A 124,817-nucleotide genomic window follows, 5' to 3' on the forward strand; every position below is an offset into this window, starting at 1 on the left:
CATAGAGAGTACTGCTGACACCTCTATACATAGAGAGTACTGCTGACACCTGTATACATAGAGAGTACTGCTGACACCTGTATACATAGAGAGTACTGTTGACACCTGTATACATAGAGAGTAATGCTGACACCTCTATACATAGAGAGTACTGCTGACACCTCTATACATAGAGAGTACTGCTGACACCTGTATACATAGAGAGTACTGCTGACACCTGTATACATAGAGAGTAATGCTGACACCTCTATACATAGAGAGTACTGCTGACACCTCTATACATAGAGAGTACTGCTGACACCTCTATACATAGAGAGTACTGCTGACACCTGTATACATAGAGAGTAATGCTGACACCTCTATACATAGAGAGTACTGCTGACACCTGTATACATAGAGAGTACTGCTGACACCTGTATACATAGAGAGTACTGCTGACACCTGTATACATAGAGAGTAATGCTGACACCTCTATACATAGAGAGTACTGCTGACACCTGTATACATAGAGAGTACTGCTGACACCTCTATACATAGAGAGTACTGCTGACACCTGTATACATAGAGAGTACTGCTGACACCTGTATACATAGAGAGTACTGCTGACACCTGTATACATAGAGAGTAATGCTGACACCTCTATACATAGAGAGTACTGCTGACACCTCTATACATAGAGAGTACTGCTGACACCTGTATACATAGAGAGTAATGCTGACACCTCTATACATAGAGAGTACTGCTGACACCTGTATACATAGAGAGTACTGCTGACACCTGTATACATAGAGAGTAATGCTGACACCTCTATACATAGAGAGTACTGCTGACACCTGTATACATAGAGAGTACTGCTGACACCTGTATACATAGAGAGTACTGCTGACACCTGTATACATAGAGAGTACTGCTGACACCTGTATACATAGAGAGTACTGCTGACACCTCTATACATAGAGAGTACTGCTGACACCTGTATACATAGAGAGTACTGCTGACACCTCTATACATAGAGAGTACTGCTGACACCTCTATACATAGAGAGTACTGCTGACACCTGTATACATAGAGAGTACTGCTGACACCTGTATACATAGAGAGTACTGCTGACACCTGTATACATAGAGAGTAATGCTGACACCTCTATACATAGAGAGTACTGCTGACACCTGTATACATAGAGAGTACTGCTGACACCTGTATACATAGAGAGTACTGTTGACACCTGTATACATAGAGAGTAATGCTGACACCTCTATACATAGAGAGTACTGCTGACACCTCTATACATAGAGAGTACTGCTGACACCTGTATACATAGAGAGTACTGCTGACACCTGTATACATAGAGAGTAATGCTGACACCTCTATACATAGAGAGTACTGCTGACACCTGTATACATAGAGAGTACTGCTGACACCTCTATACATAGAGAGTACTGCTGACACCTGTATACATAGAGAGTAATGCTGACACCTCTATACATAGAGAGTACTGCTGACACCTGTATACATAGAGAGTACTGCTGACACCTGTATACATAGAGAGTACTGCTGACACCTGTATACATAGAGAGTAATGCTGACACCTCTATACATAGAGAGTACTGCTGACACCTGTATACATAGAGAGTACTGCTGACACCTCTATACATAGAGAGTACTGCTGACACCTGTATACATAGAGAGTACTGCTGACACCTGTATACATAGAGAGTAATGCTGACACCTCTATACATAGAGAGTACTGCTGACACCTCTATACATAGAGAGTACTGCTGACACCTGTATACATAGAGAGTAATGCTGACACCTCTATACATAGAGAGTACTGCTGACACCTGTATACATAGAGAGTACTGCTGACACCTGTATACATAGAGAGTAATGCTGACACCTGTATACATAGAGAGTACTGCTGACACCTCTATACATAGAGAGTACTGCTGACACCTGTATACATAGAGAGTACTGCTGACACCTGTATACATAGAGAGTACTGCTGACACCTGTATACATAGAGAGTACTGCTGACACCTCTATACATAGAGAGTACTGCTGACACCTCTATACATAGAGAGTACTGCTGACACCTCTATACATAGAGAGTACTGCTGACACCTCTATACATAGAGAGTACTGCTGACACCTCTATACATAGAGAGTACTGCTGACACCTGTATACATAGAGAGTACTGCTGACACCTGTATACATAGAGAGTACTGCTGACACCTGTATACATAGAGAGTACTGCTGACACCTCTATACATAGAGAGTACTGCTGACACCTGTATACATAGAGAGTACTGCTGACACCTCTATACATAGAGAGTACTGCTGACACCTGTATACATAGAGAGTACTGCTGACACCTGTATACATAGAGAGTACTGCTGACACCTGTATACATAGAGAGTAATGCTGACACCTCTATACATAGAGAGTACTGCTGACACCTCTATACATAGAGAGTACTGCTGACACCTCTATACATAGAGAGTACTGCTGACACCTGTATACATAGAGAGTACTGCTGACACCTGTATACATAGAGAGTACTGCTGACACCTGAGTACATAGAGGTTATTGCTGGCACCTGTATACATAGAGAGTACTGCTGACACCTGTATACATAGAGAGTACTGCAGACACCTGTATACATAGAGAGTACCGCTGACACCTGTATACATAGAGAGTAATGCTGACACCTCTATACATAGAGAGTACTGCTGACACCTGTATACATAGAGAGTACTGCTGACACCTGTATACATAGAGAGTAATGCTGACACCTGTATACATAGAGAGTAATGCTGACACCTCTATACATAGAGAGTACTGCTGACACCTGTATACATAGAGAGTACTGCTGACACCTGTATACATAGAGAGTACTGCTGACACCTGTATACATAGAGAGTACTGCTGACACCTCTATACATAGAGAGTACTGCTGACACCTGTATACATAGAGAGTACTGCTGACACCTCTATACATAGAGAGTACTGCTGACACCTGTATACATAGAGAGTACTGCTGACACCTGTATACATAGAGAGTACTGCTGACACCTGTATACATAGAGAGTACTGCTGACACCTGTATACATAGAGAGTACTGCTGACACCTCTATACATAGAGAGTACTGCTGACACCTGTATACATAGAGAGTACTGCTGACACCTCTATACATAGAGAGTACTGCTGACACCTGTATACATAGAGAGTACTGCTGACACCTCTATACATAGAGAGTACTGCTGACACCTGTATACATAGAGAGTACTGCTGACACCTGTATACATAGAGAGTACTGCTGACACCTGTATACATAGAGAGTACTGCTGACACCTCTATACATAGAGAGTACTGCTGACACCTCTATACATAGAGAGTACTGCTGACACCTCTATACATAGAGAGTACTGCTGACACCTGTATACATAGAGAGTACTGCTGACACCTGTATACATAGAGAGTACTGCTGACACCTGTATACATAGAGAGTAATGCTGACACCTCTATACATAGAGAGTACTGCTGACACCTGTATACATAGAGAGTACTGCTGACACCTGTATACATAGAGAGTACTGCTGACACCTCTATACATAGAGAGTACTGCTGACACCTCTATACATAGAGAGTACTGCTGACACCTGTATACATAGAGAGTACTGCTGACACCTCTATACATAGAGAGTACTGCTGACACCTGTATACATAGAGAGTACTGCTGACACCTGTATACATAGAGAGTACTGCAGACACCTGTATACATAGAGAGTACTGCTGACACCTCTATACATAGAGAGTACTGCAGACACCTGTATACATAGAGAGTACTGCTGACACCTGTATACATAGAGAGTACTGCTGACACCTGTATACATAGAGAGTACTGCTGACACCTCTATACATAGAGAGTACTGCTGACACCTCTATACATAGAGAGTACTGCTGACACCTGTATACATAGAGAGTACTGCTGACACCTCTATACATAGAGAGTACTGCTGACACCTGTATACATAGAGAGTACTGCTGACACCTGTATACATAGAGAGTACTGCAGACACCTGTATACATAGAGAGTACTGCTGACACCTCTATACATAGAGAGTACTGCAGACACCTGTATACATAGAGAGTACTGCAGACACCTGTATACATAGAGAGTACTGCTGACACCTGTATACATAGAGAGTACTGCTGACACCTGTATACATAGAGAGTACTGCTGACACCTGTATACATAGAGAGTACTGCAGACACCTGTATACATAGAGAGTACTGCTGACACCTCTATACATAGAGAGTACTGCTGACACCTGTATACATAGAGAGTACTGCTGACACCTGTATACATAGAGAGTACTGCTGACACCTCTATACATAGAGAGTACTGCTGACACCTGAGTACATAGAGAGTACTGCTGACACCTGAGTACATAGAGAGTACTGCTGACACCTGAGTACATAGAGAGTACTGCTGACACCTGAGTACATAGAGGTTATTGCTGGCACCTGTATACATAGAGAGTACTGCAGACACCTGTATACATAGAGAGTACTGCAGACACCTGTATACATAGAGGGCAGTGCTGACACCTCTATACATAGAGGGTATTTCTGGCACTTGTATACATAATGTATATAAGTGCCAGCAGTACCCTGTATGTATACAGGCGTCAGCAATACCCTCTCTCTAGAGCACCCCTCTATATCCCACCAGACAGCGGATCCCTCGGCTCGCACAGCCCTGCTATCGCGACAGTTGCTCGGGCAGTGATGTCAGCGGTCACGTGAGTGCAGGGGGCTGGCAGGAAGAAGGAGGGCGGGGTGGGGACAGGAGATGGTGAGCAGATCAGGTTAGACAACCATGGAGCACATCTCTACCCCAAAGGTGAGCTGTAGACATCTGTATGACTGTACTTCTCCTAGTGATCAATAAAGTTCTCTCCACTCCTCAGTGTGCATTGTGATTGCTGCGAGCCGTGCCTGCCCCGGGATGGATGGATGGATGGATGGTGCTTGTGTCCTGGGGAATGGAGTGATGGGACGCATTGAGAGAAGTGGACTGGGAGTTAGAGGTGACGGAGGAGGGGGGGGGGTCATAGGACAAACTAGGTTAAGAATGATGGGGTTCATTCGGTGGGGAGCAGTAGTGGGGTGCATAGGAGTGGGGGAACCTGGCACACATTGAGTCAGGAGCAACGGGGTGCATTGGGAAAAGAGCAAAGGGGCTTGTAGGTGATGGGGGGTTGGGGTGATAGGTCACATTGGATAAGGTGTGATGAGGGTTGGGGTCATTGGGTAACGTGATGGGGTGATAGGTCACATTGGATAAGGTGTGATGAGGGTTGGAGTCATTGGGTAATGTGATGGGGTGATAGGTCACATTGGATAAGGTGTGATGAGGGTTGGGGTCATTGGGTAACGTGATGGGGTGATAGGTCACATTGGATAAGGTGTGATGAGGGTTGGGGTCATTGGGTAACGTGATGGGGTGATAGGTCACATTGGATAAGGTGTGATGAGGGTTGGGGTCATTGGGTAACGTGATGGGGTGATAGGTCACATTGGATAAGGTGTGATGAGGGTTGGGGTCATTGGGTAACGTGATGGGGTGATGGGTCACATTGGATAAGGTGTGATGAGGGTTGGGGGTCATTGGGTAACGTGATGGGGTGATAGGTCACATTGGATAAGGTGTGATGAGGGTTGGAGTCATTGGGTAACGTGATGCGATAATAGGTCCCATTTGATAAGGTGTGATGAGGGTTGGGGTCATTGGGTAATGTGATGGGGTGATAGGTCACATTGGATAAGGTGTGATGAGATTTGGGGTCATTGGGTAACGTGATGGGGTGATGGGTCACATTGGATAAGGTGTGATGAGGGTTGGGGTCATTGGGTCACATTTGATGGGGTGATAGGTCACATTGGATAAGGTGTGATGAGGGTTGGGGTCATTGGGTAACGTGATGGGGTGATGGGTCACATTGGATAAGGTGTGATGAGGGTTGGGGTTATTGGGTAACGTGATGGGGTGATAGGTCACATTGGATAAGGTGTGATGAGGGTTGGGGTCATTGGGTAACGTGATGGGGTGATGGGTCACATTGGATAAGGTGTGATGAGGGTTGGGGTTATTGGGTAATGTGATGGGGTGATAGGTCACATTGGATAAGGTGTGATGAGGGTTGGGGTCATTGGGTAACGTGATGAGGTGATAGGTCACATTGGATAAGGTGTGATGAGGGTTGGGGTCATTGGGTAATGTGATGGGGTGATAGGTCACATTGGATAAGGTGTGATGAGAGTTGGGGTTATTGGGTAATGTGATGAGGTGATGGGTCACATTGGATAAGGTGTAATGAGATTTGGGGTCATTGGGTAACGTGATGGGGTGATAGGTCACATTGGATAAGGTGTGATGAGGGTTGGGGTTATTGGGTAATGTGATGAGGTGATGGGTCACATTGGATAAGGTGTAATGAGATTTGGGGTCATTGGGTAACGTGATGGGGTGATAGGTCACATTGGATAAGGTGTGATGAGGGTTGGGGTCATTGGGTAACGTGATGAGGTGATAGGTCACATTGGATAAGGTGTGATGAGATTTGGGGTCATTAGGTAACGTGATGGGATGATAGGTCATATTGGATAAGGTGTGATGAGGGCAGGGGTAATCGTGTAATGTGATGGGGTGATAGGTCACATTGGATGAGGTGTGATGAACACAGGGGTAATTGGGTCACATTTGATGGGGTGATAGGTCATATTGGATAAGGTGTGATGAGGGCAGGGGTAATTGTGTAACAGGTCTCATTGGGTAAGAGTTGGGACCATGACATGTCACCAGTCTTTTTTTTTTTTTTCCTATGGTGTTACAACCTACCACACTGCCAGGGTGCTTACCACTGCCGCTTCTAATTCTGCTGTGACTGCTCAAGCTCCCCATCTACACTGGTGATCCTGCAACCAGGATGTGCGCTCCCCTTCCCCATCACACAGCTGTTGGAACAGATCACTGGTCTCTAAGGCTACATTCACACCTGAGCGTAGCGTTTTTCGCGCGTTTTTTACCGCGATTTTACCGCGATTTTTGCGGCGTTTTTTAACCGCGATTTTACCGCGATTTTTACCGCGATTTTTGTGCAGGCGTTTTTAGATTGAATAGAGATCAATGGAAAACGCCTGTAATCTGCCCAAAAAGAAGCTCATGTACTTTTTTGAGCGTTGGGCGTTTTGTAAACAGCGTCAAAACGCTCAGATGTGAACAGGGGCCATTGAAATGAATAGGATTTGTCTTGTTGGGCGTTTTGAGAGCTGATCCTAGAGCAGAAAAACGCCCCAAAAACGCCCCAAAACGCCTAGATGTGAACGGAGCCTTAAAGTGCTCCTGTTTTCCATAATGAAAATCGTATATAAAATACTATCATTATTTGTAAACATTGAATTCAGTACTTGTGATCCTTTAGGTGACAATTGGCCTTATTTGACGCTGTGCCTTGGTGAGGGTCTGTCATTCCTAGTAACTTTCTTAGTAACAGCCATTTCATCCCACCCTTCAGAGTCCCACTGTCATCTTCCAGTGCAGTTTCAGAATCTGATCACTTTGAGATGATCCATCAGCTCCTGTTTGAGAAAAGTTGGTAACTAAAGCCTTGTACACACGTGCAGATCGTCGGCCGAACGATCGGCCGTCTTTTGTCCAGGGCTGTCGTGTCTGTTGAAAAGTGCAAAAGACTGCACACAAATTTTGTCAGCCAACAACAGCCGACTGCAGAAGTGATGTCATGTGATGGTTAACTTTCCCTGTGTTTTTTCTTTTCTGAGCATGCCCAGTCTTGCAAATCTGCTGTCTGTCAGCCGAATTCTGTACTGACTGGCGAACAATCGGCCGATCTGGTGTCGGCATACAAAAATTTTAATGCTTGCACGACAGATTCTTTTCGGCCGAAAGTGCGCTGTCGGCTGTCGGAAGCATCATACTAACAAGCCGAAAATCGGCCGACCGGTCGTCGGCCGAATATTTACAGCCGACAATCGGTACGTGTGTACAGGGCTTTAGTCCCGGTATTGTGTAGAATTTCTTCATATGTCAGGGCTGTATTTTTGCAAGAACTGTTCACGTGTCTTATTTTGTCTTGGCGCATCCCACAATTTTTTGCGAGATCGTTGTTTTGGAACACATTGGGGTGTTTTACAAAAACTGGAGAGTGCAAAATCTGGTGCAGCTCTGCATAGTAACCAATCAGCTTCTAACTTCAGCTTGTTCAGTTTAAGCTTTGAAAAAATAAATAAATAAAAATGGGAAGCCGATTGGTTTCTGTGCAGAACTGAACCAGATTTTGCACTCTCCAGTTCCTTGATACAATCATTGAATGAGAGATCGCTGTCATGTTTACACTTTAGTGTTATACTCAAAACTCGAATAAAAAGTTTGAGATTTTATTTAAAAAAAGCCATGCTCTACCTATAAAGTTATATGCTGGGGTCCAGATAGAAGAAATGTAAAAAGCACACTACAGGATATCACAGACTGCACTCTACTCTCTGCTTTCATAAATCAGACTCAAGCCAGATGTCAGCTGTATCCAGCAATCTTCTGAGGCCGTACTCAGTTATATAAAATGCGCCGGGCTCCCCCCAAAATAATAATAAAAAAAAAAAAAAAGTAAAAATCAAAAGACAAATGGAGCATTCTCAACTTAATAACTTCATGGGAATGCACTGTAACACCCTATTGGATCAGCATGATAGCAGCAGTGGCATGCTCCATATTTTCCTAAGTACAGGTTTTCCACTCATTTATAAAGGTGAAGTTCTTTATTTGCCCCCTTCCTACTACTGATTGGCAGAGGTTTACCCATTAAGAAGCAGTGTGCTTGGCGTCAAATGATGCCATCTTTAGAGGTCCATTATTGACTGACCAGTGGGAACTGCAAGCTAGACATCTGTATTTGCTAGACAGGGGTATTTTTGGAATACAAATAGTAAAGATGTTAATTTATGAGCCTGGAAGCCTAGAACATTTTTTTGTATGTTTTATAAAGCATATTTTCATGTTGTAGTGCAGCAAAACATGTTTGTACTTGATATGTTTTTTGTTCCCTTGTCCTAGGTAGAGAATGTGAAACTGTTAGACAGATACACCAACAAGAGGCCTGCCAATGGCACCTTATACCTTACTGCCACTCACCTTATTTATGTGGATGCTGCTGCTGGAGTCCGTAAGGAAACTTGGGTATGTATGGATACTTTCTTCTAAAAAAATCCTGTCACTTCAGCTTTGTTTTTATATCAGGTGTTCTTTCTAAGAAAAATGCTCTTTTTTAAAAAATAAATAAAAAAACTCTGGTAAAAATGGCTACGCAGAGAGAGAGGTAGAAGGCAAAGAATACAAATACAGTCACAATCAAGGAGCGATCATATCCAATAAAGTGTACACAGGCTATTCATTACACTTTGATCGAAACCAGCGCCACCACGTAAACAAATTGGGAGAACAAGTTTATAGAGCTTTGGTTTTTAGAGGAGTTTCCAGGCTCCCGGAATAGCAGGATTGTGTTTTGCATTGCTTAAAACGCATCTCTGGGATAAAGTTCACCCCCTCTCCCTTTGTGTTTTTCTTTGTCTCCTTAAAGTGGTTATAAAGCCTTAAAGCGGTTGTAAACCCAAAGAACAACAAAAAAAAAAACCTGCAAGACAAAGGCATAATGAGTTAGTATGCATCGCATACTAGCTCATTATGTGTAACTTACCTTAGAACGAAGCCCCGACACGGACCCCCGGACATCGCTGCGGGCGCTGCCATGATCCCTCGCCGTCTCTTCCGGGTTCGGCGGCTCCGGCGCGGTGATTGGCTGGAAGAGACGGCTCCGGCGCGATGATTGGCCGGAGCTGCGATGACGTCACTCCCGCGCATGCGCGCGGGAGTGATTTTCCGGCAAGCTCCCGGCAAATAGATTGAAGGTCCCCCCGGACCTTCAGAGCGCATGTGCCGCTCGCGCGAGCATGCACTGTAAATATCTCCTAAACCATGCCGGTTTAGGAGATATTATGTGTACCTACAGGTAAGCCTTATTATAGGCTTACCTGTAGGTAAAAGTGTCAAAAAGCGGGATACTACCGCTTTAAGGTTTTTCACCTTACTGCATTCTATTCATTAAGGTGAAAAATCTTATGTGCTCCAGTGCCCCTACAGCCCCCCCTTTTTTCCTACCTGAGCCTAATCTGATTCAGAGATGTGCACAAGCGCAGTGGATTCAGCCGCTGTCTCTCTCCTCATTGGAACAAATGATAACAGCAGGAGCCATTGGCTCCCACTGCTATCAATCAAATCCTGTGACACTGTGGGCGGGGCCAAGTTCTGCTGTCTGTGCCAATAGACACAGCAGCGGGACTTGGGAGCGAGCCCGCACGGGTGTCCCCATTGCAAGCTGCTTTCTGTGGGGACCCTTGATGATGAGGAGGAGCCTGGAGCACCAGCGGGGGGACCCCAGAAGAAGAGGAGCGAGGCTATGTAAGTATTGACATGTTATTTTATTAGGGGAAAAAAAGAGCTTTACAACCACTTTAATGAGCATTTAATCCTTGCAGTGCAGGGGAAGGCCCCACTGCAAAGGTGGTATTTTTTTTTTTTTAATTTCCAAAGTTGGGCTTTAGGGCCCTTTTTACATCGGGCCAGGACCTGCTGATTAGCTGTGTGCAATCACAGCCGAGAGCTTTTGTGTTGGTAAACAATAGGGATATTCTGATCGGATATCGGCGCCGATATGGCCATTTTAGATGGATCGGGGGATCGGTAACATTGACCGATCCACTGGCCGATCCGGTTTTTGCTTGGTAACGGCTCAGCCATCCCTTACTAGGTGCAGTAGTAGTATGGGATGGGAGCCGCTACTTCCTGTATAGGTCCGGCTCACAGGCGGAGTGATATCAGATGCACTCCGCCTGTGAATGGAGGAGCCAAACACATGAAGCAGCGGCTCTGCTCTGTACTGCAGCCGCTTACTTTGTGTGTAGATCCGGATCGGTTCCGGTATCGGCGATTTCACAACGCCTAATATCGGTATCGGGTCCAAAAAAGTCGGATCGGTGCATCCCTAGTAAACAACACAGAGCTCTATAGGAAGGGAACAATCTGTCAGTTTCCCATCCCTGCAAAGCAGGGTTGGGAAACTGAGAGATCAGTTCGTAAAAGCAGCACACTGTACACACATTACACGTTGTTAGGTATACATTTAACCCCTTCCCAGCCACTATTATTAGTACAGTGACAGTATATAGTATTATCACTGATCACTGTCTTAATGTTACTGGTGATGTCAGTTGCAGTTAGTTCCCCCCCAGCATCAGTTAGTGTCAGATTGACCGCCACAGTATCGTAGTCCCGTTATAAGTTGCTGATTGCCATCATTAATAGTATTAAAAAAGTATATATACCATAGTTTGTACGCACTATAACTTTCACGCAAACCAATCAATAAACACTTATTGGGATTTTTTGTATTAAAAAGTAGCAGAATACATTTTGTACATCATTTATTAAGAAATTACATTTTTTTTTTTTTAACATTTTCAAAAACTCAGTGGTGGTCAAATACCACTAAAAAAAAAATCTCTATTTGTGTAAAAAATAATTATATAAATTTTATTTGAGGACAGTGTTGCATGACTGCGCAATCACCAGTTAAAGTTGCGCAGTGCTGAATAGCAGAAAATAGCCTGGTCATGAAGGGAGTAAAATCTTCCGGAGCTGAAGTGGTTATAAAAAAAAAAAAAAGTTTTGCCTTTTGGTTCTACTTTGATCCCATCTTTTCTGGCAGTGATTATGCTGTGTTACAGATTTAGTTAAAAAGTTTCTTCCTGGAATTAATGATTTGCTTTGCACCTTCTTCCAAACTTTCTTTCTCAGATTGCTCACCACCACATTTCTTCTGTGGAGAAACAAGCACTCAGCACAACTGGTTGTCCACTTATAATCCATTGCAAGAATTTCCGAGTGGTCCATTTTGTCATTTTGCGGGAACGGGACTGTCATGAAGTTTACACGTCATTACTCAAACTATCGCAGCCAGGTACATTGAAAACTCAGAAAATCCTTAGAAACCACTGAATAGTCTCATTATACCTTTTTGTGCCTACACCTGCTATAATTATGAAGTTAGAATATGGATAGGGATATTGCTAAAATTCTCTATTAAGGTAAACAGCCATTTATGATAAATTACTATTACACTCAGTATGTCCCCTCAACAGCCAATCAAGTTCAAAGTTGCCCTTGAAAATAAAAAAAGAAAATACAGACTACCCAGAAACTTTGATAAATTAGGTATTTTTGTTAACTCTCAGTCACCATCTGTTAAAGTCCCATTATTATGCTCTTATAAATATTATTGGGTCCCTAGTCCTAGCAAACTCAAGATACAATTCCCAAATGATAGTGCTGTGACATCTGGGACACAGCAATAAAAAAAGAAAAAAAAAAAAGTGGAGCTGCCTGTTTCTAAATGGTCATGGCAGAACTGAAAATGTTTTTTCCCACCATAAGCGTTTCTTCTTTTTGACATAGTGAGAGTGAAAAAGGGATTGGGCTTGTTTTTCTACTATATTTATATACATATAGTATCTCACAAAAGTGAGTACACCCTTCACATTTTTGTAAATATTTTATTATATCTTTTCATGTGACAACACTGAAGAAATGACACTTTGCTACAATGTAAAGCAGTGAGTGTACAACTTGTATAAGGGCTCTTTCACACGGCCGCTCCATGTGTCCGCAAATCATCCTATTTTTTTGCGGATGATTTGCGGACATAATGTAAGTCTATGGCATTGCGGATGTCAGCGGAATACCATCCGCTGACATCCGATTTTCTTCCTTTCAGGTCTGTTCCGTTTTTTGGAACGGAACAGAACCCTATTTTTTCATCCGTTCAAAAAAACGGAAAGGAAGGAAAATCGGATGTCAGCGGTGTCACCCGCTGACATCCGCAATGCCCCTAGACTTACATTATGTCCGCATATCATCCGCAAACGGATGGGGTGATATGCGGACATACGGAGCTGATGACACAAATGTCATCCGCTCCGTGAAAAAAAAAAAAAAAAAAGTCCCACAGCGGAGCTTTCACACGGAGCGGCCGTGTGAAAGAGCCCTAACAGTGTAAATTTGCTGTCCCCTCAAAATAAATCAACACACAGCCATTAATATCTAAACCGCTGGCAAAAAAGTGAGTACACCCCTTAGTGAAAATGTTTAAATTGGGCCAAATTAGCCACTTTCCCTCCCCGGTGTCATGTGACTTGTTAATGTTACAAGATCTCAGGTGTGAATGGGGAGCAGGTGTGTTAAATTTGGTGTTATCGCTCTCACTCTCTTATACTAGTCACTGGAAGTTCAACATGGTACCTCATGGCAAAAAACTCTGAGGATCTGAAAAAAAAAAAATGTTGCTCTACATAAAGGTGGCCTAGGGTATAAGAAGATTGCCATTACCCTGAAACTGTGCTGCCACACGGTGGCCACGACCATACAGCGGTTTAACAGGACCGGTTCCACTCAGAACAGCCTTCGTTTTGGTCTATTAAAGAAGTTGAGTGCACATTCTCGGCGTCGTATCCAGAGGTTGTCTTTGGGAAATAGACGTATGAGTGCTGCCAGCATTGCTGCAGAGGTTGAAGGGGGGGGGGTCAGCCTGTCAGTGCTCAGACCATACGCCGCACATTGCATCAAATTGGTCTGCATGGCTGTCATCCCAGAAGGAAGCCTCTTCTAAAGATGATGCACAAGAAAGCCTGCAAACAGTTTGCTGAAGACAAGCAGACTAAGGACATGGATTACTGGAACCATGTCCTGTGGCTACAATAAACTTATTTGGTTCAGATGGTGTCAAGCGTGTGTGGCGGCAACCAGGTGAGAAGTACAAAGACATTGTGTCTTCACTACAGTCAAGCATTATGGAGGGAGTGTCATGGTCTGGGACTGCATGAGTGCTGCCGGCACTGAGGAGCTACAGGTCATTGAGGGAACCATGAATGCCACCATGTACTGTGACATACTGAAGCAGAGCATGATCCCCCTTCCTTCGGAGACTGGGCTGCAGGGCAATATTCCAACATAACGACCCCAAACACATCTCCAAGAGATGAGGGTAAAGGTGATGGACTTGCCAAGCATGTCTCCATACCTAAACCCTATTGAGCATCTGTGGGGCATCCTCAAACGGAAGGTGTGGGAGCGCAAGGTCTCTAACATCCACCAGTTCCGTAATGTCATCATGGAGGAGTGGAAGAGGACTCCAGTGGCAACCTGTGAAGCTCTGGCAAACTCCATGCCAGGGTTAAGGCAGTGCAGGAAAATAATGGTGGCCACACAAAATATTGACACTTTGGGCCCAATTTGGACATTTTCACTTAGGGGTGTACTCACTTTTGTTGCCAGCAGTTTAGACATTAATAGCTGTGTTGAGTTATTTTGAGGGGACAGCAAATTTTCACTGTTATACAAGCTGTACACTCACTACTTTACATTGTAGCAAAATGTCATTTCTTCAGTGTTGTCACATGAAAAGTTAGAATCAAATATTTACAAAAAATGGGGGGTGTACTCACTTTTGTGAGATACTGTGTGTGTGTGTGTGTGTGTATATATATATATTAGGGCTGAACGATAGTCGCTATGATATCGACTATCGTTCTGTGGCCGTAGGCGATATTCATATCGCCGAGGTCACGATATTTGCATAGGCAGGGGGAAGGGACTCGGAGGAGGACAGGAGGACTCGCAGACTTCCGTGTTAGGCGTGTTAGGTCGGAGGAGAACTCACACATCCAATCCACTGCAGGCTGCAGCCCGCCCCACTCGTTCAGTGAGTCTCACTCTCCGCCCTAGTTTTTTCAATGGCACATTCAGGCAACCAATCACGCCGTGAGCAGCTGCACAGCTAACCAATCACGCGTGCCTGCACACCTGATTGGTTCGCTGTGCCGCTACTCACGGCGTGATTGACTCCCTGAATGTGCCATTGAGAAAACTAGGGCGGAGAGTGAGACTCACTGAACGAGTGGGGCGGGCTGCAGCCTGCACGAGACGAGTGAGTAATGTAATGTATGGCATGCGGCTGTGCTCCTTTCTAATCCACCGCTCCAGCCTCCTACCACCACTGCCAGTAGCAGTATATATGTGAAATACAATAAATAATCTATATTGACATGGTGTGTATACAAAAAGGGAAAAGTAGATGTAGGTATGTATATGTAGAGGGAAATGATTAATAATTCAGAGGTGATTTATATATTTATATATTAATAATTTATTTTCCTCTACATATACATACATACATCTACTTTTCCCTTTTTGTATACACACCATGTCAATATAGATTATTTATTGTATTTCACATATATACTGGCAGCACCAATCACTTCCTCTTCCTTTTTATAATCTATTATATAACCCCTTCCAGGGTTATATTCTGAAGTGGGCTGCAGCCAACCTCCTTTATATTTCTCCATATAAAGGACGGGTCCCACAATATCGCAATATATATTGTTGGAAAAAAAATATCGCAATATATTTTTTTTCCAATATCGTGCAGGCCTAATATATATATATATATATATATATATATATATATATATATATATATATATATATATATATATATATATATATATAAAAATGAGTACTTTAAATGAGTACATTAAAGCGTAACTACTTTTGTTGGGAAAAAAACATTCCCCTCTGGGTGATCTATGTACATTGCAAAAGAGGCTATTTGTTGACAAAAGGTGGTGGAGGGATACTAATTATAAAAAGATATTTTTAATATTAGTTTTGTTTGCCATGGAAACATTTCTCAATTGAATTCACAAACATCAAAAATTTCACAAACATCAAAAATATCCCGGACATAAAAATAGCCAGACCCACATAAATACGAGTGACCAAACTAACATAAAACAAAATAACACGAAACAAGAACATAAATGAGGTAGTCTGTTATTCTGAGGACATCCTTTGTGTTTCTCTGTGTCCATATGGGAAAGTGAGTCTATTGGGAGTGGTTTCGTAATTATCAGTCAGCTGCAGCACCTGCAGAGCACTAGTGAGACAATCTGCTGGGTCTGCATCCCTTTAGACGTGTTCCTATTGGGAGTATCTCACCAAAATTTAAATTTTTGTTGCTGGGGATGCCTGAAATCTGACTTGTATCTTAGTGTAGACTTCTGGGAAAGTCGGTGAGTCAATCACACAAGCAGGGAAATATGTTTCTGGGGTGTGGTCAGTATACATTCTGTGTACAGAACACCTCCAGGTAGCCATATTGCATTTCATTTTCAGAAAATAATAGTGCCTGCAGATTAAAAAGGAAAGGTCGTTTTTAATAACATTCAATTACAGTATGTCTTGTGTCGCGATTGTATAGGCTATATTATTTTTTTCTTTTATTTGTGTTTTTTTTTATCCACATGAAAGTGGAGTTAACCTTTAAATTGGTAGGATAGGATGTTTATTTTAATATATTCAAATGGTTGTAAATCTTCGGACATTGTTAAAAAAAAAAAAAAAACATGTTATACTTATCTGCTCTGTGCAATGTTTTGCACAGTGCAGCCCTGATTCCCCTCTTCTGGGGCCCCCTGCCGGTGCTCCTTGCTCCTCCCCCCTGCTCAGTGCACCCATAGAATGCTGCTTCCTGTGTGGGCACTTTTGTGGGCTGCGCCCATAGACACAGACAGCGGGGCTCAGCCCTGCCTCCCAGCCCCTCATCATAGTATTTGATTGACAGCAGCAGGAACCAATGGCTCACACTGCTATCAATCTACTCAGTGAGGGGGGAGAGAGATCAGCTACTCTTGTGCACAATGCTTGCTCGGGCTTGGGTAAGTATGCTGGGGGGATCATTGACACAGAAGATTTTTTAACCTTAATGCAGAAAATGCATTTAGGTAAAAAACCGAAAGCCTTTAGAACCACTTTCATCTGCTTGAATGATGACATACCTGACATGCTGCTGCTTGTTGTTGTTGAGAATTTCTTCTTCCTTGCGGCTGGCAACTTCTCCCCCCCAGCACTGGCCGACAAAATCAGGATTTAGGGTGTCTCCTTTCCCTTGAAGGGCTTTTTGGAGACATTGTTGCTCCCAGGAAGAGAAATACTGGGTTACATAAATATGCTGCCTGCTCCAAGAGGCACCGGCAGACAAGAGCATTGGAGGCACTAAGACACACCTCTGCTCTTCTGATTGCAAGGGATTCCCTCCAGCCTCCCATTATACTTACCCGAGCCCCATCCTTTGCACTATGAGACCCATAGCCCTAAGGAAAAGGTTTGATGTGTATGAGACTATGAAATGGGATGTTTAAGGAAGCAGCATGAGAACCCAGAGGCTGCAGATGTTCAAATTTTAAAAGTAAGTGTTTCTGGACATTGTTTTAACTACACCGCTCGAAAAAATTAAAGGAACACTTTTTAATCAGAGTAAAGCATCAAGTCAATTAAACTCCTGGGATATTGATCTGATCAGTTAAGTAGCAGAGGGGGTTGTTAGTTTCAGCTACTTTAGTGTTAATGAAGTTAACAGGTGCACTAGATGGGCAACAATGAGACAACCTCCAAAACAGGAATGGTTTTTCAGGTGGAGGCCACTGACATTTTTTTTCCATACTCATATTTTCTGACTGTTTTTCACTAGTTTTGCATTTGGCTAGGGTCAGTGTCACTACTGGTAGCATAAAGCCATACCTGGACCCTATAGAGGTTGCACAGGCAGTCCAACTGCTCCAGGATGGAACATCAGTATGTGCAATTGCCAGAAGGTTTGCTATGTCTCCCGGTACAAGAGCATAGAGGAGATTCCAGGAGACAGGCAGTTACTTTAGGAGAGCTGAACAGAGCCGTAGAAGGTCCTAACCCATCAGCAGGGTCGGTATCTGCTCCTTTGTGCAAGGAGGAACAGGATGAGCACCGCCAGAGCCCTACAAAATTATCTCCAGCAGGCCACTGGTGTGAATGTCTCTGACCAAACAATCAGAAACCAACTTTGAGAGTGGCCTTAGGGCCCGACGTCCTCTAGTGGCCCCTGTGCTTACTTCCTGACACCATGGAGCTCGAATGGCATTTGCCATTGAACACCAGAATTTGCAGGTCTGCCACTGATGCCCTGTGCTTTTCACATATGAATGCAGGTTCACCGTTAGCACATGTGAAAGAGTCTGGAGAAGCCATGGAGAACGTTATGCTGCCTGTAATAGCGTTCAGCATGACCGGTTTGATGGTGGGCCAGTGTTGGTCTGGGGAGGCATATCCATGGAGGGATCCACAGACCTCTGCAGGCTAGACAATGGCACCCTAACTGCCATTAGGTATCTGGATGAAATCCTTGGACCCATTGTTGGACCCTATGCTGGTTCAGTGGGTCCTGGGTTCCTCCTGGTGCACAACAATGCACAGCCTCATGTATTGAGAGTATGCAGCCAGTTCCTTGATGGAGGAATTGATACCATTGCATGGCCCCCATGCTGATACCATTGAATGGCCCCCATGCTCACCTGACCTAAATCCAATAGAACACCTCTGGGAAATTATGTTTTGGTCCATCCGACACTGCCAGGTTGCACCTCAGTCTCTCTAGGAGCTCAGTGATGCCCTTGTCCAGATCTGGGAGGAAATACCTCAGTACACCATCCGTCGTCTTATTAGGAGCATGCCCTGATGTTGTCAGGCATGCATACAAGCATGTGGGGGCAATATACAAACTACTAAGTACCATTTTGAGTTGCTGCAATAAAATTTCAGCAAAATGGACAAGCCTGCTGCATCATTTTTTCACTTTAATTTTCGGGGCATCTTTGAATTCAGCCCTCTCTGTAGGTTGATCATTTTCATTTCCATCAAACGATCCTTTCGATCTTTTAATCCTAACAAATTACCCAGCCCATATCAGTATACAGTGCACCCAGAAAGTATTTACAACGCTTCCCTTTTTCCACATTTTGTTATATTACAGCCTTATTCCAAAATTGGTTATATTAAAAATATTTTCCTCCAAAATTCTGCAAACAATACCCCATAATGATAACGTGAAAGAAGTTTGTTTGAAATATTTGCAAATTTATAAAAAAAAAAATCCCATGTACATAGGTATTTACAACCTTTGCTCAATACTTTGTTGAAGCAACTTTGGCACTCAAGTCTTTTTGAGTATGATGCTACAAGCTTGGCACATCTATTTTTGGGCAGTTTCTCCCATTCTTCTTTGCAGGACCTCTAAAGCTCTATCGGGTTGGATGGGGAGCATCAGTGCACAGCCATTTTCAGATCTCTCCAGAGATGTTCAATCGGGTTCAAGTCTGGACTCTGGCTGGACCACTCAAGGACATTCACAAAGTTGACCTGTAGCCACTCCTTTGTAATCTTGGCTGTGTGCTTAGGGTTGTTGTCCTGTTGGAAGATGAGCCTTCACCAGTCTGAGATCCAGAGCACTCTGGAGGAGGTTTTAATCAAGGATGTCTCTGTACATTGCTACATTCATCTTTCCCTCAATCCTGACTAGTCTCCCAGTTTCTGCCGCTAAAAAACATCTCCACGGCATGATGCTGCCGCTACAATGCTTCACTGTAGGCATGGTATTGGCCAGGTGATGAGCAGTGCCTGGTTTCCTCCAGACATGATGCTTGCTATTCAGGTCAAAGAGTTCAGTCTTTGTTTCATCAGTCTGAGTCCTTCCGGTGCCTTTTGGCAAACTCCAGGCAGGCTGTCATGTGCCTTTTACTGAAGAGTGGCCTCCGTTTGGCAAAGGGCAAAGGCTGTGAGTACATGTGATTTTTATTTTTTATTTCTTTTTTATTTATTTATTTTTAATACATTTGCAAAGATTTCAAGCAATCTTCTTTCTTTCATGTTGTCATTATGGGGCATTGTTTGTAGAATTTTGAGGAAAATAATGAGTTTAACCAATTTTGGAATAAGACTGTAAGGGCTCTTTCACACGGGCGTTCAGTTTTTTATGCCCGATCAGTTCCTTTTTTTTTTTTTTTAAACGGACACGGATGACACTTGTGTCATCCGGTCCGTATGTCCGTTTTTCATCCCATCCGTTTGCGGATGAAAAACGGACATAATGTATCTCTATGTAAATACGGATGTCAGCGGATGACACCACTGACATCCGTTTTTGCGTCTGTTCCGTTTTTTGAACGGAAGAAAAAATAGGGTTCTCTTCCGTTCAAAAAAACTGAACTGAACGGACGAAAAACGGATGTCAGCGGATGGTCATCCACTGACATACGTATTTACATAGAGATACATTATGTCCGTTTTTCATCCGCAAACGGATTGGATGAAAAACGGACATACGGAACGCCCGTGTGAAAGAGGCCTAACATAACAAAATGTGGAAAAAGTGAAGCGCTGTGAATATTTTCTGAATGCACTGTAGCTATCCAGCATGACATTATTCCCCATTGAGTGCCGGTTCACACTTCCGCGTGTGCGGCGATCGCATGTATTATCGGAGCGCACTGCTCCTTCATTACATGCGATCGTATGTGCAGTGCGAATTCAGCCATACACTTTGTATGGCTAAATTCGCACTGCACCCGCACAAAAGTCGCACATGAGGCATTTTTTCAGCCGCATCAGGATCGGATCGCACAGTGGTTCACACTTGTGCGATCCGATCCTGTGCGAACTGTCAGATCGAAACTGGGGATGTCATTAACATTTCATTGACACCCCCAGCGTATGTGAACTGCCAGATGTGTGTTTGCGATGCGGGAACACGCTGTCTCACACACAGCCTCTGGTGGCGTGGCAGCGGTGGCGTGCGTTCCAGACAAAGCGGAAGTGACGTCGCTGGCTCTCTCGATTTCCGGTTTACAGAAGACCACAATGCATTTCATGTTTATCGCATCCTCAGGAAGTCTGGAACACACGCCACCGCTGCCACGCCACCAGAGGCTGTGTGTAAGACTGTCTAGGACAGAACACCTAGAGTGTCATCTCCACAGACCCCAATTTGCAAACAGCGCTTCCACCCAGTGCCAGGCTAGGCACTTCACATTGTAAGCAGCCAATTCTTACTTTTATTTTATTTCTCTAATAAAAAACGGAATTACACTATTTTTTTTGGCTTCTCCACCATTTCTTTTTACATACATCTGCCTGAGACCACTATCCTGATCCTGATCCACCCTAGAACATCAACTACTTACTGTATTTTCTGGCGTATAAGACTACTTTTGAACATCAAAAAAATCCCCCAAAAATGGGGGGTCGTCTTATACGCCGAGTATAATATCTCCAAGGTAACCTAAGTATAAGTATTACCGGTAGATGAAAATTAGGGGGGTCGTCTTATACGCCCAGTCGTCTTATACGCCGGAAAATACGGTACCTGGAGTGGACAAGTTCGGTGGAGGATTGATCCATCCTTTAAAGGGATCAAAGGCAATTTAGGTCCTTGCGACTTAAAGCGATCTGGTAAGAAGCAAAAATTGCCTACTTTTACCAAGAGCACAAAATTGGAGCACAAAAACACTTTGAAGATTCTATTTATTAATTTATTTATTTACTATCACAGACTATTTCACCAGGTTGCACTAATAATTTTATGTATTAAGGATTTTACTGTCAGTCATATGCGATTTTATGCAAATCCAGTAATTTAATTATTTATATTGTATCACCATTGTCACATTTATGATTTAAATCATCACCTAAGTCACAATATATATTACTACAGTGCGTATATTATTTGGTATATTTTATCATATTATTAGGTATCATAAACTATTTATACATTGGTTATACATTTTTGATACAGATGCTATTTATATCACTTATCTTGAATATATATTTATTTATAATCACAAGATATACGACGCACAAGCCCACTATATTACCAGCGCTCATTTTTTCCATTAGTTATAATATTTGAAGTCCTACTTAAGGGATAGCAGGTATTTTTATTATCAGGTTTTAAACTTGTGGAAATTTGGTTCTAAAAATTGATTGCAAACATCAAACGAAATGTGGAGTTATATGTTAATGTATAATGCTTGCAATATAAAAGGAATATATAGAATCCTGGTAATCTACATTGTTTCATCAGTTAGGAGTCACAATTCTAAACTGGTTGTAGAGATTCCCCCCCCCCCCCCCTTCGCTTTGTAAGTGATGTTTGAAGTTAAAGTGATACTAAAGAGAAAATGTAGAAAGAAAAAAACATTTTATACTTGCCTGCTCTGGGCAGTGGTTTTGCACAGAGAGGCCCTAATTCTCCTCTTCTGGGGACCCCCCGCCAGCACTCTGGGCTCCTCCTCTCTGCTGAGTGGCCAAAAGCAAGTTGCTTGCTAATGGGGCACTCGTGCATGCTCACTCCCAAGCCCCGCTCTGTGTCCATTGACACAGAACGGTACCCAGTCCTGTCCCCCGCTCCCTCTTCCTGCTGTGATTGACAGCAGCAGGAGTCAATGAGGAGGCAGAGAGCAGCTTCTGTCGTGCACATCGCTAGATCAGGATCGGCCTCAGGTAAGTAAAAGGGGGGGGGGGGCTGCACAATTTATTTTACCATTATGCATAGAATGCATTAGGATAAAAAAAAAAAAACTTCAGCCTTTGTGTGATTGTAGCAAAATGATCCTTGTGCAAAAGCCCAGTGTTGACAGATGGTAGCTTTGGAGTAGAGAAACATTCCCTATACCTCTATCAGTATTTGGGATATGTAAGATTGCGTACCTGTCCATTTCTGATCCACTGTGACAACCAGGCAATTAATGATATTCGGAGTGCCAATCCAAAGCAAACAGACTGCAGCTTAATGTCAGATCGGTGAATGCTGATTTGCTAATCGTTATGTGAGCAAAGCTGTTTATGCTTTGTTTTTGGAATGGGGTTATCACCGTTTTAGGGTGCAAAACCTTGATTTTTAAGAGGGGTAGATGAAATGATGGATATCTGATATTTTACATGATGGTTTAAAAAGCAATTCTGGGCGACAAGTGAAACTGACCAGTGTGGTTCCAGTGTTATCCAGCAAGCAACGCCCTGGTGCTAAGATTAGAGAAGTTATTTGGTTTACCTTAACATTAGTTCTTTGTAATCGCCTTTAAGTCTAGTATACAAGTGCTGAATGTCGGGCCAGCATTGGCTGGCTCAATAGAAACCGGACAACATTCTGCCACTGTGTGTACTGCAGCCGGTCTCACAAAAGCCATCCGTTCAGCTGAACAATGAAGAGAGATAACACCGCTCTGGCTAGTCAAAGTCCACGATTCAAGGTGGGGTACTGAACCTCGGCTCGCCACCAGGAGATGAATAAAACAAGAAAATGATCGCACACCACATGAAATCCAATGAAGAAAAGTTCCTTTATTCACATAAGTGGTACAAGGTACAGCAGGGTAGGACAGTAGACATGTAGAACTTTTCTTTATTGAATTCCGTGGTGGTGTGCGACCATTTCCTTCTTTTATACAGCCGTTCAGCTGGCTTCTGCAGAAGGGGCATGACGGAAAAAGGTCTACTAATCAGCTCCCGATTGGCGCTTTTAACCAATGGTGGGGAGCGCTGACCAGAGTATTCTGGCGGTGGGGCAGTCCTCCTGTCAGAACACAATAGCACAGCAGGGGAGATCACTGTACTAATATTGCATAGTTAGTTCAGCGGTTCCATCTGAGCTGTCAGGTTTTTTTTTTTTTTTTTTTTTTTTCCGTTCAGCCCTGCTGGGTTGAAGGGGAAAAAAAAGTAGTTGTGTGTACTAGGCTTTAGCCAGAATACAGAGAGCGCATGAAAAGGAACACTGCGTATATTTCCTGAAGCCCATGCTGTGTAACCTTTTGGCTTCCTTTATCACCAGCCATATTCAAACATCCAAAGCAGTTTTGAATCTGTTTAGTGTTGACATTTCTTAGCATTGATCTTGAGAGAGATAGCAAGAAGCATGCAGTAGCCAAATGTCTTACTTGCATTGTAAAAGCAGAAGTTTTTAAATATGTAGATTACCAAAAATTCTAACTCGGTGGACTGCTTTGCTGCAGCAATGTCTACGTATATTTGACTTGATTGGCCAGTTATGATGAATGGTAAGCTTAGTGTCACATAAATAGAATATTATATCAATCTTTTTTTAGTAACATTTAACATGAAGTGCAATTATAGGCCAGCAGAGGATATTTCTTTCTTTACCTTCTGCATGTGTTTATTCATAGGACTAGATGAGTACATTGTCCCAATTTCTCTTTAAATTGTTTTTATGACTCAATCAATTATTATTTCTTGGCAAGTTTGTAATGTGATGGCCTCCCTGTCTTGTTTATTGCAACCATAATGAATTTGCTTTGTTATTTGAGCTTTGAGTTACGGGTGCAGGAAAATGACCTTGTGTGCTTCATGCTTCAGCAAACATGCTGGATTTAAAGTGAAGAGTTTTGTTAAATGGATTCTGTTATGGTAGTCTGTGCTACTGTTGAAACTGAGAAAACTGTAAACTAAAAGCAGATTGGGAATTTATATTTATAAATGATATTTTTCTGTTTCCATAGTAAAACATGAAGAACTGTATGCATTTTCCTACAATCCCAAGTCTGATCAAGATGAGCGGCTTATGGATTGGAAGTTAATTGACCTGAAAATGGAGTATACACGTATGGGAATTCCTAATGATTACTGGGTGTTTAGTGATCTCAATGAAGACTTTAAGGTTTGTATCTTTTATTATTTTGTTAATTGGAAGATTTATTGCTGTATTAGCTTCAGTGTGCCCGTGTAAGAATCCATGACAGGTATTAACGTGTAGCGTTAAGGGAAAATAAAATTTATTACTGAAGATGTCAAAGCATATTAAGAGATATTTATTAGAGGGAGAAGGCATTTATCAATAACTTTGTTTCTAGCTTGGATTTTGTCTCCTAAGACCAAACAGGTAGGTATGATAAAATATCTGACTTGGGCAATGTTTAGCCATGGCTTGTAAACACTAGGCCGCAAGATCATCTGCTTTGGCAAGCATGTGCTAAGCATATCATAAGAGTAAATTGGCTTCCAAGAAGCCCTTAAAGTGTAACCCCTGCCAAGGCTTATTTTTTCAATCTTACTACCCTGCAGAACTTTCTTCTTGCTGTGCCATTTTGCTGCTCTGTAGATCTTTACCCTGTGGTCCAGCGTTGTTATGCTTGACTTCTCTCCAGCTAAGTTATACTGTGATCTTGTTGTGTGCCTCTTTTTCTGTTCTTTGTTTTTTACCACTCACTTGTTTTTTCACAAATAGCAAACCATTTCCCTACGCCTGCTTTTAACTTTACAGCAACAAGGGCTAGTCATCTCCTTCCCAGTTTAGGAAAACTGACAAAGGCTTTCCAAATCCTGCCCAGGGCTCCTTGTCCTTTTAGGGACACTTGTTATCTTGGCCTTAAAGCTGATCTTCACCCAACCCTCCCCCATTTTTTTATTTTTAACCTTTGCTTACTTGCTTGTGTGTCCTTCACCGTTAAAATACTCGCCTGTCCAGGGGATCCAATGCTGTCCTGCTGAGATCCTCTTTTCTTCTGCCCCCAGGTTGGTCCTGCGCCGTCATCTTCTTAATTGTCATCATCGGGAAGCTTCCAGCTCTTCCAGGTTAAGCCAGCAGCAGCTCTCCTGATGACAATTCATTGCCCCCCCCCCCCCATCCTTTCTCAGTGAAGGACTATGACTCCTGGGATATGTGATGTACATCCATGCATTGAAAAAAATCATACTTGCTAGTGCTTTGTTTTTAGACCATCATTTGCATCCTGAAAATTTATATCTTGCAGACCATTTACTGCGGGGCTCCTAATGCTATTTATTGAAACCAGTTGCCTGAATCCTGATACTCGCACTTATGCCTTTCGGCTGACTTTTTCCCCTGACCTTGTACCTTCTGGGGTACCTGGGGTCAATCCTAGCTTCATTTGCATTCACATTTTCTCTTTATTACAACATTTTTGTCCATGTCTTGTCCCATGTTCAGAAATACATTTTTATTAACGCCCCTCGGTTGCTCCTTCATGAGCATTTCCCTCAGGTTCTGCTGGTATACTCTTTTGAGGCTGTCTGTGCCCGGTTTTCTTCACTCGGTCACTTGGACTCTTCCCTTACATACAGAGCCTCTTTTCATTACTTCCCTTCTGCATTTTTTTTCCCCTCTCCACATGTCATTTGTAGGTGCCTAGGCACTTGCCTGCCTCTCACCAAAAATCTTATCTATATGACTGCTCTACACACTTTTGCCCACAGATCCCCCAAGCATCTCTAACTCACTGTTATTCACCACAACCTCTGTGTTGGGTACCCCTCTTTCTCTGGATCATGCTGATCATTTCCTCCATACTCTGCAATCTAAAACCTGAAGTAATTCTCTCCTAGTTTGATCAAAGGTAACTTTGTCGTAAACAGAATTCTGCAACTTCTGTTTTGATGAGCTCTTAGTATTAAGCAGGTATTGTGTCTTTTTTTTTTTTTTTATTACATGTCTCTTCCTAACACCTTGACTCTGTCATTCCCTGTGCACACTTTTGGCATGAAGTTGCTCTTTTTTGTCACACAATGTGACCTTATTTGGGGGCCTTCTTCTAGTGCTCTTGCCTACTCTGAGCCCTCCCCTTGTATTCTTCGGGGTTACTCCACCTAAAAGGTCCTTTTGTAAGAACAGAGGCTTCTTCTTTCTGGTTTCCCTGACAGCCATTGTTCTGCCATGGCTCCCCCTATTTTCTTCCTGTAAGCCTCCCTTTTATTTTCCTCTGCCGTATAGAGGCAATGTGGAATTTTCTTTCTCCCTCCCCATGTCTTGCCTTGAAGGCATAGCAAACCATTCTCATTTCACCCTCTGAGAGGAGTCAGGACTGTCATCTATGACTACCTGCCATGTCTTCCCTTGGGAACTGACCCCACTTCTGTTTTGTCAAGGGGTGCTACCTTTGTGGGACTCCTTATTCCTCTTTCAACCTGCTTCCCTACCTGGTTCACTTGAAGGTGTCAGGGTTCTTTGCTTTTTTTCAGCTTCAAACATGTGTTTTTTCCCCAGGTTGTAGGCCACCACCTGATCCTTTTTGTTTACGTTTCAAAGGCGTTTTTTGCCAGGTGGCTGTTGGGACCTCTGTTAAAGCGTGCTTTGGCCACCTGTCTGTTTGGACCTGTTGCTGCTGTTTTGTTGCCCACCCCTCAACTTAATGTTTGGGAACATCTTATAGTCTAAAAATCATTTCCTGTGTCCTGTACTGTATGGTTAGGAATTTTGATGTACCTGTAAATTTTATATGTCGGAGTACAATACAGGACTCAGGTCCCTCCCCTCTTTCTTCTCTGAACTTCTTACTATCAAACTGGAACCTCATGGAGTGGGTGGGGTTATTTGCATACACTGCATGTATGGCAAAGCTTTTGCCATTGTTCATCTATCTGACAGTAGTGCCATATAACCCATAGTCAAAGAATCAATGCCTGTGTCCTGTACTTTACTCCAAGGCACGACATTTACAAGTATATCAAAATTCCTATTTTCACAAATTCACGTTTTTTTGTTCCAACATTTTTTTTTTCCCACTTGTGTTTTTGTGTTAGAATTCTCTCTGTTATTGAAAGCTTGTATTTGCTCAAGTTTTTAGTAGATCCATACATTTAACTTCTACTTCCTTTTTTCAGGTTTGTAGTACTTACCCAACTTGTCTGGTTGTGCCTAAAGAAGCCTCTGAAGCTACAATAATGGGAAGCTCAAAGTTCAGAAGTAGGGAACGGTTTCCGGTGTTATCCTACTATTACAAAGAAAACAATGTAAGTCACATGCACTGAAAATATTGTGACACATAGATATGCACATGATAGAAAAGGAAGCTTGGGTTTCCTGACCATGACAAAACAGGAAGCTGATAGGATTTATAAGTATTGCTTTGTGCACAGATGAGTAATAGAGACAGTGAAATTGTAGAGAGCAACTTCACCAAAATGCATTTTTTTTCACCCAAGGTGAAAAGGTGATGGATTGATGGCTTAGGTTCAGTAAATGGCCTGTGAATTCCCCATATATTACTATGGTCAATCTTCTACAGTGCGCCAAGAGCGCTACTGGAATCTCCTTTGGAAAGGAGATGATGTACAGCATATAAAACATCAGCAGTGTTCTGCGTTCCTTTTGTGTGACAGCTTGTGCTTCTATTCCAAGCAAATACAAGCTATAGATGTGACAGAACATGTATTTAGTTTTGCATTTTTTCTTCTGTAGCACCACACAGGATGATGCATCTGCACACACACACACACATCATACACAATACCTATGTGTTTTGAGCTTTAAAGGTGAACATTATGCAGAAATAACAAACTCCAATGAATTCCGTTATAGATTCACTCATCCATGACTTTATAGACCTTGCTTTGTGCACTAGTCCAAATCATTTGGTGGAGGGGGGATTATAGTGTTAAGTTAATATTTGTGGAATTCTCAAAACTTTTGGCCACGGCTGTATAAGAACTTGGCAGGCCGACCAGTTTTTGCACGTTTCTGTTTAGGCTTAAACCTGAAAGCCACAATTATTTGTCTTCTAGATTAACCAAAATAAGTATTCCTGATATATATTTTATCTGTCCTGTTTGTAGTTCTAAAAGCCTTCTATGAATTGAGAGGTGTTGCCCAGACTCAATATTGCTTTATTCACATTCAAATTGAACAGTGCAAATATCATTTCATATTTCTCACTTTGAATCATCTGAGGCTGGCATATTCCCCGCAGGTATTGCTGTAGGAGGGGAGGCAGCCTTGTTTCACTGTGTAACTTATGAAAGATAGGCAACAGTGAACTCAGGAAAAATGCTGACTAATTGGTGTTCCTGTCAGTGCTCCAAGGCATGCTCCATCCCAAAGGCTTTCACAGCTCTCCTTCTTGAGCAATGTGTAATCGTCGGGCCTCAGCTTTTCTTTTTTTTTTTTGAGCTTGAAGTTTTAGGCAGTTAGGAAAATCATGGTATGGACTAACTGGCTTTAAAAAGATAAATTAATTTTTCTATTTATATTAGCCTAAATGTACAGGCAAAATGATCCAGCCTAAATGTACAGGCAAAATGATCCTGTCTATTTTTTTTTTTAAATGCGGTTACCGGTAAAGGAGGGCAGTAAATACTCATTTTTTTCTGGTGCCTTGCTGATCGCCGCCATTACTAAAAAAAAAAAAAACAAAAAAAAAAAAAACATTCAATCAACAAATCTATCCCGTAGTTTGTAAATGCTATAACTTTTGGGTCTAGATAGTCAGGGTAGGCATATTCATTGAGCGACCACAGACCTCTACAGGCTAGACAATGGTACCCTGACTGCCATTAGGTGTCGGGATGAAATCTTTAGACCCATTGTCAAACCCTACGCTGGTACTGTGGGTCCTGGTGCATGACAAAGCCCCACCTCAGGTGGCCAGAGTATGCAGCCAGTTCCTTGAGGATGAAGGAATTAATATTTTTAAACGGCCCCCCTGCTTGCCTAACCTAAATCCAATAGAACACCTCTGGGACATTGTTTCCGTGCATCCGACACCGTCAGGTTGCACCTCAGTCTGTTCAGGAGCTCAGTGATGCCCTGCTCCAGATCTGGGCGGAAATACCCTGGACACCATCTGCTGTCTCCTGGCATACATACAAGCACCTGAGTGACATACAAACTACTGAGTACCATTTTGAGTTGCTGCAATGAAATTTCAGCAAGTTTCTCTCTCCCACAATTTCAGCAAAATGGACTAGCCTGCTCCATTGTTTTTTTTTACTTTGGTATTCGGGGTGTCATTGAATTCAGCCCTCTGTAGGTTGATAATTTTTCATTTCTATCAAACGCTGTGGCATCCTTTCATTCCTAACACATTATCTAGTCCATATCCGTATAGATATCCAGCATGATATTGGGATATGATTTTTCCCCTTTGAGATCTGATTTTTTCAAAGTGTTCCTTTCATTTTTTTTTAAGCTGTGTGTGTGTGTGTATATACAGTATCTCACAAAAGTGAGTACACCCCTCACATTTTTGTAAATATTTTATTATATCTTTGGTTGCCATCACACACGAGGGAACCATGAATGCCATGTACTGTGACATACTGAAGCAGAGCATGATCCCCTCCCTTTAGAAACTGGGCCACAGGTCAGTATTCCAACATAACGACCCTAAACACACTCCTCCAAGACGACCACTGCCTTGCTAAAGAAGCTGAGGGTAAAGGTGATGGACTGGCCAAGCATGTCTCCAGACCTAAATCATATTGAGCATTTCTGGGGCATCCTCAAACAGAAGGTGGAGGAGCGCAAGGTCTCTAACATCCACCAGCTCTGTGATGATGTCATCGAGGAGTGGAAGAGGCCTCCAGTGGCAACCTGTGAAGCTCTGGTGAACTCCACGCCCAAGAGGGTTAAGGCGGTGCTGGAAAATAATGGTGGCCACACAAAATATTGACACTTTGGGTCCAATTAGGACATTTTCACTAAGGGGTGTATTCACTTTTGTATCCAGCGGTTTAGACATTATTGGGTGTGTGTTGAGTTATTTTGAGCGGACAGCAAATTTACACTGTTATACAAGCTGTACTCTCACTACTTGTAGCAAAGTGTCATTTCTTCAGTGTTGTCACATGAAAAAATATAATAAAATATTTACAAAGATGTGCAGGGTGTGCTCACTTTTGTGAGATACTGTGTATCTATCTATCTATCTATCTATCTATCTATCTATCTATCTATCTATCTATCTATCTATCTATCTATCTATCTATCTATCTATCTATCTATCTATCTATCTATCTATCTATCTATCTATCTATCTATCTATCTATCTATCTATCTATCTATCGTCAATGTGAGGAGTATATAGTATGTTCTAGCACCTTGGTGTCTTAAAGCTTTGGCTAAGAATTTTCCAGATTTACTTTTTAACCACACAGTATTTTTATGCTCTTCTAGTGCCCGTGCCCAACAATTGTTTTAAGTAGCGTCTGTAAGCTCAGAATATGACATTTAGCCAGACTTTGTGTAGTGTTTTTATTCTGATAATTCATTTAGTAAAGTGTGTTTTTTAATTTCAAGCTTTGGGCTGTTAGATTGTCATATATGCAGGCTTTGTGTTTCCCATAGTACAGGGTGAGATATTTAGCCATTTCTCATCTTTGAACAAAGGATTGAAGATCCAGCATCAGATTCTAGGAATATAAGGTTATTCAAGAGCGTTTTGTTCATTCTCCACTTATGGGGTTTTGTCTATTGTCATATCCATGCTGATTGGTGCATGAATCTGATAGCATAATTTAAGTTGTGACAGAAATGGCCCAAAGGGAAATACAAATGGTTGTCAAATACCAGAACTGGTCTAGGCATAAAAAGTTTGTACAGTAGTGTAAATGTCTCCATATATCTAGGGGCTGAATTTGGTGTAGGGTGTATTTGATCCTGCCTAATTTAGAGTAGGCAATTGAGAAAAGACTGGTGGATGTGTCCGTTAGAGGGTTTAGGCATAAGGTAAAGTGTTTTGCTAGTAAGATAAGGCCTATGGAGAATCTATCAAATTTATTAGGAGTAGAAATCAAGAAGTCCTTCCGGTGTTTATAAAGAGTGGTATACGTTTGCTATGATTACTTTTGTTTCCCCTTTAATCAATTTAAGGACGATAATTCTTCCCTCGACCTCTTGCAGTTCTCTATCCAACATAAATGGAACAGAACTTGGGAAGCCCACTGCTACTCCAGGAGATTTCTGTGGCTGGAGAATTGGCAAAGACATTTAGAAATGTGTCTCTTCATGTACACACCAGACCCTTTCACCTCATTACCCAATCTATTGAATGCTTTAGAAAACTTTGCAGGGATTTCAGGTCTTAGTATTAATTTATCTAAATCGGTAGCCTTACCAATTAACTTCTCAGAGTCTGACACCCTACATCTGAAGACTCTTTTCCCGTTTGTCTGGGCCTCTGAGAAAATTTCATATCTGGGAATTCAACTTAATAAAAATTACAACTCTATTTTTAAATCGAACTATCCTCCGTTGCTTGACAGGATACGAGGAATGCTCCAAATGTGGTCCTCTTATCAGCTATCTTTTCTAGGTAAGATCACAGCGATCAAAATGACCATTCTTCCGAAATTTATATACCTGTTCCGTGCGCTTCCCATTTACCTTACCAAAGCATACATCACCAAATTACAATCTATAATCAATAAATTTGTTTGGGGCAACAAAAAACCCAGGTATGCAGCGAACATACTATATCATCACCAACGTACTGGAGGTCTGGGCCTTCCTAATATATGGTTTTACTATATTAGTAGTAGACTGGCCCAAATAGCTCGTTGGCATGATCGTTCCTCAGATCTGCCTTGGATCAACTTCGAGAAAAACTCAGTCGCCCCATATCACTTAGCAGGGCTACTATGGGACCACATAGTCCCTATACGCAAAATCTCCTCCCGTAATAAAATAGTTTCTGACGCTCTCAGGACGTGGAGACTTGTCATTAAAAAATGGCCCTTCGCATCTCTTCCCCCTCTCGGTGCCTCCTTCTTAGGAGACCCCAGATTTCCTGAAGCATTTATTACCCCCGAGAGATTCGCATGGTGGTCCGAAAATAATTTGACTTCATTACTAGACCTATATGATGGTGGGACTTTCCTCTCTTTTGAAACATTACTACACACCAAAAAGATCCCACTGTCGGAAAAGCTCAATTACGACCTTATCAAAATCTTCTTTGAATCACACTACCCTAAGCCTTCGGGATCTCCTCTCAGCACATATGAACATATTTGTCTAAAAGATCTCTCAAGTACGGGACATATCTCTACAATATATTCCTTACTTAACAACTGGGATCCAGATACAAAACTTAGCTACATGGTTAAATGGGAATCGGAACTACAGACTGCTATATCGATAGCCGACTGGCGAGACATGTGGATAAATATGTGTAAGACAACCAAATCCCTAGCTGTGAGGGAAACGGCTGTTAAAATATTCACGAGATGGTATTATACCCCCAAAAAATTGAATAAATTCTACCCTGAGGTCTCCCCAAATTGTTTCAGAGGGTGTGATGAGGTGGGCTCTTTGTTACATATTTTCTGGGAATGCCCCAAAGTTAAAGATGTCTGGCAGGAAGTATTCAATCTAATAGAGAGAGTTACAGGATGTAAATTCCCACTTTTGCACCTGCAATGTCTTCTTTTCAAAAATATTCCAGAAATCACCACAGATCTCACACGCCTAACACACACCATCTGCATTGCTATGTTATGGGTTATCTCCAAACACTGGAAAGAAGCTTTTATACCCTTTGATCAGATCATCAGTAGAATAGAAGATATAAGACTAATGGAACAATACCATCATACCATCACAGACACTAAGACCAAATTTGACCAAAAATGGACTCCTTGGTACACATACAAATGTTCCTTAACCACATAAATATTGCATCAACTTAACCAACCAACGTATGTTGTCTTTACAATTACATGGTATCTCGGTCTTCCATCACACCATATTCATGGTTTAAGTTAGTTGGGCGCCTCTTACTAAGGCGAAAGAGGTAACCTTCTAAGGCTCGGGTCACACTATTGCGATGCGGGAAGGCTGCGAATTCGCAGCCTTTTCCCGCATCGCACACGCACCCCCGGCAGTTCACACTGCCATATGCGATACGCTGGGGGTGTCAATGTAATCTTAACGACACCCCCAGTTTGATCGCATATCGCAGTGCGATCGTGCAGTTCGCACAGGATGGGATCGCACAAGTGTGAACCGCTGTGCGATCCGATCCTGATGCGGCTGCAAAAATGCCTCCTGTGCGTGTTTGCACCGGGTGCGATGCGAATTTAGCCATACAAACTGTATGGCTAAACTCGCACCGCACAGCTGATCGCATGTAATGTCGGAGCAGTGCGCTCCGACATTACATGCGAACCCGGCACTCGCATCAGTGTGAACCGGGTCTTATTGATTATATCTCACGTATTCTGTTAACTTGCTCACTCAACTCTTAGATATTTCATTATTCTTACAATGTTATATTTCTATCAAGGACGGATATACATCTTCTATTTTGTTTAATTTTTGTTTTTTTATCGCTTGTATGCTTTTTCACATACTTATTACTTGAAATGTTTTATTGATGACACACCTTTATGTAAATTTTACATTTACTATTCTATTTGTACTTGAATATATTTTTCAATAAAAGTTTATAATCAAAAAAAAAAGAAATGTGTCTCTTGAATGTAAAATATTATATTCTTGGAAAAATGTATGCCTCTTAGCTGGAAAGGCTAAGCTTCTTGCATTAGAAGATCTAATCCTATGTTATTGTTATAGTATAGGACAATATGCAGAAAACTGAGAAATATCAAAGCTTTACCCAATAGAGAGGTTTTTTTATTAAACAGGAGAGGGAGCAAAAATGTTTCACATAACTGTAGTTCAACACCAAACAGGGAAAACATAAGTGGAAAAGAGGCAAAAAAACAGGGCAGACCAGTGAAAAGGGTTATGAGCACTATCATTTTAGAGGGAAGGTCCAAAAAGGGTCCAGTGTGGTGGTTAGGATCTTGGAGAGCTCCATCTTGGGTTACCAACCTCCGATCTAGGGCTTGTTTGGGCCACCTGTTACATTGGTAGCATAGAGGGTCCAGTTTGGTGGTTAGGATCTTGGAGAGCTACATCTTGGGTTACCAACCTCAGATCTAGGGCTTATTTGGGCCACCTGTTACATTGGTAGCATAGAGAAATCCAGCAGGTCAAGATGATCAGTTTTTTCTGGGAGTAGTGAGACCTGATTAAATGGTATCCGGCGAAAGTCCTCGAGTTACTCAGGATGGTGCAGTATAGCAGATCTGCCATGTTTGATGATGCAAAAAGGATATCTGCTGGGAAAAGTGACTCGCTCCTTGATTACAAAGTAGATGGTTAGTGAGGCTGAAATTGATACGCAGTATCCCTCTGATCTTCTGGAGGATTGTTCCTTTTCTTCATATTAATGGAGGAACAGAATACATTTTGTGGCTTTTTGGGCAGTAGGCTGCGTGGGAGTGGCGTTTTTTTTGGTCTACCAAGGTGGAGTTCAGTGGTGGCAGGTCTTTTCCAGGTTTGTGTTTTATAATCCCTCGAATGGTTCCAGCTAGGTCAGGGTGTCTTGTAGCTTCAGGAAGACCTGCATAACTTTGGTAAATTGAGACCTATTTTCCTGATCATCCGTTTTGAACATTAGAGCGCTAAGGTGTGTACTGTGTGTGTTTATACTTTGCAGCAGCTACTGAATTGCCTAAACATGTGATCCTTAGGTGGTATCAACATCTTTGGTTCTATATATTAAATGTTTTAGATCCTTTTTCAGTGGGGATACTTCAGAATATAGTGTCAGATCCATGTATAGAGGTGTGCGGGCTCCTATCTTACTTCCCTGGGTATTCCCGATCATGCTGAGCCCCACCACCTGTCTCTGCTGTTTCTTGTCTCAGAGGCTGCTCTGGAGCTGGGCCTCTGTCTGGTTAACCAAGCTATTGGGTTCTGAAGTTATATACTGCCTTATTGAGCCCTTTTGTGCTGCTAGTGTTGTGATGGGGGAGGTCCCCTTTATACCCTTCTTTCCTTGGTGTCTGCCGGTTTTGAGTTGCTTGTTACATTGGTGTTGGTGGGGTATTCTCCTGTTCACTAGGCCAGGTGATAGAGTGGGCAGCTGGCAGTGCCCGTAGCTCTCCGCTGTCTCATTTCCAATTTGGGTGTCTGCAACTTTCAGTGGGGATTACTGGAGTGGAAGTGAATGATTTTCAGGGTGCTGGGCTGTGTGTTGGAGCAGCAGCGCTTAGTATCAACATCCTTTCTGGTATCATCGTGCAACCATGACTTTCCCAGTCAGTGGAAAGATGCTCATGTCGGTGGAATGGTCATCTCAATGGGAAAGATGGGGAAAAAATCTTGACTTGGACTTTAAGGTCTTGTTTACATGTCTGCTTTTTAAGACCACAGAGAGAATGGCTCATTGGTGTTTGTTGTGCAGTTTCAAAATCCTGCTTGCAGTTATGGCTTCAGTTTCCAGCAGGTACGCCTTCCACAGTAATAAAATGGTTTAGATCAAAGTACGTGGATGCAAATTCTGTTAAGTCAGACTTCCTCCTTTACCAGAGTAATATCTACCTCCAGTTTGATTTATTTGACTTGCAGCTGTCCCACTTGACTTGTCAGGGCAATTGTACTATGCACTGTGGCAGTTGAAAGCAGATCTTCACTGCATCTGAGCATCAAAAACTGAAAACCCTATTTAATTTTTACTATGCAAAGCAAACTCTCCCCATCCATGTCTCCATGCTTTTATTTTGTTGAGGAATCACTTTAATAAGTTATTGATCCCCAAGCAGAACGTGACTTAGTACTTGGTAGGGAAACCCTTGATGGCAAGCACAGAGGTAAGACATTTCTTGTAGTTCCCGTATATACTCGAATATAAGCCGAGTTTTTCAGCACATTGTTTTGTGCTGAAAACGTCCCCCCTCGGCTTATACTCGAGTCAAAAAAAAAAAAAGCCGCCGGCCCGACGTGCTTTAGATTCAAAAATGGGGCCGCCCGGCGCCAGCATGTCACCGCGCATGCGCCGCCGCCGCTCGGGACAGGCCGTACACGTTCGGGAAATAAACAAGTTCTACTTGTTCTCTGTGCAATGGTTTTGCACAGAGCAGCCCTTATCCGCCTCTTCTGGTGTCCCCTGTTGGCACTCCTGTCTCCTCCCCACTTTGAGTGCCCCCCCCCCCATCCCCAGTAAGCCACTTTCTATGGGGGGTACTTGTGTGGGCTCGCTCTCAAGCCTTTTTTTCACAAAAATGTCATGTTAAGTTATTTTTCTACAATTTTCTTTAACAGGGGGGGGGGGCCTAGAGAATAAAATTGGTTTTTCAATTTATTATGTTGCATGGTATTTGCACAATGGGTTTTCTAACACAATTTTTTTGGAAAGATATACTTTTTTATGCACACAAATGCAATATAATACCCCATTTTTTGGTTTTGAACAAATATAAAATATGGTGTTGCACCAAGTAAATGGATACCAAACATGTCATGCTTGAAAATTGCACACGCTTGTGGAATGGTGCAAAACTACGGTATTTAAAAATCTTCATAGGCAACACTTTGTAAGCCTTTACAGATTACCAGTTTAGTGTTACAGAGGAGGTTAAGCGCTAGAATCAGTGCTCTATCTCTGACGTTTGCAGCAATACCGCACGGGACCATCTCGTGCATTCACTTTTGTACACGAGGACAGGGGGGCGCTTTAATTCTTTTATTTTTATTTTACACTCTTTCTTTAAAAATTGTATTATTTGGTACACACTGACAGATGTTTTTTTTTTGCACTGTACACCGTGACAGATGTTGATAAGACACTAGTACAGATGTTGAAAGATGGTTGCAGCCTGTGTGATCTGTGTCCAGCTGAACACTTAAATCCTCAGCTGCAGACAGATCGCTCTGACAGGCTGCAGTGATCTCCCTCCCCCTCTCACTGAGCTAAGGAGGAGAGCTGACACAGAGGCATGTGCTTCGGTTGTCATTGCGTGATGGCTGTGTTTGGACACAGCCATCACATGATCAGAAGGGCCTATCAGAAAGCCCTTATCCCGATCTGTGATGTGCTGTGTCTGAGGGACACCGCCATCATGGGATCATGCTGCTGCACGGCCACGCGTTTTGACAGCATGTACCGATATATCCAGTCAAAACGGCGATTGCCCCACCCGGCTGTTATGTACAGTAGTCGGGTGGGAAGCGGTTAATGCAGAAAATGCATTATGGTTTTAAAAAAAAAAAGAAAAAAAAACTTTAAGAACCACTTTAAGCATGATTGGCTGCATATGGGGACCATCTGTGTTTAGGCCTACAGAGCAGGGTGGAGGAGGCACCAGATTGTAAGGGGGGGGGGGAGCATTCTTGCCCAGATAAGGTTTTCCAATCTGTCTATTCTTTTAGAGAAGCAGTGTCTAAAGATCTATATTGCAGGTAACCTCTATATTAAATAATGTATTATTACTACATGTAAATAATAAACTGGTGTCAATTAACCAGCAAATATTTTATAGTTTTGATGCTAGTCTATCAAAATCATTTGTTTATGGTAGTTCATTATGCTCATCTACAAGACATATAAAGGACTAAAATAAATGTTTCAGTAACATTACATCTGTGACTAGATATGTGTTGTTTTACATTTTTAATACATGAATGGCTGGAGCATCTCTCCTTTTCTGTCACCGTTGTTTCCTTTATTAAAAGGAAAGCATATTGGATTGTCAATGTCTTTACGTTAAAGTCATTTTTGTGAGTTTTAGAAGCCTTCCCTTTGATATTTTGTTGTATTAAATATAGAAATTTGCTGTACTGGTACTTTTCTATACTGTATTGTATGGTTTTATTTATCTGTACGCTTTATAACCTTAATAAAAATGATTGGAAAAGAAATATAGAAGTCTGCATATTGGTCACTAGAGGAAGGTTTCAGTGCAATTATTCTGCCTCTTTTCTCAATTGCTGAGATAAGCTATCAGCCACACAGGGAGAGCATTGCTTTCAATGAGTATAAATTTCATGTAGCATTGCTATGCATAGGCGTGTGCACAGGGTGTGCCCTGGCACACCTTAATCACCCTGTGTGGTGTAGATTCCCCCTGTTTAAACCCCTGATATTTCACCAAAGCCCCCTATTGGGGCTTCTTAAAAATGTATAAAAACAAAATAAAATTGTAAAAAAAAAATAAAAAAAAAAACGACTGACGCCAATCTCGGCCCTGCTGACACCTCCACTGCTCTGCTGACACTGTCAGTATATATATACACATTCATACACACATATGTGTTTGAGCTTTGAGGTGCACATCCTAATGCGATAGGCTGTGCACACCTATGTTGCTATGTAGAAGCTGAACATGCATGCTTTGTGTAATGAGCAAACATGTCCCTGAACTTAAATAATAAAACTGAAAAGACTTCACACTTACATTTTTTGCTTTTTCTCCCTTTTCTAGGCTGCTATTTGCAGGTGTAGCCAGCCTCTGTCTGGCTTCAGTACTCGCTGTGTGGAAGATGAGAAGATGCTGGATATAATCAGCAAAGCCAACCCCGGAAGTCCCTTCATGTATGTTGTAGACACAAGGCCCAAGGTATGATTTGTGTAGAATGAACTGATGTTCATGTCACTGTGGTATTGGGAGAGACGTATGTTTTCATTCTTCTGGGACTTGCCGAAAGGCTCCTGCTGTGTACAATCACAGTGGGTGCCAGGCTGAGGGGCGCGCATGTCCACACCCTGAACCCGGAAGTGGGCAGCGATGCAAGTCCATTGTACAGTAGGCAGTACATTGCGGGCGGTTGGAAAGTGGTTAAAGAAATTCTATATACAGAATTTTTAATGATGACTTGAGGTATCCCCTCTTGTGAATAGGTAGATTTTATATTTTTAGACAGATAATGAAAATGATTATATGATTATACTGCTATTAAATTACTCAAAGATAATGAAAACAGTGCGCACGGTAAAGCGCATAATACTGTGTATGTGGTTGGGCTTTTTGAATTGACCTCATAGTCTGTCCATGAATCATGTATGGAAAACAGTCACACCCATGTGGCAATATTCTGGTCAAACACTGATTTTTTTTTTTTTTTTTTTTGTGTCTGTGCCCAGAATTTGCATTGTTTGTTAGTTTTCAGAGTGTCATTTTGCAATACTCCTACTGGCAGATACCACAAAGTAATTCTGTCAAGAGAAGAATATCAGAACTGCTATTGTTAGCTGTATGTTTTCATTACTTTTTAAGTCAAAGACTCATAACAAATATGGATGAATAAGGTATGAGAAGTCTGAATTCCTTTTACATGTGCTAGGGTCAATGTAATTACTAGCTGCGACATCTTTTCACCGTACTCAATGCAGATCTATAAGCATCACCCATTACAAGGAGGTCTTTCTTTCCCTGTTGGACATTTATTTATTTTACATAAGCAGCATGATCGCTACATTTCTGTGGCTTTGGGTGGACGTCATAGTAAGGAGCTTAAAGCGGAGTTCCGGCCTCGGAAACTTTTTCTCAATAAAAATACCCCCGGGACAGTCAGGGCTAGTACATTTCATAATGGATAGCCTCTGAACTGTCCCAGGTCACACTTACCTTTTAGAAAAAATACTTACCTTGAACATTTCTTGTCCAGCGCTGCCATCTCAGGTGTGGGCAGCTGAAGCCAAGGCGTCCTTTTCCGTGTCCTCTTCGTCCCAGAATGCCCTGCACCGGCCCCGCTCGTCCTTTCCGATGTAGACGTGTCATTCCGGCACAGCTTCTGGGCATGCCCATAAGCTGTTTAGCAGGGAACGACGTGCCTGCGCCGGAACTGACGAGCGGGGCCGGTGCAGGCGCATTGACTCCTGGGAGCCATGACGTTCAACTCCCAGGAGTCAACGCAAGCAGGAAGTGGCGCCGCGGGCCGCTGCAGCAGAGGGAGGAAGTAGAAGGAAGGTAAGTATACTTTCTTCAAAAACAAGGTAAGTAAAGAAAAATCGGGATTATCCATTCCTTTTGCAGGTGAATGTTGGCAAGCGGATGGCTCCAAGTCGTTTTTTGAGGCCGGAACTCTGCTTTAAGATGGTTAAACCCGCCACTGGATTCACCAAGACATAAGAAGCCAGTGGTCTAACTTACCAGCATACCTTGAAGTAGAATAGCTCAGCCGATTTTGCTGCATTGCTCACTTTCAATATGGAGCTGCCCCCTAGAGTAACTCTTCTTCACCACTGAGTTGAATGACAACCAAAAAAAATAAAAATAGTTTCCACTTTTAAGCAATATAAAAGCAGCAGCACCCTATAAAAAAGCAGTTTAATACTTACCTTTTTGGCATGGGGTAAGTTGGTTGATCTTTTGAAGTGTTAATGCTATCTAACACATCTTGATGTTTTTGCTAGGGCATCCATCTCCCCCTGGGCACTGTGGTTGCCCCCCGGGCACTCTGGTTGCTCCCCACCGGGCACTGTGGTTGCTCCCGTAACCCCTACATTGCTACTGTATTTTGTATCTTCTTCAAGAAGGCAAAAATTGACCACACTACCTTCTAGAAAGGCACGTATTGAGCTCCTTTTTTTTGCCGAGTGCTGTCAGTTGATTTTTCTCTTTACTATGCCAACAGGATTACTTTATTAGTATGCTTAGCAGGTCCGTGTGTTTGCACCAGTTATTTGAACATTTTCACTACTCTCAGATGACATTTTATCCAGCTCCGATGCAAATAAAAGGTGCCTTAATTTTATTTATACAACAGTTGGCTGGCTTCTGTTCTTGCCTACACACATCTGCTGTAGTCTGTACTTGTAAACTAAAAATAGCTTTGCTTAAACACTACAGACTTGTGTTACGTATGTACTGTAAATTTTCTTGTTGTCTCTTGGCCTTATTTGATCTAGCTGTTAATTCAGATCTAATGCTTAAACTACAGTTATGTAAGCAAACACATGTACATTATAAAGGTGGTCAGCACGTCGACAAGAAAATGATTGTGTGGTGCATCAATAATTTAGATTTCGATTTTTCAATTAAATCTTCCAAAAATGGACCACTTCTACTTGGCCTTTTCATCCATTCCACATTATTGCATTTTTTTTTTCTTTTTTGATTATGTTGGCAATTTACACTGGAAAATGGACAGCATTTTTGAGCAACAGACATTTTTACAGTTTTCTCATTTAAAAAATATGTGAAAAATTATTGTAGAAAACTCACAAGGTGCAAAGTTTCAATTTGATTGTTTTTTTTTATCAAATGCACTGTCAAATCATAAATAAGAGCGACATTTTTTCCACTCAAATAGATTGTAGAATATTCTGAGTGCAATAATGAGATAAAAGGATCAACAAAATTTGTGTACGTGTGTCCAGAATTAGATTGTACAATACAGTATGTATTTAGTCTGTGCTTTGCCTCTATCATTTCATACAAGTCACCGTGTATGCGTGTCAGATGCTTTCCCCATGCCTGCACACATGAACTATGCTTGACACTTGGCAGTTTAAGCTGCTTTCGGGAGCGTTAACTGCAATCTACGACTTTTGTCAAAACTATGAAACAATGAAAACTGTTGATGGTAGGTTGTTTTGCTCTATTTGGTTGTTTCGCGCTCAAATGCTGGTTGAAATTGGCAGAAAATTTCCCTGTGTGTGTGTATACAGTTTAGATGGCCAAGCATACATGACCTGTCTGCTAAACAAGCTTACTTCACTTCAAACTCCCTTAGCCTACAGCAAACATCTGCAGCCCTTTAGCCAACTTACACTTTTTAGATGTGTAGACTGCCACTAGTTCTTAGTAATTAACCACAAACCAAAAAAAAGTAAATTGCCATTCACTATCAGCATATACAGAAGAAAAAATAGGGGCTTATGGAGCCACAGGATTGCTTTACATTAAATTACGGTATTTGTTTATTACAAAGTACAGAGCCAAAAGCTACCGTAGTTATCCAACCATTTTTGTCATATGTACTATATGATTCCACACAACTGGGTGGTCCTGCAGGTCCTATCAGGTAGTCCTTGATTTCGGAAGATCTTACCACCAAAAGACCTTTTTTTCCATAAACATGCATTGTAGTTGGCCACTGTCCAATTTATCATATGGAAAATGCCTATTGTTTGAAATTGATAGTCTGTGATGTTTGCTGGTGTTTCCTTGAGTAGATATGAGAACTGCATATTCTTTCCAAACAATTGTGTGGATCGTCTGCTGCTGTATCATGTCTGTGGCTAGAATAAGGCTAATTTCATCATACAAAATTAAACATTTTAGCATGCGTTTGGGTAGTGGAGAAAACCGCACAAAACATAGCAGGGACATTTAAACCACTTATAGATGAGAATTGGACACTAAACTCCGATGCTACAAGTTGGGGGTGTATTATGGTGCTGATATCTAACTGACAAAAACTATAGCCATGGTAAAATTTCATTTTGAAACCTTGTCTGGAAAAATTAAAACCTGGAATTGTTTCAAGCAACAGATATACTTTTCTAAGATTACTTTCCTGACTCCAGGGCAGGGTTGAGATTCACCATGTCAGAGAGAAATTAATCTGGCTGGATAGATGCAAAGGATGATCCATAGAGTGGATCGTCCTATGCCTTGTTCTGTGCGTCTAAGATAAGGTTTCTGCCTTATTCATCCACTTCCAAAATTATCTTGCTTCACAGTCCTTTATCAAGACTTTTCCGTAAGGGAGTTTCTCATATAAAACCCTCTGTGTTGCCTCTGTACTTCAGAAACCCCCCTTTTTCCCTTTCTTGTAAAGAGCTTTTTGGGTATTGCAAAAGAATAGAGAGGTTTTGGAACCAAGACCTACCTTCCTTGTCTAAGGTGGTCTCTTTTCCACCTCAATAAGGATATTGTCCTCTCTTCCATCTGTCCTGCTCCAAAACACACCAAGCAAATTTACCTACCTTACATGGATGTGGGCAGGGCTCTTTTGATGCACCAGGTAGCCATTGCTTCTGTTCACAAAACTGAGCACCTTTTTGACTTACCTGAATACTCAATACTCTGGAAGACATCCTGCCTGCTGCTCCACTTTTGCCTGGTGGAGTAGACAACATGTTTGCAGGGCCTAGACCCTTAATAAAAGGATTCCTCCTTTTCCTATCAGAGTTCATTCCACCAGGCCTGTTGGTGTCTCTTAGGTCACCACCCGGGCCTTCAATTCACACGTTCGCTAGGTTTTACCAGGTGAATGTTAAGGCCTCAGCAGATATGAGCTTTATTTGCAAGCTGCTTTTCTAAGTGCCGGTTCACACTGTTCCGACTTGTCAGGCCACTTGGTTGCCTGACAAGTAGCGGACCTTGCTGTGCAATTGGAACCGTTCTAATAGGACCGACTCAAGTCGCTCCAAATTATAAAAAGGTTCCTGCACTACTTTGGGGCGACATCGGCGCGACTTGCATTGACTTCCATTATGTGAAGTCGTTGCAAGCTGTGCCGAAGTCGCAGTGCACGGGCGACGGCATAACTCGCCCGAAGTCGTGTCGCCCTAGTGTGAACCGATACTAAGAGTTTTTTTGTTTTACGCTTAACCCTTGTTTATTGTGCGTTTGTTGGCAGCTGGTTTGATTTGTTGTTGCCCACCCTGAGTTTTATTGCTTTGTGACATCTCATGCCATATGAATACAAGCCTGTGTCCTGTACTGTATGATAAAGATTAGGGGAATTTTGAATTGCCTGTTATCTTGGAGTACAGGACACCAGGACCTTTCCTTCTGTCCCTGTGGCTACTTTTCATAGCTTGCATAAAAACGAGAGTCTCACGAAGTGGGTGCATCAGGGTTGGCCAACAAGTTTTTGACAATGTCCAATCACCTTGATGTAGCCTGCAAGTACCTATGGTCTACAAGCCCTGTGTCCTGTACTGTACAAGAATTTACTGGGCGTTCGCTGAGCATTCTAGAAATCTTGTAATTTCACTGTCGGCTTTGATTTCATCTGCTCATACAGTGTTGCTAAGGGGTCACTTGTCCCTCATCTACATTATTCAGAAAAGATCTTAGATTCAAAAAATGTCTTGTATTCTTACCGCTGAATACAAAGGCTTTATCAAAATGGACAAAGTGATATCCTGATGTTCATAATCTCCTTCCCCTCACTTTTCTCTTCAATGAAAGGCTTGTATGCAGTGAAAAGAATATAGAATGTTTTCTGAATTGAGAAGAATGAAGAGCCAATCACCCCCTATCATCTCTATACCAGCAGTGGAACTCACAGCCAGAAAACCAAAGCTGACAGTGGAATGCTACTTACTATAATGAAGATGGCATCCCCAGCAACCTTCTGGATATGGTATACCAAGAACTAGACTAACTAAGCTGGACACTGCGCACACACACATTTCAATTTTTTTTTTCCCCTGGAGTTCAGCTTTACGCATGGATTATTTGTTCCTTATCTAACCACCTTTCAATTTGAACCCAACAGCTCAATGCAATGGCAAACAGGGCAGCAGGGAAGGGCTATGAAAATGAAGACAATTACCCCAACATCCGTTTCCAGTTTATTGGGATTGAAAATATCCATGTGATGAGAGGAAGCCTGCAAAAACTCTTAGAGGGTATGCTTCTGCTTTGTTTTCCTAATGTGATCCTTATGCATGTATTATATGCTATGTCACCTTTTTGTTTTTTGCATATTTGAAGAAAAAATAACCGATTTGTTGTTGATACCAAATCAGATTCTTTGTTTCATGTTCGCAATGTGGTACGGCATATTGGAAAGAAGGATTTTATTGTGATAAGTAGGAAAGTGTCGCCCCCTTTTGCTGTAAATTTTCTAAGCTCTTTTCTGGAGAGAGCGGAGCTCTGGGATGATTTTTTTGACTGTTGAATAGATGGGAGAGTAAACTGGGCCCAGTGGCCTTGGTATGGTCAAATAAAGAATGTCATTAAGGGCTTGACTGCAAAGCAGGACTTAGTTGTTGGTAAAAACAAATGTATACAAGAGAGCCAAGGTTAGTTTGTAAGTTTGCTCCATGTAACACAAATACATGGGTTTCTAGGTGTGAGCTTTAAAAAAAATCCAAAATAATATATGTACAAAGATATATTGCAATGCAATAGTATTTTTTTGTTGGAGTACATGATAGACAAAGGAAAATAAGACCCGTGCTTAAAGACTACAATATTGAATAAATCATTTGCATAAAAAAACGATTTAAGTCCTAATTCTTCGGTGGCCTCCTTTCTCTAAATTTTACTCACTGATACCAGGTTGACTTTTATCTTCCATTAAGCTGGAATTTGTTATAAGTGCAGATTTAACCATGTTATATGTATGGCTTATTCGATGGTTACCTCATGGTAACCAACCACAATTTCCTGTGCTGACCGCAGACTAGTAAAAGATGGATTGTGATTGGTGGCTATTGTTTTCTGAAGCTAAAGCTTTGCACATTTATGTCAGACTGTACAATTTCCTTTTAGATGTGCCACAATCATGTAATATGAGAGCTTACGTTTGTAACCTATCCAATTTGTACTTAAAGCGAAACTCCAGAGAAAAAAAAACTTTTTGACTTGTGCTGTGTACAAACAAGTTACCTCTAATGATGTTAAAGCGGAGTTCTGGCCACAAACACATTTTGTAGCTAAAAATACCCCCCTAATCCTAAGCTAACCCCACATTACAGTAGTGTAAATGAATATGGATAAAATCATACCTTTAAAATTGATTGAAGAGCGCGGCCACCTCTGGTGTGGGCGTCTGAAGATGCTGTGTCCTCCGCTATGTTCTTTTTCCTGGTTTAAGCTACCCAGAATGCCGATCGCAATCTCGCGCATGCACTGTAGATTGCGATCGGCAAGAGTAGCGGCCGGCCATTCCCATTGCATCCTGGGATTGATGACGCTCATCTCCCAGGACGCAATGCAAAGAAGGAAGTGACGTCGGGGGCCGCGGCCGCATAAGGAGGAAGAGGAAGGAAGGTAAGTTAATTTTCATTAAAAACAAGGTAAGTGGGAAAAAAAAAATATATATATATATATATATATATATATATATATATATATATATATATATATGTGTGTGTGTATATATATATATATATATATATATATATATATATATATATATATATATATATATATATATAAACTATCCAATTCTTTTTTCAGGTTTTTTTTTTTTTTTTTTTTTTTTTTTTTTTTTAGGTTGGAACTCCGCTTTAATCTAAGGTCCAGGTCACTACTGTGTAGGGTAAAAGACATAATTTATCTCATGCCAGAATATTTCAGTGCTTTAGGTATGAGAGCTATGAGCTCCCATCTGCTTACATGTGTTGCTCCCTTGCCATCCGGATGAGTGAGCTTCCAACTGGTTTGCCAGTGTGACATCGACCTTTAAAGTGACTAAAATGATTTAAAAGTATTTTACATTTCAGTTATACAATTTATTATTTATAAAATAATGTTAAAGTTCCTTAAATAGTAATCGGTGAAAATTGTAAGGATACAAAGGTAAAATGGACATGTTTTCTTAAGTATGTTGTTGTGTTCTGTTTTAGCTTGTGAACAGAAGAATCCATCCATGAGTAGTTTCCTTACCATCCTTGAGAATTCTGGCTGGTTACGACACATTAAAGCTGTAATGGATGCTTCAGTTTTTCTTGCAAAAGTATGTAAAATAACTCACCCATGTTCTTGGGTTGTATGTACATATTATGAACTTAGTTGTATCTATAAATTGCAGATTTATGGTATATATGTGTAGCAGGTTTTCCAGGCATTGTGCTTGATGTGGGTCTGCCATTGTCACTGGTTACCTTTCCAGCCCATGTGGGCTGCAACCCTGGGTGTGAGGACTGAAGCATTGACAACTCCAGCATCTTTGTTTGTGATTTTTATTGTATTTTAAGGGGATGGGAGAAGGGAATTAGTGGGATACTCCTTTAGGCTTCAACTAGATACCCTTGGGACTTTGTTCCTGAATAATGCCCGTTGGCGCTTCCTTGACGCCAGCCAACGCTCACTAACTCTGAGAACACACTGTAACTCAATAGAAGTGCTGAATTCTCGATGAGGTCCAGAAGATCCAGGACTGTGAACTGTAGAACCACCGACACTGCTATACTGCAAAGTCACTGAATACTTCCCTCCCGCCTTGCACTGGCTTGAGGCAGTATGTTGAAGAATTCTGTAAAGCTGTAACTTCCAACTGGCACACTCTGTACAATTCAGGGCCCTCAACCTAGGTACCCCCTTTACAGCTAGCTGACATTGGATCCCAGAACCTCTTCCAGAGTGGTCCCCTCTGACTTAAGGCAGACCCCCAGGGGCAATCCTCGGTACTCGCGACCTGTGTAGGCTTTCCTGGGACTGAACCCCTCTCGCTCTCCGCAGGTTCTAGGCACACCGGATCCCCTCAGCGCAACTCGGCACTCTCTGGATTCTCAGGCGACACCCCAAGACATCTGCTTCCTCAGACAGGAGGAGAGACAGCCATTCTCTCCCTCCTGGGACTCTGCTCCCGCCAAAGACACAGTGTCACGCACTTCCCCAAAACTTATACCCACTCCCAGAATCTTTTGCAGCCTAATCTGCCTTCTGGGGTAGTTACAAGCTTGGATGTATCCCCTGATTGGGCTGCCTCCACTGCCCTATGAGAAGCCTCTCACAGGAGCCAGTGGGGATACTTCTCCCTTCAGCAGGAACATCTGGAAGCCCTGACACCCTAACTAAATAAAGCACAGCCCTGCTGTTAGGCAGACAAGGCCCACTATACATTTACCTAGCACCTACCTGTAGGGTGCAACATATGCATAGCAGTACAAAGTGAGGGGAATGAATAGGGTGCCCTACGATCTTGTTTAGCCGCTTCAATAGTGAGCATTTTTACCTCCTTCCGGCCCAGGCCAATTTTCAGCGTTCAGCACTGTCACACTTGGAATGACAATTGTGCGGTCATGCAACACTGTACCCAAATGAAATTTTTATCATTTTTTTTTTTTTTCACACTAATTGATTTTTCTTTTGGTGGTATTTAATCACCACTGAGTTTTTAATTTTTTGCAAAAAAAGAAAAAACAAAGACCAAAAAAAGAAAATTTTGTTAATAGGTAATTTTTCTCCTTCACTGATGTGCGCTGATGAGGCGACACTGATGGGCTCTGATAGGCTGCACTGATCGGCACTGATAGGTATCACTGACTGGCATTACTGATAGGCACAGATTGGCAACACAGATAGGCACTGACTGACATCACTGTTGGGGCTGCACTGATATTCAGGGCACTGATGATCAGTGCCCTGATTACCTGTACAGATTTCCCCAGTGAGGAAATTCCGTTGATCGGCTCTCCTTGCCTCACACTGATAGAGATTACCTGCACTTCAGTGTTTACATGTGATTGGCTGTGATTGGACACAGCTAATCATATGGGTAAAGAGCGGCGTCTTCAGCTCTTTACCAAGATCATGATCGTGCCGTGTCCAGGGGACACAGTCCACCTGTAGACGCCGCGCTGCGCGCCCACACACCGGTGAGGCTGGGATGACGTCATCCCACAATGAGAGTGCATCCTGTCCACCATCATTTAACTATAAGGCAGGGGGGGGAGATGGTTAATCTTTAAATTAACTGTACAGTATCCATAGAACACAGAACAGCTAGCATGGGAACCAGATGATGAGGGTTATTTATTATAGTGTTTTGCTGCATGCATTAGCAGGTTGGCATGTCTGAGGAAAGCTTTGCGGATAAAAAAATATCCTGGCACTCCTCCTCCTGATGATATTTTTAATTGCAAGCACAGGTTGAATGTATGTTTCCTTTGATGTGGCCTGCCCAGACCCACTTTATTCATTGCTGAGTATTGTATTCTTAAAGGAAACTTGCACTGAAATTTGTAGACTGTAGTTGCTAACCTCCTCTTCCAAGAATTTTATTAGGATAGAAATGTGATTTTTATTCTAATGTACTATCAAACTTAGAAATCCATGATATGTGAATAAACCACCTGCTTTATATGATTTTATCTACAATTATTAGAGCAACTAAAAAAAATAAGTAAGTTGTATTGTTGTTTTTTCAACTTTTACTAAGATTCAAGTTGAAAAATTCAGAGCCGGTTCACACTAGCGAGACTTGTCAGGCGACTTGTCAGCCTAACAAGTCACGCTCCCTTGCGGTCCATTGACCGCTACAGGACCCGTTCTAATAGGAGCGACACAAGTCGCTCCGACTTAGAAAAAGGGGCCTGTACTACTTTGGGGCGACTTGCATAGACTTACATTATGTGAAGTCCCTGCAAGTCGCTCTGAAGTCGTGGTGCATTGTAATGCAGAAGTCGCCCCCGAAGTAGTAAGGAGTGGTGTCGCCTCAGTGTGAACCGACTCTCAACCTTGTGAAAAAAAAAGGCAAAACAAACACAAATTTTCCGCCTTCTTACTTGCAGGCAGTTAAGGATGATAATTCCAGTGTGTTGGTACACTGCTCGGATGGCTGGGATCGCACAGCACAAGTGTGTTCGCTTGCTAGCATACTCCTGGATCCATTTTACAGAACAATAAAAGGCTTTATGGTGAGAACAAGTCATAAGCTCCAACCTGAATATGGTGAAATACATTGTAATGTGTGGGGGGGGATTCTGTTTTTTTTTTATTATTCATTTTAACTGTGGGTCTAGCAGCAACCATTAGAACAGAAAATTTCACAGTAGGAGGTTACTATCCCTACTTGGAATCATCAAATCCAATTTATTAGAGAATAAAAGAGAGAATTTAATTGATAATAAAAGAGAGAATTTATTAGAGAATAAAAGACAGATGAATAAATATGCGAATTTAAAGCCACCCAAAAATGGAACTTCTGCTTTAAGGCCTCCTGACCCGCTGACATTTGGCATGTCACTTTTTTTGGGGGGAATTAACAGGCATCCGCTCCCGGTTCAGCTCGGGCTGCCTAGGCAACCTCAGCGGAAGTTCTCCTCTCCCCCTCCCTCACAGGTCTCAGAAGATTGCCAGTCCACTCAGGATGAGCACGCGCTGTGCACACAAGGGTGTAAAGCCGCAAGCTGTCACAGCCGGGTGTCCACACAAGAGGCGCCGGCACCGCGGGGAGAAGACTGCATCACTAGACTGTGGGACATGTGAGTGTGTGTTTATTAAAGTCAGCATACACTTTTTGTAGCTGCTGACTTTTAATAAACACAAAAACAGGTGGAACTCCATTTTAAGAGAGCCACACTCCCTTCTTGTAAGACCAGGCGAAGTGATCCTAAGAGACACCCCTGTGGACAGGAGACAAAGTGGTCCTAACCCGATGAATGCTCAACTTCCAGTTACTGGAGGTGAGAGTTCAGAGAGCCTAAAAGAAGCACGTGGTGGTATTACGAAGGTTGCTATATCCATGATATAATGGTGAAGGGTACACTTAACCCCTGAAGCACTTTTAGAAGCTTTGATGTGGAGTGGACTGTATCTTTATTTAATGGACTGTATTCACCTGAGGAAACACTTTATGTAGTTGTGTTTTGTTAGCATTGTTTAGGGTCCATTCACACTAGCGCGACTTGTCAGGCGACTTGGTCGCCTGACAAGTCGCGGTCGGTCGCTCGCCATTGAATAGTACAGGACCCGTTCTAGTAGAAGCGACACAAGTCGCTCCGACTTAGAAAAAGGGTCCTGTACTACTTTGGGGCAACCTGGAGGCGACTTGCATTGACTTCAATTATTAGAATAATAACAGGTCGCCCCACAAAGTCGTGTCGCGCCAGTCTGAATGGGCGCTTAAGTGTGGCACTTTATTTTGTTTTTTTATTTTAAACAACATTGTAACCGTATGTGCAGTTATGAATGCCCATTCATTTATTGATCTGTACACCACGTTTTTAGCAGCGCAGCACTTCTATTAGTATTGAGAATCTTCTTTCTTTTTCTCTAACCAAGAAGGATTCTATGCATGCAGCAGTTGCTACGCATGCATGATGTGCATGGGGTGTGGCTATGCATTTCAGGGCAGTCCCACCCCTTTTTGACAGGCCTGCTATTGTGTTGGTAAAAGAAGGTATTTATGATGTTGTGGCTGCTGCCATGAAAACACATAAACTACTGTGGAACTACAGGAAGCAGCCAGTATGAGGACCTAAAAGACAAGTATGGGATTGAAAAAAAAAAAAAAAAAATTATACTCACCTAGTTGAATGCAGTATCGGTCCCCCGTCAGCTCGAAGACCGAGAACTGAGCGATCAAACACCGCTGATCGCTCAGTCTTCAGCCTGCAGAGAGCTGGTGACTATCGGCTACCAGTGCTCACTGGAGAGCTGGGATGTGGAGGGAACTGAAGCTGCTGGCTCAGACTCTCAGTGGCTCGCTGAGAGGCTGAGCCAGCGGCCGGTCCATGCGTCTGAGTATATCTCGCCTATACAGTCAGGATCTTTTCAGAGCCTGGACCGGCTTTGCGACTCCATCCGACAGGCTAAAAACGGGTCGCTGAAGTGTAGAACGAAGTGCCCTCCTGTGATCCACAGGAGAAGTACAGCCAAAAAGGCTTTGGCTGTACTTTTTCCTCCTTTTTAATTGCTCAAATAAAATGAATATATGGGGACTTTTGACTGGAATACATATAATGCGAACAAAGTAACATTTTTTACTTACCCATTATTAGCTTTTATTATCATAGATTATATCTTCTACTCACGTGTTGTATACCCCAGATTATATATTAACTCTATGTTGAAGTAATACATTTCATCTCCAGACCATGTGTTTATTATATTTAAGTATTTTTATGTTTGTATTTAATATATTCGCTCCTTGTTTAAGCAGCAAATTCCCCACGAGTTGCATATTATCCAGTTGCCTATATATGTACATTTTTATGATAGTCCACTTTTAATAGAATCTCTAATCTTCTTTGTTTGCCTTTATATGTATTTTAGTCAATAGTCCCCATACATTCATTTTGTTTGAGCAAACTAAGTCTTTATAGTCCCTCCTGGCTGGATGCTCTGCAAAATCTGTCTTTTGCACCTTGTAATAAATGACTGGGGTATGATCGTTTTACTTTTAATACATATGTAAATACAATTAGGCTTCATACTGTGTTTTAGAGCTAAATGAAGATACTTTATTATGTTTTCCTTTATTAAAAGGTACTTATTGAAAAGGAATGGATATCCCTGGGACATAAATTTTCTCAAAGGTAGGTAATGAAATTTTAATTGTAAAAAGGATCACATAAGCCTGAAGTTTTTTTTTTTACAGCAAATGTTATTGAATACACCAATCATACATAAAAAGCATTTTAACAGTAACCAGACTAGATTTGATCCAGACATTAGACCATCCAGTTGCATACAGTATCACTGGGTCTAAGTGTGTGGTCATGCGTTGGGTGAATGAAATTAGATTAAATGAATTAAATTGGGTTGATATAACCTGAAATTATCAAAACATGGGAGCTCGCATAGCAGAGCCCTCATTTTGAAAAAGTTATTTGCCTGGCTGTTATGCTGCTCAATTGGCAAATAAGGGTTCCTGTTTTTCCTAATTTTGCTTTGTTAATCATGGTCATTTGTTTAGAAACCAACATACTACTAACACATTTACCAACATATACAGTATATGATCTTTTTTTTTTTTTTTTCATTAGTTTGGGTAATTGCAATGGCAGTCAGAGAGTTACTGTACTTATTTGTGTGAAACTATTACTAAGTGTTTGTAACTGAAAACCGTAAAGCAGTATCCAGCTGTGCTTACAGTGGATATCACCATATGCACTTTGCACTCAGCCATTAAAACTTTTTTGGTGTGAAGACAGCCAGTACTCTAACTTTAACACCACTATTGGTTTTCTGCTCCAGGCTGTCCTGCTAACCTTTTAGAAGAAAAATATTCTCATCACCTGGATCTGTGCTGAGAAAAATGCATACCAGTGTGTTTATTAAAGTGAAGGTACACTCTCTTAATCAGCATTAAAGTAGTTGTAAAGGCAGAAGGTTTTTTATCCTAATTCATTTCTATGCATTAGGATAAAAAGCCTTCTGTGTGCATCAGCCCCCCTAATACTTACCTGAGGTCCGGTGATGTCTATTCTCCCTCCTGATTGGCACCAGTTGCTGTCAATCAAAGTCAGCTAGCCAATCAGTAAAGAGAGGGGGCGGGGCTCCGTGTGTGAATGGACAAAGGGAGCTGTGACTCAGCTTGGGTGCCCCCATAGCAAGCTGCTTGCTGTGGGGGCACTCAACAGGAGGGAGGGGCCAGGATGACAGAAGATACCTGAGAAAAGAAGGATCTGGGTTGCTCTGTGCAAATCCAACTGGTCAGCGAGGAATCGCAGTGCTGGGCTACCTGGACAACCTTGTCCATCAGAGCAGTAGGAGACTGCTCACAAGAGAACGTGGACATCTCTATACGGACTCTGAGGGCGTTCGGCTGGCTTCTGAATTTTCAGAAGTCTGCTCTGGTTCCTACCCCCAAACTGGACTATCTGAGTCCGACTCTGGACTCGGCTCTAGCCAGAATGTTTCTTCCTCCTGGACGAACTCCAGAAGTTGCACGCTCCCATTCATCTCTTGCTGTCCAGCAGGTGGTCGTCCCTCCAGACTTGCATGGATGCTGGTCCTGATAGTATCTACCTTCGAGGCGGTTCCGATTGCACAGTTCCATACGAGGTCCCTGCAAAGGGAGATTCTGACCAAGTGGGACAAGACTCAGCAGTTTCTGGATAATCAGATCCGGCTGAGTCGCTCCTTGGCGATTCGGCTGGGAAAATCCTTCCTTTACTTGTATTGGACAGTGGTCACCACGGATGCCACCCTGTCAGGCTGTGGAGGTGTCCTTGGCACAATGCCCTGGAACTCTAAGCGATCAGACTGTGTCAGGGATGCCCAGTGCGCATTCAGTTGGACAATGCCGTTATTTATGTCAATCACCAAGGGAGCACAAGAAGTGCCCTGGCAGCTCTTGGGGTAGAATTTTAAGGTGGGCAGAATGTTTCGATCCAGCCCTCTCCGCCGTATACATTCCTGGGTTGGAAAATTGACGGATTACCTCAGTCGGCAGGCGTTGGACCACAGGGAGTGGTCCCTTCACCCAGGAGCTGTGTCTCTGGTGGGGCACCCCAGAGGTGGATCTGTTGGCGCCTTGGCTCAACAGCAAGGTGCAGAGGTTTGTGGCTTGGTCAGGGAATCCACTGGCCGACGCCACAGATGCGCTGATGGCTCTGTGGGGTCAATATTGTCTAATCTACGCCTTCCCTCCTCTCAAGCTTCTGCCCAGACTCCCCTGCAGGATCGAGGCAGAATTGATTCCGTTCATCTTAGTGGCCCAGGACTAGCTTTGCCGGGTTTGGTACGCTGATCTGCTGCGGTTGGTCGCTGACGTTCCTTGGAAGCTTCCTCTCGGGGAGAATCTGTTGTCCCAAGGATCTTCCATCCTGCTTTACAGTCGTTGGCTTTGACGGCTTGGCTGTTGAACGCCAGGTGCTAAAGGATAGAGGTTTGTCAGTGATTCCTACGTTGTTAAAGCTAGGAAATCTACTTTGAGGAAGATTTACCATCATGCTCACTCCTTCTCGGTGGCTCAGATCTTAACCTTGCTTCAACGGGGGGTTGAACAGAAATTGGCCTGGAGTACCATCAAGGGCCAGGTATCAGCCTTGTGCAGGCTTCCGTTGCCGCCTTGGTATCCTAATTTGGTGCTTTCCACTCTACAGAAGCCTCCCTTTGAAAATGTTTAGGAGATTCCCCTGCTTACGCTGTCCCAGAAGGTGGCTATCACCTCTGCGCGCAGGGTGTCGGAACTGGCAGGGTTATCCTGTCATTCACTTTATCTGGTGATTCAAAAGGATAAGGTGGTGCTTTGCCCCTGTCCTTAGTTTCTTCCTAAAGTAGTCTCTGATTTCCATTTGAGTGTAGACATTGGGTTGCCTTCCCTGTATCTCAGGCCTAAACATCCGAAGGAAATCGCCTTGCATGCCTTGGATGTGGTCCGGGCAATTAGGGTGTACCTGGCAGCTACAGAATCTTTCAGGAAGTCAGACTCTCTATTTGTGCTTTGACCTCGCAAAGGTTTTTGCGCTTCCTCTGCGACCATTTGCAGATGGATCAGACAAACTGTGGTTCAGGCCCATTCCATCATGGATCAGGTTCCTCCTTTCCCTGTCAAGGCACACTATGCTAGAGCACTTGGTGCCTCAGTGACACAGGTTTGCAAGGCTGCCACCTGGTCGCGGTCGGTGCACACTTGTACAAAGTTTTATAAAGTGAATGTGTTGGCATCTACAGATGCTTCCTTTGGCTGTGAGGTTTTGCAGGCTGCTGTTTCGAGGACCTGATCCTCTTTGAGGGTGTATTGTTTTTTTCAGGTGGGCCCCAGTTGTTTTTGTTGAGCCCCTGTTGCCTCGTTGGCTAATGTTTAGCCTTGGGAATTCTAATTCTCCTGACACTGCTTGTAACAAAACTGGGTGACTATAGTAGGGAGAGGGAGTATACCCCCTGGGGCTGCCCATGGGTGTAGCCAGAAGTTTTTTCTGCCTAGTTTCCTACTCCTGTAGGGGACAGTATAACCCAATGGTCAAGAATTACAGGAGCTGTGTCTGTCAATGAATTTCAGAGAAATGGATTTTACGGTAAGTCAAAAATCCAATTTTTAGAACGAAGCTCTCATTTTTGTGAATCTACTTAGAAACAGCGTATTAAAACTTTTTTTGGTGGGCTAAGGGCAACAATCCCATTTTTTTTTTTTTGTATCGTAAGCTGTAGTAATTAAACACTGGTTTTCAACCATAGGCAGGGTTTGAAAAGAAGCATAGGTATCTGTAGTTATTCTTATTTAATGCCCCTTACTCAGGAACAGCTGCCATTGCTAATATTCCTCTGAATATACTAGTTGACTGGCTGTTACATTGACTCAATGGCTTCAATACTTTAATGGCCTATTGGCCTTTAACGTGTATGCAGATCAGGAAAGTCCGCAGGTCTGGCTGTTCAAACCTTTTCAAGTCTGTGACTCGTATTGAAGCCAGAACATTAGTGTAGCAGCCAGGCAACTAGCATTAGCAGTGTAAGAAATAGAAATGACAGTCGCCATGTTTCTTTCAGGAATAGTTTCCTTCAATTATTGAACAGAACCAGTATTTTTATTTAATATTTGTGTGAGTGTCCCTTTTTAGAATGTGATAATGTTCATCATTTGTATCTACTGCAGATGTGGCCATTTAGATGTTGAACCTAAAGAAGTTTCACCAATATTCACACAGTTTTTGGAGTGTGTGTGGCACTTAATGGAGCAGTTCCCATGTGCCTTTGAATTCAGCGAGAAATATTTACTAGAAATTCACGATCACGTCTACTCCTGTCAATTTGGAAACTTTCTTGGGAATTCCCAGAAGGAACGCATGGAACTGAAGTGAGTTTTTTATGTATTTATTTTTTTGCTGGCACTCTGATTTACTTAAAAGCTGAACTCCAGTTAAATTGAAAACACACCACTTAATATAGTTTTATGCAGGTGTTGATAAATTTTATACAGCTAGTATAAATACCCTAAATCTGTCTTGGGCTGGCCATACATGGTGCAAATTGGTCCCAAGAAAGAAATTCACATGATTCCCCTATCAACACAGATGGGATTCGGCAGTTGAAAAAGGAACAAGGTGCACAGAAGAAACATTGCATAATTTGGGAGTGTTGAATCATAAAGAAGACCTAGGAGTCAGGTTTTAGGTTTATTTGCATTGGACTTAGTGTGTGGTCAACAAAGGAGTTGACAAACTGGTGAATATAAGACCATAAGAAAGGGAGGAATTCTGTTTTTGACCACAGACACAAAAAAAAAAAGTGGGGAGTGGGGCTCAGTCTTAGTTTGTTTAGTTGTAACCGAGTTAAATACATTTGGTAGAAAAAAAAAATAACTATTTATTTTTTGAGATGAATGGAGATCGAATGAGTTTACAAATATGACCACCCACCATAATCCGTCAAGGCATAGACTCCACTAGACCTCTGAAGATATGCTGTGATATCTGGCACCAAGCCGTCGGTAGCAGATCCTTTAAAGTGCTTGTAACCCTAAAAAAAAAAAATCCTGTTCCTTTAAAACAGGATATACAGCATAGCGCATGTGCAGTGTCATTTACTATGCTGTAAAATATCTGGTTGATCCTGCCTGTTTGTGTCCCCCTTAGTGTGCTGACTACTGTAATCATGGCTGCTGATCCATGATACCATGGTCAGTTTACGTGCCTCCATCATCCCCCAGTCTCTCCCCCTCCCTCGCTCATTGCCTGTCAGCTTTGTAGTCTGAATGTGTAAGCCATCTTCTCCTTGCCCCTCCCCTCCCACCACTGTTTCACTGTGGCTGTAAAATTACAAATCCTGCAATCCCGTCTTACAGCGCGACATACTGTGCAATGTCTGTTTTTTTTTTTTTTTTAAATAATGCAGCAAAATACCTTTTGTTTCCAGTGAGCCGCTCTCCTCCCGGCTGTAGCCCTCAGATCGGGGGAAGAAGAGCGCTGGGAGTTCATGTGACTGCACAGCGGCGCTGTAAAATAAGATATATCATTGCATAATTTTTGGAAAACACACAATGCACAGCATATCTTGCTGTAACAGAGGGGATTCCAGAATTTGTGATTAGGGACTTTACGAGGTAGAACCTTGGTGGATTGGACTTGTTTTTCCAGCACATCCCAGAGAAGCTTGATTTGGATTGAGATCTGGAAAATATGGAGGCAAAGTCAACACCTCTAACATGTCGTTTTGTTACCCAAATCACTTTTTATATCATCACACCAGGCCACCTTTTTCCATTGCTGCGTGGCCTATTTTTGATGCTCATGTGCCCTTTGTGCCTTTTGCGACAGACACGGGTCAGCATGGCCACCCTGACTGCAGCCACGCAGCTCCGTACGCAATAAATTGTGTACTGACACATTTCTGTCAGAACCAGCATTAACTTTTTCAGCAATGTGAGCTACAGCAGCTCTTGGATCTGACTACACAGGCCTGCCTTCACGCCCCATGTGCATCAATAAGCTTTGGCCGCCCATGACCCTGTCGCAAGTTCGGCAGTTGTCCTTGTTTGGAGCAATTTTGGTGGATCCTAACCACTGCAGACTGTGGGAACATTGCACAAGAGCTGCAGGTTTGGGTTGCTCTCACCCATTTGTTTAGCCATTATAATTTCATCTTTCAACACATCAACTTCACTTGCTGACTAATATATCCCACCCACTTTCAGGTGCCATTGTAAGGAGTTAATCAATGTTATTCACTTTACCTGTCAGTGGCTATAATGTTATGGCTGATCAGTGTTTTACCTCTATATTGTCAAAAAGTATTGGGACACCTGCCTTCAATGGTATTCTTCGTCCGTAGGGTTCAATATTGAGTTGGCCCACCCCTTTTAGCTATAACCGCTTCAACTCTTCTAGGAAGGCTGTCCCAAAAGGTTTAGGAGGGTTTTTATGGAAATGTTTGACCATTCTTCCAGAAGCACATTTGGCAGGTCAGGCGCTGATGATGGCTGAGAAGGCCTGGCTAGCATTCTCCGCTCTAATTCATCCCAAGGGTGTTCTATCAGGTTGAGGTCAGGACTCTGTGCAGGCCAGTCAAGTTCCTCCACCCCAAACTCGCTCATCCATGTCTTTATGGACCTTGCCTTGTGCACTGGAGTGCAGTCATGTTGGAACAGGAAGGGGCCATCCCCAAACTGTTCCCACAAAGATTGGAGCATGAAATTGTCCAAAATGTCTTGGTATACTGACGCCTTACGAGTTCCCTTCACTGAAACGAAGGCGCCAAGCCCAACCCCACACCGTAATCCCCCCTCCACCAAATGATTTGGACCAGTTCACAAAGCACTGCCATTAAAGGTCCTGTGCTTGTAAAGGCAGGTGTCCCAATTTTTTGACAATATATGTGTATGTGTGTTTTTAAAATTTCTGCCAGTCCTATTCGGTGGGCTGTAGTACTTGGTTACACCATTTTATTTTTGTGATGGATACAATACCAAAATTTAGACACAAATTTTGTATGATTAGGCCAAAGAGGAGTTTGTTCTAACTCTAGTTGTTGTGCAGTCACATTATGCAGGCCAAGCTGTGCAAATACTGCCTGTTGTAATTGTAAATAACCAAATTCTAAGTAAGGAGGTTGTGTGATTTTTCTTTTTTTTTTTTTTTTTTTTTAAAAAACTTCTTTTGGGAAATTACAATACTTCTCTTATATAAAGCTAGTCAGGTTGAAAATTAAATCTGTATTAACAGCCAGAAATTAATTTTACTGGTTTCTTTAGTCAGCATTAATTAAATACATTTTGCCAGTTAATCTTTTACAGTCTGCAGTTGAGATGGTTTAAAAACACTTCTAAAATGGAGAAAACACCAAAACAATCAGAATCACTTAATTGATACAGTGTGTTTATAACCTGGCACATATTTTCCTGCATTAAAAAAAAGGGGCTTTGTAATTTCGTGGACATTAACTTATTTAGTCCAATCTCAACAGAATTTATGAAAATACCCATTCACTGTGGCCATTTCTACTGCAACGGAAGCAGGAGTTTGTGAATCCATTGTATATCCTGAATGCTTATAAAACCCTCCATCCAAATACACTTCCATTCTTCTTCAAGTAAGTTCATTCCCCTTGAAATCCTTTTTCATCTGTTCATTGATGCATTGTTAAAAGCAAGCAGTGTTGCAGCATTCTAAAATTTCCCGTACTGATTCCAGACACCAAAAACCGCAGCTCCCTGCAAGGTATAGGATTAATACTTACATGGACTGTTGACCACTCTGTTGAAGAGAAAAGGTTGCTGGACAATTTTCAGCATCCAGCATATTTCGGGGTGTACCTGGTCCCCTGCTGGACTTTGTAGTTCCTTCCCCCTACACGCATCCCGCATACTTAGGGGTGTACCTGGTCCCCTGCTGGACTTTGTAGTTCCTTCCCCCTACACCTACATTGCTACTGCATCCTGCAGTAATGAAAGGGCCAGCAGGCAACCCCAAAAATCCAGCAGGGGAGGCTCCTGGAAGTATGCTAGATGATGTACATCATTTACCAACCTATTCTGTTCAATAGAGAGAAGTATGGGAAGCTCAGACAGCAGGAGAGGTATCAACTGTTTGCTGTGCAGGGAGCTGCTGTTTCCTTTAATAAATGGTGGATGGATGTCTTCCTTTTGATTTACAGATTTCTTTGTAAGCAGTGACAGGTGGCCCTCCTTGGCACTAGACTTCAGATGGCCCACCAAAGTGACAGGGATTGGGAAAAACTATGCCTTTTTCAGTGGTGCATAAGGAGCTGCAGTTATTGGGTGTTGTTTTTTTTTTTTTTTACTCACATGACTTAAATCATGTGAGTAAAAGGTGACCATTTTAAAGCCTATAGCCCTGCAAACTGAAACCCCACCCAGGAGTTTTCAGGACCCTGTGAGGACCCCAGCGCATTGGAAATTTCCACATCAGGCTGCGACGCTGGCACTGAGAGAAGGACCTTTTTACTCTGAAGTCAGAAGAAGGTAGACTTGAGATTCTGCACATTGCGCAAACACAAAATCTGGTAAGTATTTGGTCCATTTTTTTAATTTATTTTTTTAAAAATAAATTCCATGTAGAGCATTAGCTTGAGGGAGGTGGGATGATAGGGGGGATTACCAGATTAGCTCAGTATTTAGCTTTAATTACCCCTTGCAGTGTTATAGTTGTTTCCATTGCCTGAAAATTGCTTTAACAAAGGGCTAGGCAACAGAGGAATATTCTAATTATTGCATTATATATATATATATAATTTTTTTTTTTTTGCCTAATAAAATGCAGACGTATTCTTCTTATAAAGCTGTGTATATTGATCATCATATGTCTTTAATTGGTTGGCTGTTTCTGAAATAAAAATGTGTAAGTTAATTTATCCCTTAAGAGTGGTGTTCAAAATTATACTTACTCTTATAAAGCTTGAAATACAGATCTGTTGATTTAGTTATATCTACCTATAAAAATGAAAGCTATGTTAAATCTATTTGTGAAGGTTCTGGTGTGGAATGTACAACCGCTTCGACAGCGGAATGCACCCAAGACAATCTGTTCTGGATTACCTGCTTGAATGTCTAAACAGCAAAGCAACTTTAGAAACAAGTGAATCTGCAATGGAAGATGTAAGTTTTTCTTGGTCTATTATCTGGACCATATTTACTTTATGGGCATTGCATGTTTATCCCTATTTCTCAAATGTTCAAATGTTCAGGGGGTAGGACATTTTTCATACAATGATCATTTTTTTACTTTTGTTTTTGTATTTCTCATTCCTTCTACAACCCTTATCTCTTAGGAGAACCAGTCATCAACAGGCATTAGTAATGAACACTTTTTTTACTTGTATTCTCTCTCTGTAAGAACAGAAGTGTCCGTTTGTAAGACCAGTTTTCATCATTTAAAGAAAAACTAAAGCCTTTGCTGGTTGGCCTTTACACTCCTACAGAGGGATAGAGTATTCAGTTTTATGAATTAAACTGTCTTATGGTAGCCTCACTGGTTACTAACTCTACATAGTTGCTGTTGGGAATTGTAAAGCGTGATTACAAAGATCGTCCCATTTTATTATTATGTGTGTTTGCCAGCTTGCCAGGAAGCACAATCTAACATGCGTTGCACGTATTATGTGTGACGTACGTTTTATTTATACTTATCAACAGCTTAGTAGTATGAGAGCACACAAAATGCTGTCTCAATCATATAGTTAAGGACACCAGTTGGGATATTCATAGACCCTGGGTAATAGACTGCCACCGTCAGGTGATTGGACACTGGCAAAGCTTGTGGCCACACCCCCTCTAAGCGGCTTCGGGGCCCTCCGGGTCCCAATCATCTATTGATGCACTGACGGCGGTCCTGGAGTCCTTTGTGTCCCAAGTGGAGGTGGCTTTTGGGTGGTGGCGAGCAAAACCCGAACCCTTCCTCTGTCTCATCTGTCTCCTCAGATCCTGAATCTGATTCAGCCACAGCAGATATGGCCCACCCCGCAGAGTATGCGGCCCGATTTTTCTGATAGTGAGGATGATTCCTCCACACCTGTAGCTGCGCATGAAAAGGCGTTGGTGGGCGCGCTGATTGTGTCTGTGCGTGAAGCTTTAAAAATAGAGGATGAAGCTGCGAAGAAGGTGTCGGTCCCCCTTGGCACTCAAAAGCCGTCTAGAGCAGCAAAGGTTTTCTTTTCCCTCCTATTTTGACAGATTTGTCGTGAAAGAGTGGGAGCGTCCAAAATGTCCCTTTGTGGTTCCAAAACGCTTTGTGATGAGGTACCCATTTGAGGAGTCCCTCCTTAAAAAGTGGACTATTCCACTGGTGGTGGACCCCCCAGTTTCCAGGTTGAATAAGACAACCATGATTCCGGAGGCTGTGACCCGCAAAATGTTCACTGTTGGAAATTCGGTGCCTAGGCCAGTCTTCAACATTGCCCTGGTGTCTCAAACTCCTGACAGAGCGGGCTAAACTTTTTCGCTGTGACCTGGAGGGTGAGCAGCTTCTCCCCGCCTTTGTTGAACTGGCGGACCAGTTGGTCCAAAGGCTGCAGTTTATCTGTGATGCCTCTTTGGATGTGGCTCCCCTGGTTTCAAGGCTTTCTGTTGGTACTTAGGCGTGTTTTGTAGCTTAAGTGTTGGTCCTAGACCAAGTGTAGACCTCTAAAAAAGCTTTAACTGATTTACCTTTTCAGGAAGATTGCCTGTTTGGGGCTACCCTGGATGACATCATTAAGAGTCTCACGGGGGGGGGAAGAGTACTTTTTTTCCACAGGCTGGTAAGGGTACGGAACCTCGTTGCAGACGTGGTCCATCCTTCTTGGCTCACAAGAAGTTTTTTCGTTCCTCAGGGTCCTCCGACAAGGGTTCAAAACCTTTCAAGTCCTCCTCAGGAGGTTCCAAGCGCCCCTGGTCTTGCAGGCCGAGAGCGGGATTCTCTAGACCCGCGGACAAGGCTCCTTCAGCATGAAGGTGCCCCCTCACCTGTGCCTGGGGTTGGGGAAAATCTTCGCTGGTTTCCAAGGAGGCCGTAGACCTCCTTGGTCCAAGACAAATGGGTCCACTAAGTAATAAGCTCCAGCTACAAGATCGGGATGCATTCCTACCTTCCGGAAAGGTTATTTCCTTCCAATGTGCACCTGTCCCCGGACCGATTGAGGGCTCTCTTTGGGGTGGTACAAGACCTGCCGCTTCAGGGTGTGATTGTCCCGATTCTGGCCTCGGAACAGTTTCAGGGTTTTTATTCAAACCTGTTTACGGTCCCAAAGAAAGAGGGCAAGGTGCATCTGATTCTGAATCTCAAGGCCCTGAACTGCTTCTGGTACAGAAGTTTAGAATGGAGTCTGTTTGCATGGTAGTAGCATCCCTAGATCAGCCTCTATCGAAATCAAGGATGCTTACTTGCACATTCCAATCTGTGCCCATCAACAGCACTTCCTCCACTTGCTGTAGGAGAGGGGCATTATCCGTTTGTGGTGTTACCCTTTGGTCTCGCCTCAACCCCTCGGGTCTTTACAAAAGTGTTGGCTCTGGTTCTGGTGTTGCTGCGTCAGCGGGGAATTGCAATACTGGGTTACCTGGGTAACCTCCTCTTGCGAGCGGAGTCCTCTGCGGTTCTGATGGACAACATGGAGATCACTATACAGACCCTGAGGAAGTTTGGCTGGCTTCTGCATTACCAGAAGTCTGCTCTGATTCCATCCAAAAAATTGGATTATCTGGGTCTTGCTCTGTACTTGGCTCTAGCCAGGGTGTTCCTTCTGGACAAACTCCAGAAGTTGCACGCTGCGATTCATCTCCTGCTGTCTAGCAGATGGTCATCCCTCCAGACTTGCATGAGGGTGCTGGGCCTGATTGTATCTACCTTCGAGCCGGTTCCATTTTCACAGTTCCATACGAGGTCCGTGCAAAGGGAGATCTTGATCAAATGGGACAAGTGTCCGAAGTCTTTGGACAATCAGATCCGGCTGAGCCGGGAAACCATCTGTTCTCTGGTCTGGTGGCTTTGCTCTTAGACAGGACAAATCCTTTCTCCCCTTGTATTGGACAGTGGTCACCACAGATGCCAGCTCTACTCAGGGTGCTGGACCCTGGAAGAGTCCAGACAACCGATTTAAATGGCCTGGAACTCTGGGCGATCAGGCCGTGCCAGGATCACTGGGTGGATCATCTTCATCGGTTTCCAGTGCAGATTCAGTCGGACAACGCCGTGGCTTATGTCAATCGCCAGGGTGGAATAAGAAGTGTGTTGGCAGCTCTGGAGGTAGCCGGCATTCTACTGTGGGCAGAACGCTTCGTTCCGGCCCTATCCACCGTGCACATTCCAGAAGTGGAAAACTGGCAGGCGAAACTATCTGTCAGCAGGCATTGGACCAAGGGGGAGTGGTCCCCTTCATCTGGACGTGTTTCATCAGATATGTCTCCGGACGCTCTGGTGGCCCCATGGGGCCAGTACTGTCTGATCTACGCTTTCCCTCCTCTCAAGCTCCTGCCGAGTGCCCTTTATTTAAGCTGACGGGTAATTACGGCAGTGCCCTTTATTTTGTCTGATGGGTAATTACGGTAGTGCCCCTTATTTACGCTGATGGGTAATTACGGTAGTGCCCTTTAAGCGTATGGGTAATTACGGTAGTGCCCTTTACGCTGATGAGTAATTACGGCAGTGCCCTTTATTTACGCTGACGGGTAATTACGGCAGTGCCCTTTATTTACGCTGACGGGTAATTAGGGCAGTGCTGTTTATTTATGCTAACGGGTAATTAGGGCAGTGCCCTTTTTTTACGCTGACGGGTAATTACCGTAGTGCCCTTTAAGCTGACGGGTATTTACGGTAGTCCCCTTTATTCACACTGATGAGTAATTACGGTAGTGCCCCTTATTTAGGCTGATGGGTAATTACCGTAGTGCCATTTATTTACACTGACGGGTAATTACGGGTAGTGCCCCTTATTTAGGCTGACAGGTAATTACGGTAGGGCCCTTTATTTACGCTGACGGGCAATTACGGTAGTGCTCTTTATTTAAGCTGATGGGTAATTATGGTAGTGTCCCTTACGCTGATGGGTAATTACGGTAGTGCCCTTTAAGCTGATGGGTAATTACGGTAATGCCCTTTACGCTGATGGGTAATTACGGTAGTGCCGTTTTTTACGCTGACGAGTAATTACGGTAGTGCCCTTTATTTACGCTGACGGGTAATTACGGTAGTGCCCTTTATTTATGCTGACGGGTATTTACGGTAGTGCCCTTTATTTACACTGAAGGGTAATTTTCGGTAGTGCTCTTTATATACGCTAATTGGTAATTACGGTAGTGCCCTTTATTTACGCTGACAGGTAAGTACGGTAGTGCCCCTTATTTAAGCTGACGCGTAATTACGGCAGTGCCCTTTATTTTGACTGACAGGTAATTACTGTAGTGCCCCTTATTTACGCTGATGGGTAATTACGGTAGTGCCCTTTAAACTTACGGGTAATTACGGTAGTGCCCTTTACGCTGGTGAGTAATTACAGCAGTGCCCTTTATTTAAGCGGACAGGTAATTAGGGCAGTGCCCTTTATTCACGCTGACGGATAATTAGGGCAGTACCCTTTATTTATGCTGACGGGTAATTAGGGCAGTGCCCTTTATGCTGACGGGTAATTAGGGCAGTGCCCTTTTTTTATGCTGACGGGTAATTTCCGTAGTGCCCTTTAAAGAGGTTGTAAACCCATGAACGTTTTTTTTTTTTCTGTAACCTGAAAGAGAAACGCATAATGAGCCAATATGCATCGCATACTAGCTCATTATGAAATACTTACCTAAGAACGAGCCCCCGCCGTGCCGCTCACTCACCTGTATGACGGGCGATATGTCCAGTCGCCGGTCTTCCGGGATCGCGGCATCCGGCCATCTGATTGGCTGGAGCCGCGGTGACGTCACTCCCGCCCACGCGCACGGGAGCCGACGGTCACGGCACAGGGCTCTGAAGAAACAGCACCAGCGGCCGTTCCTTCAGAGCGCATGCCCCAGTGACGTCACTGGCTGCATGTAAGGTAAATATCTCCTAAACGGTACATGTTTAGGAGATATTTACACTACCTATAGGTAAGCCTTAATATAGGCTTACCTATAGGTAAAAGTGTCAGAGGAGGGTTTACTTCCTCTTTAAGCTGGTGGGTATTTACAGTAGTGCCCCTTTATTTAAGCTGACGAGTAATTACGGCAGTGCCCTTTATTTAAGCTGACGAGTAATTACGGCAGTGCCCTTTTTTTAAGCTGACGAGTAATTACGGCAGTGCCCTTTATTTAAGCTGACGATTAATACGGCAGTGCCCTTTATTTACGCTGACTGGTAATTACGATTGTGCCCTTTATTTACGCTGACGGTTAATTACGTTAGTGTCCTTTATTTACGTTGATGGGTAATTGCGGTAGTGCCCTTTATTTAAGCTGACGGGTAATTACGGTATTGCTCTTTATTTACACTGATGGGTAACTACGGTAGTGCCCTTTATTTAAGCTGACGCGTAACTACGGTAGTGCCCTTTATTTAAGCTGACGGGTAACTACGGAAATGCCCCTTATTTAGCCTGTGTAGAGGTAAGCCAATGAGAAGGGAATTGCAGTAGTCGAGGCGCGAGATGACCAGGGAGTGAACTAAGAGCTTTGTTGTGTCTTTGGTTAAAAAGGGGCGTATTTTGGAGATGTTGCGGAGGCTGAGGCGGCAAGATTTGGACAGCGATTGGATGTGGGGTTTGAAGGAGAGTTCAGAGTCCAGGACAACACCTAAGACCTTGGCATGTAGGGATGGGCTGATGGTAATGCCATTGATATTGACGGAGAAATCAGGGGAAGGGGCACGCGGTGGGAAAAATTATGAGCTCGGTTTTGGATGGATTGAGTTTGAGGAAGTGGTGTGACATCCAGACCAATATATCTGATAGTAAATTAGTGATGCGTGAGGAGACTGAGGGAGAGAGCTGAGGAGTGGATAGGTAGATTTGGGTATCGTCAGCGTAGAGATGGTATTGGAAGCCATGGGAGGCTGACCTAGAGAGGAGGTGTAGATTGAAAATAGGAGGGGTCCAAGAACAGAGCCTTGGGGGACTCCAACAGAGAAGGGAAGAGGAGAGGAGGAAGTAGAATTGTAGGTAACGCTAAAGGTGCGGTTAGATAAGTAGGAAGATAACCAGTGAAGAGTACAGTCACGGAGACCAAAGGCATGGAGTTTTTTGAGGAGGGGATGGTCAACCATATCAAAGGCAGCAGAAAGGTCCAGAAGTAGGAGTACAGAATAGTGTCCATTGGTTTTGGCCGTTAGCAGATCGTTTTAATTTAATCGTTTTTTATTACGGTAGTGCTCCTTATTTAGGCTGATGGGTAATTACGGTAGTGCCCCTTATTTAGGCTGATGGGTAATTACGGTAGTGTCGTTTATTTACGCTGATGGCAATTACGGTATTGCTCTTTATTTGCTCTGGACACGGGAAAAGTCATGCGAATCTCCTCTGTTGGAGGACTGTATTGGACAATTATTAGTAACTGTTTTGTGCCTGTTCTCGTTTTGTTGTTTTTTTTTTTTTTTTTAGGGATGGATGGAAGGTGTTCTACCTGAAGGGTTCCACATGTACTGTCACTTTAAGGCTGGCTCCACCCTTAATGGCTCCACCCAGTGATGAATAGGGTCAAGGGGTAGACATTGAAGACGTTGTGTTGCCTTCCGTGTCGCAGGCCAAAACATCTGAAGGAAATTGCTTTGCATGCCTTGGATGTGGTCCAGGCGATTAGGGTGTACCTGGCAGGTATGCGTCTTTTAGGAAATCGGACTCACTATTTGTGCTTACGGATGGGCCTCGGAAAGGGTTTTCCGCTTCCTCTGCGACCATTTCTAGATGGATCAGACAGACGGTGATTCAGGCCTATTCCATCAAGTGTCAGGTTCCTCCTTTCCCTGTCAAGGCGCACTCTACTCAGGCACTCAGTGCCTCCTGGGCCTTCCATCATCAGGCGTTAGTGACTTCGGTTTGCAAGGCGGCCACCTGGTCGTCGGTGCACGCTTTGACAAAGTTCTATAAAGTGAATGTGTTGACATCTGCGGATGGTTCCTTTGGCCACAAGGTTTAACAGGCTGCTGTTTAGAGGACCTGGTCCTCTTTGATGGTGTATTGTTATTTTTTTAGGTGACTTCCAGTTGTTTTAGTTGAGCTCCTGTTTACCTGGTTGGCTATAATTAGTCTTGGGAATTTATTTTTCGCTGTTCCCACCCCTCATGTTTAACACTGCTTTGGAATGTCCCAATGGTTAAGAAGATCAGGAACTGTGTCCGTCAATGAATGAAAGATAAAATGGGGTTTTTGATTCACTGTAAAATCCATTTCTCTGATGTTCATTGACAGACACAGCACCCACCCCTCTGTGGAGTTGTAATTCTTCTGACACTGCTTGTAACAAAACTGATGCTCTATAGCAGAGAGAGGGATTATACCCCCTGGGACTGCCCATAGGCGTAGCCAGCCTTTTGTCTGCCTAGTGTCCTACTCCTGTAGGGGGCAGTATAACCCAATGGTTAAGAAGATTAGGAAGCTGTGTCTGTCAATGAACATCCGAGAAATGGATTTTACAGTAAGTCAAAAATCCCATTATTTCACCAACCCCCCCCCCCCCAACGGGGTTGTTAATTATATTTTTCTAAATCTATTTTTTTTTAAGGAGGGGTTTGGGCTGGAGCCACTTGTCATTCTATGGGGATGCAGCGCCTATACGATCACAGCCGCAGGCCCTAATTGGACAGGTGTGCAGGTGAGTTGCCCCCGAATGCATACTGTGTGTGCAGGCTGTACACCTGCATCCCCATGCCTGTCGAATTAGGACCTCTGAGCTGTGTTCGTGCAGCTCCAGGGGGCGCAAGTCACATAAATAAACCACTGATTCATACTGTACAGACCACAGCACCCCATGTGCATGAGCCCCAAGACCTCATTCACTCACAGAGATTTATCAACTCTGTTTCATCTTTTAGATTTAGCAGGAATTTGTGAATGCTAATAATGATTTAATTGTATTTTTATCGAAATATAGCTCTAATAATTTCTTGGGGGGGGGTCAGGTAGTCTGTACGGGGCCCCACGATTTCTTACAGCAGCCCTGGTTATTGTCATTGTTATCAGTTTAATAGCAAGTATTTTAATTATGTCAAATGTATTATCTATTTTTAAATTCTTTTTTAGAAAATCCTTAAGCAAGGCAGCCCCCTTCAAGACCCATTCACAATGCCAAAGCACTTTGACCCTGCATCAGAAGTAGAAGACTTAGCTGATCTTCTCCAGGATGGTGGTGAAGGGTACCCTGATGCTCATCTCTCCAATGGTTCAGTGGCAAACTGTGACAATGTTGTATGTAAGAAAAATGAAATGACAGAGGAGCAGCATGGAAACAACATTTATAGCCTTGCAGGCTCACAGGACAAATCTTTATCTGAAAACCACGCTCTGTCTTCTAATGAGACCAGTGGGACTGCCAGTGATACTGCATTACAGCACTTATCAAAAGGAATGTAAAGAACAAAGCTGTTATTTTTTTGGAAAAGGGACTGCTTAAAGCTATTATCATAAGCTTTGCTGAATGTACAGCTGCCATGTTTCTGAGAACAGTTCGCTGTTCACTAGGATCATTTTTTATACCTCTGGCCAAATCATCACACGTAGATGTTCATCTGTCCTCTTTAATCTGAATTTAGGGGAAAAGCATTTGACTCCCTAATTGAATGCAGTATGTTGTTTGGAATTCTGGGTAAGTAATGTCATGGACAGGCGCTAGGTGACGGGTAAATTAATGCCAATAAAACGCAGCATACCATAGTTAATACCTTGGGTATAGCTGTTGATCAAGCTATGATGGAATATCACCATCTTTCCAATAACATAGAACGCTGCTTATTGAAGTGCTGACCTTTTGGCAGTAATTAATAAAGGTTCCTACGCCTTTGTTTTGAAAATGATATATATTTTCACTTTATCTGTATTTTGCAGTATTTGACTATGAATCCATGATCAAGTGGATGGTGTTTTACATATCCAACATGAGAAAAGGGAAATTGGGAACTCCTCCAAAGGGTAGATGTATACTTTGAGTACCTGCTAAGAAAGATATTTAATTTATTAACATGTATGGCTGCATTTTTATTTGATATCAAAAGAGTTTGAATGCCATTTTCAGACATTATTTTGAATATTGAGATGTTTTATGGTTTCCCCTTGTTTAGATTATTCCATTAGATATGGCAAATATGGCCTGGGATGGTGAAGAGTTTTTTTTTTTTTTTTTTTTTTTTTATGAAAAGCCAACCCCACCTAGGATGTATTTTTGCTGCCCGCCTGAAGCACATGCTAGCCTTTATTATCTTTCAGGCAGCTAAGGAATTCCCAGTTTAAAGAATGCAGCGAACACAAAGCCTAAAGTTGGTCTCCTTTCCTCTGATGGATTCTGCTTTATCTAGAACAAACCAATAACTTGGGAATCCAGTTGCGAGAAAGGAAAACCTTTTTATTGCCTTTTTTTTTTTTTTTTTTTTAAAGGTGGATTCATCTTTTTTTTTTTTTTTTTTTAATCGTTCCTCAACATTTCCAACAGTGCTTTCACCAAAACACAGGGTTTCTGTTATATTGAAGTGTATTTGTTGTCTCTAGTACCCAGTACAGTTTGAACTGGAAACGTGACCACCGCTGTTTCGCTGGTTGGCTAGTTGCTGTGAAGCTGCACATATGTTTGCTTGAGATTTTATAAAGCATTTCTGTAAATGTTAATACTAGGGATGCACCGATCCGATATTCGGATCGGATATGGGCGCCGATATGGCCATTTTAGATGGATCGGGGGATCGGTAACATTGACCGATCCACTGGCCGATCCGGTTTTTGCTTGGTAACGGCTCAGCCATCCCTTTCTAGGTGCAGTAGTAGTATGGGATGAGAGCCGCTACTTCCTGTATAGTCCCGGCTCATAGGCGGAGTGATATCAGATGCACTCCGCCTGTGAATGGAGGACCCGTACACATGAAGCAGCGGCTTTGCTCTGTACTGCAGCCGCTTGCTTTGTGTGTAGCTCCGGATCGGTATCGGTGATTTCACGCCAGATATTGGTATTGGGTCCAAAAAAGTCGGATCGGTGCATCCCTAGTTAATACTTATGAGAAGTAGATAATTCAGGAATTAAAATCTTGGTAAAAGTACAGTGATCAAAACATCTAGGCAGAGCCTCAGAAATCCCTGGGAACTAGCTTGTTGATAGTATTTGAGGGCTAGGAACTGACAAGCACTTTCTACACCAGTCCTCATGGACTGTTAGCAGGTATGCTTATATTCCAGTGTTCCTTGAAAAATCAACAGTGTAATTGTACAGTTTGTAGAAACCGTATTTAGAGAATACCCCTGTGTTCCTAACTCGAAGCATTGAAAACTGCTGTTGGCTTCTGAAGAAGCTGTAACTCTCTGCTCTTGCTTCTACAGCAAAAAAAACAAAACAGTTACATATAAAATATTAATTATTAAAAGAGAAATGTTACAATATACATATTTATACATTTTTATAAGTTCTGTACAGTATTGTTTTCATAAGTTAGTTCCTAGCAACGTTTTATCTTAATTTGTAGTCAATCACAAGAGCCTTCAAAAGAATCGAAAACGGGCAGCTTCCATGAATATTTTTAAAATTCTAGAAAAAATTGATTTTCTCTGTTTATCAGGATTCCAGATAGTGTTCATGGTTAAAGGGAAAAAATCCCGGATTTGACCTGAAATTACAAGTGCAGTTGTGGATTCCGCAGGTTGATTGATTTTCGTGTTATAAGTAATGTCAGTTCTATCATAAATGTGATCTGGGTTTATGCTACGTGTACACAGAACAATCTACTGCTACTGTGAAAATCACTCCTCTTTTTAGAAATTTGAAGACCAATGATTGGCATGCATTACTGTTCACATGGATCACATGGGAGCTTTTCATGCCAATCACTTTATCATTGAAATGCAAATATCTTAATAAGGTGAATATTGCTGTACACCCAGTTTAGAGGGTAATAATAATAAATTCTTGACTACCATTTTACAAATAACCACATGTAGTTCTGTTTTTTTATTTTTAGTCCGCATCAGAGCTTTTTCACTGAAAAAATGCAAACATTAAAAGCTCTTGTGTGAGCTTAGCCTTAGGCCCCTTTCACATGATTGGACCGATCAGGTCCGCCTGTCCATTTTTCAGGCAGACCTGATCGGGCAATCCATTCTCCTCTATGGAGAGGCGGATGTCAGCGGAGATGTGTCCGCTGACACCCGTCTGTCATCCAATCCGACGAGATCCGCTTAAAATGGATGGATGGTGATACGTTCGCCATCCGTCCAGCGGGTTGGATCAAATGGGATCAGACATGCTGTCCAGTTTCATCCGATCTCCCCATAGAGGGGAGTGGGAATCTGACAGGTCCGTCTCTGCTCACTGTGCAGAGACGGACCTGTCATCCTCCTGCTCAGCAGGGATCAACGGAGCAATCCCTGCTGAACTAGAGGAGTCCACCAAGCGGATTCACCTTGTATGAAAAGGGCCTTAATGGGTAGAGACTAATGTGCAACTTGCTGTAACCCATATCATCTGATTAAGCAATAACTTAATAAGTTTTGAGAATGGTACAAAGATAAATTTTTCACAAAATCTGCTGCTTTAGTGTTTTTAGATCTTTTTGCCAAATGTTACTATGGTATACTGAAGTAAAATTGCAAGCATTTCATTAGTGTCAAAGGCTTTTATTGACAATGACATGACATTTTTGCAAACCGTCAATATTTGCAGTGTCAACCCTTCTTTTTTAAGACCACTGCAATTCGCCCTGACATGCTGTCAATCACTTTCTGAGCTGCATCCTGACTGACGGTAGCCCATTCTTGCATAATCAAAGCTTGGAGTTTGTCAGAATTTGTGGGGTATTTTTGTTCACTCCACTCTAGAGGATTGACCACAAAGTATTAATGGGATTAAGGTCTGGGGAGTTTCCTGGCCATGGACCGAAAATGTAAATGTTTTGTTCCCCAAGCCACTTGGTTATCACTTTTGCCATATGGCAAGGTGCTCCATTATGCTGGAAAAGGCATTGTTTGTCACCAAACTGTTCTTGAATGGTTGGGAGAAGTTGCTCTGGAAGCATGTTTTTGTATCATTCTAATTGTGAGTGAGCCTACTCCCTTGGCTGAGAAGCAACCCCACACATACATGAATGGACTCAGGGTGCTTTACTGTTGTCATGACACAGGACTGATGGTAGTGCTCACCTTTTCTCCTCCGGACAACCTTTTTTCCAGATGCCCCAAACAATCGGAAAGGGGATTCATCAGGGAAAATGACTTTACCCCAGTCCTAAGCAGTCCAATCCCTGTACCTTTTGCAGAATATCAGTGTCTCTGGTGTTTTTCCTTGAGAGAAGTGGCTTCTCTGATGCCCTTCTTGACACCAGGCCATCCTCCAAAAGTCTTCACCTCATTGTGCATGCAGATGTACTCACACCTGCCTGCTGCTATTCCTGAGCACGCTCTGCACTAGTGGCACTTGCTGGACTTTCTTGGGCACCCTGAAGCATTATTCACAAATGCAGTGGAAATGTTTTTTATGGGATGAAGTTCATTATAATGGCAAAGAGAGTCTTTGCATTTAATTGCAATTCATCTGATCACTTTTCATAACATTCTGGAGTATATGCAAATTGCCATCATTAAAATTGAGGCAGCAGACTTTGTGACAATTAATAGTGTCATTCTCAAAACTTTTGGCCACAGCAGTACAGTTGTCACTGTATTTTGCACCACATTAATAAATAAGCTACATCTCTGCATTTCAACTGATAAATCCCCATAAGAGGGAAACAAGGCTTGACTGTGTGCAATTTGCTATTCACATTCTATTTTCCAGTTACACAAACTTTCCCCTCATGCTGGATTTTTGCAAAGGTTATAGTAGACTGTTATGAGTCAAATATTCTCAGAGAAAAAAATCCAAGTCTTAACTGTATTGGATTCCTCTATTATAAAATATAGTTTAGTTTGTACTGTTCAGAACACCTCTTGCTAGGAGAGGCAGTAATTAAGCCCTAGGTGTTAGACATTAATGCCCTAGTTTAAAGAATTGTACAAACGCTGCATGGCTCTGCATATTAAAAAGTGCAAATGTAAAAGTGGGTACATGCTCATAAATGAAAGGGATTTTTCTATTATACGATTGTTTTGTATGTCATATGGAATCCTGTTATGCCAAAATAATGTAGATTTTAGGCACCAGTCCAATGTAGGAGACTGTAGGCAATGTTAAGGAGCCACTGGATGTAGGTGTCCAATAAGCATAGAAGAAGACCATTTAAAGGGAAGACCAAGGTACCCCCTTCCCCAATACATGCAATCAAAAAGCTGTCCTTAAACCCCTTATCTATCGAACTATGGACCTGGTTCGTTCAGTTGGGGTGGGGGGTGGATATCCGGTTTCAAAGGAACCTAAGATCTGCTTTAATGTTTTGGTAAGCTAGATACCTGGCTGCTTTATCCAGACTTGCCCGAAACTAAAACCCCATCGCATTTATGTATTTATCCCATGAACATACCTCTTTAGGAGTCCCTTGTTTCACTCTGGTGCACTCAATAATCAAAGTTTTGCAGAGAATATCATTTAACTTCTGTTCAGGGGCACGGAGTCCAAAGGTGCCAATTTTCTGGTAATGAATTCCTGTAGCTGTGGCCTTTTCTTACATATAGTTAAATTTGGACTTTCTGAAATGTATTATTAGGTTCTAAGGAATCGTATGGATTCTAAGTGAAATCAATTAGAAGAAACCATAAAGGCCCCCAACATTTTTTATTTTTTTTTGTGAAGACTGGGATGATGGCATGACTCATGGCTCAGGGACACCTGATCTTGACCGAAAACTGAATTACAGTCAGACCTGTTGTTTTCAGTTGACATGTGAGTTTTACCTGATTCTGACCTTGCCTTCATATTAATATTTATAAAAAAAAAGAGAAGTACGAGGTCTAGAAAAAACAAACAAACCTTAAACTTGATCTGATGCTGCATCTGTCCCCCGCCACCTCTGTACTGAGAACTAAGTGATCAAACACCGCTAATCGCTCTGTTCTCTGCTCAGAGCAGAGAGCTGTGACTGTCAGTCACGGCTCTCTGTTCTACCCCCCCCCCCCCCAGCGCTCACTGGGCTGCAGAGGGAAGGGAGGGATTGTCTCAGTTTCCCATCACCGCAGCTGGAAAGTTGAGCCAGCTGCCAGTCCAGGGATCTGGGTGGATCCCGACTCTAAAGTTGAGATCTTTCCCCAGCCTGGACCAACTTTTTAGACCACTGTTGGCTAAAAACAGGTCACAGTGCAGAAATTTAACCACTCCTGTGAGATTCATAGGGGAAGTATAGCCAAAAAAGCTGTATGGCCAAAATAAGACTGTAGGTTCACTTTAAATTGTTTGTGTCTTAAAGTGTATGTAAATACGAACAATGAATTAATTTTATTTGCTTCCTTTTGGTCTCCTAAATATACCATTAAAAAGTGTTTTGTTGTGCAACCCTAATTCCAAAAAAGGTGTGTAAAATTTCATAAAAACAGAATCCAAAGATTTGCATATACTGCTTCAAAGCCTGGATATATCTTTCAGCATTGATGGCGCATTTCCAGATGTGCAAGCTGCCCATTGCATACGCACTAATGTACCCCAATACCATAAAAGATGCAGGCTTTTGTACTGAGCACTGATAAGCCGGAAGGTTCCTATCCACTTTAGTTCAGGAGACACAGATTTGTCTGACAGAACATTTTCCCACTTTGCAACAGACCAATTTAAGCTTTGGCCCAGACAAGACAGCATTGTTTCTGGACCATATACAGATATGGCTTTGCATGATGGAGTGTCGCCTTACATTTTTGAATGGCATAACGGCACAGTGATTTTTTGGAAATATTTCTGATATTTCTTATGCAGTAATGTCCATTATAGAATCATGCCTGTTTTTAATGCAGTGCTGTCTCAGGGCCTAAAGATCATGAGCATCCAATATTGTGTTTAGGCCTTGTCCTTTACACAAAGAGATTTCTCCAGATTCTTTTGATCTGATAATATTTACTGTAGATGATATATTTAAAGTCTTTGCAGTTCTGCGTTGACAGTTTTTATATGTATTTTTTCATAGACTGGTGGACATCTACCCGTCGTTACTTCTGAGACACTTTGACTCTAATGCCCCATACACACGTGCAGATTATCTGAAGACTTTTGTCTGCAGACTTACCAAAACCATATAATATGAGGTCAAACCTAAACACTTTCAATTTGTATGCAATCCGGCAGGCCCTTGCACTACATAGAAAAGGTAAGTCTGCAGACAAAAGTCTGCAGATAATCTGCACGTGTGTATGGGGCATTAGATGTTCTTTTTATACCCAATCATGTTACTGACCTGTTGCCAATTAACCTAATTAGTTGCAAAATGTTCTTTCAGCTCTTTCTTTTTAGCACCACTTACTTTGCCAGCTTTTTGTTGCCCTGTCCCAACTTTTTTGAGATGTCTTGCTGCCATCAATTTTAAAATGACCATTTAAAAATGTTTAAATGGTACATTTTCTCACTTTTAAACATTTTTATATCTTTTCTTTTTTATTGTGAATGTGGGTTTAAGAGATTTGCAAATCATTTTTTCACAGTATTCCAACTTTTTTGAAATTGGGGTTGTATCTGTTTGATAGGCAGGGCTGACACCTTTTGCTTAATTTTGCCATACACAAATCAAACTTTATTCAGCAGGAATTGTTTGAAATTTGTTCCGTGAGGTCCTGTTGGCATCACCCAGCTTTTTGAGCCAAAGGAGCCAAGCCTGACAGGCTTATAGCAATGGCAATAGCCAGCAGTGCAGATTTATCTGTCCTGTTTAGCATGGATGTAGGAATAAATGATTTCTTTTGTTCAGCCCTTGGGGAGAGATGTTAATGTTTTTGGCCAGCTTAAGTTTTTAAAGCTGAAAAGACACTGTGTTGTCAGTTCAAACGGGAAGGTGGAAACGTGCTATATAGTGGAACATCAACCTGTATTTTCCTGTACTTGCATCACATTTGAAGTAGATAACATGGAAGAATTTTTTTTTTTGCCTTGGCATACACTTTTAGTTACATATATTGACCGTTTTTGGCTAGTATGGGTGACTAGCTCATGTCTATGAACAGTGCAAAGAGCCTACTCTTGGTGGGGTGAGAAAGAAGAAAGACATATCATGAGCAGTTAGGCCACTTTCACACTTGACCTGAAAGTCGAGTGACCTTGACGCAAATTTGACATGACTTGAAGCAATGCCTGTGTAATCTTGAGGTCTGTGGGCCTCAAGTCGCATCAAAGTTGGACCAAAGTAGTGCAGGGCTTGAAAGTCACACGTATACTCATTGGAAATCATAGGGTACGACTTGTCATGCGACTTCGCTGTCCCAAGTCACAGGATAAGTTGCACAAGTGTGAAAGGGGTCTTACACCTGTTGCAGTGATCACTGTTATTAATCCCTGATAGGGTAAATAACAGCTTGCAATGGCTGATCGAAAAAAAAAAAAAAAAACCTCCCTCCTTTCTCCATTGCCAAACATGCATCTACATTCAAGTCAAGTGTTTATAGGACTGTAGCTGGAGTATTTTAAAGTGGCAATGTATTGTAAAAAAATGGCATTCATAATGCAGTCTGCCATTAATATTCTGAATGTCCCTGCCATTGATAGTTTTTTCTAAATGCCGCTTTTACTGGCCACCTTGGTGAAGAGGTTAAAAAATAGAAAATCTAATAGCAGGCTCAACAGGTAATAAAACTATGTTGCCAGGGGAGTCTTCTATGTAAGGCTCCTTAAACACTGGCCTCTCATCTATCCACTGATTCTGGCTGAGCAGGCAGATGACAGGTCTGTGTCCGCTGAACTGATACACGGGCACAGCCTCTGTCCTCTATGACCTCCTGACTGTTTACATCCAACGGTCTGTTTTTAGCTGACAGGAATCGGATGTCGGCAGGTGTCAAGGGACACGTCTGTTGAGACCCGCCACTCCATAGAAAGCAATAGATGGTCCAATTGGGTCTGCCTGAAAAGTGTAAAGGGGTCTTAATGTTTGTTCAAGAGCGCTTCATGTCATTCTGTATTTTTTTTTGTTTTTTTACCCATAGTTACACGTTAGTGACGCTGTGCAGTAAATGAAAAGTCTTAACACAAATGTTTATTGTTCTGGAGTGTAGCTTGGCATTTTCATTTTACTTTTTTTCATATTCTAGTAGCTGTTGTCACACCTTCATTACAGCTACATCCTGAAGCATGGCTTGATCTGATCTCTGGCTTTCTCAGTTGAGAGGTTCTTTAGAAGGCATACAATCATTATGTTGAATGTACCTTCACGGGCTCCTACAACATAATGTAATCTGACAAAACTAGAAAATGACTAATTGATGAGCAACCATTCAATAATGCTACAAAATGTTCGCTAGGGAATTGTCGGAAAATATTCTCTAGGACAGCTCTTTGGCAAACAGATTGTTGTCTCCATCTGCATTGCTGTCACAGCATTTGTTACGCTGCTCTATTAGCACCTTTAGACTGCAGTTTAGTAGAATCTTTGAGGGCTGGTCAACTGTTCACTTCTCTTTTACCAGAATTGACTCTTGAAAACAACACTGATGACCTGACTACATTTGAGGGAGTTGACTTTGTATAAGGTTATCGGTCACAGCTCTATAGCTGCAGAAATCATAAAACATGGCCAACTCCCGAATCCCTTTTGCAGTGCTGAGTGACATATACCTTGAACACTCCTTCCTTGTCAAGAGCCAGTTCAGCCCCCAGCCATCCAGGTTAGACTTCCTGCTACCAATTCTACCAACTCTATCAGTGCCTCAGCCCGCAAAAGGGCTAACTGCCAGCTGTGACAAGAGGAAAGGAATACCAGAGCAACAATCAGAACACCATTATGGAAACCCTGCCAAGGACCACTCCTAAATGTGCCAGACAAGGGAACAAATAACTTTTTTTTTTTTTACAAATTTTTTTTTTCCAAGTCAGAGCAACAAATTCCAAAATGGTAAAAGTAACGGGAAGGAGGGACTTGTTCTTCTGAAAACGTGCTCACTCAACATGATGAACCAATGACCTGACTAAAATCACACCGCCACTTCACCCCACCCTTCTGACATTCCTTTAAAGTGTTGCTAGACCCAGGACCCTGCATTCACTATAGGCACTTTTCCACTGCAAGTACTGGCTCTACTCGGCCCTGCTTGGCCCAGTTTGCTTTTCCACTGCTGGTACCGCATGGTACGGTGTTGGAACGGTTCGGTACGGTTTGGTATGGTTTGCTTTTCCACTAAAGTAGTACTAAAGTTAAGTGGGTGGGATAACAACAATTCTCTGACCAATCAGTGGCTAGTAGTGACTGCATGCAAAGGATTGTGGGATATGGTACCTCTTGGAACCACAATCGAGGTGGTACTGTTTTTGAGAGCCGTACCTTTCGGTTCCATGCAGTGGAAAAGCGCCGCTGTACCGTACCGAACCGTTCCTACACCATACCATGCGGTACCAGCAGTGGAAAAGCACAAAAGCGAGCCGAATCATTCGGTTCCATGCAGTGGAAAAGCGCCATTAATCTGGTCTCCCATAGTACATGGAAATGTAACTGTCCTGACTTTCTGTCTAGACAGTGCTGATTGGCCTTGTGCTGATCACATACACCTTTCCAAAAAAAAGAAACTCTCTAGCAATACACACCAAAACTGAGCATGTGCAGAGTGCCTCCTAGGGCTTTGTGCTATCAGCAGATGGATTGGGGACTGTGGAAGGGTAGGATCAGAGAAGACGGGATCAAACCGCACTTTTACACAAAGCGAATGATTAACCCCTTAGGATCCGCAGTGAGTATAACAAGCTTGCTTTATTACATATACAGACTGATTTTTACTGTTGTGGGTTTAGTAACACTTTAACCCTTTTGATGCTGACCCTTACCCAAAGAACCGTGTCCAGTCATGATGCCTACTATGTTTAAAGCACAGGGCATTTCTGTCCAGTGTGTTTTTAATCAGCATCAAAAATGACTGCACAGTGTTTTCCATGTATTCCAATGTCCTTAGTTCATACTCACATAGCCAAAACAGGAAGTAAGAGGAAATCCCTGCAAATTAGGGGAGTCTCTTACGTCGCTCCTGCACATTTTTATTTTTTTACTTTATGAGTTTTATCTTTTTTTTTTTTTTCTCGTCTGAGTCCCGTCTGAAAGCAGTAAATAAAAGAAAAGCTCTACAAACCAAGGAAAAACCTTTCATGGACAGTTGTTAGTGAAACAGGTACCCCCTTTGAAAGACTTTCCTCATTTCTTTAACCAGTGATGATTTCAAAGTTTGGATTTCTTATTACTTTCTGTACCAGAGAGGATGGTCATCAGCACAAATGGAGAGGGTGAATCCCCCAAAAACACCAACAGCATTAAAAAGCTCAAATTGTGGGTGTAGAGAAAAAGGCGCCAAACCAAAAAACAATCCAAGGTGTTTTAAATTATTTCTAAATCAATTGCATAAAAACATCCAATGTGCTTTGGGACCACAGAACTCTTCCCCCTTCCGTCATCAGGGTTACAAGACAGACATGAAAAATAACAATATTTAACAGCAAGTTGTGCTGAAAAAAATAATTATATATAGGGATGCACCGAATAATCGGCGGCCGAACATTATTCGGCCGAAAATAGAAAAAATAGCACTTTCGGTGTTCGGCCGAATAAGTCAAAAGGCCGAATAATTTTGTGCCGAATAATAGGGCTGAACGATAGTCGATATGATATTGACTATCGTTCTGTGGCCGTAGGCGATATTCATATCGCCGAGGTCACGATATTTACAGGGGGAAGGGACTCGGAGGAGGACAGGAGGACTCACAGACTTCCGTGTTAGGCAGGGGAAGCCGGGACACTTCAGCGGTGAGCATACATACATTACTCACTCGTGCACTGCAGCCCGCCCCACACATTCAGTGAGTCTTACTCTCCTCCCTAGTTTTTTCAATGGCACATTCAGGAAGCCAATCACGCCGTGATTAGCTGCACAGCGAACCAATCACGCGTGCCTGCACACCTGATTGGTTCCGCTGTGCCGCTACTCACGGCGTGATTGGCTTCCTGAATGTGCCATTGAAAAAACTAGGGAGGAGAGTAAGACTCACTGAATGTGTGGGGCGGGCTGCAGTGCACGAGTGAGTAATGTATGTATGCGGCTGTGCTCCTTTCCAGGCTACTACTAGTCCACCTCCAGCCTCCTAGTACCACCACTATGAGAGACAGTCTGTCACTGTATAATCTGATCGAGTCCACACTGACACTGACTGACTGTCACTGAGTAATTGATGTTACCACATTAACCCTGACCTGCCCAGTGCCCTGTATCTGCAATTAAAATTTACAAGGCTGCCTGCATGCTTCCTGATTTCCATTCCCAGCATCCTTCCCAATCCCTACAGTGTCACTAACATTAACCCTATGGTACAAGGCTGCAGTGTGCACTGAATCCCATTCCCTACAGTAACATTTAGGGAGAGAGAGAGACATGAGAGGACAAGAGAGAGAGAGAGAGGACAAGAGAGAGAGAGAGAGAGAGACATGAGAGGACAAGAGAGAGAGAGAAAGTGAGAGGACAAGAGAGAGAGAGAGACATGAGAGGACAAGAGAGAGGACAAAAAATTGGCAAAATAAATGGAAAAAATGCAAAACACCGCGTTCGGTATTCGGCCTTCGGCCTTCGGCCAAACATTTTATTGTTATTCGGCTTCGGCTTCGGCCAAGAATTTCATTTCGGTGCATCCCTAATTATATATGTTATAGCTGTTTATAAAAGAAGCCGAATAAGACATTTAGTCTCCATTCACATTAGTACGACTTGTCAGGCGACTTCGTCAGTGGTCCATTGACTGCTACAGGAACCGTTCTAATAGGAGCGACACAAGTCACTCCGACTTGGAAAAAGGGTCCTGTACTACTTCGAGGCGACCTGGAGCGACTTGCATAGACATTCATTTTATGAAGTCCGTGCAAGTCGTGCCGAAGTCGCAGTGCACGCGACTTCACAGGTCGCCCCCGAAGTCGTGCCGCTTCAGTGTGATCCGGCACTTAGTGTGTAGATGCCAGAGCAACTGAATAATTGCTACATGTGTATCATCTTATCACCATTAGGAAGGAAAAAATGTGGCTGGAAAACAGCTACACGTATCAGAATGTTTTGGAAACAATTTAATTATTTTTTATCAGTCTCACCAATCTACTACGGTTTACAACTGAAATATAGTTTCATTTAAAAAAATGACTGAGACAACTGTACGTGTATCAGAATGCATCTAAATAAATGTAACTATTGTGTCAGAAATGCGTCTGTATATAAAAATGTGATTCAAATAAAGGACGAAGCGTACCTTGGAAAGTGGCTGTCTCCGCCATATTGTTTATACAAGTATATCTCGGTTGAAGCCATAGTCAAGTGATATAAATATTTCAGCTGTGTCCAAAACATTTTAATGTGTAGCAGTTTTTCAGCTTTTTTTTTTTCCTCCTAAGGCCTCTTGCACACTGCAGCTTGAAAAAGTTCAGTACAGCTTTTTTTTTTTTTCTTTTAAGCCCCGTACACACGTACCGATTGTCGGCCGTAAATATTCGGCCGACGACCAATCGGCCGATTGTAGGCTTGGTAGTATGATGCTTCCGACAGCGCATTTTCGGCCGAACAGAATCTGTTGTGCAGGCATTAAAATTTTTGTTGGCCAACACCAGAACGGCCGATTGTTCGCCAGTCAGTACAGATTTCGGCCGACAGACAGCAGATTAGCAAGACTGGGCATGCTCAGAAAAGAAAAAAGACAAGGAAAGTTAACCATCACATGACATCACTTCTGCAGTCGGCTTTTGTTGGCCGACAAAATTCGTGTGCAGTCTTTTGCAGTTTTCAACAGACACGACAGCCCTGGACAAAAGACGGCCGATCGTTCGGCCGACGATCGGTACGTGTGTACGGGGCTTTACTGAGCTAAAATGTTCTCAGTATTTACAGTGTGCCAGTGCACACAGGCGCATAAATAAGCGTCTAGTATTCCTCCAGTAAAAAAAAAAAAAAAATAGGAAAATCTGCATTCCCGGTCAGTATTTAGCACCAGTGCATGCAAATACGCGCATATGAGCATAACTATGAATATATTTTCCCTAGGAAGGTATTATGCCTGCAAACACGTGCAAATACGCGCATATGAACATAAATATGAATGTATTTTCCCTAGGAAGGTATTATACCCGCAAACGTGCAAATACGCACATATGAGCATAAATATGAATGTATTTTCCCTAGGAAGGTATTATACCCGCAATGCAAATACGCACATAAATATGCGCAAATTCACATAAAACAAAAACCTAAAATTACGTCCAAAAAGCAGAAGCTCAAACATCAGTACCTTGTGCAAGAGGCCTAATGATAACTTGATACATATTAAAATAACAGCTACTGTGTATATTTATGTGCTGCTCAGCACATACATACGTATCAACATTCTAGGAGTAACCAATGCTCACTTTTTCTTTGCAGCTTTATAAGAAAAAAAATGTTTTCAGCTGGTGCGCAGAATTATCTATTTACAGTATCTACTCTATTATTTAGTTCTTCTGGCATCCACATACTAATGTCTTGTTCTGTTCATTTTATGAGCTGCATGTTTATAAGACTATAATAAAAAAATAAATTGCAGCTTGTTGGATGGCAGTCATCAAAATAAGTGTTTGTATGGTTTATTAGGTAAACTTTTATTTGTATTTTATATACTGTATGTACCAAAGCAACACACTGAACTTTTATAATCAAATAATTTATTTCACCACGACTTGCTGTTAAAGTATTTTACAACTCTTTGGTTTTATATTCATAGATGCATGGATATAGGTTTTTTTTAATAATTTTGTATCATTATTTCATCTCTGCCTTGTAGCCCTGGTGAAGGTGGCCCCCAAAACTCATTGGCTTTTTTAATGTGCTCAATTATGAATATTTAACAGCACCTTAGACTTTTAATTATTTTGCCTTTTTGGTTTGGTGTCTTTTTTTGGAAATTGGTACTTTGAGTTGCTTTTTAAGGCACCCATTGAGAGAGAGACCGGTTTTGTTTGAGAACTGCCTTACAAGAGCAAGTGATGATCTGGGGAAACTTCCTTTTGTTTGATGCTTTGAAAAAATATTGAAATCCCAGCACCTCCTAAGCCTACATTCACGCCTGAGCAGAGTGTATTTCTGGTGATTTTGCACATGTATCAAGCTTCAGACATTTGTTTCCTGGACTGGACATGGGGAAGACCAGGAGTTCTTCGGGCATGAAAATGCACTTATCGCACGTTTACAGGCGCAGGCGCTCCCCTTGAAGTCTATAGGCCCAAAAATGCCTGACTACACTCAAGAAAATCTCACGTGTTCTTGGAGCCTAAAATGTATAATTGTGAGTGAAGACAAAAAAGAAATCTGGTAGGAACTAGAATAGTTCCACACACTATCCAAAAAAAAATATATTGAAGTGCTGATGATCATGTGATCTGTGCTGCGGTCCCATAATTGATATTTCTAGCATAGGAGGAACAAATAGGAATAATAACATGATACAAAGATTGTGCCGTAACGCCTGGAAATCTATCACAGCTTTCATAAACTCCACCTACAATGTAAGGCATCTAAACAGGATCTGATCTTAAAGCAGAGCGGAGGGAGGGGGTACCTGTCTTTGACTTGCGGGCGACATCGCCCTGGAAAATTGACTGGGGTGCTGACATCGTGGGATCCCTTTACAGGTAAAGGTCCTAATATTAAGTCAGCAGCTACAGTATTTTTAGCTGACATTTTAATTTTTTTGGTTGGGGGGGGGGCTGGAGCTCCACTTTAATGAGTTCCCTTTTACTGCATTAAGTAAAACAGCCAAGCATGCTGCAGAAAAGCTAGCCGTAGGGTTCCATTAACCCATTGAACTTGGGGGTTTCTGAGCTGCATTGGGCACAGTGCAGCAAGCAGAGCTGAAGTGGCCCTATTCACACAAGTGCACAATGCTAGGTAATGCCAATACACCTTGTTGATGATCCAAATATGCTACATGCACCAGTTCTCTTGCATCAGGATATCTGGATTCTCTTTCAGACTAGCACTTATTTTCATATATGTCTTCTACTCTCTGCCTGTTTTAACCCCTAAAAACCCGCACTACCATACTGCAGGGCGGTTAAGGTGCAGCTCCATTCAGTTGAATGGGTCGTGTTCAGCAGATCATACTGCCAGCTGAATGTAATAGGGGAATAATTTTGCCACGCAGTTCAAGCAGAAAGCAATATTTATTGCTAATGCTAGCTATCATAATGGAAGCTTCGTTTAGTAAGCTTGTGCGCATAACTTTTTTTTGAATTAGGGATAGAATCATTTATGTGCTTTCTGTATTTATAGAACTGAACTTATACAATGTTGTGATGAAATAAATATCATCTCTACTAACCTACATTGTACATTCTGTGTACCAATATCTGTACACTTTGATGTTGCACTGCTCTGAATCTGCACTGTTCTTAGCAATTCTAAAATGCATTAATGTTGAAATGTTACAAAAGTCCTTGTTTTTCTTAAAAAAATTAAATACTTTTTTGCCACTTTTAAAGTTTGCTGTTTCTTTCTTTTGCTATGCTGGGAATGAGAGTCAAATTTGTTGTCTTCAACTCTTCATACATCACAGAACAGTGCACGCCATAAATCATGACTGCCTTGCCTGAGTTATTAACTACCTATTTGTGAATGGACACTGGCAGAGCAAACAGACAGAAAATCCTCTCCTTTATAACTGGTCCCTCTTTGTAAGCTTTTTTTTTTGCCAGTATCTTTAAGATGGTGGTCACTGAAGTACAACCCCCTGTGTTGTATGGCCATATTCCCAAGTGATTCCAGCAGGGATCAGATGTTTGATCAGCCAAAACCATTTATATGGCTAGGGCGCTAAGATGGATGGTACCCTGGCCCAGCTACGATGGATTCGGATATTTTGGTGGGGATCGCCTGTAATGTGTCCATTCGGCACTGGACCCTACATATTTGGAGCTCTGCAAAGTTCGGTAATGAACAAGGTGTTCCAGTATGGTGGTATAGGGGTCCAGGGCAGTGAACCTGAAGGTGAGTCCGAGCCTGCCATGATGTTTGAAGACTGGGTCCCTGTCTTGGCAGGATCCTGCAGCAAGAGGTGAGTGAATCTTTGTTACAGTATAGCCCTTTAAGTGGAGATCATATTGCTGCCTAGCAGGTATTTCCTTATGTAGCCCCTGGGGGCAATGAGGTGCTCTGTGTCCCTATGATACTGTTGGTACCAATGGTCATATGGTTAATTTCCCTGTGTGTGGGGGTCTTTCTTGTGCACTTGATATTGTGTCCTTCCCCGGGAGTGCATCAGAGGGGGTGGTGCTAGCAGCCATGATACTAAAGGTGTAATGGAACCGCAACCCCATAATGTGCTTGTGTGCTTCCGTCAGAATACCGCTTCCTTCCTTTAGTATTGAACATAGATATCAGACATTCTAATCGCCCCCATACAAAACTAGCTGAGTAAGATCTGGAACATTTATTGAACAAACTCATACTGAATACATACCCCACCAGGTCAAGTGCCTGATTACACTATCATATGCAGAAGAAATTGTGTACAGAAATATAATTAACATATCTAAGGACCCGTATTCTACTTTCCCACTAGCAACTAATAGATGACAGTGATTTAATTACCTTGAGCTAATTGCCAATCAGACTTGCCATCATAGAGATCATGAAGTACAATACACATTATTACAAGTGTAAAAACGTCCCCACGGTAGACAATAGGTGAGTTAATCTTAATCAGCACAATCAACAATGTGTGGAAGACAGCTGGTTAAGCTAATGACATCTGCCATGAGTCTGACTGCGGAGCTGTCCCCTATGGGCAATAGGCCTTTAGAAAGCCTTTAGAAAAGCCTTTAGAAAGCAGCACTTTGCCCTGTTGCAAGCTCTACTGCTGGGTTGCTGTCAGTGAATACCGCAGTCCCATCCACCAACATCAGCTCAAGCTGCAGTTGTGAGGTGCCAATTGCATTCTCTCCCTGGAGCGTCTGTGGAGTTGATTGTTATGGGCAGAGGCCAGTAGCGTTCTCTCCAGCTGCCAGCTGTTCCACTGGGAAGTAAAGTGAAATGTCGGTGGCCTTGCACAAATCCTTCAGGGCTGCCGATTGTTGTATACAGAGGTCAACAGCACCATGCTCTGAAGCCAGTTCTTCCACTGGAGGCTAACCGGGTTGTTCCTCTGCAGCAGAAAAGTCTATTATATTCCCAGTTTCTGGAACTGGTATCTGGGGATAGAGGTTCACCATCTCCTATCTGTGGCACCAGAAGATGTTACTGGTGCTGGGCAGAGTCTAGCAGAGCTCTGCCCTGTTGTAGGCACTTCAACTTTGGGGACGGCAATCTCCAGAGTTTCCGCTGCTGAATTTAGGGCATGCTTCTGAACGCAATCTAGCTGTAGCTGTTCCCTGTATGCCCTTTCCAGATGCTCTTCTTTCCTTAGCAAGTATTCTAGATCAGGTTTAAGCTGTGAGACCGAGCATAGCCTCTCTGTATTCTTCCAAGTCATCAAGGGTAGGGTCCCCTTCATCGCCTAACACAAACACATCTGTAAGGCTCTCCCACAGCAATCCAGGGATACCAAAGTCATATCCTTCTGGAGAGCATTATGTTGTCTCTCCTAAATATTCCTGCTCTGCGTGCCATTGCAGAGCTTGATACCGATTGTGCAGCTCTATCTCCTTCTGGACCAGCCTGTCCTACTCAGATACCCATTGCTCCTGGGGCTGCTCTCCCATGAATGCCATCCGCAACTCCCGTTGGTCACTGGCTTGTTGCCCTGGGGTTGGAAAGCATTTGCCCTGGTGCATGTCAGCAACCTGGAGGACTCCAATCCAGACCTCCACCAGAATCTGCTGCCTAATCTCTAAGTATTGATCTGCAGACACAGTCCTGGGGATTACTGAAAGAGCGATCCGCAGCAGCCCCTGGAACTCTGATGCCAGGTCCAAATCTCCGCTGGGGTGACCGAAGTCATGCTATCCCAATCTTGGATCCGGGTGGTGGTTTGGATGTCCCAGACTGCAGGAAGTATCCCACTGCTTGCCACCAATGTAACGGAACCGTGATCCCACAATGTGCTTGTGTGCTTCCATCAGAATACCGCTTCCTTCAGTCTTGAACTTAGATATCAGATATTCTAGCTGCCCCCATACAAAACTAGCTGAGAATAGCTTGTATAATATCTGGAATATTTATTGCACAAACTCACACTGAATATATACCCCACCAGGTCAGGTGCCTGATTACATTATCATATGCAGATGAAATTGTGTATAGAAATATAATTAACATAGGGAGCAGTCAACGCAAACAGTATTCTACTTTCTCATTAGCAACTAATAGATGACAGTGATTTAATTAACTTGAGCTAATTAACTACTTCAATACAGTGCACTTGCACCCCCTTCCTGCCCAGGCCAATTTTCAGCTTTCAGCGCTGTCATACTTTGAATGACAATTGCTACACTGAACCCATATGAAAGTTCTATCATTGTTTTCACACAAATAGAGCTTTCTGTTGATGGTATTTAATCACTGCTGGGTTTTTTATTTCTTATAAAAAAGAAAATGAAAAAAGTGAATAAATTTTGAAAAATAAATAATTTTTCTCCTTCACTGATGTGCGCTGATGAGGCTGCACTGATGTGCGCTGATGAGGCTGCACTGATGTGCGCTGATGAGGCTGCACTGATGAGGTGGCGCTGATGAGGTACTAATATGCCACACTGATGGGCACTAATAGGTAGCACTGATGGGCAGGACCATCAGTGCCCACAATCAGTGCCCATAGTGCTGCCAGTCAGTGACTAGATGAGCAGGCACTGATGGGCACTGACTGGCAGCACTGTGGGCACTGATTGGCACTGTTTTTCACTTTTTTGTAATCCAGGCACTGATGATCAGTGCCCTGATTACCTGTCCTGGTCTCCCCTGTGAGGAGGTGCCGCTGATCGGCTCTCCTCGTCTCCCACTCTGACAGTGAGAGGCGAGGAGAGCCAATAAACGGCACTTCCTCATTTACATTTGACCGGCTGTGATTAGACGCAGCCGATCACATGGGTAAAGAGCCATGTCATTGGCTGTTTACCAAGATTGGGGTCACGCCGTGTCCTAACACAGCGCGGCCATGATCCCGCACTGTGCACCCCTGGGGGCACATGAGAGAGGCTGTTCTGGTGCGCCGTCATATGACGGCGTCCCAGAAATATAGTTGCACTGCTCCGCCGTCATTTGATGGTGGGCGGGCAGTATGTGGTTAACTAGCAGACTTGCTGTCATCAAGCTCATGATGTACAATACACATTATAAGTGTAAAGACATCCCCACAGTAGACAATAAGTGAGTTAATCAGCACAATTACTAATGTGTGGAAGACAGGTGGTAGACTCATGGCAGATGCTAATGTCATCAGCTCAGACTGTGTGGAGCAGTCCCCTATTGGCAATAGGCAGCTAGGCCTTTAACATGGATCCTAGGCCCAGAGTTTGTGTGTCTTGGGGAGATGTGGACTTGAATCCAAAGTAACATTACTCCAAGGGTCCCCCCAGCATACACCCCACAAAGAGCAGTGTTTCCTGACAAGCCAGGGCCCATAGTCAGTAGGCAAGAGGCTAGCCTGCAGTCCCCTCCAAAAGCCCCTGTCCTGAGTGCGTTTGTCACAAAAGGTAAGAAGCTATTTTTTTTTGCAATGGTCTCTGTAGCAGAAGTGGTTGGTCTGTTGGCGCAGCAGTAAGGGACACAGAGCAGGTGCTTTATCTTTCCTGGGCACGTAAGTACTATGTGTGTAAAACTAATTTAAACCCGCGCTACAAGATGTGACTGAATAAATAATATTTCTCTGTCGCTCATTGACAGACGCAGTCCTCTTTGATTAATATCAGTAGGGTTATACTGCCCCCTACAGGAGTAGGACACTAGGCAGGAAAAACGTTCTGGCCACACCTTAGGGGCAGTCCCAGGGGGTATATCCTTTCTCTCCCTGCTACAGGATGTCAGTTTTTTCTGCCTAGTCAGGAGTAAGGACCTAAGTTCCTTGCTGGGATCTCTGGTCCTGGCAAGCTTTTTTTAGATAAATCTTTTTAGTTAGCTTTTTCTCTCCAGTTTTTGTTCCTGTGAGATCTTCAAGCAATTATGCTGGATCTTGGCGACGGGCTGGATGTTGAGATCCAGTGGTCACCCCAGCCGGCCTACGAGCGCGTGCAGACCCTAGCTCCGCGCTGGGTCGGTGGCGACATAGTCCCATTGGACGGGGACTGGCCCCGCGAGTTAAACAGCTCGCCAGGTCGCCCACAACCAGTCTGAATCGGAGTCGTGGCATCTGTGTTGGCCGACAGCCCCCCCCACCTCGGTGGGGAGGGGTTCTGTCAGGAGTTGGTGCCCGCCTGTTCCGGTATGGTGAGTAGAATGTCCCCCTCTCCCTCTGTCGGGTGGACACGGGCCCCTCCGTGGGATGGTCGGACCCTCATGATCCGGGTTCCCCTCTATCCTGTAACATACTCCTCCTATCTCCCCCACGCTAATATGGGGCGGCCGCAATCCATCCCTGCGCGCCCCCTCCCGCAGGCAGGCCGTGCCGAGTACCGCTCGGGCCCAGGCCGCCCCTTCCGGGATACCACTCCAGCAGGCTTGGTTTGGGAGCTGACAATCCTGTAAGTCTATCACTGCAAGGGGCCTGCATTATATAAAGGATTGAGCCATGACTAAGGTCTGTCAAGGATGGAGTAGGGCGCCGCAAGCGTTACCATTAAAACAATCAGGCATGATATTATCAAGCACCTCACGATCGATCAGTCGGCTGCAGCCGCACGGAGCGCCATCCTTTCGCGGGCCACGCGGGGCTGCCATTTTGGCGTAGCCTAGATGTCCCCTGTATGGCGGCGGTCATCTTTGATACACCCAGCTTCGCCCTGGCTTGAGGCTGAGCAGCGGTGGGAGTGCCGGAAGGCATGTAAAGGGGAGGAGCCCCTCCCTTTGCCCGGTTAAATCGATCCACAAGACTTCCTGTTCTGTAAAGACAGTGCTGAGAGCAGTCCTATAGGAACTTCTGTGCATCAGGTGGTGAGTCTTTGGGGGTCTTTCTTCTCTCTGTGAGGGATTTCAAAGCACGTGGTCGCTGAAGAGCGCTGGGGGATTACTTTTAAAAAAAAAAAAAAAAGTGGAAAAGGTTTTTCTTTTTTCAATTTTTGTCATTTGTTTGCTGACAGGTTTTCCTGGCTTTTGCCATGGACCTTGCTACAAATGTGTCCCCAACTGATCCACTCGAGGTGACCACGGGACCCTCCAGTTCTCCTCTTACTATCAATGCACTTTCAGCGGTCTTGGAGTCTTTTGTATCACGGGTGGAGGTGGCCTGTCAGGGACGGGGGGCTAAAAAGCGAACCCCGCCTACCCCTATCTTGTCTGACATATCCGATATGGATTCTGAGCCTATCACTGCGGCTGCAGGTTCCTCCTCTGGGGCTGTTGTCTCGGGTCCCGTCTCCTTGGATAGTGAGGATGAGGTTTCTGCCTCTGCCATAGCGCAAGACGAAGCGCTGATGGATGCACTGATTGTGTCTGTCCGGGAGACCCTAAGACTTGAGGTTACACCGGCGGAGGCAGCTGATACTGAAATTGCTTTTGGTACCCGCAAGCCTTCCAAGATGGCAAAGGTGTTTCCTTGCCCAAATGTTTGATATAATTAAAGAGGAGTGGTTCCGTTCAAAATGAACCCCTGGTATGTCCAAACAAATTGCTAAGCGCTACCAGTTTGAAGAATCCCTCCTTAAAAAATGGACAGTACCACCGTCGGGGGATTCGCCGATTTCCAGACTGAATAAAGCTACTGTTATCTCGTTGGAGAACTCTCCGTCCTTTCGGGATCCGGTGGATCGTAGGGCGGAATCTATATCCCGCTCCATATCCTCCCTGGTAAGGTCGGCCTTTAGGCCAGTGTTTACCAGTGCTCTGGTTTCACAAACATTGACAGAATGGACCAAGTTGTTACGCCGTGACCTGGAGGGGAGAAGTCTCCCCCCTGCAGTTGCGGACTTGCTGGAGCAGATGGTACGAGGGCTACAGTTTGTCTGTGACGCCGCCCTGGACACCGCTCCATTGTTGGGGCGTGTATCGATCTCGGCGGTGGTCCTCCGGCGCATGTTATGGTTAAAGTGCTGGTCGGCGGATCAAGCTTCCAAAAGAGCTTTGGCGGATCTCCCCTTTCAAGGGGATCACCTGTTTGGTGCTACCTTGGATGAGATTATCAAGGGTCTCACTGGAGGCAAGAGCACCTTTCTACCACAGGCTACTAAGGGTAAGGGACCTCGTCGCAGACGGGGACCTTCCTTTTCCGCTCATAAAAAGTTTTTTCGTTCCTCTGAGGCGAGTGAGAAGGCTAAGTCCTCCAAAAACCCCCCAGGGGGTTTCAAAGGGGCCTACGGCCGCATCACCTTGAATGCGCCCGATCTCGTCTGATCTCGGAAGCTAAACAGGGTTGGGCCTGTTTAGTACCTGTATGAGAGACTGCCTGGGAATACCAGGTGCTGTAGGCTTAACGCTGGTCTGGTAAACAAAGGTCCGGTCCTTCCAGACCTGAAAATAAGACCACTACAGCCTGAAGGTGCGGCCCCACCCATATCAGGGGTGGGAGGGCGTCTTCGCCGGTTTCCAGACCCGTGGCTTTCCAGAATTCCAGACAAGTGGGTTCGCGAGGTCATACGGTCGGGATACAAGATAGTTTCGATCACTTCCACCGTTGCGGTTCTTCCCTTCCAATATTCGACTATCCCCGGATCGCTTAGAAGCTTTGCGGGGGGCAGTGGCGGATTTGATGCAACAAGGAGTGGTCCGCTTCCTTGGGGAGAACGTTTTCAGGGGTTCTATTCGAACCTATTCACAGTACCCAGGAAAGAGGGCAAGCTGCGTCCAGTTCTGGACTTGAGGGCGCTCAATTGTTTTGTCCGGGTGCAAAAATTCAAGATGGAGTCCATTCGCACAGTGGTGGCCTCCCTGCATCAGATGGATTTTTTGGCGTCCATAGACATCAAGGATGCCTATCTTCACATTCCCATTTATGCAGGACATCAGCGTTTCCTTCGCTTTGCTGTGGGAGAGAACCATTATCAATTTGTGGCATTACCCTTTGGTCTCGCCTCTGCTCCCCGGGTCTTCACAAAAGTGTTTGACCCCGGTTTTGGCGCTGTTGCGACAGCAGGGCATATCGGTTCTAGGCTACCTTGTCGACCTTCTTCTCCGTGCGGAGTCTCCGCAGGCTCTGTTGCTAAACTTGGAGATCACCGTGATCTCTTTGGAAGAGTTCGGGTGGTTGGTGAACCTGCAGAAGTCATCCCTGGTCCCCACCAAGAGGTTGGACTATCTGGGCCTAACTTTAGACACATCCTTGGCAAAGGTGTTTCTCCCTGCGGAGAAACTCCAGAAGATTCTGTCGACGACTCAGTTGTTATGGTCTGTCAACTGGCCTTCCCTTCAGACTTACATGAGGGTTCTGGGACTGATGGTGGCTTCTTTCGAGGCAGCACCGTTTGCCCAGTTTCATACCCGAATTCTCCAAAAGGAGATTCTTCTCAAATGGAACCGGAATCCCGATTCCCTGGACAATCGGATCCGGCTGAGTGAGCGGACCAGGGAGTCTCTGGTTTGGTGGCTTCGGACTCCGATGCTCAGTCAGGGGAAATCATTTCTCCTGATCTACTGGACGATTGTCACCACGGATGCCAGTCTATCCGGGTGGGGTGGGGTTCTAGGCAGACGATCTGCTCAAGGGCTCTGGTCCCTGGAAGAATCCAGGTTACCGATAAATGTATTGGAACTGAGAGCGATCAGACTTTGTCTGATTCACTGGGCCGAGCAGCTCCGGGGCGGCCCGGTTCGGATCCAGTCGGACAATGCCACGGTCGGGGCTTACGTCAATCACCAAGGGGGCACCAAGAGTGTTCTGGCGGCCGTAAAAGTGGCCGGCATCCTTCGTTGGGCGGAACGATTGTTCCAGCTCTCTCCGCGGTTTTCATTCCGGGGGTGGAAAATTGGCAGGCTGATATTTTCAGCCATCAGATTCTGGATCAAGGGGAATGGTCCCTTCATCCAGAGGTATTTCACCAAATGTGCCTTCGTTGGGGCACCCCGGATGTGGATCTGTTGGCATCTCGGCTCAACAGGAAGGTGCGGACGCCACAGACGCGCTGGTCGCTCCATGGGGGCAGTACCAGCTACTGTATACCTTCCCTCCTCTCAAGTTGCTGCAGAAACTTCTTCGCTGGATAGAGGTGGAGGGAATTCCAGTCATCATTGTGGCCCCGGACTTGCCTCATCGGGCCTCGTACACCGACTTGGTCAGGCTGGTCGCGGATGCTCCTTGGCGACTTCCTCTCAGGGAGGATCTACTGTCTCAGGGACCGATCTTCCATCCTGCTTTGTGATCGCTGGCATTAACAGCTTGGCTGTTGAGACCCAGGTGCTGAAGGACAGGGGTTTGTCGGCTTCAGTTATTCCTACTCTGATTAAAGCAAGGAAAGTGACTTCCAGAAAGGTCTATCATCGCACATGGAAGTCTTACATTGCGTGGTGTGAATCCCTTGGATTTCCTCCACGTTCTTACTCGGTGGCCCGGATATTGGCTTTTCTGCAACAGGGGGTTGAGCAGAAACTGGCCTTGAGCACTATCAAAGGTCAGGTTTCAGCGTTTAGCAATCTTCTTTCAGAAGCCTCTGGCTACTCAGTCCTTGGTGCGGAATTTCATCCAGGGGGTGCGGCACCTGGCTCCGCCGGTGCGCGTGCCCTTGCCGGCCTGGGATCTTAAATTGGTGTCGGTTCTTCAGAAACCTCCCTTTGAAAATATTAGGGAGATTCCCTTGCTTACCTTATCCCAGAAGGTGGCCTTTTTGTTGGCTATCACTTCTGCACGCAGGGTGTCAGAACTGGCCGCATTGTCCTGTCGTTCCCCATATCTGGTGGTTCATAGGGATAAGGTGGTTCTTCGTCCGAATCCATCCTTCTTTCCTAAGGTGGTTTCAGAGTTTCATCTGAATAAGGATATTGTGCTACCTTCCCTGTGTCCTAAGCCCAGTCATCCTCGGGAGTTTGCGTTACACTCCTTGGATGTGGTTCGGGCGATCAGGGTGTATTGGCTACTACTGACCCTTTTCGTAAGGCCGATTCACTTTTTGTGATCACGGATGGCCCTAGAAAGGGGTTGCCTGCGTCTGCCGCGACTATCTCCAGATGGATCAGACAGACGGTGGTACAGGATTATTCTATTAAGGGTCGGGTTCCTCCGTTCCCTGTTAAGGCGCACTCCACTCGGGCGCTTAGGGCTTCCTGGGCCATCCGCCATCAGGCGTCGGTGCTTCAGGTTTGCAAGGCGGCTACCTGGTCGTCGGTTCATACCTTTACAAAATTTTATAAGGTTGATGTGCTGGCATCGGCGGATGCCTCTTTTGGCCGCAAGGTTCTGCAGGCCGCTGTTTGAGGAGACCATTGGTCTACCTCGAGGGTTTGTTGGGTTCTTCACTTGGGTCTCATCTTTTTGCGCGATGAGTCCTTGATGCTTCTGGTTGGCTCCGGTTCGGCCTTCTGGATTGGATTTTGATTTCTGTTATCCCACCCCTCATTTGTGGCACTGCTTTGGGACGTCCCTACTGATATTAATCAAAGAGGACTGCGTCTGTCAATGAGCGACAGAGAAAATTGGATTTTTGACTTACTGTAAAATCCTTTTCTCTTAAGCTCATTGACAGACGCAGTACCCGCCCCTCTATTTTTGGGTTGGGTTGGGTTGAATTCTCTGACACTGCTTTGTTACATAACTGACATCCTGTAGCAGGGAGAGAGAGGATATACCCCCTGGGACTGCCCCTAAGGTGTGGCCAGAACGTTTTTCCTGCCTAGTGTCCTACTCCTGTAGGGGGCAGTATAACCCTACTGATATTAATCAAAGAGGACTGCGTCTGTCAATGAGCTTAAGAGAAAAGCATTTTACGGTAAGTCAAAAATCCAATTATATAAAAATGAGAAATATATAAAGGTGTGTGCAGCTGCTACTAACACTAAGTAAACCTTAGGAAAAATATTAAAAATCAAATTTATGCAGCGCTAGCATCAGTGTTATTGTTCAAGTGAAAATTAATAAACATTCAATTCAACACACTCAAATTATACTCTATAAGTGATCAAAGTAAAGTGCTCAAGTGCTGTGGATTATCATATAAGTCCATATAAACAATAAATGCCAAGTGCATATAAAAAGTCCTTAATTGTGATCCAAAGTAAGGTGCTGGAGTGCCAAAATATATAAGGTGCTTCAAAGTGATAAGGTGCCCCTCTCGGTTCCCCACTCACCAAATTGCCAATATATAGAAGCCTTGAGTAGTATTGCACAGTAGCCCTTAATGCCAGGATCTTTAGGAAAATTTCTCCATATGACCTTCGATAAGTAAATGGGTCCGCTTCCGCTTCCACCATTAGATAAAGAAAAGGCCGTACATGGTGAAGTATGTATAGACTATTTTATTTCCGCCATATAGCCAAATGGATACTTACAAGCATAAAAGATCGTTAGGCATGTACAATAGGAACCCGTGTTCGTAGCTCTCGGCGTGCGTTCCACGAGCAGGAAGTTCCTGACCGGAAGTGACGTTCCGTCTTGTCCGCAACCGGAAATATGTCAACGCGTTTCGCCATCAAGCACAGCTTTTTCAAAGACCTCACTTCCTGTTTGCGGACGCTATTTATATCGTAGCCCATCAATCGTCATATCCGGATTATATTATTTTGGAATTTATATATTGCTCAAAAACCTTTCAATTTAACTGCTGGGATTGGTATATTGGCACTACCATCCACACTAAGATAGGTTTATATAAATTTCGGTCTATTCATCTATGACAATTGTTACGTCCGGGCATCACTTCCTGTTTACAATACTAATAATCTATTCTGATTCTAATTACTAAAAATCATTATATATTATGCATATATTACATAAAAACCAATGTTTTATTGTATATTCATTAAAAAACGTATACTTATATTATGCATAATTTACTATTATAAATATTAAATGACATATTAAAAACACATTTTTAAAAAATATATATATAAAAACAAATATATCTTTGATAAACACAGTAAAAGTATTTAATGAAAAATATTAGGAATCTGATTTTTTGGTGATTATGGTGTCGATATTAAATATAATAATATCAATATTTATACTGAATACATGTTCCTATATTTAGGAATAATTTATTATGAGGAGATTATGATCATTTAATTTGAGGAGGTAAATTAAAAATATTATATAATCATGTTTGACCAAGATATTAATTGGTTTAAGATATGTATTTGAAACTAATCGCTTGGGAGGAAGGATATTGGGTGTATATGTAAGAAAGGAGCGTAGGAAAAATTTTTTTTTTTTTTTTTTTTTTTTTACACATGAAGTATTAAAAAGACAGGTGCATCGGAGCCATTGCATCTGCAGGTATTGGGGCAACTGCTTGGGCATCAACCTCAGCTTATGTCACTAAGGATGACTTGGCTGCTCTTTTGGCAGGCCTAGAAAGTAAGATTTCTGGTATGTTTACCTTCATGGCACATGGTGGTAAAAACCAGGAGAGGTCCCGTTCACTAGATAGAGGTAGAGTGGGTGGACATTGATGAGGAGGTGGTCGGGGTAGAACTTGAAGAGGGTCAGGTGTAGAATCTACCACTCAGAGTCCATGGAAGCTCAGGGGCTCTCGGTCTCACAGGCTCTGAGATGGTTTGGTGTGACTTCAGGTTGCCTCTGACTGAATCCTCATCGGTCAAGTATTCCTCTTTGGGAGTTCAGAGTTCACAAGCCTTTCCTTTACATCCTTTCTTAGAGGAGATGTTTTATGCTGAGTGGGATCACCCAGATAGGGTATTTGTGCCACCAAAGAGATTTTCTCTCCTCTGTTCAATGGATAAAATATTCTTGAAAACGTGGAGTATGCCTGTAGTGAACGCAGAAGTAGTACCTGTAGTGGTAGCATTTGATGTTTGCCAAAACCTTAAGGATCGCATTAAGCGGTTGGTAAAAAAAAATTATCTGTTTGTATGGAGAGGTAGACACTAGTAAGGGGTTAACAGAGTAGCCCCAGGCCCTGTGTTTTGTGGTAGAAACCCTGAAGGACTGTATCCAACACATTTCTTGTTTCTCTCTGGTGTCTATTCACATTCATAGGGTTTTGTGGTTGAAGAGCTGGCCTGCAGAACTGTAAAAAAAAATTGTTAGGTTTTCCCATTCATGTGGGTTGCCTGTTTGGTGGGGATTTGGATCAGTATATCCAAAAGATCTCTTGCAGAATGAGCTCTCTTGCCACTCAATAAAGGGCAAGTGTCTGACCTAGAGAGGTTCTGCCGCTCCAGCGTCTTGTTGTTCTTAATCTAGGCAGTCCTTTCAGGGCTCCCAGGAAACTGGGTCCAGAGGGAAAGGGAAAATGAAGCCCTGGCCAGTTAAGTCAGCTAAACCAGATTCAAAGTCCTCTTCATTTTGAAGGGACGCTTCCACTCCTGTCCTGCATGTCGGGTAGAGGCTGCTGGCTTTTTCGGGAGTTCTTTCCACAGTTTCCCATATGTACAGGTTGGAGTTTCGAGTTTTCCCTCCTTCACGGCGAGATTGAATGTACCTGTGGATCCTAAAAAAAGTGTTTCACGGTTTCAGGTGCTTGGTTGACTGTTGGCAAAGAGGGTAATCAAGTCCATTCCGTGACTGAAAGAGTCTAAACAAGTTTCTTAAAGTCGGATCTTTTTATATGGAGTCAGTGCGTTCAGTTTTGACCTCACTCCAGCAAGAGGACTTTTTTGAGTGAATAGACCTCAGGGATGCATATCTCCATGTGCCAATTTTTCCTGTACATCAAAAATTCTTATGTTTTGCGGTGGATGACTAGCGAATTCAGTCTGTGGCCCTGTCCTTTGGACTGGCCAAAACCCCTCAGGTATTTATGAAAATGCTGGACCCAGTGCTGGGCTTGTTAAGAATGCAGGGAGTTTGCATTCTGGGGTATTTAGACAACCTGTTGCTCAGAGTGCTCGGTGCATCGGTTGAGGAAAAAACGTATCTCTTACTAGTCATACGCTGAACGGTCTGGGTTGGATTTTTAATCCAGGAAAAATCCGAGTTTGAGCCAGCACACAGCCTGGAGCATCTGGGACTAATCCTGGACATGCTCCACAATCCTGAAATGTGTTTTTTAACCTCCGGGAAAAAGCCTTTCTCTAAGAAATCAGGTGTCAATTCTATAGAGTCTCAGGTCAGGTTTTAATTTGTTTTTGCATGAGACAGCTGGGGGAGATTGTTGCCATGTTCAAGTTAATTCCTTATAATTCCATTCCAGGCCGCTAAAGAGAAATATCCTGTCGGAATAGAACAGGAGGATTCAGCCACTGGACTGTTGAATGTCCCTAGACCCAAGTACTCTTTGGGCATTAAACTGGTGATTAGTCCCTCAGAATCTGGAGAAAGGAAGGTTGTTTCTTCCAGTCATTTGAAAGGTAATGAATACCGATGCAAGTTTTGGAAGAGAAGCACTGGGAGCTGTTGTGGGGGTCCCTTCTGGTGCAGGGGGACATAGTTTCCTCGGGAGAGGGGTTTGCCCATCTAAATTCTGGAGCTTCGGGCTGCTTGAATCACACTGCGTCACTGAACAATTCAGCTTCCAGAGTCCAAATGGACAATGCCACAGTGGTAGCAAATAATAACTATCAGGGTGTCGGGCTGCCCTGATGGAAGTTGATCATATTCTGGCTTGTGCAGCGGGTCATGTTCCGGCCCTGTTTGCAGTACATATCTTGAGTGTAGAAAATTGGCAGGCAGACTCGCCAGGGATTAGTTTCAGGGGAATGGAACCAGTAATTTTAGTCGCACCAGCTTGACCCCGGAGAACATGGTAGGCTGACATCATAAGCCTGGCAGTGGATGGCCCTTGGGTGCGTTCGGACTGATTTCCTGTCTCAGGGGTCAGTATTGCATCCTGCTTTACAGTAGCTGGGTTTTACGGGTTGGCTTTTGAGACCCAGATGCTGAAGGATCTTGGAGTCTCTGGCGCAATCATATCTACGCTGTTTAATGTCAGAAAGCCTTCCTCCAGAAAGATTTATCATAGGACTTTAAATTATTATGTGTCCTAGTTTGAGGCCAGGAATTTTAATCCCGTAAATACACGATTGGTCCCATTTTGGCTTTCCTCCAATCGGGGGTGGAAATTAATTTGCCTGAAGTACCATTAAAGGTCATAGATCGGCCCTGGCAGTTTTTTTTTCCAGTGACCAATTGTTTCTCTCTTATTGATATGCCCTTTGGTGCAGGGAAACACATAATTCTGCCTGTTAAGGCTCCCCTGTGTTCATCGGACTTGAATTTGGTCTTTTTTTGCAAAGACCACCTTTTGAACCGATTCGGGAAATTCCATCAGTCCTGTTTTTTGGGGTTTTTTTGGTGGCAATCATCAATTTATTTAAAACCATAGACAGACGGGTACTTACAGAGGTAAAAGAAAATACAGCATCAACAGCATCATTAGAGGAACGGGAACAAGTTTCTGTTCCCCTGATGATGCTGTTTGAGGGTGAAACAGGGCCTTACTTGTGACATCAGCACTTTCACAGTGTGGCCAGCGGCGAGGCATCAGTACATGCTGTAACCTGCTATATTTTATTTTATCTCTGTAAGTACCTGTTGATTTGATTTAAATAAATTAGTCATTTTTCACTGGGTGTGGCCTCTCTTCTCCTCTGAGAGTGGATACTGCCTGATCTGACATGCTGATCCATGGCATCACTGGAACCAGTAGTTGGTGTCCTGCTACTGCCATTCTTAAATGTCTGGAAGTCTGTTACTTACATGCCTGGTTGATCCCTGTGGTGGGGATCTTTAATATTTGGTGAGAGTCCAACCTTTTTTGGGGTGAAGGGCATACGTGTCTTGGTCATTTCTTCAAGATACATTCACAGAGTCGGTAAATAGATTAATGTTTTCATTTGTTCCTGGACTTTACAATTTTTTTTTTGTAAGAAGATTTGCACATCATTGATGTTTTTCCCTTGATGTTTGTGGACTTATTTGTGTGAATGCATACTTATTGTATGTGTGTATATATAGTTTCACCCAAGCCTATGATTTGAAGGATAAGGCACTACCTTTTCAAGTAAAAGTGTAAGTAAGACTGTACAAGGAGTGTGGGGGGTCTCTTGGGCATTCCATCATCAGGCATCAGTGGCTCAGGCTGCAACCTGCTCTCCGAAACATATCTTTAGGAGGTTTTACCAGGTGGATGTAAGGGCCGCCGAGAATACTGCTTTTGGATGCAGTGTGTTGCAGGCTGTGGAGTAGTTTTCTTGGCCTGATGGCTGCTGTGTCTTCCTCCACTTAAGTGAACTGCTTTGGGACATCCCAGGTAGTCATGATTTATGGCCTACTCTGTCTAGCGATGTATTAAAAATACATTTCGATTTTTGTGCTTACCTGTAAAATTTCAGTTTCAGGGAGCTTAGGAAGACATGCGGTCACTCAATGAAGAAGTGGTTCAATCTTAAATTGTGCAAGGGGTTCTTTACCATTGGAGTAGTAAGAATATGGAACTCCCTTCCACAATTGGTGGTTTCAGCAGGAAGTGTTGATAGTTTAAAAAACTGAAATGGGCATCTTAGCGAAAGCAGTATACAGGGATATAGGAAATGGCATTGACAGACACACAGTTTGAACTAGATGGACTGGTGTATTTATTCCACCTTACCAACAACACAACTATAAGTGAATGGACACTGGCAGAACAGACAGACAGGAAGTCCCCCCTGTATAACCCCTCACATTCAGCAAGCTTCTCAGTTTTGTAAAAAGAAATGTGCCCTCAAAAAGGGGAGAGGGACTTCTGTGTCCTGTGATGTAAGTCAGGAAATGGATATTATTTTCCTATCCTAGAATCACCATTGAGGTATTTGTATATCACTACCATATCTCCTCTCAGGCATCTCTTCTCCAGGGAGAAGAGGTTTAATGCTTGTAGTTCCTCAGTAACGGAGGTTCTTCAGTCCCCATATTAGTTTTGTTGCCCCTCTCTGTACTCTCTCCAGTTCCAGCACAACCTTCCTGAGGATTGGTGACCTCCGGTGTCACATAAACCAGATAGTCATGATTTATGGCCTGCTCTGTGCCCCGTAATGTACAGGTAAGTACAAAAATCTAATTTTTTTCTATTTTTAGTTTTTCATTCTTTTGTTTTGCTGGGAATGAGAGCGTTAAAATAGATTGTCATTTTGTACTTTATTTGTTTTAAAAAATGTCAAATTAATGTAAATGTATATGTTCAATATCTTTTTAAATAGCATTATCATCTAGTACTTTACGTACCTGGAATATAATACATGGAAATATACAAAAACTGCATTTAAATTCTGGGCAGTAATGACCAGCTATATACTGTATATCTGGTATACATGGCAGTTACATTTTTACAGCTAATTTATTTAGTTATACAGTGTATGGCTGGCCTCACAATGTTGTACATTAGGAATTACTATTCCATTTTTATCCTTTATATACAGTATATCCCTATATTATATCCTTTATTTTACAAGCATAACATTTTATATTTCTGACAGCCTAGTCTAGAGGGTTGAGCATATACACATATATAAACATTTCTTAAGTTGGTTACCGGTTTCTAGCCTAGGCCAAAATGATGTCAAACATCTCAGAAGTCCTTATGGGCCTTTTTTTTTTATTTCCTCTAGAGGAGCGGCTTTATCACCTAAGTGTGCCCTCCTGCCTCATGCCTGAGCTAAGAACAGATGGGTTCCAGGAAGTACGGTAAATGCTACATGTATTATCTGCCCTTTATCAAGGTGGCTGTAGTTAGAAATGTTAGGGAATGTTTATATAGTCATTTCTCAACAAAATAAAGCACGGAGACATGAATGGATGGGTGAGTTTGCTTTTAATATTAAAAACAAATAAAATAGTGTTGGTCCTCAGATATAGTTAAAGTAGATCTATAGGCATAACATTTTTTTTTTTCATTTTGGACAGAGCAAGGAATGGTGTGGGTTTTTTTTTTTGGCATCTGTGACCTATTAGGGAGATTGGCGATGAAGGCAGTCTCCACAGCCAATTTTTTACTGTGTGTGTGTGTGTGCACGCGTGCTTTTGCTGTTAACCGTACAATGTATATCCCTGTATGTTGTGGTCTTTAAAGTGCCTATCTAATAGTTTTTTGAAACATCAATGCTCCCTGCTGATACCACTGCTTGTGAAAGAGAATCACATCCTTACCGCTCTGACAGTAAAGAACCCCTTATAGTGGCCACGTGTCCTATTGATTTCCCTTTCTCCGAAAAGTTTGCTCCCTATGCGAAGGTCACCAGTACAGTATTTGTACATTGATATCATATCCCCTCTCAAGCGTCTCTTCTCCAGAGAGCATAAGTTCAATGCTTGTAGTCTTTCCTCATAGCTGATGTCCTCCATTCCCCTAATTATCTTTGTTGCCCTTCTCTGGACTCTCTCCAGTTCCAGCACCTCTTTTCTGAGAACCGGTGCCCAGAACTGGACAGCATAGTCAAGATGTGGCAGGACCAGTCTTGTAGAGTGGGAGAATAATCGCTTTATTTCTGGAGTGAATCCCCTTTTTTATACATGCCAGTATTCTGTTGGCTTTGCTTGCAGTGGCTTGGCATTGCATGCCATTGCCAAACCTGTTTTCCACTTGGACCTCCAGGTCCTTTTCCATCATAGATTCACCCAGAGGATCACCGCCTAGTGAGTAACTTGCATTTGTATTTCTGACACCCAAGTGCATTACCTTACATTTTTCAACATTAAACTTTATCTGCCATGTAGTTGCCCACCCCATTATTTTGTTCAGGTCTGCTTGTAAGGTTACTACGTCCTGCATAGAAGATATTGGCCTGCTTAGCTTAGTATTGTCCGCAAATGCCTAGATTGAGCTGGATATCCCATCCTCTGGGTCGTTTATGAATAAATTAAACAGGATTGGTCCCAGGACAGATCCTTGGGGGACCCCACTTTCCACACCCGACCAATCCAAGTACTAGTCATTTATCACCACCTTCTTGACTCGCCCCTGGAGCCAGTTTTCAATTCAGGTACTCACCCTATGGTACATACCTACGTACCTTAGTTTGTACAGTAAACGTTTGTGGGGAACTGTGTCAAATGCCTTTGCAAATTCCAGATACACCACATCCACAGGCCTTCGTTTATCTAGATGGTAACTCACTTCTTCATAGAAGGTTAATAGATTGGTCTGGCAAGAACGATTTTTCATGAATCCATGCCAAATACTACTAATACCGTTTTCATTACTAAAGTCTTGTATATAGTCCCTTAACATCCCCTCCAAAATCTTTCAGACTACTGATGTTAGGCTAACCGACCTATAGTTCCTCGGGATATATCTCGGCCCTTTTTTAAATATTGGTACCACGTTGGCTTTTTTCCAATCAGCCGCCACCATTCCCATCAGTAGACTATCCATAAAGAACAAGAACAATGGTCTGGCTATCACCTGGCTCTGGTTCTTTAAGAACCCTTGGGTGCAAGCCATCCGGCCCCAGTGCTTTATTTATGTTAAGTTTTTCAAGTTTAGTCCTGAGTCTGTCTTCTGTTAACCATGAGGGTGCTTCCTGAGGTGTATGTATTTTAACATTACTAGCTGGGCTAGTGTAACCCCCCACCAATTCTTTTGTGAAGACTGAAGAATTTATTTAGCACTTTCTCTCTGTCCTCTGTGGCCAGATTCCTTTTGTCGTCTTTTATGGGGCCAATGTGTTCTGGTCTCGCTTTCTTACTATTTATATACTTAACCACTTAAGCCCCGGAAGATTTTACCCCCTTCCTGACCAGGCGGTATTTTGCGATTCGGCACTGCGTGACTATAACGGACAATTGCGCGGTCGTGCGACGCTGTACCTAAACGAATTTGACGTCCTTTTTTTCCCACAAACAGAGCTTTCTTTTGGTGGTATTTGATCACCTGTGCGATTTTTTGATCACGCGCTATAAACAAAAAAAAGCGTCAATTTTGCAAAAATAACAATATTTTTCACATTTTTTTATATGAAATTCCCCCAAAAAAAAAAGTAAAAATCAAAATTTTTTAAAATTTTGGCCAATTTGTTTTATGCTACATATGTTTGGTAAAAAAAATCGCAAAAAGCGTATTTTGATTGGTTTGCGCAAAAGTTAATCGCGTTTACTAACAAAGGGAAAGATTTTTGTCATTTTTGTTGTTTTTTTTTTTAACGCGTAATGGCGGCGATCTGCGTTTTTTTTTGCGGTACTGCGACATTGGGGCGGACAGATCGGACCCTTGACTGACATTTGTGACACTTTTGGGGTTACCAGTGACATTTCTACAGTAATCAGTGCTATACATATGCACTGTTACTGTAAAAATACACTGGTTGTGAAGGGGTTAACTTTATTTGGAAGGGAGGAGCTGTGTGTATCCCTAGGGGCGTGCTTTCTACTGTGATTGGCTGTGGCTTGAGCTGTAAGGACACTGATCAACGGATCTACATACTAGATCCGTTTTATCAGTGTCTTTACAGCGAGGAGAATGACAGGCAGCTTGTTTACACAAGCTGCCTGACATTCTCCCTCTCCCCCGCCGATCGCCGAGTGACCGGCGGACATCGGGTCCGCTGGTCACACGCCCGGGGGGGTCCGTGACCACGTGGGAGCGGGAGCGCGCGCTCGCTCCCTAGACCCTCACAAGCTAGTGACGTAGCCCTACGTCACTTTGCCTGTGAGGGGCTGACTGCCGACGTAGATCGGCGTTAGGCAGTCGGCAAGTGGTTAAAGAATTTCTTGGTTTTTTTTTTACTCTCTTCCGCTATGTGCCTTTCGTGTTCTATTTTAGCCCCCTTGATTTCGCCCCTACATTTCTTATTGCACTTTCGTAACCAGTAGGTCTAGTAACGCATTGTTTCTTGTCGGTGCGTTCACCATCTGACCCATGAAATTGTCCTGCAAAACACTTTGGAACTGCTGAGCCTTAGATGAATGCGCGGTTTCTTCTGCCCAGTCTATATCTGGATAATTATTATTAACACTCAGTATTGAAAGTACTTGAATGTTGAGAGTACCTGAGTGGTACTTGTAAATTTGTCGGGGCAATGGCTGGTGTTATCACTTCAATTATCACAACACCAGGGTTGATATGGTGTCAGGAATATTGAAATGCATTATTATTGAGAATAGTTCAACTCACTATAATGTATAATTAGTGGGAGCCCTGAGTGTGTCACTTGCCACCACCACCTGCCACCAGATGTAGCTTGTCACTTGCCACATACCCTGCCACCAGATGCAGTGTGTCACTTTAATAATTTAAAAACAGCCATGGGGCAGGCGGTGCAAGATGATGTAATCTCTCTGCTTGACCGCCGCACTTCTCACAGTGAAGCCTTTGCAGCTAGGCTGCAGATAGGCCGTAGACCGACACTGGTCTGGGGCCCGGGGGTTGGGGACCCCTGTTCTAATTCATCAACTCTCTGTTCAATACTAAAAAAAAAGTTTTTCCTTTTAATTAAGTTTGAGTTCCTATTTAAGGCAGAGATTGAAAGGGTGTAGTACCACATTGTACATTTCCTTTATCAAGTTTTTGAAGAAATAAGTAATCAGAAATTACAGAAAAAGCGCGGAGAAAAATAACTAAGTAGCACTGTCATGTTTTTATCAACAAACAAATGATGGAGTGAAGCATCACATTGTAGATTTGTTTCTTGGAAATATTCTACAGCTTCAAGCTGCCAGGGTACTTGTCCTGTCAGAGACAAAAAGGATGATGCAAAATTATTTTGAATGTGTGCACCATGCATGCTGCTTCAAATTGCAGTCCATTGTGGCCTTATTATGCGGTGACAAATGTGATCCTCAAAAAGAAATCCATCACACTGTTTAAAGCAAGAAATGACACTTATTGCAAAGAACTGCAGATGTACACTCCACTCATTGGTGTTGATTTACTAAAGGGAAAAAGACTGTACACTTTGCAAAGTGCAGTTACTCCAGAGCTTAGTAAATGAGCAGGAACTCTGCTGACTTCTACCATCCAATCACGTGCAAGCAAGAATTCGGTTTTTTTTTTTTGTTTTTTTTTCCTTGCACGTGATTGGGTACTCTTTGCAACATGAAGCTTCACCTCATTCATTAAGCTCTGGAGCAACTGCACTTTGCAAAGTGCGCAGTCTATTTGCCTTTAGTAAATCAACCCCACTGTGCTCTGGTAGGCCAATAATTGAAAACCCTCTTTTGGTAATCCAGTGATCAATTTAGACAAGGACTTAGGAGATGCTCTTTCAGGGAAAGGCCTTATCCCCCATAAAAGTGAATTTTTACCCAAAAAATTGCGTTTAGAAGACCGCTGCGCAAATATGGTGTAATAAAAAATATTGAAACGATCTCCATTTTATTCTCTAGGGTCTCTGCTAAAAAAAATATATAATGTTTGGGGGTTTGAAGTAGTTTTCTAGCAAAAAAAAAATAAATGATTTTAGCTTGTAAACACCAAGTGTCAAAAATAGGCCCGGTCTTAAAGTGGTTAAGAACATCTGTCCATAAGAAAATTGACCAGAAATGCTGGAGTCTAAGCTTCTCCTACATGACCTTGCATCAATATAATAAAAGCATCTTCCGCCAAAAAAAACAAAAGATAAGCATTTCTTATAGTTGAAAAGTAAAGTACTTGCTGCCACTTGCCACTGGCTTGATGACTCTTGTGTGTTTTCTATCAATTGCTCCCACACAGTTCGGGAAATTGCAGCGATTTCATAAAAGATGTGCTATATTTGATCATTGCCCTGTAGGCGTCATGGATGATGAAGCTTACCATAGATTTTCCCACCATACAGTCAAACAAGGACTGACCAGTTACCAAAGACCTAGAAAAGAAAAGATAAATGATAATTATTGGGTTTTTTAAAATATTTTTCAGAAAAAACTTTGAAAACAAAATGGAAAAGTCTCGAAGATTTTTGTACCAGACATTGGAATTGCCTGCCAACTATTGTAATTGCATTTTTTGTTTGGGATTTATCCAGAAAAGCCTTTTGTGCCAAATCATTTTGCACATTTGCATACTAATATTGTTTGTGAGTATGAGAGCATAGTATATCTTGCGCTACAACTTTATTGACAATCCATTGCAAAACCATAACTATAGGTGTTGGCACCCTCTTTATCGCTATAGTCTCCCGTCTTCTGCGAAGACTTTCTATTCGATTTTGTAGTTGCTGTGTTGGAAATTCTGCCCATTTAAGGGTATTTACTGTATATAGCTAATGCCTCGTACACACGCAACGATTATCGGCCGACCGATCGTCTGACTTTTGTCCAGATTGGTGTATTGTTGGTTGGAATGTGCCTAGACTGCACACGAATTTTCTACTTCAGAAGTGATGTCATGTGCTGGTTTACTTTCCGTGTGTTTTTTCTTCTCTGAGCATGCCCAGTCTTGCTCATCAGATTTTTGTCTGCCGAAATCTATACTGGAAAATCGGCCGTTGTGTTGACGGCCAACAAAAATTTTATAGCCTGCACACCAGATTTTTTTCGGCCAAAAAGTTGGAGTCGGTTGCAAGAAGCATCATGCTAACAAGCCGAAAATCGGCCGATCGGACGTTGGCTGAAAATTCACGGCCAATTATCGACGCGTGTGTATGGGGCTTATGTAATGATGTATGAGGAGAAGACCTATACTGCACTCACAGTATTCAAAATCTAAATGATTTTAGTAAGGTTGAGGTCAGGGCTCCGTTCAGGTCCTTTGAAGTTCCCCCAACACGAAACTGGTCAACAAAAGTACTATATGTAAAGTTTTGGTTCTGAATTTGCTGTTGGACACTGGGACATAAGGTTGATTTTTGTTTGACTTTATCCCAGTTTCATCTGCTGTCCTATTTTTGTACATTTTTGGAATAAAGCAGGAAAGGGCAAACCTGTAATAAAAAATGTATGTGGGCAAAGGGATGTACCTACAAATAAAAGTGTAAATACTTATGTTTGCCAATGGCTACACGTTATAATAACACTACTTGGATTAGGAATCACCCCTCCAACTCCAACGTGCCTTCTGCTGACATCTATGTCCCGAATTGCCAGAAGGAAAGGTATAGATTTGTACATTTTGTAGCCATATTTCTTTTAACACATTCATTTTTTACAACATTTTATCTCAAACTCTGTTGTTGATACCATATCAGGATATCACCTACGTTTCCCTGCAACAATTAAGTACATTATTACCTTAACATATTTACATGTTCGTAATTCTATTATTATTACAAAGAACTGAAATGAAGCCTGCCAGGAAAGCCGTTAAGCAGCCAATTCGAAGTTCCATCCAGAACATTTGGCTGCCTATGTCCACCACCTAGAAACAGCGATAGCTCTTGGGCAGAGACCATCTGTGACAAAAGTGTGTTCTGTTCTACCAATGGCTGCCTCCAGAACTGTATAAGAGCCATGGAAGTGCCATATGCTATACTGATAAACTATGCCGACACACTACCTTTATCAAAGCATTTCACTGGTAAATTCTGCACCTGGCAACCAGCTTAAAAATTTTATAGAGTTTTTATTAGTCAAAACTTTATATTTTTTTTGTATAAAATTAATAACACATTTATAGGTATTTAAAAAGTAAAGTAAGAAGTATGTTATTTATCATATACATTTGTCTGTGTCAATATTTTATTTGAGGTTGGGAGAAACCATGTTTGGTGCAGAACTAACAGAAATTTAGAAATGCATTTAGAATCAAATAGAACAAGTGTCAAGCACAAGACCCATGGGCCAAATCCAGCCCATCAGGCCATTTCATGTGGCTATTACACCCAGGGCTTTTTACACCTCCAGCTCTTGCCTTCCGCTCCCTGTTCACCAATGTCACTTGTAAAGCACAGCCTTCCTCTTTGCAACTCTCATGGATCCCTGCCTGCCCTGGACTCACGGCAGGGACAAGGGAGATGCAGGTGCAACATGGGATAAGGCACCACATGGTAATCTGCAATGTGCTCCCCATCTGTGTCGGGGGGGGGGGGTAGGTATTGCAGAGGTCATAGCCAAGGAGGGGTGGAAGTGAGATGTGGACAGCTGTGAAAAAGAGCTGAACCCCTCACACTTTGTGTAGCGCACTCCTCAACCCTGCATTTTGTACACAGCGCAACCCTGAACTCAGCACTCTGTGCATAAGGCACCCCTGGTTGAGTTCCTGTGCTTATAAAGCCCTGAATAGATTTCTATAATCTTACAGATACAATCGGCTCTTTGAGGGAAACCATAATGCTGATGCAGTCTGCAATCAAATTGAGTTTGACACCCCTGAAATAGAGAAAAATGACTGCAATTTGATGACTAGTCTTTCCACAGGCAGGATCCTGTATCTGTCCTTTTGCTCCAAATGGCTATAAATTAAACTTAGCAACTTCTCAAAAATTGGGAAGAAAGAAAAAGTGGGATTAGTGGTCAAAAATACAAGAGCCAATTGTGTCTTTGCACTTGCTTTATTTGAGTTTTACACAGTATAGTGTCAATGTTATGCATGTGTAAGGTGATAGTTGTCACGCATTGAGGGGAATCTCAAGCCATTCGATTTTTTGATTGTTGGTATAGTGCTTTCAACAGCCGATTACGAATTTTCATAAGACAAAAACTGAATGCGCAGGCTATAAAATTTTTATCGTACGTAAACACAACGTTTGATTTTCGTTTAACCACTTCTAGACCAGAAGGATTTGCCCCCTTAATGATCAGGCCATTTTTTTGCGATTTGGCACTGGGTTACTTTAACGGACAATTGCACGGTCGTGCGACGCTGTACCTAAATAAATTGATGTCCTTTTTTTCCCCACAAATAGAGCTTTCTTTTGGTGGTATTTGATCACTTTTCGCGCTATAAACAAAAAAAAAAAGCGACCATTCTGGAAAAAAAAATAACTTTTTTCACTTTCTGCTATATAACATTCCCAAAAAAATTTAATATTTTTTTTTTTCATTCTTTTAGGCCAATTTGTATTCAACTACATATTTTTGGTAAAAAAAAAAAATCCCAGTAGGCGTATTTTGATTGGTTTGCGCAAAATTTATTGCATCTACGCATATTTATTTTTTTACTAGTAATGGCGGCAATCTGCAATTTTTAGTGGGACATTGCAGCTGACAAATCGCAACCCTAACTGACACTTTTGGGGGGACCAGTGACATTACTACGGTAATCAGTGCTAAAAGTATGCACTGTTACTGTAATAATGACACTGGCAGGGAAGGGGTTAACCTAGGGGTGATCAAAGGGTTAAGTATGAGCCTAGGGGAGTGTTTTCTACTTGTATGGGGGAGGGACTTGTGAAATGAACACAGAGACCTGTGATCCTATATAGGAGGATCACAGGTGCTCTGTGATCATTTCAGAGAGCACAACGGTCTGCTGTGTTTACAACAGCTGAATGTCCTTCTCTCTCAGCAGGGAGCGATCGTGGGGGCCGCTGGTCCCATGGATCGGCATCCCCATTACCTAGTGGGTGTGGGCGTGCGCCCCGGGACTGCTCCCGCAAACCGCCGTACAGGTATGGCGATTCGTGCTGCCGAGCCAGCCTGGCGCAGTATGTATGTGGTGGGTGGGCGGCAAGTGGTTAAATAGTACAATTTTTTTCAGAGGAAAACTGTACTAAGAGCAAGCCTACGCATGCTCGGAAATGAAAGAATGCATACAAAGCAATTTAACACATTACTGTATTTTCTGGTGTATAAGACTACTTTTGAACCTCAAAAAAATCCCCCAAAAATGGGAGGTCGTCTTATACGCCGAGTATAATATCTCCAAGGTAACCTAAGTATAAGTATTACCGGTAGATCATGTAATAGGGGGGTCGTCTTATACGCCCAGTCATCTTATACGCCGGAAAATACGGTACATCACTTCTTAAGGTTGGATTCTGTCGTATGAAAGTAACCCCTTCACTTTCGATATGAGACCAGCATGCAACAAAAAACAGACGAAAATTCACCCGATATTCTGATCGTGTGTACGAGGCTTTAAGCAGCTGTACTTGGCAACCAAGCCTTCAATTTCAAAGCTTAAAGTGGTTGTACACCCTTCCATATACCCAGAGAAGTAAAAAACGCCTCCTAGAATACACATGGTTGAAACAATCTTACAAACGTTATATCTGTGTATCTGCAGCCATCTGTCTTGCACAGCCTTCTACAACACACATATGAAAGGCTATTTCTCATAATAAAAATAATAAAGATTTGATTTCAAATATACTGTATATTTGTATGACAGTTTATTGATATGAATGATTTATTTTTACTCTGTATTCTTTGCGCATGTGACCGGCAGCAGAGAACTAGAAGCTCATCCTGCTTATGTTTCCCTGCAGACAGACTGGGAAAGAGTCATGTGACCGCTGTACATCAATTAGATAAAAGGTACTTAGAGGAGTTTTTTTTTTTTTAATAAAATAACTTTAGCGCCTTATCCATATACAGAAATAGAAGGGACAATGTAAAATAAACATTGTGTGTTTAGTATCATTTTAATTTGATGATGTGATCTTTTATTTTAGCTTATCAAATGTAATCAGTGTTGATCATTTCCAGAGTTCCTTATCCTATCTATAATTGCTTTGACATATTTTATTAGTGAGATTGCCATATCTATAACTGGCCACTTTCTATCATTGTAAGCTATATCTAGCTGCTTGGGATTTTGCAATGAACTTGGTCAGAAGTAATTATAGTCACAAATGGTTCATCTTTCTAAGATTACTTCTATTTCGGCTATGCCAATAATTCATGACATCTGTAGTAGCTTGAATTTACTTTTACTACAACAATATGTAATTCCTTCATCATAAACAATTCAAGTTATTCCTGAGATGTGGAACCAGTAAACTAACAGCTGCTGCTAGCTATATTTAAAACACACTGATTGCACTAAACAATACATATTAGATGCCATCATTGCAGTTTTATATATGCCTTTTGCATGTTCCGTTTTTCAAAGCAGAGTTAAAGTATACACATTGCAAACCTGGGCATTCAAGCCAAAAACCTGACACAAAGTCATAAGCAGATTATTTGCTATGATAGTAGTGCTGTCCCCTTCCCCACCTCCAGTTCCCCTATTTGTCAATAATACTGCCCATTTCAATAAATGACCAACAGGGTGACTTGGGGTGCAGGACAAGGAACAGCAAAGCCTAAAGTTTAATTAAACTGCATCTGAGCATCATAAACTGAAAATGCTATTCAATTCGTTTTTTACTAATTAAAACAAACGCACTCATTTTGAACCCCAAACCCCAGAATTTCTAGCTGTGGCCATCTTGTGTAACGACAGAGGATTCATGTAGTATTTACTTCCTGGCATCTGTCTGCCTTTAGCTCAAGCACGCAGGAGTTCCTGCTTAGCTGAGAAAGCCCCTGCTCCAGATGGAAGTAAAAAAAATGCCCATGAAGATTCATGGGATGTATGAAATTATTTTGGGCTAGGCCCAAAGTTAAAACAGATAAATGTAATATACCTCCTAACTTTTGTGTGCTGCAGCAAAAAGTGGGTGTGGCCAAATGTTAGTGGGAGTGGCTTAATGGTCATGGTTAAACAAAACCTGGCCTTCTTTGTACTTCTAAAATATGCTTTGATTGCTGTGCCACAAGCTGGAGTCTCAGGGATACATATAAACCTCAACAAAATTATTTAGAAAATTACTTCCAATACATCTGGTTTTGTATACACTGAAAATAGACAGGGAGCTTAAAATAGAGGATTAAGAAGGATCTGAGGAACCCCAGGATAGACCCAAAGATTAAGTACTGCAGTATGAACCAAACCCTTAGGGAGAGAGAGGGGGAAGCATCAGTATGGTATATGGAAGAAAGGAAGGGGGGGACACCATGGTGTATGAAAGAAAGGAAGGTGGGTTCACTATGGAACATGGAAGAAAGGATCATTATGGTACATGGAAGGCAGGAAGGATCACTATGGTACATGGAAGAAAGGAAGGATCACTATGGTACATGGAAGAAAGGAAGGATCACTATGGCACCTGAAAGGCAGGAAGGATCACTATGGTACCTGGAAGACAAGAAGGAAGGATTACTATGGCACATGAAAGGCAGGAAGGATCACTATGGCACATAAGGAAGAGAGAGAGGGGAGTTCACTCACCTGAGGCTGTATTGTTTTTAGAGGCTCAGGAAGACGTCAGGAGCACTGGCCCCTTTGAGTCTCCCGTGCGCACAGGGGGACATAGGGAGGAGGTGGAGCAGACTTAGTCTACCTCCTCCTCCTTCCTCCTCGTATAGGATGTACAGTGGGTGGGCGGGAGAGCGGTGAGTGAGTTGGCAGTGGAGGTGTGGGGACTGTGTTGCGAGGCTCAGCCTCAGCATGGCATGCACCAGACTGGGGGATTAGTGGAGTCCAGTGCCAGAACATGTCAGCACTGGACTCCACTGTGGAACACTGGCATTAACTTGAAGTCCCAGGACAGTCCCTGTGAATTTGGGATGGCTGGGAGGTATGTAATATACCTTCCTATCTATTTACTAATGCTAGCAGCATAAGGGTTGAAGTTAGCTCATGTTGATTGAGAGAGCTCAGTCCTGCTTTAACCACTTCCAGACCGCCCGCCGCAGTTTTACGTCTGTACTTTGACGTAAAATACCAGATAGCTGCCATAACCCTGGTATTTTTTCAAACTGCCAGCGGTCCTCTTTCTTATAAGGGTGGTCCCAGCTGCGGGATCACCCTTACGGTGCAGCTGGAGAGGTGCCCCCCCATTCGGCCGCTTCCCGGATCGTTTTCCCCACTTACCGAACCCACCAGCAGCGGGGGAAACAATCCGGTCCATGCTCCTCACAGACAGGAAGTCGAGTGAGAGCAAGATGGCCCCCACTTGACTCTATGACCTTGGAGGACCAGAGCAATGTCAAACATCGTCTCCTAGCAATGCATTTAAAGAGCCCATTTTTTTTTTCATCATGAAAAATTTTTTTTTTTTTTTAGTGTAGATGTGAGATCTGAGGTCTTTTTGACCCCAAATCTCACATTAACCACTTAAGCCCCGGAAGATTTTACCCCCTTCCTGACCAGGGCCTATTTTGCGATTCGGCACTGCGTGACTTTAACGGACAATTGAGCGGTCGTGTGACGCTGTACCCAAATTAAATTGACGTCCTTTTTTTCCCAGAAACAGAGCTTTCTTTTGGTGGTATTTGATCACCTGTGCGATTTTTTGATCATGCACCATAAACCAAAAAGAGCGACAATTTTGCAAAAATAACAATATTTTTTATATGAAATCCCCCCCCCCCCCCCAAAAAAAATGTAAAAATCTAATTTTTTTAACATTTTAGGCCAATTTGTTTTCTGCTACATATGTTTGGTAAAAAAAATTGCAAAAAGCGTATTTTGATTGGTTTGCGCAAAAGTTATTGTGTTTACTAACTAAGGGAAAGATTTTTGTCATTTTTATCGGACCCTTGACTGACATTTTTGACACTTTTGGGGGTACCAGTGACATTACTACAGTAATCAGTGCCATACATATGCACTGTTACTGTAAAAATGACACTGGGATGGAAGGGGTTACTTTATTGGAGACGGAGGGGTTAAGTGTGTCCCTAGGGGCGTGTTTCTTACTGTGATTGGATGTGGCTTTGTGTGTAACAGCACAGATCAACGGTCCTACATAGCAGGACCGAGTGATCAGTGCTTTTACACAGGGGAAAGTGACAGGCGGCTTCGTTTACATTAGCCGCCTGCCTTTCTCCCTCTCCACCCTACGATCGCGAGTGACCGGCGGACATCGGGTCCGCCGGTCACACGCGCCGGCTTCTTCGGGTACGAGCGGGGGCGGGAGCGCGCCTCCGGCGGCGCGCACTCGCCCCCTATTCGCTCCCAGGCTAGTGACGTACCGGTACGTCACTTTGCCTGGGAGGGGCTGACCGCCGCCGTATATAGTCGGGCGGCGGTCGGCAAGTGGTTAAAGAGGTCTTGTCTTGTTCTATTACAAGGGAAGTTTACATTCCTTGTAAAAGGAATAAAAATTGATAAAAAAAACTGTAAAAATAAATAGGAAAAAAACTAAATTAAAGCGCCCTGTCCCCGTTAGCTCGCAAGCAGAAGCGAGCTCATACGCAAGTCCCGCCCACTTCTGTAAACCTTGTTCAAACCACACATGTGAGGTATTGCCGCAATCATTAGAGCGAGAGCAATAATTTGAGCCCTGGACCTTCTCTGTAGCTCTAAGCTGAAAAGCTGTAGAAATGTTTAAAATGTTGCATATGGGGATTTTTAAGTACCAATGTTTGTCGCCATTCCACGAGCATGTGCAATTTTGAAGCATGACATGTTGGGTATCTATTTACCCGGCGTAACCTTATCTTTCAAATTTATAGAAAAAAATTGAGCTAACTTTACTGCTTTTTTTTTCTTTTTTAAATTTAAAAAAGTGATTTTTTTCCAAAAAAACTGCGTTTGGAAGACCGTTGCGCAAATACGGTGTGAAAAAAAATATTGCAAAGATCTCCATTTTATTCTCTAGGGTTTCTGCTAAAAAAATATATATATATATAATGATCAGGGGCTCGAAGTAATTTTCTAGCCAAAAAAAAATGATTTTAACTTGTAAACAGCAAGTGTCAGAAAGAGGCCTGGCCCAGAAGTGGGTAAAGTACTATTAAACCCTAATTTTTAAGCACTTTTAGCAGCTGAATTAATCATTTCAATATGCAGCTTCTTCATCCTCTAATTCAGGGATCCTCAAACTACGGCACTCCAACTGTTGTGGAATTACACATCCCATGAGGCATTGTAAAACTCTGACATTCACAGACATCACTTAGCATAATGGGAATTGTAGTTCCTGAACAGCTGGAGGGCCCTTGCTCTAATTCTTGCTTTTGTCCCTGTGTACGCAGGTGCCATGACTGCTGCTCCAGGTTTCCCGCTTCAGGGTGGTTCTTTTCTCTTGCGCTGATCGGGAGTCGATCGACAGTTTTAATTTTTTTTTTTTTAGTCAAGGCCCTTCGACAGAAACTGGCAGAACGGCTGGCTTCTGTTGGACCAAGTCCAGTACACACGGCTGCATGTAGTCATGTGAAGAATCAAACATTAAGGCAGTCCCCCCCCCCCCCCATTTAGAGATGAGCCAATTGTGTGCAGAAATAATGTACCTCTGTGAGATGTTTTGTCCCATATAACTACACACTTGTAACTTATGTATGTTTAGCATTTAGAGGGATATGCAGAGCCTTCGTCCACTCCACCAGTCCAGCGTACCTCTGTTTTTCTCTTTTTTTCAGTAACAGAATGGAGTCCCGCTGAGCACATAGCGGGCCCCGTGTGTGCTCTTTCCTTCCTGTACCACATGACCAGGTCATAGATTGCAGTAAAACTAGTCTGCTCCAGTGGACCATAGAAGACAGACAGCTAGGGAGGGAGTCAGAGCACGGACCCTCTCGCTAGGGGAGGACCTGTAACCTAACCAGGTACCACGCCAAACGACTGGTTGCTGTAGCTGTTCTTCCTCCCAGCTGCCCGTAGCAACTACCGCCTTTTCCTTGCATTGTGAGTTAGCCTTTAGTAGCGGTGTTACACATACCTCACAGTGCTGTTACAGACCCGGGTTCTTAAGAATATGCCAAGACCCAACATGCACCCCTTGACTAACTTCAGACAAGGCTCAAAGTACAACGTTTACTGAAAATTCAGCATAACATGTACAACAGGAATAAACGTCCTTTCCCTATCTATTTCTAGTTGAAGCTGCCCCGGTGTACCTGTGCAATTTAAAGTTCTTATTGGAGTAGTCTATAATTGAAAGATCTCGAGTAGGGGTGTCCTTGCTTGCGGGTTTCCCAATGAGTCAGTGCTCCAAAGGTGGACCGCAGGTCCCAGCAAGTTTATGTTCTCTTGCCCGCTTCACCAACCCGGGACACAGACCTCTTCCCTACATACTGTTAACTCTTCCTGTGAAGACGAAGTTCAGGGAGAGCAGGAGCCATCAGCATTAAAAGTTGTAAACTACAAGTGCTGGAATAGAAATATTATCAGTTAGGCCAATTTCACAGTTGTGCGACTTGGGCCTGCAAAGTCGCATGACAAATCATACTCCATGATTTCCAATGAGTACCGTTCTCTTCTGTGCGACTTCAAGTCACAACAACTTTAAAGTAGTCCCTGCACTACTTTGACCTGACTTTGATGCGTTTTGAGGTCAGTAGACCTAAAAATTACACAGGCATTGCTTTAAGTCCAGTTGAAATTGTGGCAAAACCGGGAGAAAAAAAAATGCGGCAAAGTCATGCGACTTTTAGGTCGCACAAGTGTGAAAGGAGCCTTACTTCAGAATGTTTTTGTGCTCGATGTGTTAAGCTTAAAAACAATGAGGCTTAAAATACTACCTTAAAGTGCCCCATGCCAGGACTATGGACATGAAAAATATTTATATGTTTCTAACAAGTAGTAAAAAAAATGTAAATTTAAAAAAGTTTACACTCAGACTTCTAGCTGATTTTATTGTGAAATGATTCAGTTTCAAAGATCACAACAAAAACTTAAAAGCTTTGTTTCACTGGTTTCTAAGTCCTCATTTACATGATGATGATGATGATGATGATGATGATGCAATGACATACATTCACTTATATTCATTTGCATGCATTTTTAAGACATTTCTTAGCCATATAAAAGCATGTAGTGATTTTATACGGTATAATTCACACTGTGTGTACCTGTGTTTATATACATTCTGTTTAACTGTGTTCAGACAAAATAGAACTCTGTGCGTCCGGGAGGAGATTAGATACTCTGAATGTGTCTAAATGCATATAAATGCAGGTACATTTAGTCGCCCACAGGACTGTACACACTGTGCACAAGCAGGGACATGTTTACCTGCACAGGGATGCACAGTTGGTCCTTGCACCCCCATTCAGACAGACCCATTGATGTATATTGGGACACAGCGGATGCACAGACACATCCATGTGGGTGCGGGTCCCCGACTGCAGACGGTGTGATTTCGGGGACTGCTGCACCCATGCGAATGTCCCATTGGGACACGGCAACTATGTCCATACAGCTGCTGTGTCCCAGTAGACTATAAGGGAACTGCTTGCACAGGGATGCACAGAACAGCCCTGCACAGATGTATGGTATTTGTACGCCCTGTGTGAACAAGGCCTCAAACACAGGAGAAAGTCATCTGGGAAGTATAACTTTTTTTTCTATACTTGCCAGATTATTTTTTTTCGATTGCACAGTAAGTAAAACAAATGCAGGAGGCTTGTGTTCATGTAGACTGTAAATGTAGCTGGCCAATTCCTGCTTTAACAGTCAAAATACGCTCCATAGATGGCCCTGTCAGCAATACCTGGATTGAAAAAAGGCAATCTTTCAATCAACTATCGTTGACATACTGCCAGCCAAGCACTATCTGCATCACATCAGGGACAATCACTGTTCGGGTATTCTGACAGCCTGTTGTGAACTTTGAATATTTTTCCACAATGCTTGTAGACACAGAGGTAAATTAGGGCTTGTTTTTAAAGTGTGTATACTGCTGGTTCAATAATATGAATATACTTTAGTCTGCATGATCTGGGTACTGGTTCACGTTAGAGCAGGCATGTCCAACCTGCGGCCCGGGGGCCACATGCGGCCCGGAACCCCAGGCAATGCGGCCCACTGCCCCCTGACAATTTCTTTTTGCTAGGGAGGAAGGAAGTCGAGTCGGGGCATGGCCACAGCAGCTTCCAACTAACAGTAGGCAGAGGCTGCCTCGAAGGGGAGGGGGGGGGGGGTGAGCATGTGCAGTGTTTCTGACCTCTACCACCATGACCACTTCAAATCACTGAAGTGGTCATGGTGGTTAGAGTGGGTTAGAGTGTTCCTTTAATATCTCTCAGAAGAAGTAAACCTCTGTATACTGATTCCATTTCATTTGATCATCCTCTAGTTGTGTTAAATTAGTACGAGGGGTGCGGCGGTGCGGGAAGGGTGCTGCGGCATTTTATTACTTATATACCCTAAATATAGTATATATTTTATATGCGGCCCGAGAAAATGTCTCTACACTCAATGTGGCCCAGAGAAGCCAAAAGGTTGGACACCCATGCGTTAGAGGAAAAAAAGCATGTTTTGCATACAAATAGATCTACTGAACATTTTGGCATGCAATTTTCACTGAAGGTAATCTCCAATTAGGTACTTTTCATCAGCTTGCGATACAGCTACTTACATCAAATATAGCTGAATTTGTGTTTACTGTAAATCGAAAACCTATGTAAGTCCCAAAACAAAAATGTATTGTATTTCCGCTTACCAGTCCGTGAAGTGATTGTAAAAGAACACCTTGTAGAACAACCCATTCAGTTTAAAACTGAAATGAAAGGCAAAACATTTGTTTATAGATATAAAAAACATTATAAATGCCTTTTTCTCCCCTTTTTTTTTTTATAATTGATCATCTTCCCTCTCAGCTGCATAAGAGCTGGGAGGAGGAGCAGCAACTTTTCAGTGAATGGCTGTGCAGGGGGGTGTCAGGACAAGTCTGATCATTGGAGGAGAGCAGGCTGAGTTCCCATCATAGCTAGAAAACTGACCATGCTTTGCTCCCCTGCTTAGTGTGGTTAGTTTCTAATAGGAAAGCTGGGGGACTGGCAGGAACACCAGGGTTTTCACACAAAGGAAGCAATACAAGAAAACAGGATACGTTTTTATACAAGTACATGGTACAGCAGGCACATCCGGAATATGAAATGCTGGGATAACAAACACTTTAAATGTGGAGGCTACATTCGTTTTCTTTCTCAGCCTTTTTTTTATTTATTTTTTTTTCCTGCCCCTTCATGTCTATACTCATCTCTGGATGTCATACAGGCTGGATGTCCAACGTGTCTGTCTTGGTGGTAGATTTATGAGACTACTAGTTTACAATAGAAAGATAAAGATGGTTATTCCTTTTATTCCTTTTTTCAGCACAGAGGTAGTGGCAAATCTTGACTGAATTTTTGGCAAGATCAATAAAAATTCTTTACATTTGCTAAAAATGTTCTCAACCTAACAAAAATGAAAATGAATGCAGCCACTACATCTAAGAACTCCTGCTAAGCTGCAATATAATACGTTTTTTCTAAGATTTCAAAATGCTTGAGTGTAAGCTGTTTCTTTTATCATCATTCACTAGAAATAGGCTGAAATAATAGACCTACCAGAGGTCAGGAAAACCTCTCACCCAGGACCACAACCTTCTCTATATCTCTATTCTCCTAAGGGTCTCCTTATCTCTATTATCCAGGGTTCTCCTTGATAACCTGTGAAAGGAAATTGCGAATAAATTCTTATATCCTTTCTAAATTAACTGAAACCTTATTGATTGTTACTGGCAAAAATTCAACTTTTGTTCTTATGGTTTGTGTATCAGACTCCCAAGTTCACGTTTAGATTTTTTTGCACTTAACATGACATATTAATAAAACACAGTGATTCTTTTTTTTCTTCATAAGGTTTACTATAATTTTTTTTAGAATACTTCATAAAAAGGATAGATTCAGAGAAATTGTTTTATTAAAAGAAACACTGTTAAGTTTCAAATTTTGATTTAGTTTTAGTCATTTTAGTCATAATCTTTAGAATTTTTTTAGTTGTAGGCCTCATGCACACAGGATGTTCTAAAAACGCCAGTAGCATCAGCTATAGAAAGCTGTAGCTGTAGAATGAGTTGTTTTTTTAGAGTTTTTTAGTTTTTAGCTTTTTTTTTTTTTTTTTTTTAGCAAAACGATACCCCCACAAAAACGTATGGCTCAAAAAGCTCATAAACTACGAAAAGCCATGGTTTTTAACGTTTTTGAGCTTTTTTTTAGCGTTCAAGCGTTTTTATAGCTGAAAAACTCCCCTCAAAACTAGTTCTGTTTTTTTTTCCAGCCTAAAAACTCTGATAAAAGCTTGTGTGTGCATGAATACATAGGATAACATGCTAGAGAGTTTACTAGCTGTAGAAAAAAAAAGGCCTGAAGCAAAAAAAAGTAGCTGTAAAAACGTTCAGTGTGCATGAGTCGTATTTTAGTCAACTAAAATCTCCAGTAACCCCTTGAACTTTCACTTGCCTCGGAGCTCCGCCTCTCTAGTAAAGCCCCAGCCCCCTGACTCTATCAGAAAACTGTATTGGCTGAGAGAAAATGCCTTGTGAACCACAGAAGAGGAACTCCTCCATTGGATGTGTCTGTCTGGGTGGGAGGCAGTGAGTGTTTCCCCTCCCTGCAAGGTAGCAGTGTGTGTTTTGGTTTTGTTTTGTTTGTTTTTTTTTGTTCGCTTTTTTTGTTCGGTTTTTTTGTTGTTTGTTTTTTTTTTTTTTATATATTTTAAAGTTGCACTTCGGTTTGTCAAAAAGCAATATTTTTGTTTGTTTCTGAAACTTTATTTTATAAAGAGGTTCTTTTTTTTTCCAATAAAAAGCTTTATTGATATTCATCAAACAAACATATGCAACAGTGTGACAAAGCATAATAAAACATTTCAAGTACAAGAGGTTCTATATCACAACAGCTAAATCTGTGTCTGTAGTGCGTGTTCAAATCTTATATTAGATTTTTACTCCAGGAGTATATAATGCGTTTGGAATTTCAAGAGAAATTACAATTTCAAGAGACTTTACCATTTCAAGAAATTACAATTTCAAGAGACATTACAATTTACTAAACCCATTTGATTTTAGTCAACTAAATAAAATTTGGAATTGATTTTATTCATAGTTTTCGTCAATTGACTTCATTCTATTTTTATTTCTGTTTAGTTTTCATCACTGAAAACATTCAACTGATGAAAACTATGCCGAAAATACTTTCTTCTACTAAATTAACACTGGAATGAAGTGAAATTCTTTAATTGGTGTTTTTAAAAAAAAAAAAAGGTCAGCGGTTAGCAGCTCCACTTGTATCTATTATAGAACATGAGCTGTTCAGTAAGACAGGGAGAAGTGGGAGAAATGTCACAATGTGCAGGACAAGCAGAATGAGATAACAGCTGTTTCCCTTTTCAGAGGATCAATTGAAGCTTACATAAAACAGATGTAAAGCCAGAGTGCCATGCCTGATAGGCCAGTACCTAGACAATTACTATCTGCCATGTTTCCAGGGGTGTAATGTCTCTAATGCTGGCATAAATTAATGAATTATCCATCTTTTGAGGCTATAAAAAGATGCTCTTGGATTCCAATGAAGAAGTGTTTACAATGCACCCAAGGTCATTTGGGTCTCTTGCACATAACCCTAAAAATGTATTCGATGTTTAGGCCTCATTCACACAGGCATATTATTGCGTACACCCATGGGAAGGGCCATCTTTGCCCGCACAGGATGCACAGGTGTTCTCTGCATCTGCCCGCAGGCAGTCCCATTCATGTCTATTTGGCTGTAGTAGCTGTGACACAGACACTGGGCCCAGTGCGGGTGCGGATCTGTGTCTCCAACCACACACTGTCTGCATTTGTGGACACACATCTGCACAGCTGTCATACTGGGACCGTGTGTCCGTACAGTTGCTACATCTTAATAGACATGGATGGGGCTGCCTGCGCATGGATGCACAGAACACCTGTGCAGGCAAAGACAGCACTTCTTCTTACGGGTGTACACATACAGAATTTCACAAAAGTGAGTACACCGCTCACATTTTTGTAAATATTTTATTATATCTTTTCATGTGACAACACTGAAGAAATGACACTTTACATTGTAGCAAAGTAGTGAGTGTGACACTTGTATAACAGTGTAAATTTGCTGTCCCCTCTAAATAACTCAACACAAAGCCATTAATGTCTAAACCACTGGCAACAAAAGTGAGTATACCCCTAAGTGAAAAATCTCCAAATTGGGCCCAACTAACCATTTTCTCTCCCTGGTGTCATGTGACTCATTAATGTTACAAAGTCTCAGGTGTGTTAAATTTGCTGTTATAGCTCTCACTCTCTCA

General features: G+C 42.7%; 1 protein-coding gene across 1 annotated transcript; it reads left to right on the top strand.

Moving 5' to 3' along the window:
• The first annotated feature begins 4,825 nt into the window (after positions 1 to 4,825).
• On the top strand, positions 4,826 to 70,392 carry MTMR8 (myotubularin related protein 8). The gene is made up of 14 exons (XM_082263894.1): positions 4,826 to 4,908; positions 9,136 to 9,258; positions 11,932 to 12,094; positions 24,570 to 24,727; positions 27,688 to 27,816; positions 39,073 to 39,207; positions 45,047 to 45,179; positions 47,127 to 47,236; positions 50,016 to 50,141; positions 52,714 to 52,763; positions 56,771 to 56,971; positions 60,076 to 60,201; positions 61,600 to 61,726; positions 69,796 to 70,392. The coding sequence occupies exons 1-14, from the start codon at positions 4,885 to 4,887 to the stop codon at positions 70,123 to 70,125; spliced, it is 1,935 nt and encodes a 644-aa protein (XP_082120020.1). The 5' UTR covers positions 4,826 to 4,884; the 3' UTR covers positions 70,126 to 70,392.
• The last annotated feature ends 54,425 nt before the right edge of the window (positions 70,393 to 124,817 follow it).

Source organism: Pelophylax lessonae (assembly GCF_965119305.1).
Source record: "Pelophylax lessonae genome assembly, chromosome: 7".
NCBI classification, from domain to species: domain Eukaryota; kingdom Metazoa; phylum Chordata; class Amphibia; order Anura; family Ranidae; genus Pelophylax; species Pelophylax lessonae.

What these genes read in the sequence shown, in the direction of transcription:
- MTMR8 (XM_082263894.1), top strand. Translation starts at nt 4,885, where the DNA reads ATGGAGCACATCTCTACCCCAAAG. An exon ending in GAACAATAAAAGGCTTTATG is followed by an intron (nt 50,142 to 52,713) that starts GTGAGAACAAGT and finishes CTTTATTAAAAG; the next exon opens with GTACTTATTGAAAAGGAATG. An exon ending in GTGAATCTGCAATGGAAGAT is followed by an intron (nt 61,727 to 69,795) that starts GTAAGTTTTTCT and finishes ATTCTTTTTTAG; the next exon opens with AAAATCCTTAAGCAAGGCAG.